General features: G+C 53.4%; 4 protein-coding genes, 1 long non-coding RNA gene and 1 pseudogene across 9 annotated transcripts; 4 read left to right on the forward strand and 2 right to left on the reverse strand.

Moving 5' to 3' along the window:
* Window positions 1-635: 635 nt before the first annotated feature.
* Window positions 636-18,910, forward strand: ALDH3B1 (aldehyde dehydrogenase 3 family member B1). Its single transcript, XM_057728846.1, has 11 exons — window positions 636-690; window positions 2,911-2,997; window positions 4,934-5,096; window positions 8,572-8,682; window positions 8,795-8,915; window positions 9,224-9,309; window positions 9,816-9,897; window positions 12,126-12,512; window positions 13,184-13,350; window positions 16,183-16,282; window positions 18,217-18,910. Exons 3-11 carry the CDS (start codon window positions 4,935-4,937, stop codon window positions 18,405-18,407), a joined length of 1,407 nt encoding a protein of 468 aa, XP_057584829.1. The 5' UTR covers window positions 636-690; window positions 2,911-2,997; window position 4,934; the 3' UTR covers window positions 18,408-18,910.
* LOC130849721 (uncharacterized) lies at window positions 14,069-20,058 on the reverse strand. Its single transcript, XR_009052787.1, has 3 exons — window positions 19,872-20,058; window positions 15,437-15,655; window positions 14,069-14,363 (listed from the first exon to the last, which is right to left on the reverse strand). It is a non-coding gene; the product is annotated as an uncharacterized LOC130849721 (long non-coding RNA).
* A 92-nt stretch (window positions 20,059-20,150) lies between these two features.
* NDUFS8 (NADH:ubiquinone oxidoreductase core subunit S8) lies at window positions 20,151-24,501 on the forward strand. 4 transcript variants are annotated; one of them, XM_057727629.1, is made up of 7 exons: window positions 20,151-20,386; window positions 21,341-21,404; window positions 21,494-21,544; window positions 22,118-22,207; window positions 22,307-22,479; window positions 24,106-24,234; window positions 24,317-24,501. In XM_057727629.1, exons 2-7 carry the CDS (start codon window positions 21,341-21,343, stop codon window positions 24,446-24,448), a joined length of 639 nt encoding a protein of 212 aa, XP_057583612.1. In that variant the 5' UTR covers window positions 20,151-20,386; the 3' UTR covers window positions 24,449-24,501. The 4 variants fall into 4 exon arrangements, with proteins under 4 accessions (XP_057583612.1, XP_057583614.1, XP_057583613.1 ...); XM_057727628.1 differs by lacking the exon at window positions 20,151-20,386 and adding an exon at window positions 20,586-21,094; XM_057727631.1 differs by lacking the exon at window positions 22,118-22,207 and having other exon boundaries at window positions 20,301-20,386.
* Window positions 24,502-27,121: 2,620 nt separating this feature from the next.
* On the forward strand, window positions 27,122-39,520 carry TCIRG1 (T cell immune regulator 1, ATPase H+ transporting V0 subunit a3). Of its 2 annotated transcripts, XM_057726043.1 has the most exons (21): window positions 27,122-27,162; window positions 28,288-28,357; window positions 29,400-29,520; window positions 29,903-29,981; window positions 30,844-31,064; window positions 31,155-31,240; window positions 31,520-31,646; window positions 31,729-31,811; window positions 31,968-32,061; window positions 32,157-32,369; window positions 33,028-33,172; window positions 36,652-36,791; window positions 36,877-37,034; window positions 37,110-37,200; window positions 37,704-37,822; window positions 37,910-38,123; window positions 38,412-38,534; window positions 38,641-38,745; window positions 38,820-38,937; window positions 39,110-39,287; window positions 39,380-39,520. In XM_057726043.1, coding segments are annotated over exons 2-21 (2,496 nt in total). In that variant the 5' UTR covers window positions 27,122-27,162; window positions 28,288-28,355; the 3' UTR covers window positions 39,459-39,520. The 2 variants fall into 2 exon arrangements, with proteins under 2 accessions (XP_057582026.1, XP_057582027.1); XM_057726044.1 differs by lacking the exons at window positions 27,122-27,162; window positions 28,288-28,357 and adding an exon at window positions 28,220-28,238.
* Window positions 39,521-41,610: 2,090 nt separating this feature from the next.
* On the reverse strand, window positions 41,611-97,931 carry CHKA (choline kinase alpha). The gene is made up of 12 exons (XM_057726046.1): window positions 97,246-97,931; window positions 76,465-76,576; window positions 65,804-65,857; window positions 59,467-59,580; window positions 56,168-56,301; window positions 55,666-55,770; window positions 54,889-54,947; window positions 53,159-53,246; window positions 52,619-52,727; window positions 49,694-49,800; window positions 48,293-48,374; window positions 41,611-42,780 (listed from the first exon to the last, which is right to left on the reverse strand). The coding sequence occupies exons 1-12, from the start codon at window positions 97,929-97,931 to the stop codon at window positions 42,721-42,723; spliced, it is 1,710 nt and encodes a 569-aa protein (XP_057582029.1). The 3' UTR covers window positions 41,611-42,720.
* LOC130850657 (U4 spliceosomal RNA) lies at window positions 51,389-51,519 on the forward strand (annotated as a pseudogene).
* Window positions 97,932-123,354: the final 25,423 nt, after the last annotated feature.

Below are 123,354 nucleotides of genomic sequence, written 5' to 3' on the forward strand. Positions count from 1 at the left end.
CCCAGGCTGCCACTCCGGCCCTGTGTGGTCGAGTCCTGTCCCCTCTCTGGACCTCTATTTCCTCATTGTAAAATGTCAGGTTGCGGGGGTCACGGGCGCTGTGAGCGGGGTGCTGGATGAGGCGGTGTTGATGGACACAGACACGCAGAGGGCAGGGATGAAGCCTGCAGTGGGCCTGGGCCCTGGGACTGTATTTCTGCCTCCAGCTGTCTTTGCATCTGACCTCTTCATTTTGCAGATGGGAAACTGAGGCTCAGAGGGGCTGCGGGATGGGTTGTGGGGGGCAGGGCTTTCCCTGTTATTCCAGGCCACAGCCTCCACCCCACACCACAATTCCTGGGGCCACTGCTCTGGGCTCTCCTCCTCCTCCAGCTGGACCCTTCCCATCAGGCGTCGAGATGGAGCCCTCAGCTCAGAGCTCCCTGGAGACCTGCTGTGTGGCCCTGACCTGGTGCTGACTCTCTCTGGGCCCTGGCTCCTTCTCTGTGGTCCAGCAAAGGATCTAGAGGCCCCTGGGGGAAGTGGTGAAATCTCAGCCTGCGGCCACCAGCCAGCCCAGAGTCAAAGCCAGGCACGAGGCCAGGGCAGCCCCGCCCCAGGGGCTGGCCCAGCCTTGGACATTTCATAACGGAAGGGCTGCTGGGCAGAGCAGGGCCGACCAGGAGGAAGGGCAGCTTGGCAGGGCCTCAGGTACGGTGTTCTGCGGAGGCTGGGGATATAGCGGCCAGCAGTCAGGGCCAGGGACCTGCTGGCGGGCTGGCTCGGGGACTCTGGGTTGCAGTCTGTCCTGGGAGGCCTGGCCACTCACAGCCACATACAGAGAGACTGGCTTTGTCTTCTCAGAGCTTCTCTGCCCGCCTGGGGAGAAAGGGGAAGGAGGAAGGGACTCCCCCTTGACCCAACCTAAGAGAACAAAGAGAGAGGGGCCAAGGGTCCCTGAGGCCAGGCAGCACCTTTATTTTGTCTGAGCCGGGCTGCTGCTCCTCCTCTCCCTGGAGTTACTAAGGGAGCCAAGGGCCCCAGCTCTGGACCCGCTGCCCCAGGAAGGGATGCACCCCCTGTCCCTGGGGGGTGGGGTCAAGCATCCTTTAGCGACACATTTCCTGGCACCCGGCACGCACGCCTGCTGCCAGGGTGGGGTGCGCAGTGAGACGTTCCGAGCGATTGTGTTCTTGGAAATCGACTCTGCCGGAGTCCAGGAAGGAGGGTCTAGCCGGCCCCGCCCTGCCGAGAACTGTTATCAGAGGAACTTCACCAGCATCAGGGAGTGGGTGTACGCCCTCTCCGCGTGGTAGGGCTGGGGTTGGCTCAGCTCATGGCCAACGGTTGGTCCCCAGCTCCCCACACCCCTTATGGAAGGGAGGGCCCTGCTGCCTAGAGTTCGGGAGACCTTGTAAAAATCCAGGTTAATGTCACACAGGGGGCGAGGGGTGGGTGGTATCACATTGGAGACCCTAGGGCATTGGGACCTGCAAGGCCTTCAAGGTAGCCCTGTGACCTACACCTCTGACAACCTGACGGGGTGTCCCCCGGGCCCTGAGACCACCGTGTTCACCTCTGTCACTCTTGCCTGCCCTGCATCCCTGCCCCCACCTGGGTCTCAGGTTGATATCCTGGCCTCCCTGGTGTCTACCCTGGGCCAAGATCTCCTCAGTCTCCCAGCGCAGGGTCTCCTCCCTGAGGCCCCCCTGGCACAGCCATTCTTTGCAGTCTTGTCTGAATCAGGATCGTTCAGAGCCATCCTCACGGAGCGCCCACGGGCTCGGCCCTGCACCAAGCGCTTTACAGCACCACAGGGTAGCTACGGACACCATCCCCGTCGCACAGATGGGAAAAGTGAGCCACAGAGAGGCCAAGCCACCTGCCCAGGGTCTCCTAGCTAATAAACAGAGCTGCTGCGATTGGGACCCAGGCCCTCGGGCCCATGACACGTCCTATTGGGAGCGTGCTCTTAGAAGGCCTGTGGGGGGCTTCCTAGGTGGCGCAGTGGTTAAGAATCCGCCTGCCAATGCAGAGGTCATGGGTTCGATCCCAGCTCCAGGAAGATCCCACATGCCGCGGAGCAACTAAGCCCGCGTGCCAAAAAAAAAAAAAAAAAAAAAAAAAAAAAGAAGGCCTGTGGTATAGATGGGGAAACTGAGGCAGAAAGAATGAGAGGGTGGGCGGAGGTGGGGGCTGGGAGATAGCTCAGCGGCAGGACCAGCCGGGGGCGCAGGGACGGGGCTTGGGCGACAGCTGTGTCCTGATGATACTTGGAGGCAGCAGACCTGAGAGTCCACCCCATTTGTCACCCTCCTCGGTGCCACATGACCTGGGCCTCAGCTTCCTTCAGGGGTGCCACCCAAAAGCCATGCTGCACCCGCATCCGGCACCCCCGCTGCACAGTGCCTGGCACAGTCAGTGCCCAGTCATTATTATTATTCATTATTATTATTATTAGAGAATCTCCAGGCTCATGGCCTTGAGGGAAGCTCGCTGGCTCTGGGCCCAGGGGAACCAGGCCCGTCCCTTGTCACATCAAGTGACTTAGCAACTCCAAGGGATGTGGGCTCAGGGCCCCCAGACCACCCGATGTGGGAACCCCCTCATTTGTGTGTCCACAGCGGCTGGTCAGCTCCCTTGTGAGGTCACAGGCCCCGGGTCTCCCCCGGCCCCAGGCCCCAGGCAGCCTCCTGTCATCTGCTTACCTGGGTGGAGTCCAGCTCCCCGTCCCCCCAGCAGGCACCCCCTGGGGCCTCGGTCTGACCAAACTGCAGGGGGCAATATTGTGTGAGTTGACCTCAGTGTTGCCAGGAGAGGCTGCTGGAATGTTCCAACCAGACCTCCACCCCCGCACAGCTCCCCACCCCTCACTGTACTTGGAGATGCACTGTTCAAGTGACGTGCCTTACATTTTTGTGGGTTCTACAGAGACTCGGGAAAGTGCAAAGAAGGCTGCGGAGGCAGGAGAGGGGCGGGTGTGGTTCTCCCTCAGCATTCACCAGCAGAAGTCTGAAGGTAAGAGAGAATCGGGGGAGGGTAGAGAGGTAAATATTTGTTGAGTACTTGGTTACAACAGCCACAGCTGACCCTTCCTGAGGTCTTACTACATGCACAGTGGCCGGTGCTTCATGTGGCCTTGTGTCATTGAATCCTTGGGACAAGGAGGCAAGTGCTATTAGCATCCCCATTTTATAGACATGGAAACTGAGGCAGAGAGAAGACGAGCGACTTGCCCAAGGTCACACAGCCAGAAGAGGCAGGGTCAGGGTTTGAGCTCAAATGGTGGCTCTAGGGGTCAGTAAGGCTCTTGGCTGCTGGGTCTCTGGCCAGTGTGCCTTCTTCCCAGGAGGGTTGGTGCGGAGGGCGAGGCTGGGGCTGAGGGGGGCTCTGACGATGTCTCCGTTCTGCTACACTGTCACCCTTTCTGGGGGACACGGTGCCCTCCCTGTGCCCAAGACAGCTGCCCCGTTTCTCCTGATCGGAGCAGGAGACCTGTGGGGTCAGTTTGGCCCCCATCATGCCTAGAGGGACAGCGTAGGGCTCTGGCCAGGCTCTTGGCACGGAGTGCCCATCAGGCCAGGCCATCCTGTTGGCTGGAGCTGTTCAGCCCTCAGGGCCATGGAGCCCTCCAGAAACCTCAGGGCCGCGGCGGCAGTAGCCACTTAACAATAGCTGGTAGCCTTGGTGACACTGACGCCCTGTCCTGGCCTTAGAACTGGCCAGCATGGTCTCATCCTTGATAAACACCCATCAGCTGGGAGGCGGAAGGGTGACTCTAACAGATGAGGAGATTGGGGCACAAAGCCCGGATGATGAGTTACACAGGTAAAGAGGGGCCCTGCCTCCCAGTCCAGTGGGAGAGGAGAGAGAGGGACGAGGCGCGGCAGGGGCAGGGAGGTGGACGGAAGGGAGCCAGGTGTTTGTCATAAGGTGTGACACAGTGCAGTGGGGAGCGGAGCCAAGGGGCCACTGTGAGAACGTGCAAGGGAGTAATCACGGTGGGTTGCCTGAAGGAGGCATCAGCCAAGCAGAGACCCAAGGGGAAGGCAGCCAGAGAGAAAAGGAGGAAAGGGTGCCCATGGGTCCTTGGCACCAGGCCGAGGACTGAGTGCGTCAGAGCGCTCCTCTGATGAGCTTCAAGTAAACAGGCGGGGGCCCGGGGGCACATCAGGGCCCCTACCCTGCCTGCCAGCCCTGGCCGATGGTAGCAGGGAGGCATGGCTGCCCCCTCACCCCTCGACCCCCATCATTCCCTGCTCCTCCCGCACTGTGGCGGGCGGGGCTGGGTGGGCAGCAGGGCCTCTGGGAGGTGGGGTTCTTCTTTCCCCATTTTGCTGTGGAGCTGGGGCACAGGGAGAGGAGTCCTGTCACCCAGCCCTCTGAGCCACCGGCCAGCTGGCCTCCCTGGGCAGGGCCCCTGGGCTGGAGACAGTGGGAGACAGAGCATCCTGTGTCTGGAATGTCACAAAGTGGTGGCTGCAGTGGCGGTTGGTGGACTGTCCCTCTGGTTACCAAACTCCCCCTGGTGACACCATTCAGGCCTGCGGGGGTGAGGGCTGCCTGTCTCCAGGAGGCGCACCGGAGCAGGGTGGGGGCCACGGCTTAGGGCTAACTTCTGTGTGGCAGGAAGAAGTGTGGTCCCCTGGCTCCCTGCTCACTCTGAAGGGGCATGGAGTAACTATCCCCAAGCCTACACCCAGTCCCATGACTGCCTAGGGGTCCAGAGCCCTCCTGCCCACTGGCCAAGAGGCGTGGTCTGTATGTAGTTCTGTTGGTGGGTGTCTAAGTGTGTCCCCTGTGTGTGTGTGTGTGTAGGTGGGGCAGCCCTGCTACCTGGGGTTACATGTGAGTCCCCGTGGGGGTGTCCATGGGCCCCCACGGGTGCAGGCAGGGGTGGTGGAGGGGGCCATGGAGGTGGGGGCACCCCGGCCCACGCTGCCCCACCCGGCAGGATGGACCCCTTCGCAGACACACTGCAGCGGCTGCGGGAGGCCTTCAGCTCGGGGCGCACGCGGCCGGCTGAGTTCCGGGCCGCCCAGCTGGAGGGCCTGAGCCGCTTCCTGCAAGAGAACAAGCAGCTTCTACAGGAGGCACTGGCGCAGGACCTGCACAAGGTGGGTGTGGGCGGGGAAGGGGTGGGAGGAGGAGGGCTGGGGTGGGGAGGCTGGGACGGGGAGATGGGGACAGCTGCATCCTCCATGAAGGGGAACTAAAAGCCCTCGGACCCCACCTCCCTTCCTATGCCCTAACCCGCTCTTCTGCTTTCACCCATTCATTCATTTCTTCATTCACTCCACTCCAATTTTTTTTTTTTGGCCATGCCGCACGGCTTCTGGGATGTTAGTCCCCTGACCAGGGATTGAACCCATGCCCTCGGCAGTGAAAGTGCTGAGTCCTAACCACTGGACCACCAGGGAATTCCCACGCCACTGCTATTTATTGAACACTTACTATGTGCCAGGTACTCTGGGGATACCACAAATAAAAGAAAGTCCCTGTGTTCAGGGAGCTGGCCTCCTGGGGAGAGACACGACTAGACAGTAAATAAATACAGAGCACGTTGGATGGTAATAAATGCCCTGGAGAGACCCTCCCAGTGTGAAGGGGGTGAGAGGGCCAGGGTCAGGGTGCTCTTTTACATGTGGGGGTCAGGGAAGTTTTCTCTGAAACGGTGGCATTTGAAGGAGGAGGGGGAAGGATCCATGTGGGCCGGGGGGAATGGCAGAGGGCACAGCATGTGCAAAGGCCCCGAGGCAGGAGATGCTGGGTGTATTTGTGCTTGAGGAGCATCATGGAGGCCAGCGTGGCTGGAGGGGAGGGGACGAGGCAGAGATATGCAAAGGGTGTGGTCCAAGGAGGTGGGTCACACTGCTAGGGCCCCATGGGTGTGGAGGACCTCGGCTTCACTAGGTACCATGGGCGTCAAGGCCTCTGTCCACACCCTGGAGGCCCGGGGGCTCAGCCCCTCCCATCTCCAGCAGCAGCCACGGCAGGACCCCAAGAAATACACATCCTTGTAGGTAGCCTTGCACCCTCTCAGCCAGCAGGGCCCACCCGCCTGGCTGCCACTGCCCCAGGACAGCTGTCCAGGGGCTTCTTCTCTGGACAAAATGTGCCTGTGCTTGCCACAAAGGCCACGGTGTCCAGGCTCACCCCTGATGCCCCAACGGCCCCTCACCACCTGTAACCCTCCAGGGCTGTGACTCTTTGTGAAATGATAAGGTCCTGCTTTGATACTGAACACCAAGAACAGGCCCACGGTGCATGTCAGCTGCCGGCCAGCCCCTGTGGCCACCACGCGTCCCCAGGGGGCTGCAGAAGACCCACACTGGCTTCTGCTGGGCACTGAGCTCATTTTCTCCCCAAACCTCCTGTGCCCACGAGCGGGACCCTACAGCGAACCCTAGGGTCATCCCTTTCCACCCTCCCGCCTCCCCTGCCCTTCCGTGGGGCCTGCTGGCTCCACCCAGGTCGCGCGAGAGATGCTGGCCCGGGCAGGTCCGGGAGGGCCTCTGCAGCCTCCTTGGGACCCACCTGATGGGCAGGCACCCAGCCAGAAGTGCCTGTCTCCAGAGCAGTCATGGACTTCGAGACTAGTGTCTTGTGGCATCCGGGGTCAGGGGTCAGGGCACCCCCATTCATGGGGACAACAAAAGCTGGCCACAGGACTTGTCCTGAGGACGTGGCCTCCTGGTGACACCTACTCCCTTTCTCAGTGTCCTGAAACTTTCTATGTGTCACCATGTGTGGGACTGTAGCCAGGTGAGACCCGGCTCCCTCTTCAGCCATTTCTGGAATCATCTGTTGCCCCATTTATAAAACCAGGGCACCAGGTCATACTCTTCTTGGCTCTCTGACACCCAAGGGGCCTGACTTTGCCTCCCTGAGGGGAGTGTCCATTCCCTTGACCTGGTCCAGGTCAGAGGGGCTCACACCCCCTACCCTGGCTTGTTGGGCTCTCTGGGGACTGGCACCTCCACTAAGCCTCTGTCCCGCCCACCTGCTGACCTGGACAGTCTGCCTCTGTGAGACCTGACCCGATAGTCTATCTGGTCCCTGTTCTACTTACGGTTCAGATTTCAGCTCCTGCCTCCAACCCTCAAGGCTCCAGGAGCCTGGGCCCCACAAAGGGAGCAGAAGCCCAGAAAATCCAACCTGGTCCCTCCCTCTGGTCTGATCCCTTGCTCTGGTCTTGGCCAGCCCTCTCCCCCACCCTCCCAGCAGGCAGCATCTGCCCTGTCTGCCCTGCCTGAATCCTCCCATTTAATGCACAATAGCCCTTCCAGGTAGAGGTGCTTGCACACAGTCAACCCCAGAGGAGACTCAGAGAGGGCATGTTCTTGCCTAAAGGCACACAGCCCTGGCTCAAAACAGCCTACTCTTCCAAAGTCATGGCATTCAGTGGAGTCCAGATCACCCCTTAAACAGGCCCAAACCTCACTCAGGTCACAGGAGACCTCGTTGGGCAGGTGTGTGGGCTGTGGGCACAGGCATAGTAGAAGGCATGCCTGAAGCAGGCTCAGCTCCTAGCAGCGCTGGTGGGTGTGGCTTCTTCCCCCAAGGTCCCTGCATCCTCCCCCACTCCTCCCTACCTCACCAAGGCTCAGCTCTGGCACTCCTGGGCCCACCGCCCTATCCACTGGCAGGAAGGAGCTTGCACCATGACAGCTGAGTCTCAGGCATCAGGACAGCCTGACCCTAGGGTCCTGGGCCCTGAGCCTCCTGCTGCCTGCAGCCCACAGGCTGGTCCCTTCTCCCTCGTGGGGGTGGGGCAGGCATGCCAGCCGGCAGAGATCAGAACAAAGTCCCTATTGATTTTCACCTCTTTCTGACTCCTGCCCTTGAAATCTGCCCTGGCCCCTGGGCTGTGGGAACTGATGGCATTTACCCAGAGACACGTGTCCCCAGTGTCCCCTGCAGACTGACATCCACAGAGCAGGCCACAGAAGGCCACACAGACAGTGCTGTTAAACTGAAGTTAGATCCTGTCCCTGCTCTGCTCAGCAGTCCTCACCCCAGCTGCCTGGCCTCATCACCTCACCCACCTTTCTCCTTGCTAATCAGGAACAGAGCAAGCTGGCACACCTCAGGGCCTTTGTACATGCCACACCCTCTACCTGGAATATTCTGCCACCAGGTATCCATGGGCTCCCTCCCTCCCTTTCTTCACTGCTCAAATGTCACCCCATCCCAAAGGCCAGCACTAACCATCTTGTATAAAAAGGAGCAAAGACACGCACACACACTCCAGCAGTCTAGCCCCCTTCTCGTGGTTCCTCCTCTCATTGCACTTGCCACGTCCTAATGGAGTAGTCAGTGTTCTGATCATCACGTCGACTGTCCCCCCCCCACAACGTCAGCTCCGTGGGGCGGGGTTTCTGTCTGTCTCAGTCACCGTTGCCTTCCCAGCACAGGAGTGGCGCCCGTGCACTGTAAGCATCCCGTGAGTGTGGAGTGAATGAATAAATGAGTGGACGAAGGAGTGAATGAGACAGGCCTTGCCTGGGAGGGGCTCTGCCCTCCCCAGGGTTCCGGCCACCTGCAGATCCTGGGGCCCCACCGGAGCCTGCCCCTCCCTCTCCCCTGCAGTCAGTCTTCGAGTCAGAGGTGTCTGAAATCAGCATCAGCCAGAACGAGATCAACTTGGCCCTTAGGGACCTGCGGGCCTGGATGAAGGATGAGAAAGTGCCCAAGAACCTGGTGAGTGAGCCTGGGGGTCAGGGCCGCAGGCAGCCTCTCTGGGTGGAGGGTGGAGCCGAGGGGCTGGGGTCTCGGCACCTCACCGCTCAGCATCGCACTGGCCCTGGCCCAGGCCACGCAGCTGGACTCGGCCTTCATCCGCAAGGAGCCCTTCGGCCTGGTGCTCATCATTGCCCCCTGGAACTACCCCCTGAACCTGACCCTGACGCCTCTGGTGGGCGCCCTTGCTGCAGGTGAGATGGAACCCCCCCCCCGCCCCCTGCCCAGTCCCCCAGCCTCGGGGCCTCACAGCCACCCACAGAGCCAGGGAGGAGGGGGAGCTGGCACCAGGTGGCTAAGACGGCCCGGTTCCCATCTGGCCCACCATCCCGGGCTGTGTGGCCTGGGGGCCGGCACGGCGCCCCACTGAGCCCCGTATTCTTCACCTGAAGGTGGAACGAGGCGGGCACCTGCCCTGCAGGTGTGAGGACTGAGTGGAGAGGGGGAGTGGCTACAACTGGGCCCGCTCTCTCCCCCTGCCCCGCCCCGCCCCGCCCCGCAGGGAACTGCGTGGTGTTGAAGCCCTCGGAGATCAGCAAGAACACTGAGAAGATCTTGGCCGAGGTGCTGCCCCGATACCTGGACCAGGTGAGCAGGGCCAGGTGCAGACCCAACAGCCACACGGGGGCTGAGCCAGGCCGGGCATCACCCCCGGGCCGGGCAGCCCTTGGTGTGGTCCTCGGCAGGACCTCCAACCTCAGTCCTGCCTCCTCTGGGTTGTGTGGTCTTAGCCAGGTCACCGTCCCCTCAGCCTATTTCCCTCTGTGTGAAACAGAGGGGTGGGGCTGTCCCCAGGGGGTCCCTGTCTGTCTCTGGTCAGCCCTGCTCGCCCCGTGCTGGCCTCAGCCCCAACCCCAACCCCAACCCCCAGGCCCCGACCTCACACCTGTTGGGCTGGGACTGCCGGTGCCCAGTGCCCCTGGGGAGCTCCCCACTGCCCACTCCGCCCCCACCCAGCCCACCTGGAGCCCTGGCACCTCTAGGTCAGGCCAGGCAGGTGGGGCGCGATCTCAGGCAGGCAAGCTGCCCTCTGGGCTCTCAGGCTGGGCGTGGGGGAGGTCCCAGAGGGGGCTCTCTGCCCATCTGCTTTGCAGAGCTGCTTCGCCGTGGTGCTGGGCGGGCCCCAGGAGACGGGGCAGCTGCTGGAGCACAAGTTCGACTACATCTTCTTCACAGGTGAGGAGCCGGCTGCGGGTGAGCGGCTGGGGGGGGTGCAGCATGGGAGGGCTCGGAGGCTTGAGCCCAGCCCCACCCCCAGGGTTCTCGTCCCCAGCTCTGAGAGAGGCGACAGGGGGCAGAAGCAGACAGCCAGCCAGGAAGGACGCAGCCTGGGGCGAGTGCTGGGAGGTGCTCCGGCCCCAGGACGAGCTTGCTCCGCGCCCCCCCAGCAGGCTGGGAGCAGCCCTGGACCCCTGGGACTCTTGGGAGGGATGGGCCCCAACCCAGGAATCAGCCGTCTCCGCCAATCACAGTCACACATGACAGCATCCGCCTTTGCTGAGCTCTCGCGGGGCCAGGCCCTCATCCAGGACCCCGCTGCCCGACAGCCTTGTCCGTGACCCCATGGCCCTTCTGGAGGGCTGCACAGATGAGGGTTCGGAGGCTTGGGCGACAAAGAGATGCAGGGCCCACTGCGGTAGCCAGGATTGGGCAGGCTGGATTTTGCTCCCAGAGGTCACCTGCCATCAGCCTGGGGTGTGCCCATGTGGCCCAGACACCACCTAGCTTCATGTGATCACGACAGTTTCCAGAAGACATGAAAGAGGGAGGAAGCAGACAGCCGGGTTACGGGGCCAGGCCCTGGAGGAGGGAGGAGCAGCCCCGCCTCCTGTGTTGCACACCTCATCTTCGTCAGAGCAGGGGACCTGCCATCTCTGCCTTTCTCCTCCCCAGACCCCGCCACCAGCCCAGGATAAGGCCTGCCGGGCATGACCCTAACAGACAGGGAGGACAACTGTGGGACCAGAGGGGCCAAGGTCCTCAGCTGCTCCTGTAAATTCCTAGGGGGTGGGAGCGCCAAGAGGAGGTAGCTGCCCACCCCACCTCCACCATCACGCCCCGAAGCTCGGTGGACGCTGGGCCCTGACCCCCCAGGACCAAGGGTGCAGAGGCAAGGCGGGCAGACCCCGGGAGGCCAGCTTCTAGGCCAGGTCCCCGAGGCAGCCTGTGCAGAGGCCGACAGACTGCCAGAAGCTAGTCTGCCGTGACCTCCCGACATCGCCAGGCCTCAGTTTTTTATGAGTAGGACAGGGGCCATCCCCAAGTCACAGGCCTGTCTTAAGGACAAATGGATGAAAGCCCTCGTCACAACACGTGGTCTGGGCAGCACCCACTCACTCACTCACTCACTCTTTACTGAGAGCACAGGCCACGCCCGGGCACTGCCAGGCCTTGGGATAAAGCGGGGCTAGGAAGACAAAGCCTCCTATGTTGTAGCAGAGCCCGTTCAAAGGTGGTCGGCGGGCAGGTGGGGACGCGCGTGGCAGGAGGTGGTCAGGACGGCCTCACAGACAAGGAGGTGTTTGAGCGAAGACAGGAGGACCTGAGGGAGAGGCTGTGGTCTGGGGAGGGCAGGGCGGTTGAGGGGGAGCTGGGGGCGGGCACAGGCAACACAGGGGCCTGGACGGGAGGGAGCAAGGTGGGCAGGGGAGCAGGAGAAAGTGAGGCCAGAGAGGCGACTGGGCTTTGGGCTCCTGTGCGCCGTGGCCGGGGAGAAAGGCCAGGGTCATCATGACAGAAACGGCAGCATGGGATGCTGGGCCAGGTATGGGCAGGAGTGTCTTGAGGCCTGGGGTGGGGTGGGGGTGGGGGGGCGGTGTCAGGAGGGGTCGGGGGTGGATGAGCGGAGGAGGACGGGACTGTGGAGGTGGGGATGAAGCGGGGGAGGGGGAGCAGGCCGTGGGTGTGGAGGGTGTCAGGGCTGCCAGGGTAGGTCAGGGAGACCCAAATGTGCACCAGCTACAGCTGGACTCTGGCCTTGGGCCACAGGAGTCCCTTTCAGAGGCCAGTAGACAGGTGGGCAGGGCGCCGGGTGCCAGGTTACAAAGAGTCACCTGCAGGCCCGAGCCTGGGATCAGAAGCAGGGAGACAGGGTGGGAGGGTGGGTCTCCTGGGTGTCTAACCGGAGCCGGGCCTGGCTTGCAGCTGGGGACAGAGGTCCTCCGGAACCTTCCACTGTGTGGGGCTGTGGGGGAGGGAGGGCAGGGGGAGGACCGCTCCCGGTGCAGCGGCAACCAACAAGGAAAAGCCCAGAGAGGGCATCCCTCGCCCTCAACCCCACTCAACCCCCTCTCCAGGGAGGCACAGGGCAGGAAGTGAACCCCCTTGAGGGGTCCCCACCCCGGGCTGAGGCCATCCCGCCTGAGCCGAGTGACCGAGTGCCCCTCCGGTTCCTTCCACCCCAGGGAGCCCCCGAGTCGGCAAGATCGTCATGGCAGCTGCCGCCAAGCACCTGACGCCCGTCACACTGGAGCTGGGGGGCAAGAACCCCTGCTATGTGGACGACAACTGCGACCCCCAGACCGTGGCCAACCGCGTGGCCTTCTTCCGCTATTTCAACACCGGCCAGACCTGCGTGGCCCCCGACTACGTCCTGTGCAGCCCCGAAATGCAGGCGCGGCTGCTGCCTGCCCTGCAGAGCGCCATCACCCGTTTCTATGGTGAAGACCCCCAGAGCTCCCCAGACCTGGGCCGCATCATCAACGAGAAGAATTTCCAGCGGCTCCGGGGCCTGCTGAGCTGTGGCCGCGTGGCCATCGGGGGCCAGAGTGATGAAAGCGATCGCTACATCGGTGAGTCCTGCCCTCCCTGCCTCTGTGCCCCGCCCCACCCCACCCCAGCTAAGGTCCTTCCACACTGGGGGCCACAGCTGGACCCCAAGCCTGGGCCCGGCCTGAAACCTCAGGCTCAGAGGCTCCCCCGACCCCACGGCTAGAGCCTAGCCTGGTGCATGGCTCTGGTGCCACGATTCTGTGACACTCGTGTCCGCGTTGCGTGTCGGAGCCTGTGACCCCACGACGCCACCCTCTGGCCCAGCTTCTCCAAGCTCAGACCCCAGAGATCTAGGGCTCAGGTTCTAAACTTCAGCCCCACCATCCGCTGCTCTGTGGGGCCACGACGCCAGGTGCTGTGAGCCCACGATTCCTGGTTCTGAGCTCCAACAGCCCGTCCTGAGCATCCACTATGCTGTGAACAAAGCGGCCCCGGTCTCCTGGGCCGAACGGCTCAGAGGGCGCCACTGCTGCTGCCCAACGGGGTCTGCGATCCGGTCACCCTCTGACTGCACGACCAAGGCTGAGTGGTTCTCTGGGCCCCACAGGCCCCGGTCAGGCTGGGGAGCCCCTCACGGTCACTTCCCCAGGGGCTGCAGGGAGATTATCTTCCCTCGAACATCCCTGAGCCGTGGTCCCTGCCTGCCCGAGGCCCCAGCCCTGGGGCTGAGCCGTCCCCTGTGCCCGGGCAGCCCCCACGGTGCTGGTGGACGTGCAGGAGACGGAGCCGGTGATGCAGGAGGAGATCTTCGGGCCCATCCTGCCGATCGTGAACGTGAGGAGCCTGGACGAGGCCATCGCCTTCATCACCCGCCGGGAGAAGCCCCTGGCCCTGTACGCCTTCTCCAACAGCAGCCAGGTGGGGCTGCACAGAGGCGGGGGCAGGTGGCAGCAGGAGGGTGGAGGGTAGAGTGGGGTCAGCAGAGGAGGGGCGTGGCTCCAGGAACAGAGTGGACCAAGGCGCCTGACAGGAGGGTAGGGGGTCCTGGTCCCTTGGGGACAACCACAGGTGGCACGCTTGGCTCTGTCCCTCTCCTTGCTCGTGGGGGCAGCAGGGCCCCCCCGTCCCCTAATCTAGGCCACATTCTCCTGGGCCTTTAGTGGGTGGCTCCCCAGGGTCTTCTCTAGGGTCCAGTATCCTCTCTAGGTCAGCTCCCACCTCCATTCTTCAGCATCATCTTGGCCTGGTGGCTGCAGTGTCCTCTTTCACGTGGAAAGCACACGTGATGTGGAATGGAACGACTGGGGGAGGATGAATGACCAGAATGTGCAGGCCCAAGAATGAGCCCTTGTCGCCTCCCCCCTCCCTGGGGCCTCCTTCCCTACTCAAGGCCCTGGGGCCGCTTGGGAGGCTCATGTGGGCGTGGGCAGGGGCCCCTAGCTCAGGACACACCTCCCCCTCCCCCAGCACTCCTGAGATCCCTCACTGACTGGGCAATGCTTTTTTTTTTGGCCATACCCTGCTGCATGTGGGATCTTAGTTCCCCGGACAGGGATTGAACTTGTGCCCTCTGCAGTGGAAGCACTAAGTGCTGGACTGCCAGGGAATTCCCCTGGGCAATGCTTTTTTTTTTTTTTTAAACAAACGTTTTATTTTGGAATAATTTTAGATTTACAGAAAAGCTGCAAAGATGTTCCAGGGAGTTTCCATATACTCCAGTTTCTCCCACTTAAGGGCCCTTACATTGGTCAAGACTAAGAAACTAACATTGGTACATTGCTGTCAACCATACTCCAGACTTTAGTTGGATTCTGCCAGTTTTTCTTTCTGCTCCAGGATCCAGGCAAGGGTCCCACGTTGCATTTAGTTGCCATGACTTCTCTGGTCTGCTGGTGGCTGTCTCTCAGCTTGAGGAGGGCCAGCCAGCTCTCCTGCAGAAGGTCCCCAATCTCAGTGGTCTGCTTATTTTCTCTTGAAAGAATACCACAGGGCCAAGGGCCCATCTGTCTATCCTATCAGGGGTCCGTGAGATCCACACATCACTGGTGAGGTTAACCTTCATCACTGCCCAAGGTCACTCACGTCTGGCACGAGTGTCCATCTAGGAGTGACTATTTTTCCCTCTCCTTATTCTATTCTTTGGGAGCAAGTCACTATGTCTAGCCCACCTTCAATGGGAGGGGTGGGATTAAGCTCTATCCTGTGAAGAGGGACTGTCCTCATTTATTAGTTGGAATCTGTAGGGACAATCGGGCTCTTGATTTGTTTCTTTCTAGCAGCATGGACTCCTGTGCATCTGCTTTATTTTCCGGGTTACAATGCAATACCACCTCATTTGTTTCCTTGTTCAAGTTGTCCCAGCTTTGGGCCCTGGGAGCTGCTATGTCCCTGACACCTGCCCATCCTTTTGTTTTCCAACCACTTCCTTCCCTTCTGGGTCTACAGGCTGCCCAGCCCTAGAATCAGCTGTTGTGCCAAGGAGCCCTGGTTTATCTGGGTAACATTAACTTTATTTTTTATTTTTTAAAGATTTTTTTTGATGTGGACCAACTTTAAAATTTTTATTGAATTTGTAACAATATTGCTTCTGTTTTATGTTTTGGTTTTTTGGCCGTGAGGCATGTGGGATCTTGGCTCCCTGACCAGGGATCGAAGCCACAACGCCTGCATTGGAAGCACCGGACCACCAGGGAAGCCCCGGATAACATTAACCTTAGAAAATGCTACACAGGAACTTCCCTGGAGGTCCAGTGGTTAAGACTCGGTGCTCCCAATGCAGGGGGCACAGGTTCAATCCCTGGTTGGGGAACTAAAATTCAGCATGCTGCACAGTGTGGCCAAAAAGAGAAAGAAGGAAACACTACACAGGTGTTTAGAAGTGGGGTGGCGGGGGGTCATCTAGCCGAGTGGCTTTCAAGCTTTTCTGACTGCCCGGCACTCTTCCAGGACACACAGTGACACAAGACACACGTCGCACCCCACATGCCCTGCCCTGGCTCCTCACCAAGCACTGATGATCCCAACTCTGTCTTCTGTTGTCCTTACCGCTGGTCTCAACGGGATTTCTGAGCCTGCGGATGGGGGTCCACTCCTCCCACCGGCAGGCAAGCCCTGACCTAGCTGTTACCTGAGGGTCACACGTTGTAACTAACGACAGCCAAGTTTTCGTGCAACGACTAATCAGTGTCTTCTAATCTTTTCCCCACTCATTCTTCAAATACACCTAGAGACGGGAGAGGAAGGGCTTTCATTAAGTTAAGCAAGGGTCAAGTTCATGTTTCCAAAATGCAAATCTCCATGTCCTCCCTGTGCTGCACGCCACAAGGCCCCCCACTGCCTTCCTGCCCCTCGGCCTCCCCACCTGCCCTTCGCTCTGCCTGGGGGGCCCTCCGACTCATCTCTGCCCCCACCTTGAGACCCAGCAGGCACCTCACATCCCTCCCGGGGACGCCTCCCTGGCCACCTGCCCCTCACCCTGCACCCTCCGTGTGCCCAGGAGGATGCTGGGTTTCCCACCTCCTCCCCAGGCCTGAGTCTGTGTCCACAGCCGCCTGCGTGGGCCACACGCAAGGGTTGCTCAAGAAGCACGTCTCCAGTTGGGGCTGAGGGGCAGGCTGCTCCACGACCACCCTCTTCAGCCCACACGGTGGCCTCAGACCCTGCATGGGTCCCAGGGCCCTGACGGGGCCGGACAGAGCCCTCGGGGCCCCAGCAGCTCCACCACCAGCCTGATAGCTGCTTCTCTCCCAGGTGGTCAAGCAGATACTGGCCCAGACCAGCAGCGGGGGCTTCTGTGGGAACGATGGCTTCATGCACCTGACCGTCGCCAGCCTGCCCTTCGGAGGAGTGGGTACGTGCTGGAGCTGTGCCGTCTGTTACCGTGACCCTGCGACCCGCTCCCCTCTGCAGAGTCTGAAGCAGAACCTTCCGGACTGTCTCTGCATTTCCATACTGTCTCTGCATTTCCATATGGAGGTGGACCCGCAGATACACAATTTAGGATTTTGTTTTTTTTTAAATTTTTTTTTGGCTGCGTTGGGTCTTCGTTGATGTGCATGGGTTTTCTCTAGTTGTGGCGAGCAGGGGCTGCTCTTCATTGCGGTGCGAGGGCTTCTCATTGCGGTGGCTTCTCTTGCTGCGGAGCATGGGCTTTAGGCGCTTGGGCTTCAGTAGTTGCGGCGCACGGGCTTAGTTGCTCCATGGTATGTGGGATCTTTCCAGACCAGGGATCGAACCTGTGTCCTCTGCATTGGCAGGCAGACTCTTAACCACTGCACCACCAGGGAAGTCCCCACAATTTAGGTTTCTTTCAAACATCACTGCGATCACTGTCCGCTGTGCTGCTATGGCTTTTCACCCCGACAGCAGGCCTGTCAGCACATGCGGGGTGGCCTTGGGTGTTCTCTTTACTCCATGGTGAGGCTACACGCTGCTCCTTCAACCCCTCCTGTGAACCCTCTGTCCCATGTTAGGCATGGGACACCCCGTGGAGACAGGGGCTCCACCGAGCCCCAGCAGCCCCCAGGACCACTGAGAAGTTCTGGCCTCTGAGGCTGGGCCCAGCAAGCCTAACGGCTGTGTGATGTGGGGCCACTACTTCCCCTCTCTGAGCCCACCTCCTCCTCAGGGGATGAGAGGGCCAGACACTTGCGGCCCTGCCACCTGCGCATACTTGGCACTACAGTAAATGACCAGCAGGGCCTGGCAGGCTGTCCTGGTGGGCCTGGACCCTCCCTGGGGAGCGGCCGGTGTCACAGGAGCACACAGCGGGCTGAGACTGACGCTGCGGCGGTGCAGGTCCAGGGCTGGGCAGTGCTGCTGTCCCTGGGTCTAGAACCCCCCTTCCCAGCCCACCTGGTTGCCCCACCTCCAGTCCCAGCCCCCCTCCTCAGGGAAGCATAGGAGTCTGTCTACAGGTAAATCTGACCCTGCTGCTCCCCCGACAAAGCCTCCCATGGCTCCCAGGCCCCTCAGACAGAGCCAGGGCCCTGACTCAGCTTCTTGAGCCCAGCCCTTGCTGGTCTGGCCATGGAGTCCTGCTCCAGCCTCCTTTCCCACTTCCTCGGATGCTGCGCAGGCCCCCACACACCACAGGTCACCCATCTCCAAGGCTTTCTGAGTTGTCCCCTAGCCTGGGCCTCTCTTGCCCCACACACCTACTTTATATCTGGTCAATTCCACATCCCTCAGGCCTCACTTACTCCAGGAAGCCCTCCTGGATTACCCCCGATTCCACCAGGCTGGGTACCCCGGACTTCCCACTGCCTGGTCTTTGCCTCCCTACCTAGACATTGATTTGCAATGTTGTTAGTTTCAGGTATACAGCACAGTGATTCAGTTCTATACATATACATATACACATACTCTCTTTTCCAGATTCTTTTCCATTATAGGTTATTACAAGATATTGAATATAGTTCACTGTGCTATACAGTAGGTCCTTGTTTATCTATTTTATATAGAGTAGTGTGTATCTGTTAATCCCAAATTCTCAATTCATCCCCCACCCGCCCTGGAATCCACTCTTGACCATGGTCTACCCATCGTGCCCCAGTACCTGGCACCCCCAACATTTATTTGAGTGGGTTTTGGCACCAGGCTCAGGGCTAAGCCCATTACCCACAGCATCTCAGGATTAGCCCACTTCACAGGTGGGGAAACCAAGGCTTGGGGGATGAAGTAGCCCACCCAGGTCATACTGTGTGACTGGCAGAGCCCAGGTCTGTCTGACCCCCTCGGCTGGCCCCTGGGGGCCTGACTGCCGTGTTCTCTGTCATTGTACAGGTGCCAGTGGGATGGGCAGCTACCACGGCAAGTTCTCCTTCGACACCTTCTCCCACCACCGCGCCTGCCTGCTGCGTCGCCCTGGCTTGGAGAAGATCTACGCCCTCCGCTACCCACCCCACACTCCACGCAACCTGAGGGTGCTGCTGATGGCCATGGAGACCCGCTGCTGCAGCTGCACGCTGCTCTGAGCCCACCCCAGGCACGGGGGCACTGAGGGCCCCTCCCAGCTCACGTCTATGACTCCTCTGCTGCTGCGGCCACCTGAGGCTGATGGAGACATGACTTGGGGTCCACGACACAGGAGAAAAGGACATGCCAAGGCCACAGCCCAGACCAGTGCTTGCCCTCCTCCCTCCTGGGGCTTCTCTTTTCAGGCTTTCAGCTGCCCCCCAACCAGGATGGGCCAAGTTGTGGGAACGTGGGAAACAGTGCGGTAACCTGCCCACCTGCTCCCATGCTGGCCACCTGTGTCCCAGGAGAGGAGGCCAGATGTGGGCACCTCTTGGGACCCCCCCTTTCTGGGGAGGGTGCAGAAGGGGCCTTGGCATCTGGTCCACGCTGCACTGAAGACGCGCTGTGACCTGGGTCATCCCTGCCCTCTCTGAGCCTGGTTCCCTGTCTGCTGCACAGATGAGGTGATTAGCACCTGAGATCATCATGAGAATTAAATTTTGGACCGTAATCACTGACTTCAAGCTCCAGATGTCCTGTCTCTTCCTTGGGGTGGAGGGAGGCTGCCTCCCCCTTCTCTCCCCCACCTCTCCCTCCAGGTCAGGCTAATGAGATGCATGCAGTAGGACCTCCCTTCCCTTCAGCTCGGGCCTCTTACGAGCTCTGGACACGCTCCTGTCCCCCAAGTGGCTGGCCCTGGGCACCTTGCCCTCCCGTGTCCCACACTGGACTCATCCTCCTCCCTGTCCTGCTCATCCTCCTGGGCCCTGACGCCATGGGGTGATCTCCCATCCACTCAGCCACAAAGCCAAACTCCTGGGCCTCCTGCTGGACACTCCTTTCTCACTTCCCAAGTCCCATCTTTGCACAATTCTGGATGATTCTATAACGCCACAGACGTCCCCAATCCACACACTAATTGCTGTGCCCAGGGCCATCCATCACCTACCTTCTTCCCCGGCCCAGCCCTTCTCCTCAGCGTACCCACTGATCTTCCCAAAGCCCACGGGAGCATGCCAGCCCTCAGCCTGAACGGCTTCAGTATCTCCCTCTGGCCCACAAGTCTGGACCCATACCAGTCTTTGGGAGGCTCTGCCCCAGCCCTCCCTCCCTCCCTCCCCCCAAGCCTATCCTTGTCCTCCTCTAACACACTTGATGTGTCCTCCTTCTCCGGTGGACCTCCGCACAGACGCTGGGCATGCTCTCAGGCCCTTGTTCTGCCCAACTCCTCCTTGCTCTCTGCTTGGATATCACCTCCTCCAGGAAGCCCTCCCCGACCACCTTCCACTCCCCCCAACACACAGGAGGCCTCAGGGTTCTTCTCAGTGTCCGCAGCCTCAGGGGTCCCTCTGCCACACAATTCACGGGGGGGGAACACGGGTTTGGGGGATGTTGAGGGACGGGGCTCCCGAGTCATACAGATCCAGGAGCGGTTCAGGCGGCCTGTCTCCGCGGCTCTAAGGCTTGGACCAAGTTCTTACACCAGTCCGTGCCTCAGTTTCCCCATCTGTAAAGCGAGAACAGCCGTTCCTCCGCACAGGGCTGCCGTGAAGATTACACGAAGTCGCCTGGGTGAAGGTTTAGCACAGGGCAGGCAGGGCTCCCGCGCGGAATCACCCTCATCACTCTCGCCCCGCCGACGCCCAGCGAGTCTCCTCTAGCCCAGGGTGCCCGGTCCGACCCGAGCAGCACCCTTAAACCACGCCCCGGATGTCCCGCCTCAGGGAGCTCGGGAGTCCCGCCTCCTCGGCCGCTCCCGCCCAACCCGGCGGCGCTCTGCACCACTTCAAGGGCCTGCTCTCCCCTGGCCAATCGGAGAAGAGGTTGTTTTTGATTCGCCCGCCTTTGCCGGCGACACCAGCCAATCAGACCACGCCATGAAGAGTCAACGCAGAAATGGCGAAGCTAGCCGGCCCAATGGTCGCGCCCCAGAAGGTAGGCTCCGCCTCTGGGCGGACAGGCCCGTCGGTACGGGAAGGAGAGACGGCGCTGCAAGGTGGGTGTTCGGGGTTCAGCTGTGAAGGCCGGGCCTGGGCGGCGCGGCGTCGGGGTCGAGTGTGCGGCCCCCTTTGGCCCCGCCGGCTCCGCGCCCGGGCTTTGTCTCGACCCGCTCAGGACCCGCGGTCTCTGTGTCCTTGAGCGTGCAGCCGGCACCCTCAAGGCGCATGCGCCGCCTGCACCCCTGGGGTCAGAGGTCATGAGGAAGGTCGGGGAAGGAGCCGGGTTGGGCGCCTGGCACTGAAGTTAGCGGTCAAAAGAAATGGGCCCGCTAGAGGTCACAGGTCACGGGAGGGGCGCTTTTGGCCTCTGGCTGAGTGCCAGGCCCAGGGCTAAACCCTTAGCATCTTCGAGCCCCCTCCGTTCTCGCCACTTCCCATTTCACAGATGAGAAAACCCAAGGTCACTCGGCAGGCAGGCTGGGAGACAGCTCCAGAAGGGCCTTGATGCTGGGGAGAGGAATTCGATCTTGAGGGTTATTTTTATTTAAGCCTTTAAAGGGTTCCCTCAGGGGAGGGCCGGGGCCGGGGGGTGTAAAGGGAGGGGTCCCGCCTGGTTCACATCCTGGTCCCACCCCCCTTAGTGTGTGACTTTGGGCAAGTCACTTAACACGACTAAGCTGTAGCTTCTCATCTGTGCCTCCCTCTGGGGTCCTCATGAGGACAAAGTGACAGTGCACGTAACCCCTAGCACAGTGCCTGGCATGGTGAGCTCGCAATAAATGCTGGTGGCAGTTGGCAGTGTTACCTGGGTCAGGTTGGAGGCTGGGAGGGGCTGCACCTGGGAACAGGAAGGCCGTCTGTGCCTCTGACAGGAATGGGGGTGAGCAGGGGACAAGGTGACACAGTGGCACTAGGGTCAAGGCTCAGGGCTCCTGCCGTGCTAGAGTTCCTGGGGGGGACCACACCTGTCTAATACCCACCTATGCCTCCCTCTCTTTTCACACCCACAGATGCGCTGCCTGACCACGCCCATGCTGCTTAGGGCCCTGGCCCGGGCCCAGGCTGCACGTGTAGGTAGGACCAAGGGAGCCTTTCCTGGGTGTGGGGGGCCCAGCCTCCCGGCATGAGGTCTCAGCTACACAGCGTAACCCCTCTCCTTGCAGGGCATCCCAGTAGCCGGAGCGTCCACAGCAGCGCGGTGGCAGCCACCTACAGTGAGTCCCAGGGCGCCTCGAGCCTCAGGCTTTCTGATCACGGTCCTTCCAGAGGCAGGGGAGGAGGCCTGGGTTCTAGTCCTGGCTTTGCTGGGGGCTCCCCGTCCTGGAGCCTCAGTTTCCACTCTGTAAAACGAGGATGGTGATCAAGATTGAATATAATTCGTGGGGGCGGGGTCTGTCATTGCACAGGGTGGGGGGCCTTCCCTGTGGCTACACAGTGTGATCGCAGACCTTCCCCGAGTTGGATGAGGAGGGAGCTGCCAGGTGTGAGCCTTGGGAGCCTGTGCCTCTTCATCAGGACCCCACACCCAAGCCCCTTCCACCTCCTATCAGCTCCCAGCTAGGATGGCCACACAGGCACAGGGGGAAGCAGGTGAGGACTGCCCGGGCCAGAGGCCGGTCTCGAGGGGTGGTTACTGAGGCGGGGAAGGTTTGGTGAATGAACAAGCCCCGGGGGGCCCAGCTATTGCACCTAGAAGGAGGCCAGGCCTCACCTCCCTGAGCTGGAGCCCTTGGGGAGGGCCTGTGTGAGGCCCCCTGCCACGGCCTCTGTGCCCGCCTCCCCTGCAGAATATGTGAACATGCGGGAGTCCTCGATGGACATGAAGTCAGTGACCGACCGGGCAGCGCAGACCCTGCTGTGGACTGAGCTCATCCGAGGTGGGCCCTGGCGGGAGGGGCGAGGTGGGCTTGTCGGGGTGGGGCACTGATGTGTTAGGGAGGAGGTGCCCCCTCCCACCATGCCCATGCCACCCCCAGGCCTGGGCATGACCCTGAGTTACCTGTTCCGAGAGCCGGCCACCATCAACTACCCGTTCGAGAAAGGCCCGCTGAGCCCGCGCTTCCGTGGAGAGCACGCGCTGCGCCGTTACCCATCTGGAGAGGAGCGCTGCATTGCCTGCAAGCTCTGCGAGGCCGTGTGCCCAGCCCAGGTGAGCGCCCGGCCCAGGTGAGCCCCCGGCCCCAGCTGACCGCCACCCTGGCCCCTGCCACTGGGAGAGCGAGGCCACAGCCTGCTATAGGGAGACTGAGGCGGGCAGCCCTGGGCCTGAACTCTGGCCCCCGCTGCTGGGTGTGTGTCCCCAGGAACGTCCCTTTCCTGCTTGGAGCCACTTCCCCTCATGAACGGGAACGATGAGGCCCTGCTGCCAGAGCCGACTCAGAGGTGGTGACTCAGGGGAGGAGAGCTTCCAGCCCCGAGCAGGCCACGTGGCACAGCTGGCTCCTGCCCTTGGGGGTCTGGTCATGGGTGTGAAACCCAGGCCTTGAGCCACGAGGTGGCCCCTGAGCGTCTCCACTTTGACCTGGATGCAGCAGCAGTTTCAGGAGCCCAGCCTGTGTGCCCGCCACAGGTCCGGGTCCAGGGACACGTGCCACAGCCGGGGCCCTCACCGCCCCTGGTTGCTGCTTCTTTGAGCCCCTGGCCTTTGGTTCTGTGGGAGGGTTCCGCACGGACTGCCTGGTGCAGAAGCAGAAAGACACAGCTGGGGCTCTCAGGCCGGTGGATGTTCCCGGCAGGAACCCAACAGGCACAGGGGTCCTCACTGTCCACACAATGACCCCCTCCCAGTGGCTGCTCCAGGCCACGTCTCTATGACTCAGGATGGCTCCTGTCCACATCCTGTGGCTCATCTCCTGGACCACTCCCAAGTCCTCCAGGCCCGCAGTTTGTGGCCTTGCTGTCCCCAGTCTAGCCAGTGACCGGGAGAACATAGGAGGTCTCCCCTAAAATAAAATAGTGACATCCAGGCCGTGAGTGCTGGCTGTGGGCCAGGCACTGTGCCAAGCTCATGACTCATCTCTGCAACAACTCTAGGAGGTAGAGATTATTATCCCCATTTTTATAGAAGAGGAAACTGAGGCACAAAGAGATGAGGTTACTAGCCAAAGGTCTGACTGAGTGGTGAGCTTTCCACTCCTGGGGACATCTCAGGGCCTTTGCTAGATCCCTTTGAAGGCCCTCCCAGCTGTGGAAGGCCCAGGCCACCCCTTCCCCCAGCTGGTGCCAGTCTGTGCCCAGAAACTGAGAGTTAAGGACCTGTGTTTGAGTCTGGGCTCTGCCCCTCACTTACTGTGTGGCTTTGGGAAACCCCTCAACCTCTCTGAGCCTCAGTTTTCTCATCCATTAAATGGGGATAACTAGATGTAATTGGGAAGGTTGCTCAATGTACAGCCGACAGTAATGGGGCCTTTTTTACAGGGTGAGACCCCTTGGGGCTGCGGGTGCTGTGGTGCACAGGCAGGCAACAGCCCTTGCCTCATGCGACTCACATGCTCAGGCAGGAGGTGCTGGCAGTTAACAAACAAGGGAATGTCAGCGAGCGCAGGTGCTCAGAGGCCGACGTCACAGCCGCGCCAGGCAGCCCTTGGGACAGGAGTCAGGAAAGGCACACGCGGGCTGAGGGTGGATGACAGAGGGTCTGCTCTGTAGGGCCCCAGGGGGCCAGTCCCCCAGGAGTGGGAATGAGCCATGGGGTGGGGGGGGCACGGGGAGGAGTGGATCCTGTGCCCAGGGCCAGCATGGCTGGCAGGTGACAGTACCCTGTGCCACCCCACAGGCCATTACCATTGAGGCTGAGCCACGGGCCGATGGCAGCCGCCGGACCACGCGCTATGACATCGACATGACCAAGTGCATCTACTGTGGCTTCTGCCAGGAGGCCTGCCCCGTGGATGCCATTGTCGAGGTGAGCGGGCCCCGTGGTGGGGGAGGCCGGGGTGGAAGCTCCTCGGAGGGCCTGACGCCAGCACCTGTTCCCCTGCTTGCAGGGCCCCAACTTCGAGTTCTCCACAGAGACGCACGAGGAGCTGCTCTACAACAAGGAGAAGCTGCTCAACAACGGGGACAAGTGGGAGGCCGAGATTGCCGCCAACATCCAGGCTGACTACCTCTACCGGTGACCAGCCCGCCGGCTGGCCCGAGGCCCCTCCTGCCCAATAAAAAGCTCTGACCTCCCCCACCGCCTCTGTCATGAGTCTGCCGTCTGGGCCGGAACCGTCTACAGCCCGACCACGGCCTGTGGGTTCCTCCGTTGGACCAGGTCCTTGGACAGTCGCCTTCCTATGCGACTCTGTGGGTCTTGCCAGGCCCTCCCCGTGGCTGGGCCCTGGCCCACAGCAGCCTGTGGCCCACACGTCTTCCTGGGCATATTCCCCAAGGCTCCACAGGCTGGAGGTTGGCTCAGGTCCACTGTTCCCATAATCCTGGGTGTCCAGGATGTGGAGTCGGGGCCTGCCCTCTCCTAAGGGCCACCCACAACTGAGACCCTAAGGAGTTAGAGCCTCCCAAGGCTGCAGGCAGAAATACGTGAAGGAGCAGGAACTCGGAAAGGCCAGGGCATCCTTGTTGGGGACTGGGGGAAGCCTGCTCTGGGGGTGACAGTCACGAGGGGGTGACACAGGCCCTGCTGCCCGTGAGCTGGCTCTGCCTCTCCTCCAGTCACGTCCCCTTTCCTCCCCAAGTTCCCCAGATCTGGCTGCGGGCCTGGCTTCTGCTGCATAGGACTTCTGCTTTGCTGTCCCAGCCAAGTGATGTAGTTCCTTCTGGGGCCACGTGCAAGCCCGGGGCCAGTGGAGGAACAGCCCCCATGTAACTTGATGCTAGGAGATGTGAGAAGATTTCAGTTCATTCTCAGCAATGAGGAAACTGGCTCAGAGGGGTGAAGTGGCTTGCTCAGGAGCACACAGCACATATCTGATGAAAAAACTAACTTAGGTCTGAGAGATCTTGGAGTTCCCTTTCTCTGTTGTTTCCCAAAGTGCTTTTCACAAAACACTAATCTCCCAAGATGCTTCTTGGAAAGAAAGGGGAAGGTGGTTCTGTGGACCAGTAAGTATGGGAAATGCCCCACGTGCCCTCTCCCCTCTGGGACAGGCACTGCATGATAGTACATTCAAGGCTCTGAGAAGGCCTGCAGCAAAGAAACAGATTATCCCGCTCTTTCCCAGGGAGCCCCTTTTCTCAGATCACCTGCTGACACCTGGGCCTACTTACCAGGCCAGGCTGGGCCATCTCCTGATGCAGAAGTGGCCCAGGACTTGTGCAGACCCCACCACCTGCCAAGGTTTTGGGGCACTTACAGCCCCCAAAATGGCACAGAGGTGAGAGGTGCAGGACCAGAAGGGAAGATGTGAGCCCAGGGAGTGTCCACAAGTCGAGCACTGCTAGTCCTGGTGGCTGCTGGGGACAGAAGCTCTCCAAAAACAAGGCCAGTTGTAAGAGGCAGGCTTTAAAATCTTAAATCACCTCTAATTTTGCTTTTCCCAGACATAACCAGTATTAGATACTTGGCATGGAGCCTATATCTGTACTCAGGTAAATAGAATACTTTTTTTAAAATGGATGAATCTAGGGACTTCCCTGGCGGTCCGGTGGTTAAGACTCTGTGCTTCCAGTGCAGGGGCCGCGGGTTTGATCCCTGGTGGGGGGAACTAAGATTCCACACGCTGCACAGTTCAGAAAAAAAAAAAAAAAGAATAAAATGGATGAGTCTGTCCAGCTCCTGACCTGATTCTGTCCCTTACTGCCGGGTCTGAGTGCAACTCTGTCACACTTTTGTAACACGATAGAGTCCCAGTTTGCCCTGCGTGGGAAGTTCTGACCCGAGGCCCCACTGGTCCTGTTTGGTTGTGTCACTGTTCCTCCTTGGAAACAGCCCTACCGTGCCCCAGAGAGTCTCCCACTTTTCTGAAGACACTGCCCTTGGCTGTGACTCAGTTTCCAGCCCCCAGCTCTGGGGGTTCCATTGGCCCACCCTCCCCCCACGCCTTAAAGGCCCTTGCACTGTGGGGGTTCAAGGATCACCAGAGCTGAGGGGCTCCAGTGGGTACAGTCTTGACCCGTACAAAGTGCAGGCAGCTGGACAGTCGAGAGCCCCAGGCTGGGGGGTGCTGAGATGGGACAAACTGCATGGGGCTAATTGGGAGCCAGGTCACGGGGACACATCCAGCCACAGGAGGAGTAACAGCCAGGGCAGAGCATGGCCCAGTGCCAGCTGGGTGCGGGGCCCACGGCCCGGCCCTCGGTGTCCTGCTACCATTGAGGAAAGAGGCCCAGAGAAGGGCAGCCACCCACCCAAGGACACAGACCACTGGGCCTGGAGTCGCCCAGGGCCCTATCCTGGGTGGTCAGAAGCAGGAAGATAGAAGGACCTGTGTAACTGCGGCCTGACCAAGGGAGAAGGGGTCCCAGAGGTGGGGACACGTGGGTTTTGGGCCCGAGGCCTGAGCATATTGGGGTCTTCTCAGCCATAGGCCCAGTGAGCCCTCTAGGTGGTGGAGCTCCCACCCTGTGGCCCCGCAGCTGGGCCTACGCTGGGCATCTCCCCACATCCCGGACGTGTAGACCTGCGCGGTGGGCGCTGGTCAATGTCTGCTCGGTCTCCCGGCCTCCTACCGCCGCTCCGAACCCCCAGCCCCGGGCCAGCCCGGGTTCCCGCTCCCAGGACTCCGGGTGGGGGTTTGGGGCGGGCCCTGGGGGCGGAGCTTCCCTGGCCCCGCCCCTCCCCGCCCCGCCCTCCGGGGAAAGTGAGTTGCGTGGGCGCGGGGCGGGGACCGCAGAGTTGCGAGCGCAGAGCCCAGCAGAGCCGAGCAGCGGCGCGTGCGGCCGACCCGGGGTGAGTGCCCCAGCCGGGGGCTGCAGAGCTCCCAGCTCCGCCTGCCGCCCTCGCTTCCCTCTGCCCCGGGAAGGGGAGTCTTGGCGCCCGCACCCAGCTGGGTCAGTGCAGGCAGCTCAGTCCGCAGGGCCGCGGGTGTCAGCCCTTAATGGGGGCCCCAGGGGCGGCTAAGAGGAGAAAGAGGAGGAGAATGGGGGTGTCCACAGCCTGTAACAACTAACGTGGAGCTCATCTGTGCCGGGCCAGGTGGTGCTCAGAGCTTTCTCTGCTGCATCTTCCTGGGAGGGAGGGACCCATTCTACTTATGAGGAAACTGAGTCCCTCCCGACTAGGAAGAGGCGGAGCTCCAAGAAGAGAGTGCAGACCCTCACCTCCAGCCCAGCTCCTCATGGCGGGCCAGGGGCTCAGAGGAGAGATCTGATGGGTTTCTGGAGGCGGTGGCCTTAGTCTCCAGGCTCCTAAAGGAGCAGCAAGAGAGGGGCACAGAGTGGCTAGAGGCCGGACTCTGAAGGACCAAGTTACCTTGCTCTGTAAATGTCGCTGGGGTGGCCCCTGGCTCAGCTAGGGGCCAGGGAGGATGAGGCAGAGGGGATGAGGGAATGGAGGCCTGAAATGCCAGGGGAGGGGTCTGCCCAGGTCTCTGCACCCCCGTGCTCCCTACAGCCTGTCCCACCCAGGGGAAGTGCCCAGGCCCCAGGGCTGCTGCCCTGCCTGGATCCCTAGACGTAGCTCCCTACAACCCCCCATTTGGCTGGCCCAGCCTTTGGGCCGCCTGGGGCAGAGAACAGCCCTCTCCCAGCACGTATTGTGGGCTGGGCCTTCCAAACCTGCAGCCCCAGGGCCTGGCCCGGCCACCTGCTGACTCGTCTTTAAATCAGGGCTACAGTGCCCCCTCCCCCAGGGACTGCTGTTAGATGTAAATGAGGTGTTGTGGGTGAGGGGGTTAAGTTTATCTCCCCACCCAGGTCCTGTCTCTGCTGGGGTGGCCAAGTCCCATTCACCCAGAGAAGAAGTGGAGGCCCAGAGAGGGTGAGAGACTCCCCCAAGGACACACAGCTAACCACAGCTTGGGAGGGGCTCAGAGCTTTGGTCCCTGGCCCCTCTTGCCCACCCTTCCCTCTTCAGGGCCTGGCACTTCCACAGCCCCCAGCCGTCTCTCGGCCTTTGGGAAGGGAGCTGCTTTTCCTATTTACATGTGAGTAAACCAGACCCAGGGGAGGAAGTGACCAACTAGACAGGCCCCAGCCGGGCCCAGGCAGCAGGCGGGGCGCTCTGGTGCCAAATGTTCACCTTCTCAGCGGGCTCTTGCCCGATCCGGTCCCCTCCCCCCTCAATTTGAGAGGTAAGGAAACTGAGTCCCACAGAGGGGAAGGGGACGGCCCTGGGCCCCAGGGCCGGCGGCTGGGGAGTCCTGGCTTGTGGGCTGGGCGTCTACAGGGCCTGTGGGAGGCCACCCTGGCCCTGGCCCTGGCCCTGCCTCTGCGGCTCCTCCTGTCCCGCAGGCATTGAGCAAGGCCCCACGAGGCCCTTCCTGCCCATTTCAGTTTCCACAGTTTCACTTTCGTTGGTTTCGACACCTGGAGGGCTCCTCCCCCAGGCCCCTACCCGCGAGGCTGCTGCTGGGCCACCAGGGCCTCAGGGAAAGGTCCCCCTTCCTCAGTGGCCCCTGCCTGTCCTCTCTACCCTTCCCCGAGTCCCAGTGAGTCCCCACCCCTCAGCACACACAGACCCGCAGGGAGGGAGGAGGGCCCCCGCTGCCCGTGGGGACAGGCCAGACCTCAGCCCTGGTGTCCCTTGTCACGGATGCCCCCGGGGTGGAAAGGCGAGGGCTCCAGGCCATGGCAGTCAGGAGGCTGGTGGCACTGGAGGTGGCCCTTGGCCTGGGGCCCCGAGGCTGTGTAGGATCTCGGGTGAGGGCAGGTCATGGAGAGGTGACAGCGGGAGCAGGGGCCAGGTTTGAGAAGAGCCAGGGTCTCCAGGAGCCACCAGGGGTGGAGGGCAGGGGTCTCAGGACAGAGCCAGCTGGGAAGGAGCTTGATGTGGGACTGTGGGTCCAGCTGTGGGGTCAGCTGCACCGCTTACTTCCTGTGTGACCTCGGCACCCTGCTGAGCCCTCCTGGGCCTCAGTTTCCCCATCTGTCAGATAAGGGTGGTAACAGTACCTTGCAGGATCACATGAGCTCAGAATTCCTACCCCGTGGGGAACTGCCTGTGACCTGCCCCTGCCTGCCCTGCAGGACCATGGGCTCCATGTTCCGGAGTGAGGAGGTGGCGCTGGTCCAGCTCTTCCTGCCCACAGCTGCTGCCTACACGTGTGTGAGCCAGCTCGGGGAGCTGGGCCTCGTGGAGTTCAGAGACGTGAGTGGAGCTGGGATGGGCGTGGGAGGCCTCGTCCTTGGGCATCCCAGATGGCGGACAATCTACCCCCTACTGACCCCCGGCCCTGCTTGAATCCCGGAAGCCTCTGCTGTAAATACTCTGCTCTCAGGAAGGCTGAGACCACCCTGCCCCAGCCTGGGTTCAGCCAGGCCTCCTGGGCCCAGCCAGGCCTCCTGGGCCCTGCCTCGCCCTTCCCAGGCCACGTGTCTGTCTTCAGCTGGGCATCTGGAGGGTCACGGTGTGCTCAGCACCTTTCTGGGGGAGGCAGCTGTGATCTGAGGAGAGCCAGGCTTGTGTCCCGGTGGGGGGACCTCCTTGGCCCCCTGCCTGGAAAACTGACTTCTCGGTTTGGCAACCACAGCTCAACGCCTCAGTGAGTGCCTTCCAGAGACGCTTCGTGGTGGATGTCAGGCGCTGTGAAGAGCTGGAGAAGACCTTCAGTGAGTTGGCCCCAGGCCCACACCCCAGGCAGGCTTCCTGGAGGAGGCACCAGTCGAGCTTGGTCTGAAAGGAAGAGTTCAAGTCACCCAGGTGGAAGGCAGAGAAGGGAGACCTGGGCTGGGCCTCGCAGAGCGAGGACAGGGCAGCTGGGACCTGTGGGGTGTTCTTGGGTGAGCTGAGCAGAGGGTGCAGGCCAGGGCTCCCTTGGAAGAGGCCCTGAATACCGAGTAAGGGCTCAGGACTTCATCCTCTGGACGCTAGGAGCCACCCATAGGTTTCTAAGCAGGAGAGGGGCTTGGACAGAACCTTCTCTGCTGCAGATGGACTGGGGTGGGCAGAGGCCAGGATCCTGGGTTGGGTGCCCCCAAGGAGCAGCTCCTTCTTGGACCTGGGCAAGAGGGACCCCTGCCCTGGGTTCTGTTCTGGAAACCCCTCCCGGGAGGACCCTGCATGGTGGCAGGATAGAGCATGTCTGTTTAATGGTTAGCTTGACTGGTAAGTTTTAAGTACTCAGGTATGTAGCCTGTGGGCCTCCATGCAAGCTCTCATCCCAGGCCCTGCAGTGCTAGGGCTGCCTGCCCAAAGACCACTATGGGACCCAGGCCAGCAGCTGCGGACAGAGAGCAGCCTAGAAAAGTCTCAGGGCTGGGGGAGGTGGAGCAGACCTGGAGGGATGGAGGTTTATTTAGCCTGAGGTTTTCCTGGGGTCTCAGACTCAGTGAATCAGTTAGCTGGTGGCCCACGGGATTTGGGGATGGCGTTTGGAATCCCCTAGACGTTAGCCAGCCTTGGCTAATAGTGGCCATTGGCTGGTGGTGGCCCCTGAGCGGCCTCCCCTGACACCTGTCCCTCTGCACGCAGCCTTCCTGCAGGAGGAGGTGCGGCGGGCTGGGCTGACGCTGCCTGTGCCCGAGGGGGTGCTGCTGGCCCCCCCGCCCCGCGACCTCCTGCGCATCCAGGAGGAGACAGAACGCCTGGCACAGGAGCTCCGGGATGTGCGGGGCAACCAGCAGGCCCTGCGGACCCAGCTGCACCAGCTGCAGCTCCACTCGGCCGTGCTGGGCCAGGGCCACGGTCACCCGGTCAGCTCCAGCCTGGGCGGGGGCGCAGGGAGGGGTGGGAGGGCCAGGCCCCACCCCGGGCTGGGGCTCATGGTGCCTCTCCGCTCCTAGCCGGCAGCCACCCACATGGATGGGTCCTTGGAAAGGACCCCCCTGCTCCAGTCCCCCGGGGGCCCGCACCAGGACCTGAGGGTCAAGTAAGTGAGGGGCCGCTTTGCTCTCTTTCTGGTGTGTTCATCCTGGTGAGGCAGGCCTAGCTGGGACTCCTTGTCCAGTGCTCTCCCGCAGCTGCCCTCAAATGGCCCTCTGCCTCCTCCCTCAGACCTGCAATTTCCCTCGCCCCCGTGGGTGTCTCTTCTGGCTGTGCCTGGGGGGCTCCTGCCTTCTCCGTGGGGGCAGGGGCAGTGTGCCTGGCCGGGGGGGGGCAGCGGGGGGAGGTGGGAGCAGCCCCTGCCCAGCCCCGCCCTGCCCCGCAGCTTCGTGGCAGGTGCCGTGGAACCCCACAAGGCCGCTGCCCTGGAGCGCCTGCTCTGGAGGGCCTGCCGTGGCTTCCTCATCGCCAGCTTCAGGGAGACGGAGCAGCAGCTGGAGGACCCCATGACGGTGAGCAGGTGGGGGTGCTCGGGCTGGGGGGCGTCCTGGGCGGAGTCCAGCCCGCACGGTGACCTGGGTCCCGCTCCCGCAGGGCGAGCCTGCAACGTGGATGACCTTCGTCATCTCCTACTGGGGGGAGCAGATCGGGCAGAAGGTCCGCAAGATCACGGACTGGTGAGGCCCCGTCGCGTGGGCGGCTGGCCACCCGCTGCCCTTGGGCCCAGGCCCCCTGCGTGTCGCCTCCCCGTCTGCCACATGGCCCTGTGGGCTCCCCCTAGACTCGGCCTGGACCCCGTGCCCCCGCCTCACCTCCCCGCTCCTCCCCGCCAGCTTCCACTGCCACGTCTTCCCATTCGCGGAGCAGGAGGAGGTGCGGCACGCAGCCCTGCAGCAGCTGCAGCAACAGAGCCACGAGCTGCAGGAGGTGGGTGCCCGCAGCCTGGCTGCACCCCTGCCTTCCCCTCCACCCCCTCCACCGCACCGGGCCCCGCTCCTCCTGACCACCCGCTCTGGCCGCAGGTCCTGGGGGAGACGGAGCGCTTCCTGAGCCAGGTGCTCGGCCGGGTGCAGAGGCTGCTGCCGCCCTGGCAAGTGCAGATCCGCAAGATGAAGGCCGTGTACCTGGCCCTCAACCAGTGCAGCGTGAGCTCCACACACAAGTGCCTCATCGCCGAGGCCTGGTGTGCCACGCGCGACCTGCCTACCCTGCAGCAGGCGCTGCAGGACAGCTCGGTAAGCATGGCGCGGCTCCTCCCCGCCCCGCTACCCGGCAGGGGCCAGTTTCCTCCTCGGAGCACACTTTCCATTCCTGGTGCCATCAGCGCCGGGCTTTTGCCAGGGCTCATCCTCCTCCAGGGAGTCCACCGTGATGGCCCCAGCCCAGCAAGACCCCTCCCTGCCCCGACTTCCCAGAGGCCCTGGGATGGGCCGTCACACCCTGGAGGCTACACTGGGTGTTAAGTTAGAAACCGGGTTTAAATCCAGGCTCTGCAGGCACTGGCCCTGTGACCTTGGGCCAATTGGAGGGAGCCTTGGGCTCATTTGTGAAATGGGTGTGCTGACCCTGCCTCCAGGGCTCACCGCACTAGGTGCTCACCTGTGGCAGTGGGGCTCCCTCTCCCGGGCCACCTGGATGGGAGGAAGCACGCTTCTATTTCCCAAGTGACTTCTGGGCTAAGCTCGGGTTCTCGCTAAATCCCCTTGAACTGGGGCAGGTGTGGCTGGTCATTCTGTTTCACAGGGAGAGGAGGGGCTGCCCCGGGTCCCCTGGCTTCCAGCCGGCGAATCCCCACAGTGCTCTCCATGTCCAGCTGGGCCTGGCTGGGGGGGTCCCTGAAGGCCCCTGCCATCAGTCTTGTCTGTCTATCTCTCTGCCTGCTGGATGCCCCAGAGCGAGGCAGGTGTGAGCGCCGTGGTTCACCGCATCCCCTGTCGGGACATGCCACCCACGCTCATCCGTACCAACCGCTTCACGGCCAGCTTCCAGGGCATCGTGGACGCCTATGGTGTGGGCCGTTACCAGGAGGTCAACCCTGGTGAGAGCAGCTGCCCCCCGCAGCCCCAGCCTTTGGGAGGCTCAGCTGCCGCCCTGGGTGGAAGCCTGGGAGGGCTGCGTCCCCACACTGGGCCTGTTCTGCCCTCCTGAGGTGAGAGGCACACTCCCCATCACGCTCTGAGGGGCCAAGGTGGGGGCTTCGTGTTTATTCCCAGCACACACCACCCCTCCCACCGCCATTGTTAAGCTAACAAGGGAGCCGGCAGAGTTGTGCAAAGAACAGCTTTGCAGTAGGAATGGCCCGAGTTGGAGGTCCTACTCGCTTACTTTGATGAGTTTCTTAGCTTCTCTGAGCCTCAGTTTTGTCATCTATAAAATGGGGATAGTGATACAGAGCTGAGAAGTGTTGGGAAGATCTGTGGTTGCCAAAGGTTGCCTGCCGGGGTGGTTTGTTTGGCCACATTGTGTTTTTTAAGACGGTTTGAATTGGGTGCAGCCCTAGGTCAGGTTCTCCCAGAAGCAGACCCTGAGATGGGGTCTCTGATGCAAGTGGTCTGGTGGGTTTTTTTTAATAAATTTATTTATTTATTTGTTTATTTATTTATTTATTTATTGGCTGTGTTGGGTCTTCGTTGCTGCACACGGGCTTTCTCTAGTTGTTGCAAGTGGAGGTTACTCGCCATTGTGGTTTGCGGGCTCCTCATTGCTGTGGCTTCTCTTGTTGCGGAGCATGGGCTCTAGGCGCATGGGCTTCAGTAGTTGTGGCATACAGGCTCAATAGTTGTGTCGCATGGGCTTGGTTGGTCCGCGGCATATGGGATCTTCCTGGAGCAGGGATCAAACTGTGTCCTTTGCATTGGCAGGCAGATTCTTAACCACTGCGCCACCTAGGAAGCCCCTATTTTTTTTTTAATTACTTAATTTTTTTTTTTTTGGCTGTGTTGTCTGTTTGTTGCTGCATGCAGGCATTCTCTAGTGGCGTGTAGGGGCTACTCTTTGTTGCAGTGCGTGGGTTTCTCTGCAGTGGCTTCTCTTATTGTAGAACACGGGCTCTAGGTGCGTGGGCTTCAGTAGTTGTGGCACATGGGCTCAGTAGTTGTGGTTCACAGGCTCAGTAGTTGTGGCTCACGGGCTCTAAAGCACAGGTTCAGTAGTTGTGGCGCACAGGTTTAGTTGCTCCACGGCATCTGGAATCTTCCTGGACCAGGGATCAAACCCGTGTCCTCTGCATTGGCAGGCAGATTCTTAACCACGGCTCCACCTGGGAAGTCTGCAAGTGGTCTATTGAGAGAGGTGACCTTAGGGGGCAGGGAAGCAGTCAGGGAGAGGAGAGCCGAGCAGGGCCAGTCTCAGGTGAAGTCCGGCCTCAGCCTGAGTCTGCAGGGAGCTCTAGAGCATAAAGGACCCTACAGTGTGTCCGGCTCAAGGCCAATGAGCAGGGCTTTCAAACCCAGCGCCTCAGTCGTCCACCAGGCCTCATGGGTGGGCGGTGAGGCCGTCAGCTCCAGGCACATCCGTCTGGGTGCTCACCGGCCTGGTGAGGCTGCTGCTCTGTAAGTGGCCCACTGGGCAGCGGGGTGCACAGAGCTGCAAAGGGAGCCATGGCCACCTGGAGGAGCATCACAGCATCTGCTGCGGGCGCCAGGGCTTAAAGTGGGAGTTTTTGCAAAAGTCTGCATTTTCTCAAGACTAGCAAAAAGTGAGAGATTTGGCAACGTGGTGCCCACCCCCAACAGGCTGGAGCTGGGTGGTGGCAGCCCCCTCCCATTTGCCCATGCCCGTCCCGGGACCAGCAGGCACTGGCTTTCCTCCCTCCCTGGCTCCCTCTGCCTTCCTGAGGCCTGTGGGACCTGGCCTGGTTCCTCTCCCTCCAGGTACCCCTCTGCCTGCAGCAGGCTGGCTGTGGGGTGGCCAACGGCCCAGCATCCCCTGTGTCACTGAGTGGGGGAGCTGCAGGGCACCTCTGTATGAGCCCAAAGAATGGGTGTGGGGGTGAACCGTGATGAGGCCCCTTACGGGAGGCCAGGGCGGGGTCCTGTCTCACCCAGTGGGCAAGAGGCAGGGTTTGGGGCCCCCAAGGTGGTACGGGCAGGACGTGAGGGTGAAATCTGGGGCCGTGTGGACCGAGACCAGGGTCACATGGTCCTCTGGGGCCTGCTGCCCCTGCAGGACCAGCATCTGGGAGCTTGGTGTGGGGCCCCCTCCCCATTTCACCTGCCCAGATTTCCCCTGTGTTAGCAGATGCCAGTCCGGTTGGAGCAGACCTGTTATCAGATAGCCACGGTTGCTAATATGCCACCAGCTCTCAAAGTGCTAGCTTTGGGGAGGTATTCGTTTGCTAGGGCTGCTGTAACAAAGCATCACAGTTAAACGATAGGTACAGATTGTGTCTCAGTTCTGGAGGCTGGAAGTCTGAGAGCAAGGTGTCGGCAGGGCTGGTTCCTTCTGAGAGCTGTGAGGGAGAGTCTGTTCAGGCTTCTCTCCTTGGCTTGTGGACAGCTGTCTTCATATTCATATGGCATTCTCCCAGTATGTGTGTCTAAGGTCTAAATTCCCCTTTTTATAAGGACACCAGGGACTTCCCTGGTGGCACAGTGGTTAAGAATCCGCCTGCCAATGCAGGGGACGCGGGTTTGATCCCTAGTCTGGGAAGATTCCACATGCCACGGAGCAACTAAGCCCGTGTGCCACAACTACTGAGCCTGTGCTCTAGAGCCCGCGAGCCACAACTATCGAGCCCATTGCAATGAACAGTAGCCCCCACTCGCCACAACTAGAAAAAGCCCACACGCAACAACAAAGACCCAACACAGTCAATAAATTAATTAATTACATAAATTTATTTTTAAAAAAATGACACCAGTCAGATTCGATTAGGACCCACCCTAATGACCTCATTTTCACTTGGTTACACCTGTAAAGATTGTATCTCCAAATAAGGTCACTTTCTAAGGTTTTGGGGATTAGGACTCCAACATATCTTTTTTGGGGGGAGCACTGTTCAGCCCATAACTGGGATGTGCATTAGAACCCTAACACCCACGAGAAATTTTTCCCATTTTACTTAAAGGGAAGCTGAGGCCCCAAAGGTGGTGATCAGCTAGGCCTTCTGAAACTTGCTGTGTGCCAGCCAGCACTGCCACTGGGCTCTCTGTGCTTCTGCTTAAAGCTCCTCTCGTAAATAATAGTAGCTAGAACTGCTAACGTTATATTGAGTAGTTATGGTCTCCCAGGTGCTGTCCATGGATACATGTGTTTATAACAGCCCTGTGAAGTGGTGGTACTGTTATCTCCATTTTGCAGATGGGGAAATGGAGGTTCAGAGAGGTTAAGACACTAGTCCAAGGTTGCACAGCCAGTAAGTGGCTGGCTCTTGAATGCGGACAAGCGGTGTGGCATCCCTGCCTGGCTACACCACCTTCATATCTCCTGGGGTCCCAGAGCCTGGCTTGGGGGCCTCTGTGGCGTCCTGTACAGGGATGGGGGTCCTGGCTGACCACCCGGCCCCTCTGCCCGCAGCACCCTACACCATCATCACCTTCCCCTTCCTCTTCGCCGTCATGTTTGGTGACGTGGGCCACGGGCTGCTCATGTTCCTCTTCGCCCTGGCCATGGTGCTGGCCGAGAACCGGCCGGCCGTGAAGACGGCGCAGAACGAGGTGAGGGGCGGCAGGGGGTGGGAGTAGGGGGGCTCCGGGCACGGTGAGGGGCTGGGGTCGGCTCTCACGGCGCCTGCACCCCCAGATCTGGAGGACCTTCTTCGGGGGCCGCTACCTGCTTCTGCTCATGGGCCTGTTCTCCGTCTACACCGGCTTCATCTACAACGAGTGCTTCAGCCGCGCCACGGCCATCTTCCCCTCGGGCTGGAGCGTGGCGGCCATGGCCAACCAGTCCGGCTGGAGGTGAGGCCCCGCCGCGCCCGCCCCGCGGCCCCGAGGCCCCCAGGCTCCTGACCAGCCCTCCCGCTCTTGTCACAGTGACGCCTTCCTGGCCCAGCACCCGCTGCTTGCCCTGGACCCCAATGTCACCGGTGTCTTCCTGGGACCCTACCCCTTCGGCATCGACCCCGTGAGTCCCGGCCGCCCGTCGGGGGTGGTATGGGCAGGGGGGCGAGTCCAGGGCTCCCTGCTCGCCCAGCCCCTCCCGAGCGCCAGGACTGGTTCTGGGTGCAGGAGGCAGGGGCCCCACAGACTGGGGCCACTTGTCCTACTTGAAAAACAGAGAAGCAAGTCCGAATAAGAGCAGCATTCTGTAGCCCCCTCTGAGCCAGGCAGGCACCGTCCCGAGCCCTCGTTGAAATGATCTGATGTCTGGTCCTCGTGACAGCTCCACGGGGTGCACGTGAGGGCTGTCCCCATGTTACAGGTGAGGAAGCTGAGGTTGCGTGCCCAGCGTCGCCCAGCTAGGAAGAACAGGGGTTGGGGCCCAGGCTGCCTGGCCCAGTCTGTGCTATTCACCGCTCTCTGCTGCCCCTCGTCAGGCGGGGGATAGGTTGAGAGGAGACCCTGGACGAGAGTGACTCGGGTGGGGAGGCCCCTTCGTGACAGCCCCCCCCCCCCCCACCTCCCCAGGTCTGGAGCCTGGCTGTCAACCACCTGAGCTTCCTCAACTCCTTCAAAATGAAGATGTCTGTCATTCTGGGGGTCACCCACATGACCTTCGGGGTGGTCCTGGGAGTCTTCAACCACCTGTGAGGGCTGGGGGTCCTGGGGGTGGGCGGGCGGGGTGCCGGACAGGGCCAGGGTGGCCTGGTGACCCGGCTCCCCTCCCATCCCAGGCACTTTGGCCAGTGGTACCGGCTGCTGCTGGAGACCCTCCCCGAGCTGGTCTTCCTGCTGGGGCTGTTCGGCTACCTTGTCTTCCTGGTCGCCTACAAGTGGCTGTGGGTCACGGCCGCCAGCGCCGCCTCGGCCCCCAGCATCCTCATCCACTTCATCAACATGTTCCTCTTCTCCAGGAGCCCCACCAACCGGCCGCTTTTCTCTGGGCAGGTGGGCTGGGGCGGGGGAGGGGGCTCACACCCCTCCCTGGGGGCCCCCGGGGGCTGGGCCTCTCGGGATGCAGGCCTGAGGCCGTGAGACAGGGAGGCCCGAGACGGCGGGGAGCTCCCAGCAGGGGTGGCGCACAGCGGCTGCTGGAAGCCCAGGGCGACGTCCCTTCTTACAGAGGGGCCCTGGGGAGCAGCGGGCTGCGGGCTTCCTGGGCCCCCGGGGATCGCGTGGCCCGAGCTGCTGTGCGGCTCGGGGGGGGCGCCCTGACTCTCGCCCCCTCCCCTGCAGGAGGTGGTGCAGTCCACGCTGGTGGTCCTGGCCCTGGCCACGGTGCCTGTCCTGCTGCTCGGCACACCCTTGTTCCTGCGCCGGCAGCACCGCCGCCGCCACTCTCGGAGGAGGGGACAGCCGGTACGGGCCGGGGAGCATGCAGGGTGGGGGTGCGGGGTCCTGTCCGGGACGTGAGCCCCACCTGGGGCTGGGGGGGGTCTGCTGATGCTGCTGCCCCCACTTCTAGGATGAGGACAAGGACAGGCTTCTGGACGTGTCCGACGCGTCCCTGGCCGGCCAGGGCTCTGATGAGGAGAAGGCAGGATGCCCAGGGGACCCAGAGGAGGCCAAGGTGGGTGTGGTGCCTCCCTGAGTGGGGGAGGGCTGCTGGCCCGGCGCGCCCCTCACTGCTGCCCGTCCCCCCAGTTTGTCCCGTCCGAGGTGTTCATGCACCAAGCCATCCACACCATCGAGTTCTGCCTGGGTTGCATCTCCAACACGGCCTCCTACCTGCGCCTCTGGGCCCTGAGCCTGGCCCATGCCCGTGAGTCCTGGCTCCTTCCCACACTGGGCTGGCTGCAGGATGGGTGGCCTTCAGGAGCCCTGTCTCTAAAGGGGGGACGTTGGAGGAGGTCCCCTGCCGGCCCATGGGGAGAGCGGGCTTCGGGACGCCGAGGTGGCCGGGTGGTCCCCACAGTTCCCTGCTTCACCTGCAGAGCTGTCGGAGGTCCTGTGGGCCATGGTGATGCGAGTCGGCCTGGGCCTGAGCGGCAAGGTGGGTGTGGCGGCCGTGGTGCTGGTCCCCGTCTTTGCCGCCTTCGCCGTGTTGACCGTGGCCATCCTGCTGGTGATGGAGGGGCTCTCGGCCTTCCTGCACGCGCTGCGGCTGCACTGGTGAGGGGCCTGCCTGGCGGGTGCGGGCAGCACTGGGTGGGGGAGGAAGGCGGGGGGTGCGTCCCCTTACCAGCTCTCCCCTCTCACCCCAGGGTGGAGTTCCAGAACAAATTCTACTCAGGCACCGGCTACAAGCTGAGCCCCTTCACCTTCGCCGTGGAGGATGAATAGTGCCCACAACCCTGCCCTTAGCTTGCTGAGCAGTAAAGAAATAAAGAGGAGAAGGCCCAGGACCCGAGTCTTGGGCTTGTCTGGGAGGCAGGGGCCGGGGAGGTTGGGTGTAGAGGAGCCTGGGCTCGGGCACGGGCTGATCCTGCCCCTGGGAGCCTTTTGGTTTGATGGATGCCATGCCAGCCTCTGTGCCCATCTCCCTTATGTCTGTCTTTGCGGCTGAAGTTGGTGTGGGGTGTAGGGAGGTGGGAGGCACTGGCCTACGATCTGGGGACTCAAGACGTCAGGAGCGGACCCAAGAGCACATCTCAATAACCCCAGACTCCTGGAGTGAAGCGGGGGACAGAACTAGGACCAAGGAGGGATGTTTCCAGTATATTCTAGCTCAGAAAGATGGTCTGAGGTCACACCTGGGGTCACACCTGCCACCCATCCCCAAAACACACCACGCTCTCGGTGCTGACCACCTGCTTAGGGTTCCCCTCACTGCCCCTCCCTGCGAGTCTCTGCGCAGCTCTGCTCCCCGGGCACCACCCTCCACACCCAGGGTAGCCCAGACATCATCTGACAGTCAGTTTGCATACCCCCAAGAACGAGGAGCGCCAAGCTTTACCTTCCTGGGGAGCAAAGAGGGGCAGTGAGGGGATGCCTGGCACATCCTTGTGGTGGTTCTGGAACACCTCAGCCTGACCCGGCACTCCGTGTGGGACCGTGGTGTCACACCCGAGGCCACCTTCCTGCAGACAAGGGCAGAGGCCGTCCAGGGCAGCCCAAGAATTGCCCAGGGCTCCAAGAATCAGAAAAGGGCTGAGCTGGACTCCAGGCCCTGCCTCCCCATCACCAGAGGCTGCAGTCTTCCCCCATCCCTCCCTGGTAGGCAGTCCTGCTCCCAGGCCATCTGCTGGTCGGGGGAGGTGGCATCCTGCGGGTGGGTCTCGCTGGCCTGGGTCTCACCACCGGCGGGGAGGCAGAGCCAGCACTTCCCAGAGGCTCCACTTTCTCCTGCCTGAGGCGCGCCAAGAGGTTCTTCTGGCTGGAGGCCCCAGAGACCCCCCTGGGCGCAGTGAGCCGGGGGGTCTGGCCCCATCATTGTGGCTCTTGTCTGGCCAGCTGCCGGGAGAAGCCTGTCCTTCCAGAGTCCAGGACTGCCCCGCTCAGGGCCCCCAGATCCTCTGCTGGGGTACGAGCGGCTGCACGGCAGCCCCACATGCCTGGCAGAGACTTGGCTCTGAGAAACGTCGACGGCAGCGTCTGGTTAGGAACAGAGGGAGCGGTGTGTCTCAGGATCTGGACTAAGCCCAGGATGCCAAACTTTACCTTCCTGGGGAGCAGAGCTGCGCAGAGACTCGCAGGGAGGGGCAGGTGAGGGGAACCCTAGGCAGGTGGTCAGCACCGAGAGCGTGGAACGTTTTGAGGGTGGGTGGCAGGTGTGACCCCAGGGAGACGCTGGCTGGCCCTGCCCTGGCTTTGACGTGTGGACAGCTGGGAGCCTGGCTGGAGAGGGCTGGTTGCCATGGACCAGCACATGCAAAGGCACTGGAGGGGGCACCCCTGGAGCTTGGAGGTCACATTTGGAGACAAAGGGACAGGGGGTCACCTGCACTGAGGACAGGCCTGATCGCTGCTCAGGCGAGTGTACGGTCAATCCAGGAGGAGAGCTGATCATCGAACAGGTGGGAATCCCAGGAATTCCACATGCAGAGCATGAAAGTGATGGCTGGATGCGAGGGAGCCTGGCCCCAAGGCCACCCGGCAGAGGCAAGCGCAAGTGGGCCTGCTGTCTTAAAGAGGAGGAAGGCAGGACTGGGGGACGGGCAAGGCCAGTGGGGCCTTGGAGGCAAAGGCAGGAGCTGGGAGCTGTGTCCTACGATCTCACACCCCGGGCAGCAGCATCTGGGGCTCAGTTTTACTGCTTGGATATCAGAACACACTCACGGGCTTAAACTTTAGGGGTCTGGAAGGCTGGGTGGTGGGAAGTTTCCCTCCTGCCCCAGCCCCGCTGTCCATTTCTTCCCAGACAGCCCACTGCTCCCCACTCCTGCCCAAGGGCTTCGCACCTGGAGCCACAACCAGAGCCGAGGGGACACATCGGAGCCCCCCACCCCCCGCCCCAGACGCGGGACACATCCGAGGGTGACAGCAAAGGATGGGCTTTCATTTTATTTTTGTATTGTTTGTAGAGTACAATCTTCGGGGTAGCAGGAATGTATGCACAAAAACAATTCAAATAAGAGTTGAGTAAAAAAAAAAAGAATTTGTCCCAAAGGACATTTAACATATACAGATTTCACAGCTATACTCTATCCCCGCCCCCATACTCCACACACGGGCTGTGGTGTCCCACCAGAATGACCACGTGAGGGACACCCCTCCCCACACCCGGCACACTAAGGCCCCAGCACCGGTGGGGCGCCCTGGGGCTGGACCATGCCTAGGGGCGGGCAGCCGGCCCTGCTGCAGGAGCCCAGCTACAGGCTGAGCAGAGGTGGAGGGGAAAAGGCTGCAGAGAGCGGGACGAAGCAGCCCACACCCCACCAGGAAAGCAGATAGGGTGGGGGGCCTGTGTGCCCACGCGTCCCCGCCAGCCTGCTGGCCCTCTGCGGCCACGGCCCACTGCCTGCCCCGGCGATGAAGTGCAGTTAGAGGGCACGGCGGGGGCGCATCCAGTTCAGGTGAGATTCATCTGCAGAGGAAAACACGGACGGCAGGCAGCAGCGGGCAGCCACGTTCGTCCCCGCCTCTGTGCGCCCGCACCGTCGGGGGCCGTCTGCACCCCCCCGGGACTCCAGTCACGACGTGGGGCATCAGCAGCGTCGCCACCCACGCACCGCCCTCCACGCCTGGTACCCGCAGAGTCGGTCAGCGCCGTCCACCAGCCCGGTCACTGACATCCTTTGAAGACCAGTGTTAACCAAGAGGCACCTGCAGCGGCACTGCTCACTCCTGCGGTCCGCCACGTCTGACTGCAGTGGAAAACGCCTTCTCTAGATTAAGGGAGTCTGAGATGTTGCACTATTGCACTAGTGAGTGTACTACAATTCTGCTTCCCGATCTCATGTCAGAGTCCTAGTGAAATCGTAAACAAGATATGAAGTAAATGTTACTCAATTTTAATACAGTCTTTCGTATCATACACAGCTGTGTTCGGCAGCGAGACGTCCGAGCCTTCTTGCCACAGGTACAGTAGTCGGAGCACAGAGGGACCCTCGGGCTCGGCCGCCACACGCGGCCCAGGGATGCAGCATAGGCAGGCCTCCCCTGGTCACACCCCGAGCCTTCTCCTCTGGTCAAAATAGGCGTCGAACCTGGCTTGGGCATACTCCTAGGAGACAGAAGGAAGAGGGGCCTCACCGACGGTCCCGCCCGCCCCCCGCACAGAGCAGAGCAGCTCCGTGTGCGGCAGGCCGTCCAGGAGCCACGCTGTGCTCAGGACGGTCCTCTCCCGCTGGTGGCCCCGGTCCCCACCTTCCCTTTACCCTCAATGTCCCCCGCTCGGTCAGCTGGCCGGCCCGGCTCTGCCAACCCAGATGAGAGACAGGACTTCCGTCTATGCGTCTGGTGCTGCTGTGGCTCACCGACTCATTCACCTTCAATGCTACAGACAGACTGATGGACAAAACGCAGGCTCCTTGGTCAAAGCCCAAGGTCCCTGGGGCGTTAGCAAGTGTAGAACAAAGGTGATAGACAGGAGGTGCCACCCGTTTGCTGGGATCACCAAGGACACCGGGAGGGAACTGAGGAAACCTGGCCAGCCACCATGCCTCGGGTTCCCTTCCCCACCCCACCCCCCGTCTGCCCACCGGTGTGGGGAACACAATCTCCTAAGAACCAAATTGAAGAGTCTGCAGAGCTAACTGCCAAGACTACATCTTTAAAAAAGATTACATCTTTAAAAAAAATGAACGCTGAGGTATAACTTATAGACCACAAAAATCAACTCATTTTAAATGTGCGGTGTTCGCTCATGTGAGCCAGCCGCACCACGGTCACCCTCAGAGGTCTCCGGGGCCTCTGCAGTCAAGCGCAGCAGACCCAACAGAAAGCTTCCATGCGAACGCAGTCATCCGACAGGCACCCTCTGGTGTCTAGCTGGTGTCTGGGACACACCCACGCTGCCGTGGGGGACAGTGTCCCTGCTCGGTGCTGAGTAGTTTTCCACGATTTGGGTCATCTGCGGGTGGCCACATAGGCTGTTTCCAGTTTGGGGCAACTGAAAAAAATAAAGCTGCCGCGAGCACCTGAATACAAGTCTTGGCGTGGAAATAGGCTTTCATTTCTCTTGGATCAACACCAAAGAGAGGAATTGCTGGGTTGTATGGTAAGTGTATGTTTGACTTTACAAGAGGCTGTCCAACTCTTTTCCACCCTGGTTACACGCGTTTACATTCCCATCAGCAGTGTGAGGTCCACATCCTTGCCAATATTTGGTACTGTCAGTTTAAGTTCTAGCCGTCTTCAGGTGGTGTGCAGGGCTTCTCACTGGGGCTTTAATTTGCTTTTCTTTTATGACTTTATATTAAGCAGATGAAAAGATGCTTACTGGCATCTTTTTGTTTTTATCTTCCGTGTAGTGTTCAATCTGTTGTCCATTTATAAACTAGGTTGTTTGGATTCTTGCTGAGTTATGAGTTCTTTATATATTTTAAATACAAGTCCTTGGTCAGATATAAACTTGTAATATTTTCTCCCAGTCTGTGGCTTGGCTTTTCATTTGCTTAATGGTGTCTTCCAAAGAACAAAAGTTTCAATTTTTGGGGGGGGGGCTGTGTTGAGTCTTTGTTGCTGAGCATGGGCTTTCCCTAGTTGTGGCAAGTAGGGGCTACTCAGGGAGGTGGCTTCTCTTGTTGCGGAGCACGGGCTCTAGGCTCATGGGCTTCAGTAGTTGTGGCACATGGGATCAGTAGTTGTGGCCCACAGGCTTAGTTGCTCTGTGGCATGTGGGATCTTCCCAGACCAGGGCTTGAACCCATGTCCCCTGCATTGGCAGGCAAAGCCTAAACCACTGCACCACCAGGGAGGTCCCAAAAGTTTTAAGTTTTGACTAAGTCCAATTTACTGTATTTTTTTCCTTTGATAGTTAGTGCTTCATGTAACCTAAGAAATCTTTGCCACAGTCATGAAGGTTTTCTCCCATTTTAGCTTTTAAATTCAGGTCTGTTATCTGTTTCACGTCAATTTTTGTGTACAGCACGGGTTCAAAGTTCACTATTTTTTTCCATTTGGCTTGTCCAGTTGTTCCTGCATCATTTTTGGAAAACCTAATCCTTTCTGCAATGACTTACCTTGGCCTTTCTGTGGAATACAGTTGCCTATATGTGCAGGGGTCTATTTCTGGGAACTCTATTCTGACTTACGTCTGTCTTCACACTAACACCACATGGTCTTCATTACTGTGCTTGAGAAGTCCTGAAATCAGGTAGCCTAAGTTTTCCAACTTTGTTCTAGTTAATTTCAGTGTTTTAGTTATTCCAGGGCCTTTGCATTTTCACCTAAATTTTTTGTTTGTTTTACTGGCTGCATTGGGTTTTTGTTGCTGTGCACGGGCTTTCCCTAGTTGAGGTGAGCGGGGGCTACTCTTTGTTGCGGTGCGGGGGCTTCTCACTGCGGTGGCTTCTCTTGTTGCAGTGGCTTCTCTTGTTGCAGAGCACGGGCTCTAGGCACATGGGCTTCAGTAGTTGTGACTTGCGGGCTCTTGAACAGAGTCTCAGTACTTGCGGCATGCGGGCTTAGTTGCTCTGCAGCATGTGGGATCTTCCCAGGCCCAGGGATCGAACCCGTGTCCCCTACATTGGCAGGTGGAGTCTCAACCACTGTGCCACCAGGGAAATCCCTCACCTAAGTTTTAGAATCGGCTTGTCAATTTCTTCCAAAAGCCTGTTGGGGGGGTTGATGGGGTCATGGTGACTCTACAGATCAGCTTGGGGAGAATGGACATCTTAAGATTAAGTCTTTTAAATCCACAGATGTGGTATCTCTCTTTACTGAGGTTCTTTTAGCAATGTTCTGTAGTTGTCAGTGTACAGATCATTGTAAACACAAATTTTTTTCATTTACAACTGTTTCTAGCATGTAGAAATGCAACTGGGTTTTGCATATTGACCTTGTATCCTATGACCTTGACAAACTCACTCAGTAGTTTAAACAGCTTTTCTATTGATTCCTTTATACTTTTTCACGTACATGATCGTGTCACCTATGAAATAAAGGCAGTTTTTCTTTGCATTTTTTTCTTGCCTTTCTACACTGGCAGCTGTGAGGAGGAGTGAGCAAGAACATCCCTGCCTTGTTCTCTGGGACAGAGGTGGAAGCAGCGTTCAGTCCTTCACATCGATGATCACGGCAGCTGTGGGTTCCCATAGATGCCCTTCACCTGGCTGAGGAAGTTCTCCTCTATTACGACTTTGCTGAGACTTTCTATCATGAACCGGTGGTGAATTCTGCCAAGTGCTTTCCCTGCATTCACTGAGAGGACTGTATGATTTCTTCCTTTATTCTCTTAATACGGTGAATTACACTACTGGGGTTTTCAAACGTTGATACGGACCTTGCATTCCACGTGGTCATAAACATGATTCTCCTATACATATTTGGATTTACTTTTTTGCCGGTATTTTGATCATGGTTTTTGGGTAATGTTCACGAAGGGCCCTGATCTGCACTTTTCTTGGAGTGTCTCTGTCTAGTTTTGGTGTCAGGGTCATGCTGGCCTCACTGACTCTTTTATAAAAGTGAGAAATGGTCCTTCCCCTTTATTTTCTAAAAGTCTGTGCAGGACTGTTATTTTTTCCTTAAATGTTTGATGATCTTCACCAGGACCTGATGTTTACTCTACAGGCTTTTGATTAGGAGTTCAATTTATTTAATAACTCTATGGCCATTTCTTATGTCAGTTTCGGTCATTTCTATCTTCCAGGAAATTGGCACATTTCATGCAACTTGTCAGATCTGCGGGCAGAGCTGTTCATCGTTCTCTTTTCCTTGAACATCTGTGGCCTCTGCAGTGAGGGCCTCTCTATGTATCTGGTTTGGGTAATGTTTGTCTTCTCCTTTCTGTCTTGCTCAGTCTAGCCAGAAGTTTATAAACATCTTTCAGACATTACTGATTTCCTCTTTTATCCATTTTATATTTCAATGATTTCTGCTCCTACCTTCATTCTACTTCTGTTCACTTCAGGCTTAATTGGTTTTTGTTTTCCTAGCTTCTCAAGATAGAGGCTTATATCACTGGCTTGAGAACTTCCTTCGTATCCAGTACAGACATTCAGCTACAAAGCTGTAAGTTTCCAAACACTGCTTTAGCCGCATCCCACAAATTTTGGTATGTAGTGTTTTCATTATAATTCAATTCAAAATATTCTCTAACTGTCCTTCTAATTTCTCCTTTGATCCAGGGTGTATTTAGAAGTGTACAGTTTAATTTCCAAATAATTAACAATTTTCCAGATATTTTTGTGGTTGCTGGTTGTTGATTTCCAATTAAACTGCAACGTGGTCAGAGAATTTACTCTGCAGTAAAGCTCAGGCCTGCTTCGCAGCCCAGCCTGTGGCCAATCCTGATGAAGGTTCCACATTCTCTGAAAAGGATGCCTGTCTTGCAGCTGGTGGGGCTCCGCATATGTTCGTCAGGTCAAGCTGGCTGGGGAGGTGTTCAGGTGCCTGCCCCTCCCTGTGGCAGGGTTTCCTGGGTCCACCGAGTACCAAGAGGTGTGCAATCTACTTGGGGAATGTGCCCCTCCCTCCTTTCAGCTTTGTCAGTTTTTGCTGTCTTTTGTTCTGTCTTGCTTTGCTTTTTTTTTTTTTTTGGCCATGCCACAAGGCAAGTGGGATCTTAGTTCCCCGACCAGGGATGGAACCTGTGCCCCTGCAGTGGAAGCACGGAGTCCTAACCACTGGATCTCCAAAGAAGTCCCTGCTCTGTGTCTTTTGAAGAAGATGGGCACAAACGCTTAGGATCTCCCTGCGTCCTGCAGATGAACTGAAGGCTTCAGCAGGATGCAACGCCCTTCTCTATCTTCGGTGGTTTCCCTTCTCTGAAGTCCACCTTGTCTTACAGTAACATCTGACCATGACTCCAAATCTGCTTTAAAAATCCACATTTCCCCTTCTTTTGCCTAAGAGCATCTGTGCATTACCAAACCTTCCGCCTAGAAGCAGACACCACCCTCACAGAGGTCCCAGGAGGACAAAACAACCGAATCACTTTGCACCACCTGTCCCAAAGCAAGGTGCTGGCTATACTTGTGTGCGCCCGCCCCGGGACACCCCTCCCACTCCTTACGGAACAAAGTAAAATGCAGCGGCTATGTCTAGGACAGTGCTTAGGTTAGAATAAAAAGACAGCCTGGTTTGCTAACAGCACCAGCTTCCAACTCTAAGTCGGGTGCTACAGGCCAGAGGCCGGGATGATAACAGATGAATAAAACAAGGCCCGGTAGGCACCCCCACACACCTTCACTCAGTGTTCCTGGTGTCAGAAGGGCGTGAGGCTGGGGCTGGACCTCGAGGGTCTGGACTTCTACACCCCCCATCAGAACCACAAGACCATACAGCACTTCTCCAAAGCAGGGGAGGCAGGACCTGCTGGCCCCGGGAGTGAGGGTAGCTTCCAAAGGCAGACACAGCGTCAGCCAAAGTGCCTTCAATTACGCAGTCTTCCCTTCTCCCTCAGCTTCCCAGGGGGAGCCTGCTGTCCTGGCACCGGTCACCCGGTTCAGGTACTCAGAGGGGAACAGGTAAGCCCCTGGAAGGAACAGGCATTTACTGCCAAGCACTCATGTACATGGAAGCATTTCTTTCCTGGGAGTAGAAGAGAAAAACCACCCCCCAACACATACCATGTACCCGAATTCAATGGATGAAATCTTGGCCTGTACGATGGACCAAAGTCCCCAGAAGAAATGGGACGCAAGGGCAAACCTGTAATTACAAAAGCAGGAAACGCACATGAGATGTGTGGGACCAGTCGGAGGCCCGATGATGTCATTTCCTGCCAGATGGACGTTCTAACTCATCTGGGTGCAAACTGCCTGCCTTGGCCGACCCGGTGGGACGATATTCCACAGCGACAGAGCAGGGGGAACCCATGGCCGTCCTCTCCTCACCGCCAGCCAGTGGCCTTGCAGGTGTGAACACCCCGACTGCCTGTCCCTGGTGCATAGAACGACACTCACAGGACCCACCCTAAGCCTTGGTGGCCATGCTAGCAAAATATGGGCCACCCAGGGGGAGAAACCCCCTGCCATGGGTGTGAGCGCACAGTCTCAACGGCCCCACCACACGCGGGCCTCCGGACAATCTGCCGCCATTTCCCGTCCCGCCTCCCCCAGAAATGAACCAGGAGGAGGGTTCGGCCAGGTCCCATCTCTAGGCTGTACCGTGCCCCGCTTCACCGCGAATCCAAGTTCTTAAAACAATGAAGATAAAGCTCTAATTCAGGAATGAGGGCTTTGGTGCCCTCACCAGACCCGATTGCTTCTCTCTATCCCTGACCCACTAGATCCTCAGGTGCCACCCTTTCCGCCCGGACCTCCCCCATCTCCACTTTCCTACTTCCATCCGATCTTTGCTGCAGGCAGAGCTGAGGGGCCGCCAGGGGGGCTACTGCTCAGTGAGAGGAGTGTGGACACTTCTGAGGACCACGAGGAGGTGCTCTGTGCTGAGGGAGGTGGCCCACAGTCACTCAAGCCGCCACTGTTACCAAATCATCTCACGGATGCTCCCAAAGGCTAGGAGCAGCTCAGGCCTCTTAACCAAAGAGGTGAGTGCATGTGAATACATGTGGTCTAGACCTTTGTGGAATCAGGAGCTTTCTCAGCCCTGCTTTGGCTGGGGAAAACGTTTGGGAAAACGGACTTTTAATCATTTCCTAGGAGAACCATGTTACTCCATGGCGCCCACCTCTCCAGGAGCACGAGTGACAGGAGTGCACAGGTCCTGGTAGCAGAGACCCTGCAGCGGAGTCTGCGGCAGGGATGTTAGTTCAGAACTCCAGCCACGCGCCCTGAGCCAGTGCAGACCCTGCTTTCCTTACTTGCCATGTGCGGAAATCTGAGGAGTCCAAACACACTCAGCCACGTGGACAAGAACATAATGTCTGCTTTTCACAAAGTACAAGACCTAGAGACGGAGGGTTGTGAGGAAGCTCCTAAAACACTCCTGCTTGCAAGGAGGCATTTCAAGTACACGCTATACAGAGGGAAGCTATCATTTCAAATCAACGAAGGAAAAAAAATTACCTATTGACTTCAAGCAACATTTCTTCTTCTATAACGGACTTTTCTTCATTACTGAGGTTTTCAAATTCATTTTGGAATTCAGCCAAGTAATTGGAAATAAAATGGAGCTTTAAAAAAAAGTAAGGACATTAGGATCAGTGATGGTTAAAAATAGACAATTTCAATGCTGTCAGGAAGCGCACACATCTAGCGTGACTATTCCGGACTCTGCCGCTGCTCTGCCCAAGGGCACGGACCCGGGGAGCTCGCCCACCCGGCCAGGATTACCGGGTTACAGTCAGAGAACTAATGGACTCCATGCCGTATTGTCGGCAACACCACTACTACTTCTGCAGAAAGTAATTTAGGTAGAGTTGTTTTTTCAAACCTAACCCACACTCTGTTTTCCACTGTCTGACCGCAAGGCAGGGTCAGCCTACACCTCACCCCCCAGCCTGGCTGGCGCTCCACGCCGCGCGGGCACAAAGCACCAGGGCACCCCGACGTTTGTCAGCAGACGCTCCCTCAGGGTAGGAGCTGGACCAGGCACTGCGAAGGGCCTTTCACCTCCAAGATGCCGTGGTTATTTCCACACTTATGTCCACACACTGGCAGCGTCTAATTCTGGTTTGGAGAAGACACAGTTTACCCTAAGGTTCTACCAGGCTGCACGTGGAGTCCACATGTGAATTAGGATTTATGAGAGCCCTTGTTCTTCCTGTTTCATACCGTATCAAAAGGCAACAGAACACAGCCAACCACTGCTTCTTTGCTTTGCAAAGAAGAAAACAGCCGTCAGTCTTTCTTCCCTGTAAGAACCCTTGCTACCCGGTTACCTGGCTGGAAGGCCAACACTTCTTCCTCCCCACTCCCCTTTTCCCTGCGTCGCCTCTTCCATCTTCCTGCTCTAAAATCAGCTTTCATAGACTACGCCCCTCCGCCAATGGAAAGCATCATTCAAGTTCAAGCACTGTCCTAGGCAGGGGGCCGTAGATTCTGAAATAAACCTGGCACAAAAAAGACGACTGCTGATACCTGTTAAATTCTGTGTGACAGGCACTATTCTGAGCGTGCATTTCTGCACAGTTACTCCCCACAACAGCAAAATAATTTTTGCAGATAAGGAAACTGAAGCACAGAAATAACAGGTTACAATTAGCAGTGACAGATCTGGGATTCAAATCCAGGCCAATTAGTTTTTAAAACCCATGCTTGAATGGTTAATTTCTGAGAGACTCTAAACGCTGAAGGTGACAAATGAAGACAGGAAATTTGAATAGAATGAAACCCTAAGAAAGTGGTAATTAACGACCCTCCCTCTCAAAAAGTTCTAGGCCCGGATGGTTTTATGGGCAAAGTCTACCAAACTTTCAAACAGCACCATCTTATATAAATTTGTTCCAGAAAATAAAAAGGGACACTCAACCCATTTTATAAGACTAGCACAATTTTTATTCCAAAAGCAGATATGAATAATTTTTTAAATGAACATTAAAGCCCTGTTTCATATATGTGCATAGATATAATAAAACTCCTAAAATAAGAAACTGCTGTGGGAGGGGTGGTGGTGGGATGAATTGGGAGATTGGGGTTGACATATATATGCTAATATGTAAAGAACAGATAACTAATAAAAATTTATTTTCAAAAGAAATTGCCTAACTGGATCCAACACAGCAGTACAAGATAACGTAACTCATTCAAAAAGTTTATTTCAGCTTTGCGCAGTGGCAGTATCATAGCCAATGAGGTTTATCTGAGGCACGATTATTGCTAATGGAAAACTTTTCCCAAAAAGTTTATTTCAGGAATTCCAGTATCGCTTAACATTTTAAAACACTTCAGTGGATTAAAGAGAGAAAAGCATGAGATCATCTCAAAACAGGCAGACAGGGTATCAGATAAAGACCACTACTACATGTATGTGATTTTTAAAACCTCTCAGAAAACAGGACTGGAACCACCTTACATTTCCGTTTTTGTGCAGTGTTGGGGGTTACACAGCTCTGCCTCCCACTACAATGAAATCTGTCTTCTTGCTGCAACTCTCCCCTTACTAGTTAGAAAGCTCTCACCTCTGAAGCCACCTACCCAGTGTCTATAAACGTCTAGTTTCTTGTCAGCAGGGCCGGAACCTGAAGCCTGCTGTGTATTCCCCTCCCGGGGTCAACAGCCTGACATTCTGCCAACCATCCTTCTCCCACAGCACGACCCTGAGGTCCAGAACCGTCCTGGTAACTCTGCTCTGGACACAGTCAAGGTCATCAGGTCAGCAACTGACTGCATGCCTGTGCTGACCCCAGGGCCCTGGGAAATGCTCTGGCCAGGTAGGGGCCCTGGGAGAAGTGCTGTCCTGCAAGGCTGGAGGGTTGGGGGGCATGGCATCCCCTCCCCCCAGCCTGCCCGCTTCCGCATCGCTACCTGCTAATCCTCCACTCAGGGCTTTGGCAGTGGCTGAGGATGGAACAGAGGGCTTCCTGGGAGGAGATTCCCACGGGACTGGACTCCCATAACCCAGGACGGGAGAGGGGACTGTGAGCACTGCCACCGCTGCTGAGCCGCATGCCCACAAGACTACTTCTGTCTGTACGGAGTGAAACAAGCAGTCAGTGGCCCCCTAAAAGAAGACCAGAGAGCAGGGCAGAGGCTGGGCTTTGGGGGAAAAACTAGAAGGAATCACAAAGGAGGCTGTGCTCCTCTCTGACTGGATGCAGGTTACCTCTGGCACAGGGATTTAAAAAGGCTGGACTCAAATATTCAGTCTGTATCTTGACACAAAATAACATTTTCAAGCAAAAGGACCTGCTTAACCAATTCCTCGGTTTTATAAGGGCATCTTTAAAGTGCCCTTTTAAAGTGAAGCTGTAATCAACTCTAACCAGGTAAAACTGACGTATGTGACTTAGTTCTCGGCAAGTGTACTGAACACAAGCACGGGTCTCCTACCTGTTGCTTCCTGCTGGGATACTTCAGCATGTTTGCTCTGAAAAAAGGGTACTTTTCATAAGTATAATCGTACATCCATTCACAGAAATGATTCCCAATGTCGAATCCCCTGAAAGAGTGAGAGGCACAGAGAATGAGGCAGCAGCCCCGCTGCGAGCCCCCACTCCGACCCCGGGGTCTCGAGAGCACAACTGCTTCAGCAACCGGAACAACCGACCGGGGGGCCACAGAACCAGAGCCGCCCCAGCGACCCAAGCGCCCTGGCCTGAGCCTGGAGCAACTGCTCAGGAGCGCCATCCTGCGGGCACTGCTTTGGTGACGCCAAAGGAGAGGCCAAGTTCTAGACTCGGGCCCCCGTCCCTGCTCCCCACTGATGCGGCTGAGAACAGGCTGCGCTGCTCCACGGGGCCGCCGCGACAGAAAGCACTGGCCTCCAGGGAGGAGCCTTCCGGCTCAGGATGGTCCCGTGACCTGCTTTCTCCTTGTTTCATACACGTCAAAATACTAACGGAATACTGAAATACACACATTTGACTGTACCTGTAGTTGTAACTGCTGTATTCAAAGTCGATGAGCATCAGTTTCTGCTTCTCAGAATTCTCCCTGCCTTCCAGCAATAAGATATTACCTGCAAGAAGGTTGGATGACACGACCTTTACCCCGGGTGTGTTCTGCCATCAAAGGCGCAAGCGCTCCAGCAGCAGGGCCGGGAGTGGTTCTGATGCCCTCAGGGCATCCTGACCACGCGGCCAGTGGACGTGGCCCCCAGTCACGGGACAGGGGACAGGGTGCCAGGAGCAGCACCGCCCCGGGAGGCCTGGCCCGAGAACCCTGTTGCCAGCAGCCCAAGAGCAGCACGGCCCTGGGCTCCTGGGGAGCGCGAACAGATGCTCCCCCACGTTTTCCACACGGGAGCAGCAAGGGGAACGTCTGTTGGGCACCCCCTAGGCGGGCACGCTGTGGCCCCCAGCTGGGGAGCTGGGTCCTGGTGTCCTCTGTGATGACGATGCCCGGGCGAGCCAGGCCCCACAGCCTCCGAGGACCACCCCCCGCCCCACCACTTTGCCCCCAAGGAGGACACCACAGGCAGCGTTTCCACGACTATATTTCCTTCTCCTGAGGCTGAATTCTGGGCAGAAGTGGGCTGGCCGCCACACTGGCTCCTTGCATACATGTTCGGAGACCCCCACACTCCACCCAAGTGCCGCATCTCGTCACAGTGGGGCTGGCGGGTGGGCTCTGGCGAGCCAGTGGCAAGGCTTTTCAGCACACATTGCCCATTTCCAGGCGTCATTCGTAAGAGAACCGGGACCAGACCCAACATAACAGCTCCCACCTCCTCCGTGCTCTCTGCGCGATGCCTTCGTCGGCTGGGGGCCTCCCTCAGCCCGTCAGTGACATCCGTGCCTTTCACCATCACCCGCTACACACAAGGCTGTGGCAGACCTGGCCACACCTGCTCAACCTGACTTGCCCAGCAACCTCTGGCTAAAGGTATTCTGGCTCAAACTAATGTCTTACTGAAGACAAGTCTTCAACCCGGGACTGCTCTCAAAGTTAAAAACAACCCCTAGAGCCTGGAAAGGGTGGACCTCAGGCAGCTGTGCTGGGCAGGACGAGGACGGCAAAGCAAAGCCAGGCACCACGGCAGTATCGGGGGAGCCTGGCCGGACGGGGGCTCTGACAAAACTGCTGCGTTTGAAATAACACTGGGTAAAGTTTGGTTACAGTAAGGTGTACATGGCAGTGCAGTTTTTAACGCAGGGAAACTCGAAGTCATTAGAAGCACGTGAACCAACGCTGAGAGAGCAGGGGGCTTTGACCAGCGCCGGGGGCTGCAAGTGCAGAAGGCAAGGGCCCCGGACGGGTCGAGGAAGCCATCTTACTTTTCAATGCTTTTTCAGATGAACAAAGTCTCATGTTTACCGAAAGGAGTTAAACAGCAAACAAACATGTGACTTCGCTTATCCCAGCTCTTGGTTTAGTGGGTATTCTCCGTTTTTTTTCTGACAGAAATGGGATGATACCCAACACGTTTTTCTAAAATTTGCTTTTTCCTCTTAATGTACCCAGAGGTTTTTCTGTTGTTCTGTATAAAACTCAACCTCATTGTTTTCCATCATCACACACCGCTTCGTGCGTGGCTGCGCCGTCATCCCATGCATCTAACCCTCTCTCCGTGGGCACCTGGCCTTTATCTCACACACTGGAGGGAATCTTCTAAGCAGACACACAGCCCCATCTTCAGCATAACAGGCAGCAGCTCTTACCTTCCTGACAGTCATTGTGACAAAACACAACTGGAGATGGAGTGGACTCAAGTAGGGACCTGGAAAAGGAAGGTTCTGCTGTTACTTCTCAGCCTCTCAGCTCCCTCCCGCAGCAGGGCCCCTGTGCACGCTCTCCCCTCGGGGGGGCCCTCCTCCAAGCCCTTGACCCAACTTGACATTATTTATTTGTTTTCTCTCTCTCCTAACAAAAGAGAAGCTCCTTGCAGAATGTCTTGGTCACATCTCAGAGCTGGCCCAGCAGACACTCAAACATGCAAGTGATTAAAGGCAGAAACATGGACACTCAGATGATGGTGGAAGGCCAGACGCCTGCACGCCCCGCACCCCGGAGACACCGCCGGGGCCTCTGCTTGGAATCTGGTGTCAAGCCTCTTACTCCACTCCCCCCACCCCCACCAAGCCTGGGCTGGTCTGTTCCCCTCATCTGTGACACTCCCTGGCCTGCCCCATGGTTGTTTTTCGTTTTTGTTTCAGAAAAAAAACCTACCGCCCTAGTCACTGACCAGGACTGGAATTCTGGAATTTTACTTCCTCCACGAAGCCTTCATGGATGACCAGAGGAGAGGGCATCGTATAAAACTGTAATTCCAGATGACAGAATTCATCTGCTTAAAATCATCCCACAAAACCAACGTCAAACACCAGGCCTGAGGTGACGCTTTGTAATGTTCATTGAAAGCAGCTGCAGTGACTAAGAATATCTACATTTCTGGACAGATGTACCTACTAAGTCAGGAAATGGAAGCAAACACTCACCTCAGGTTTTCTAGTTCCAAAGGCAGGTTGTAACTGAGGAATTTGTGGAGCTGCTTAACTTTGGCTTCCCCGGTAAATTTAATTCTCAGCACTTGATTCAGGTATCTTACAAAAGAGGGGAACAAAGAATCAGTGTTCAGTTCACTGGGGCATTGCTCTTGGGGTTCGAGTTCAACGTAACCACACAAAACCCGCGGGGTCCCCAGGGCCGGACAGAAGGGAGGGGAAGGGCCTGGGCTTCAGCACCCTCTAGGAACTGGATTTTCTGCCCATCTAGCCCATTTACAGGCATTTCTGCAAACAGGCTTCGTCCCTGCTTCAGGAATTGATTTTTACATGCAGGAACGATCTACTCATGAGACGATCGCCACCAGCGGGACAGCCTGTGCGCCGGCGGACCGGGGAGGGCCTCTGACCCGCGCCTGGCAAACACGAGCTACTCCGGAGCCTCCGGGAGGTACTGGTGGGAAGCCAGGTGAGAGCCAAGCGAGGGACCACTTACTTTTCCATTGTCCCGAAAAGCCATTTTGGTTCCTTATTGAATGGCATTTTCATACCATGAAACCTGGCCATTTTCTCAGCTATTTCTGCAGAAATATCTGGCAAGCTTAGTTCTTCAGTGTCTAATCGCCGGCTCTGGAACGAAAAGGGGAGTTAGAAAGTGGCATTTATGCAGGTAACCCTGAAGGGTGAGGTCACACAACCCTAGAGCCAGGAGGGTCTTGTATGGCACCTAAGTCTCAGCCAGGGCTCAAAATCCCTGCAGAATGGGCACCGTGTCCCGCAGAGAGTGATTCTCAGGGAGGGCAGGCCAGCCGCAAAGGTCCATCTCACTGTGACAGAGCCCTATCAAGCCCCACCTCAGCACCCATGGCCCTGCCCTCCAGTCACTACCCCACACTGCGGGGCTCTTCCCTGGGCTCAAGGCGCCGGGTCTTCAGCAGTTTATGACGTGACCCGCGTCCAGCTCCCCCAGTGGCTCGGCCCCTCCACCTGGAGGTGTGGTGCTCAGGGCAGCTTCTCACTGGAAACGGCGCCAGGCGTCCGGGGTGAGTGTTTTCCTCTCCTGCCCCCGGTGTGGCCCAGCACCCAGCCCGGCCTGGCCCAGAGCAGGCTCTCAGGGTCCGGCGGGGAGAGGCTCCCTCCGGCTTCCGCTAGTGCAGCCTGAGGCCGCGCTTCCACAGCTACCCACAGGGGCGCCTCCTATCTTTTCCAAACCAACCACTTCCCTACAGAAACCCAAAGAGATATTCTTCTGAGAACCCAAGCCATACAGCACAGGGATTAAGAGTGAGTGTCCCCCCAAGTCACAGAAACCCCAGCTCAAATTCTGGGTTTAATACTCATTTCAAGGCTACACAGTCAAGGGCATATTCATACCTCTGTGCCTCATTTTCTGGATTCTGTAAAGTGAGAACCAGGGCATCAAATCCACAACAGGATGCTCTGAACTAGAGTAGATGCTGCGGGCGAGACCCTGGGCCAGCACCCAGCCAGGGATGTCTCGACAGATGGCAGGTGCCTTGTGATTGAACCTGATAGCTCCCCAAAAGCATCAGGCTCAATCCTCCCCTCAACCCCAGAACTCCCCAAGTTATCAAGTTATCACATGGTTACAAGGACAGGGAACTCGGCGTCTAGCCGTAGGACCCCGAGGACGCCTCAGAGCAGCTGGTGCAGCTTTCATTCGGCTCTGTTAAAAAATGCCCGGCTCTGTTAAAAAATGCCCGTAACTGGTTTGGCAACAGGTTAAAGCTAACGTGCTCAAAGGTGAACAAATCTTGGAATCCCCGTTCCTTCCCCAGCACAAAGCAATATGAGACTACCATCTCAGAGGTCACTGCTCTCATGGGCCCGCTGGAGGCTGGCTACGGGAACCAGGCGAGATGGACTTCATCTCACCCCACACAGCGGTCAAGAGTAAGCATGGAAATAACAGGCTGTCAGGCTGAGCCAAGGGAAACCGCCATTTCCAGGTGCACGCTGCAGTTTCATATGGTTCAATCCTGCATTTTAAAATTATTTTTTTAAAAATCTTTGCTATGTTAGGTAGTAAACGTGTACATGAGCACAGAGCTTTCAAAGGAGAGTGGCATCAACTCCACGGACATCACCGCCTGCGCGCCCTGATCCCAAGGAGCTGTTTCTCCAAGACGTTTCCGTTATTTTAAGTCGTGTTCACTGGTGCTCTACCTTCCCTAAAAAGAGAGGTTTTACCCCACGTGTATTTATTTATTAAACAATCTGTATCTTGCTTTTTATCTGGCTTTATGCAAATGATATGATACAAATTCTGCCATCTGGTTTCATCACTGTGTTGTGTTTTTAAGATGGCGCCACGTTGGCACTTATAACCATACGAAGTGTCTCTTGTTTCCAGAATTCTAATACTTTACTATCTCATTTGATTCTCATGCTAGACAGACATTACTGTCTTTAATGGGAAAACTATAAACAAAACTAGAGCCAGGTGCCAGGGAAGAGGCTGAAAGGACTCTCTGGTACAGGGAGGTAACATCCACTCTTTCGAACACACCGAGGCTGGCAGCTGGCCCCTAAAGCACCACGTATGAACTAGAAGAGGGCACCCCCCGCTCCAGCCCCCGCTGGACACGGGCCTGGTGAGCAGAGCACACCGTCAGCCAGGTGTCCTTGTGGTCTGCACCGCCTGCACGAGCGTACAAGGTGGCCCTGCACACCGAGGCCTCACATGGCGAAGACGTCACGTGAAGCAAGGCATGAAGGCAGCAGCCCCTAGTCCTTAGGGAATTCATACAGGTCAAGAGAGGAAGCCCTTCCGCGAGCGGAAGGGAACACAGGTCGGCAAGGCTCAGCATCTCCACCCAAACGAGCTGGTCACCAGGCCCAGAGTCGCCCCACACGCACTACAGGGAGCTCTTGAGGCTCAAAGCCCCCTTGGGGGCACAGGGTGGGGCGCGGGCTACACACACACAGCTCTGACGAGGCTCGCTGGGGACGTCAGAGCAGCACTAAGGCTGCCTCACCCCGCAGGGAAGGGAAAGCAGGGGACTGGAGCAAGGCCTTGAAACCGGAAGGAACGTGATGGGCATGTGGGGGCCGGGGAGACTCTAAAGTGAGGGGACAGTGGGGGAGATGGGAAAGAATGGTGGTGGCCCCTGCAGGGCAAAGACCAGACATGCGGCAGAGCATGGTCGGGGCCACGTCCTGCAGCGGTTCTATAATCAAGACCCTTAGTTGCGAGGAACAACATGAAAGGGGGCAGTTTCGGGGCGCACAGCTTGAGCGGATGATGCCGTGTTAGGTTTCACACACGGGCCCACCTTGGTGACATCACAGCTCCCATCCCAGAGCAGCACCGTAAAGCTGACACCGCAACAAAGCAACTACGTGAATTTTTTGGCTTCCCAGCAGGTACAAAAGTCATGTTTACACTATCCCGTAGTCTATGAAGCGGCAATAACATTATGTCTAAACAATGTACATACCTTAATTAAAAAATGCTTTACTGCTTAAAAATGCTAACCATCGTCTGGCAATGCAGGGCCACCACAAACCTTCAATTTGTAAAAACCGCAGTATCTGCGAAGCTCAGTTAAATAGGGTCTGCCTGTATGTTTCTGAAAGGATGAATATATCTTCGCAGGAAAGACAGAGGTTTTGATGTAAATTCAATAGAAATTTTGTTTTCCTTTACTTCTGTGACAACATGGGCCACATCTACTGTGTCGGACCATAGAGCCTGGGGCTCCTGCGGGAACGAGACAGACGCCACCTTCTCGCCGCAGCCCCTGTGCCCTGCCAGCCTCCCATGCATCTTACCGGGATAAACTGCTCCAGGCGACCTTGGGGGAAGATGCCGAAGAGCTTTGGCCCCAGTGATCTCTCTGCAAGGATGGCAAACATCACGCTCTCCAGAACCATAGCCTCAGCGCCCTGAAACAGATGGCGACACACCGGACGGTTACCGAGTGCTGCACGCGTGCCAGGCGGCCGCAGCCCTTCCACGGGCCTGTTTCCTTCCCTCCCACCACGACTCCGTGGTCGGGCGCCATCATCACTACTATTCCCATCACTTATTTTGTGGCTGTCATTACCACTGTCCCCACTTTACAAATGAAGACACAGATCTGTAAACGGCAGGATTCATGCTGGTAGGCTGCACTATATTGATGAGATTTAAAATTCAAGTCGAATTTAGGTCACTGGTTCCAAAAATAGAACAGTATCAATATTTTATTGCTCCTATTTATTTTATAACTCATGAGCATTTCACCCTTGGCATTTTATCAAAGGCCACAGCAATTCCATCCGCTCTGGTGAAGGTCAATCTGCTTTTCGGTTGAGTGCCCCACGAAAGAGAATGGGTCAAAGGGCCCTCTGCCCATGAAACGGGTCTGCGGGTCCACCACGGGGTGCGGTGTTTGTTCCAAAGTGCACCCTAGCACAGAGCACCCAAGGCTTCTGTTTTCTGCCCTTATCCCCAATCTTCTCTATCACTTAATGTTTGTCTTCTTGTCTAACTAAATCTCTCTGATGCTCCTATGGTCTGCCTTTAGTTACCTCTAATAACTAAATGGGATCTAGAGTCATTCTGCCTTCAAAATCCATCTTTTGGTGTTAATTCAAACCCATTCCTTAGTCCTCTTCCCTTAAGCAGGAAATTATAGCTTAAGAGTTTCCATCAGCTGGGGTGAAGGGGTGGGAAGGAGCGCTACACCCATGTCGCTTAAGGAGCTTCTACAGATGGAGCTTCTAGGTCAATGTGTCAGCAGGTGTGGTCTGAAAACACTCTCAGGTGATTCTAGGTCACCCCTCGTTCAGAAAGGGGCTCACTGTTCAATAAAACAGAGCTCTTTAAATTACACGAATATTCTAAAGTTGGTAACAAGGAAACAAAAAAGAAAAAGAAAAGCTACTTCCAAAGGATATGGGGCCACACTAAAGCAAAAAGTAACTCAGTGACTTTTACAGTTTGGGGGGAATGGGTTTGTTGGTAACCACCCACCACCTTGTGTAATCCCCACAGTTACGCCCTAACCATTATCACCTTGTGAGGCCCTATCTCTACCCACTGGTCTGCAGTTTTGCACATATGACTGCTATGAACTGAATTGTGTCCTCCCCGAATTCATAGGCTGAAGCCCTCAGCGCTAGTGCAATGCTGCTTGGAGATGGGCCTTCGTGAAGTGATGGGTTTAGAGGAAGCCACAAGGGTGGAGCTCTAATCGGGTCAGTATCCTCATAAGAGGCGGTGTCAGAGAGCTTGCTCTCTCTTCCCCTCTCCCAGTCTCTCTCTGTCTCTCTCTCTGCCACGTGAGGACACAGGCAGAAGACGGCATCTACAAGCCAGGAAGAGGCTGTCACCAGAACCTGGCCATGCTGGCACCCTGAGCTTGGACCTCCAGCCTCCAGAACCCTGAAGAATAAACTGGGCAGTTCTTCCTGGCGGCCTGAGCAGGCGAAGACAACCAGACACAGCATCGATTCCCCACGTTAACGGATTTTAGAAGGATTTCTACCCGATAAGTTTTATTTCTTAAACGCTTAGAGAATGAGAACGAATTCCTAACAGCTCTACTGAGCTAGCAAATGTTTCCTCTCACTCATCTGACCTCACAGCAAACTTGGGCTGGAGGTATGGTCAGTGCTGGCCGCATTTACCTGGAGCCCAGCCTCAGAGACAGCCCACCGGAAGCGATCCCTCTGCTGCCACCTGCATGAGCGATCGGAGCGGGTGGTGGACAAGGGGGTGCTGGGAGTGGCCCAGACCAGGCCGTCTGCGGGCCACGGCTCCAGGCAGCCCCGTGCCCTCTGTGCAGTCCCCCACCTCAGAACTCCAGCCCCCTCCCCACTGCTTCCAAAGAGAGGGATCGGGGCATCCTCTGTCCCAGGCGGCCAGAATGCTGTCAGGATTTAAATTTGGTTTTTCCACCTTTTCCTGTGTAGAGTGACTAAGCTGGAGGCCACTGGGGTGAAACACACACGTACAGCCAATCCGAAGAGCACTTTACGTCTGAAATGTCTACTTGTAGACATAGCTGTAACCCACGGTGTGACTGCAGGAGGCACACGCGGTGCCCACGCAGCACAAAGGCCGCTGGGAGCTGACTTTACATGCGGTCCCGTCCCTGGTCCCAGGGCTGAACCCACACAGTCCTGGACCCTCCAGAGCAGAGCCAACCGGGCGCCAGGATGGTGGAGGGAAGATGGAAAGAGACTCAGGAACTTTCTAGTTCTCTTTAGTATGGCTCTGAACACTGTGAACAAGAAACACCCTTGTTCTTCCGTGATATTACAGTTCCATATGTATTCACAGTAGCGAGAGAAAAAAATGAAAGAAAACGCCAAGTCACAAGCAAGAAAGATGGGTAGGTTACGAAGGACAGCAGGTAATCTCAGGTCTCCAAACCCTCAAGGAAAGCGAGGCCAGTGAAGGACAGGTGCGAGGGATGTGACCGGGTCCAGCGCCCACTGCGCCAGGCTCGGCCCCGACCGCCCACCCACGGCTAGAACTGCTTTCTCAGGAGAGAGGATCAACACCTCCACCTGAAACGAATCACACTGGCTTCAGAAATACTCACACATTCACCCCCAGAATGTTTACTGGACGTGTACTTTGCACCCTGCAGTGTGCCAAGCCCCAGGGAAACAGGAACAAGACGCACGCGGCTCCGGCCCCGATGGAGCCTGCGTTCAGGGGCAGATAGAGCCGGCACCGAGCAGGCCGTCAGCAGATTGGGACACCGCAGGGAAGGAGCAGAGGGTGTCGTGACGGGGAGGCCACCCCCAAGGAAAGCGAGCAGACACAGTGACCCTGAGGGGGGTGAAGCAAGGCTCGGGAGGGGCCGATGCGCGCAAGGAGTAACCGAGAAAGAAGAGGACAGAATCAGCCTGGAGAAGCTGCGGGAGCTGCCATGGAGTCTGGGCCGGCGATAAAGTCCTCAGCGTGCGGACAGCATTACAGCCAGCGCACTGGGCCGGAGAGCAGGAAGCAGCACAAAGCCTGAGGACGCCCAGCATCCACAGCAATGCTTTCAACCATCCATCCCTGCAGTAAGAAATACATTTTACACGGCAATCTAACACACACACAGCCCCCTAAGACAAACCTTGTGTGCTCACAACTGTGCCCTGCCTTCTAGTATTTCCTGCTCTATTTCAATTAAGAAAGTAACAAAAAGCGGACATGTGATGCCCCACTAGAGGTTTACAACCCACCCCCATGAACACCTGACCTAGACAGGGCGGGGGGGGAGGGGAGCCGGGAGAGCAGGTGGCGGAGGCAGCGAAGACACCTGCTGTTACCATGGGGCCACAGCGGTGTCCTGTGTCAGACGCTGCAGAGATGGAAAGCAGGGGGCAGAGGAAAGTGGCCCCTGGATTTGGCAACACAGAAGTCGCTGGCGACAAAACCAAGAGTGCTTTAGGGAGCACTGGGGACAGGGGTCAGACTGGGGCCAGGGCAGAGCGAGCGGAAGAGGGGGAAGGGGCCCGGTGGGGGGGGGGGGGTGGCTGGGGGGAAGGTGTTCGGCTGACTTTTCACGTCATCTGTGTGGTTTTCTTCCTTTAAAAAAATTAACTACAGCAGTAATATGGAGATTATGACCCTCCTGAGAAGATGTAACGGCATTTCTCTGGTGGGGCATCCGAAGAGGAAAGAAGGTGCGACACACACAGCGCAGGCCGGGGAGGCGGGCCCACCAGAGACTCACAGGCCCCCTGCTGAGGCTCAGCATCACAAAGGGAAACGGGGCCAGGCCTCCCGCCGGAGGAGACCAGCCGCTCCAAGGGGCTCAAAGAAGACAAACCACCTTCCCCATCCTGACAGCCAACTGCCCATCTTCTGACCCTGGTGGACCATAAGCAGCATCACAGCACCTGAACTGCTGCCTGCTGGGCCCCGTGCGGAGATCCAGCCGGCGCAGGGCGAAGACGTGTGGCAGTGACCCACGGGTGCCCCACGGCAAGGGCATGCTGGACTGATGAGAGGAAGGGACGCGCGTGCACAGCAGGCGAGGGCCACAACACACCGGGGCTGTGGCCAGCATTCAACGATTCCACACCCACTGCACACCAGGCATGAGAGCCGCAGCAGACAGTGAGAGGCAGCAAGATGCCACCCTGAACAGGCAGATGTTAACACGTAATACGGAAACTCAGTCACGAGAAGCGCACCGGTGAGGCACACGGTGCTGTGGGAGCACGAAATGGAGGAGCAAACCTAGATTCGAGAGCAGGAAAGGCTCCCTGAGGAAGAAAAGGAATCTTCGAGCTCAGATCCCAGTTAGAAGTAGAGGGAGGGGGTGCAGATTGAAGAACAGAGCATTCCATCCAGAAGCAGCAGCGTGTGCAAAGGCCCCGTGGCACGAAGCAACCCACACAGCTTAGAGCAACACAGCTGGGGAGCAGGGAAGGTGTTGCGAGATGAGACTGGGAAGCCCCGTGGGGTCAGGCCGCAGGGGTCTGCCAGGACAAAGCCCACTTGACTTGGACCAGGGCAGACAGACACCACTGGAGGAGTGTAAGCAAGAGGCTGACACCATCAGATGAGCAGTTCAAAAGCTGGCTCTGGCAAAGACAAAGGGAATGTCTGTGGGAAACAAGAGTGGAAGTGGAACCCAGGAAGGAGCTGGTGGCAGCTTGGACTAGGCAGGTGCTCAGTCCAGACGGAGAGAAAGTACACAGATCCAAGTATGGTTCAAAGGACAACCACCAACAAACTTGTGGTTGGGACATGGGGGTGAGGGAACAAGGGTACTGGAGGTGACTCCCTGCTTCCTGGCCTGCCTGGAAAGGCCAGACTTAGATTTTGCTCGTTGGACGGCGGGGGTGGGGTGGGGGTGGGGGAGAGTATGGGTTCAGTCTTGGACCTGGTGGTGAGACACCTCAGGAGACGGGGAGCAGTTGGTACTAGTTCCAAGCAGGCCTGTGGGCTGGAGGAGCCGCAGGCACTTGGCCTCTAGGAGGAACGCCAAGGACCAGGTTTGGATCAGGTGGCCTGGGAAGGGGAGGGCAGGGGATACGGCCTGCGGACTTTGAGTACTTAAGACAATAGGAGACAATAGGAGAAGGAGCCTAGAAAGACGATGACAGGGACGGGTGGAGGAAAGCAGGGGCCTTTACTTTGTGTCCCTGTGTCTGGCCGCCTTAGCTGCTACAAAGTCAAGATAAAACGAGAGCTGAAAATACACTTCGGGTTTAGCATCACAGAGGTCCTAATGACCCAACAGTTTCAACTCCCAGGATGGACGAAGGTCTGTACACAAAGGGCCCAAGAGGCTGAAGACAGTATGTCAGTCACTTCCCACTGACACCTTCTCAGTCAGTGTCACCCCAGAGAGCACATATTCCAGTCCCTCCAGACCACGGTCTCCAGAGCAGGGCCCGTGCAAAACATCCAGGACTGGCGAGGAGAAAACAGCAGCACTTTTATTCCTTTATAATCTCACCTCTTTTAGATTTCTGTTTCTTGATCATTTTAATAATTAGTATTAGTAAAACCAGTATATTAGCGTGTGAGTAGATATTCGTTTTATACATGAGGCGTGCAGGTGTGTAGCATACCCTCCCCTTCTATACAAACCTCCACATACTAAGAGAGTGTGCTCCAAAGTTGTTTCCTCCCTGGAGTGTGGAGATCACTACTCCAGACGCCCCACTTCTGAGCCTCAAAGAGGGGACAGGTGCGCTCAACCTCAAGCTCCTCTTGAACACATGTGTTTCAGAGAGTGGGGTCATTTAAACTCAAACTTCATAGTTTAGGAAGAAGCCTTTGGGATGCAGGTACCATGCAGAGGGAAAAAACACTCCTGCTTGCCCCGGGGAAGGGCAGCCCCTGAGACCCCCAGGGAAGTGACAGACTGCTCCACGCCAGAACAGCACGTACACGGGTCACCCCGAGCCACCATCTCCTAGCACCCCAGATGCTGTTCAGGTCTCCCTAAAGACACAACGTCCACTCCCTACACCTTCAGCAGGAAACTGGACACGGGCTGTTCGCTGGGTCTCACTGCGGTGGCTCCCAGAACCCGCAGAGTCCCACTTCTGGGACACACAGCAGGACGGCAGGGCGGGAAGGGGCGCTGCCGGAGAAGGGGCGGGGCTGCCACCACCAGCTCACACCTCACACGGATGCAGAACGGACTGAATTACTTACTTGGAATTCACTGTCTTTCTGAGCTTGTTCGGATCCCTCCTTATTACAGGACCGCTACGAAGGAGAAAAAGCAAACACTTCCGGTGAGATGGGGAACTCTGAGCAGACACTAACTCTGCAACCATCAGAACAGTCAGGGTTCACAAAACATCACAGAGCTTTAGCGAGTCTTTCTCAGCACAGTCTAAACGCACCACCAGTGTCCCACACTAGGACCGACACCTGAGGAAGCACTTCATTTCTTTACGAGAAAAGAGATGTGCCGTGGGGAACACACAGCTGCGAGTCTCACCACCATCCCGAGTACCTTTCCACAATTTCATTGTCGGAGGAAAGTCAGTGGAGGCCGCTCTCCCAATCAGGCCGCCTCAAGACAAGCGCTCGGGCTGGCTCGCCAGCTTAGCCAGGTGGGTCTTTCGAGGCCATGTCAGCCCCAGGAAGGCGCGTCCTGCAAGGGCAGGGGGCGCACACGGGCCTGCGGCCGCCGAGCTCACCACAGGGTGGACGAGGGTGCCCGGTGAGGGCAGGAGGCCCGGCACTGGGTCTGCGCGGCTGAGCCTGCTCATCAGGCCGCCACTAGCTCAGCGTGGAGTCTTCCTCCACCCGAGAGAGGCCCGTGCCAGGTTAATAAAGGCCCTACACTTGATTCATATGGTAACGTGTTGAGAGATGCTTTCACGTCACTTTCCTCAATGAAATTGCAAATTATCGGTAACCAGGGTTCTATCGATGACACACCTCGACCATGAACTACACGAGCAGCTCTCTGGTCACATCCTTTCTTCATGGAAGATCTGATCTTATCTTTTAAAAGCAACCCCCACCCCAAGTGCTTTAAAAACCTTCACATTAACTTTAATCGGGGGACAGGGAAAAGCAAGTCAAAAACTTACGTGTCCTGTCAAAACTTTATACTCAAAGATTGCCCCTAGAAAAATGTTATTGCTAAAATTAAACTAAGTCTGCTCACATCAGACACAGAAGCCCATAAAAGAAGCTCTTTAAAAATATTAAGGCAAAAGGTTCTTGAACATCCCACAAAAAACATACCTTTCCATTCCACAGCTTTATCAAAAATACCTGTACCAAGGGTAGAAAGTGTGGACAGGAAAAAAAAATGCCACGTTAAGCACCACCAGCTACTCTAGCACCATTCGAAACAGCTAGCGATTTAAAACGACTGCTCCCATTCATCACACGTGGAAATTACATTCCACAGACATTTTAATGCATGTTTTGTATTTACTCGATATAAAAGTAAACAAAATAAATATCCATGCTCATATGAAGTTATCTGCACAAGACTTGCACTGATACATACTCAATAACAACTTTAACACAGTTAAGTACATGTTGTACAAAGTACAGAAAGTACAAATGGAGGATATACGATATTTTCATTTGTGTCATCTGCATTTCTCTGATGGAAAGATGTTACAGGTTAAATCCCGTTACAATGAAAGCTACAGAATGAAAATACTACAGAAACATTTTTAGACTTTTGCTGATGGCTTGAGGTCGGGTGTGAGAAACCCTAGGGAGCAGCATCGAGGCACCATGAAGGCGTCACTCCTTTCTTAACTCCACAACACCCTCCTGACTGCACCGTGGCCTTAGACTTACACCTGACTTGTCCCCTCTCCCCAGTGGCCTCCAGGTTCCTAATGAATAGGGACTCCTTCTCCTTACTGTTGGTCCTCCCCAACAACTCCTGTGCTCACTACACTCTGTGGATGGCCCAACTACATAAATACTTCTGAGCTGTGAAGCTCAAGGGCAAGGGGCAGACTCACATCTGTGATCCCAGGAGTGCGGGAACAGGCTACAGTGTTAGTAAGAATGCCCAATGGGGCTGAAAATATTAAATCCTTGTGCTTTTCTCCCCAAAGACACTGAAGAACAAAAGTTCTGTAACTGGATATCCTCCTGCAATTTGTCGTAACGGGATTTGACCTGTACACAATTCTAGCCGACTATGGTTATTCCTAGGCTGTTATGACTTGAACTGTATCTTCTTAGGGGGATACAGTCAAGGGGTTATTTAGCCAGCAGAAGTCCCTTTCCCTTGCCTAACGGTGCTCTTGACAACAGCAGTTGGCTTAGCTTCCAAGGCCATTCCTTTTCAACATATTAGCGCCACTAGGTAGCAATAAATTCTATGAACAATTTCCCCACCCCTGCCCACTCCATACCCCGCCAAGGGAAATGCATTCTTTCCCATCAGAGCACCATCAGGAAGGCAAGATGGACTTCTGCCATACCCAGCCCTCTGTTCTGTTTCCTCAGTACAGAATGTTCAGCTCCCTCAGTCCTGTAGGTGAGAAGAGTAAGAGCAGGAAATGGCAAACTAAGCGGGTTGAATATTGAGGGAAAGGTGAGAGCAGTGGCCTCCTGCAGAGGTAAGCTGACAAGAGAGAGCTGCCAAAACAGAGTCAGAGGACTTTTCTGCCCAGGGAGAAAAGAGGTAAAATACCACTTGGAATCAGTGGAATTTTATTTCAAAGGCACAAATATATTTCAAACAGGTATTAAAAGATAGTGTACAAATGTTTAATATGACTCCAAATTTTTCACCAAGTTGTACATTAATAAAAATTAGCTTTCAATAAGTTATAAAATGAAGATAAAATTTTTAACATTTATTAGAAATTTGGACACTGGTTAATATTACATAATTATTAAAAATTTTAAGGGGGACACTTGTAGTTTCACACTTTTGTTTTAAATCAGCTTATATAGGCACAGGCTGGAGCCTTCATAGAAGAAATAGCACAATGTCTGGAATAACTCTGGAGAATGAAAGAGCGTAAAGACGAAAGAAAGCTGGTCAGAGAGAAAGATGGATACTGGGCACCTCGGGTTCACTGTGCTCTTCGGATCCACTTGTGCGTGCGTCTGAAATTCTCCACGATAAAATGCTTTTTAAAATAAACACAGAAACTTCAAGACCTAAGAAGTCAGAATGTATCTGATATGCTTAAGAGGACGCCCAACTCTATGAATATACTAAAAACCACTGAATTGTACACGTAAATAAGTGAATTGTATGCTACAAAGATGTCATGAAAATAAAAAGACACCCAATGGGAATAAAAATATACTGCCACTGGCTTCCTCCCGTCTTCCTCATTTTTTCTTCCTATCTGGGGCTTGGTTTTCAAGAGAATCTTCATCATAACCCACGTAGTCGCTAGCTGTGCGGTGGGAAACAGGCTGAAGTGGCAGCAATAATAACGGGGGTGTGGTTTATGTCTTGTTTTAAAATTACAGAAGATTTTAAAAGCTGAAAAAGATTTTTGACTGACCAAACACTTGCAAATTTGAAACCTAAATTCCTAAAAGCCTAAACTCTATTAGCTAGGCAGTAAGATGAGAGCATAGAGGACTCTTTTTACTTGACCTATGCCTATACTTTGAAAAGTGTTTAGTCTGTCACTTTTACAATAAATATATTTGGTACAGGGTTTCAAATGTTACTTTTCTGACAAAATCGCATTTAAAGGCTTTTGTACTTTAAAGAAGGCTATGGAAAAAGTAAGTTACCTGATATTCCACAATATAACAGGCTTATTTTGTCAAAGAAACTCCCATCACTTGGCCAGTTCTTAAAAGAGTCTGCTAATGATGAGGGAACTAGTTTCATGATGAAACAACTTTAATGAAACCACATTTGTGAGATGAAACAAAACAGCACCTTGATTTTCCCTGGTCTGTGTGTGTGTGGCTGTGCGTAGATAAACTAGTCAGAGAGGCAGGAACAAAGCGGGAGGAAGTGGCGTATGGCTATTTCAGTGTCATGTGTAATGCCTGAAACATTTACCTTCAAGGTGCATGTAAAGATCCACTACCACATAAGCCGCTTATGGGGCAGGTTTGGAAGAGGGATGAATCAACTGAGAAGAACGACATGTCATCAACAGTGTGATAAGCTGGAAATGCTACTTAAGAAATCCAAATCATCAATTACAGACAATGTCAGAAGGAGGAAGTAGCACCACGTTAAATATAAGGTGGCTACAGAAAGAAAAAGATACAAACGGGAGTCTACAAACAGCAACTACCTGGATCACTCAGCTGTTGGCTCTTTTAAAGGCTCTTATAAAACAAAAGAGCAAGCTGGCTGCAGCCTTTTAAAAGTGCTTTGGGGTCCATACATGAGTGATTAAGAAAGAATAATCCAAATGTTAGCTAGACTCAATTTCTGGGGCACCTGAGATTTGGTCTAGGAATTCTTCCGTCTCTCCACTAACCTGAGATTATTCTCCAGAGTCCCAGTGTTTATCCTGAGAGTAACAGGATGGGCTGCACTACCATGGACGTTCAGCAGCTGTGATGCTCGTCTGGTCCTGGGATGACATCCCTGTTAACGAGGGGACTGTGTTCCATCTCTCAGGTGAGCCAGGGCAGGAAAGGGTGAGAATCCTGACTCCCTAGAATGCACAGCAGTCATGTGGCTCTTCTCATGTTTTCTTCTCAATATTATGGACCCTATTCCTTCCTGCTTCCTGATTTCTAGGAAAACACTCTGTATTTATTGCATTCATGGCTTCTTTCAGCATTTTCTGAAAATATTTTATAAAACACGCTAAAATGTGAGATGATGATGCAATGATTTAAAGTACAGCTTATGTGATTATCTAGTGAATACACATGGATTATGAGAATTTAAACAGACAAATGATCTGTAACATTTTACTGCAGTCTCTAGAGTATGTTTGATCTGCCCAAGGACCAATCTAAGACAACGTGATCCTGCTGAACTTTGCAAAATCGGATGACTTGATAAATATCGAGGAGACTAGAACTTCTAAAAGACTCTAGGCTGACATGAGCTAGGAGAAAGACAGGTGAGTGAAAGTCCAGGTAAAGAAGCTGCCTTTCAGGACCTTTGCAAAATTGAGGTCTGATCCAAGGTAACCTGCTGCCCCAAGACTCCAAAGGCTTCCAAGTTCCTTCGGCATAAGCACCCCAAGGATTGACCTGTAAGTAACACGTTTCCAGGAAGAGAGCCTTCGCTTCTCCAGCCTGTGTGTCCTTCCACGTCGGATCAGCACTGCTGAGCTGCATCAAGGCTTGGGTGGGGGAGAAGGACACTGAATGATAAAGACAGAGAAGAAAGTTTCTAACTCTAACCAAAATATCCATATGTACACAGCATTTCCTTAAGGTTGAAAGTGGTAAGAAGGAAGAAGCAGTTAAATACTTCAAATGAATTTTCAAGTTCAGGCCCATAAATTTCTAAAATTACTAAATGTTTGTCATTTTCTACTGAGGAAACAGAAGAAAGGGATCTGATCTGTCCTGGACCAAAAAAAAAACCCAAACCCCAAAGTGATACATTCAATACATAGCATTCTGAAATCTTAATTACTGTACCTCTTTCAGCAAGCACAAACTGTAGCTGGTGCTACTTAACAAAAGCATTACAACTTCGTTTTTAAAAAACATTTCTTGAAACCAAGAACTAAAAGAAAGAAATTAAAGCTGTAGAGAATGCTCCAACTTCAGAGGACTCATACTATACCGTGAATCGTGTCTGTCACCTGGAAACCAGAGTGCTCCAGGCACGATCGCATGGACAAGCCTGCAGCAGAGAACACATGCACATACAGCTAAAGTGGTACATTACCCCCCACGCCCTTCACGCCACCCAACACAAAGGCATTCCTTCCCAAGAGGGCGGGCTGCGCTCACACCAGCGTTCCAGGGACCAGAAATCCGTCCTGGCTTCATGCTATAAATCCCAAACATTTAAGACCAGCAAGACAAAGACACTTGGCATACGTCAAAATTAGACACGGTAGTCTGTGGTTTATTTAGTTATCAAAAGAAGGCACCAAAGCAGGTACGGAAGGTGGCACCACTGTAGGTGGTGATTTGGCAACTATCTTTGGAGAGTATTAATGGAAGAAATCCTAGGTTAGACCAAATGGGAACACGCAATACTGGAAACATGTTTCACTTCTGAGAGGGAGATTTTGACTGCCTTACAAATAGATATAATTACACCATGCTCAACATACAAGGGGAGTTTTTAAGAGCAGAGTAAATTAGGTCACGATGACCTAATACAATGAGGAAAAAAAATCGAATGCACCGTGTTCGGTTACAGGGTCACGTGCTCAGCCTCTGGGATCCAGCAGGGCTCTGCATGGGGAGCAGCGGCCACACCGTGTCAGCTCCAGAGGGAAGCGCTGCACGCGGGCAGCCTCTTAGCAGCCAAGGGTTTACTGCCAACTATCCGTGGGCTGCTCTGTAATTTATCGTGACTAAATTTTTAATTAAACTGGGGTTAAGAGAAAACAGGGAAGATGGCATTTTGTGTTCTGGATTCAAAAAAGACCGTGTCCCAGGCGGTACCCTTCTGAGTCACGGAAAGTATCTGCGTTGTGCCTTGATGCCTTTCATTTCATTACGGTTAGTACTCCAACAAGCACTAATATTAGCCTTTTATTACTCAAAGAACAAAAACGAAAATTTCCCAGACAACACTCGAGAGAGCTTTGGGGTATTATAAACGTTCATGCCTGCGAGACCGTTTGAGACGGTGAGGCCGAATCTCTCCATTCATGCAGGGAAGGGATTGGCTCAGCACAGTCACTGTTCTGACAGAGGCAGGGACAAAGCCTCCTCGGAGACCTCCGCCAACTGGTACAGGTTACACTGAGTGAACAATACGTACTGACATTTGTGTCTTCCACAATTCATGATAGATAAGCAAACTGGTTATTTGTAATCAGCCAAACTTGCTTCTGGGAAAAGGCTGCTACTGGACGATGCAGAGCTCATGTTCCTTCCCAGTACCAGAAAGGAAAAAAATCAAGTTACATTGACAGCTAATTTTATCGTTTCAATCTCTCTTCTAGCAATTATATCACTTTCCACAATGGCAAAGGCTCACCCAGTACTTCTCAAAACTTCTATCGAGCTATCCTACCTGCTGTGGTTACGGCTAATTTTATAGTTGAATTCGGTTTCCATCGTCTATGCAGCTGAGAATAACCTCCTCTTCATTAAAGTTAAAGCTGGCCTATGTGAAACAGACACTAACTGACATGCACCGTTTTAAGATCAGACCAATTTTTTTATGTTTAATAATCTCCTGCAAATCATACTGTGTGGTATGGCAGCTTTTCAAAGCTGTGTGTGTCTTATCTTGTTTGATTCTCAAAAAGTACCCATTTTTCCCCTTGTCCAACACAGGACTTTCCATATGCCCCTTAAAATGAGCACAAATCCTAAACCAAACCTCCAGGGTACAGCTGGGAACTGTACTTGTGTCTTATCTTGTATAGAAATGGGGGCTGGCAGAGATAGCTGTTTGTGGGACAGAACTGAGGGCCTTAAATCCAACCAGGAGGCTTTACCTTGGCCTTCTGCTACTTAACCCTTAGTGAACTGAACCAGAGAGCAGTCATTTCAGGGCTGCTATGGAAATAAAGGAAGTTAGACATCTCACAACACCAAGGTGAAAATAAGTCAGGAAGCATTTAATTATTTTAAACCAAGTTATTTGTCAATGATTGTACACGTAAATCAAAAAAAATACTGCTACATAATATTTGATTCTCACAGAGGTAAAAAAATTCCAAAGCTGAAAACAAGGAGGGAAAAGGGAAAGAAGGGACTAAACTACACCAGTCTATCATGTGGTAAGCAAAACAGCTAAACATTCTGAGGAAACACCTAAGTCTATCATTACGTGCAGTCACCAATTAACACGTTTCAGGGAAGGAGCTTATTCTCATCCACCTTGAAGGGTGCGACAACTGCATTTATACAGCTGATTTAGGAAATAGCAAGTTACATCTGCGTAAATGCACATGCATGTACAGGGTGTGTGTGTGCTGTCCTCCAAGGTAGAGTAAAAAATAAGGAAAGCATAACGTCTGAGTTGTATGGTATTTGTCTTTAATCCATGAATTTATGAGAGTAACGTGACATCATTTGGGTTCCATATTTGCTCAGCCGCATCTCTCAATCCATGCAAATCCTGACAAGTTACTATCAATTCTGGCCAGGTTTTTGGTTATGATGGGAATGTAAGTGTTCTTACAGACTATAAATATTCCTCCTTCCATCACAGGCCAGACTCACTGCAAACCCACAGCAATGAAATAAATCATAGATATTTTAAAATCTCCGTTGAAAATATTTGCAGAGGAATTGACATCTGTGGTGAGGCCCCAACACCAGCCATGTGAGCTCAACTTTGAGGGTTACAGCACTGCCGCCAGGCGAGTCTTACTGGCTACTTGGTCTCGGCCCCTTACTTTCCTTCTCTCTTAAACCCAAGGCCCTGTTTAGAGTTCCAGAATTTTTTCCCCTCCTTAAGTAGCCAAACTATTCAAATGGCCAACAGTTTACAATGGCCATTGATGTCCGAAACTATTGGGCAGTGAGTGCCCCTGCCAAACCCTGAAGAACTTGGGAACCAAAAATACTTGAGGCTGTAGGTTTCATGGTTTTACTACGTTCAAACTTCAACCAAAAGGTGTACTCAATCAACTGAGTAATTGTATTGAAACCATTGAGTCCCACTTATAAAACAAAGGAAAAGCTTTTCTCTAACTAAAATGAGTTTGTTGTCTAACGAGTCAATCGTGAGAGTGTCAGGCGTTTGCTTGTTATCTATCTCCTGAGCTACTTGCTTCCCTTTCTTACCACGTGCTTTCAAGCACAGCTTCTACCCTTCATCAGCAGATGCAGTTTCAGGAATGGAAACTAACAGCCTCGTCAAAATAGAATCGAGAAGCTAAATGTAGAGTGCGGTCCCTCCTCCCCATTAAAACTGCACATAAAACATACTCTCATCCATTTGTTTGGTAAAAGTTAATTCTATCTTAAGTGGCTTCAGTTATTCTCTGTTCTTCTAATCAGTTACCCAATAGTCTTTTTTTCCCCTTAAAAATAGGGACACAGATATTAACTACTGATGGTGCATCTTTGCAGCCGGTTGTTATTAAGTTACCTGTCCTTACCACCGCACGTGCTAGAGCTGTGCTGGCCCATACAGCACCCACCAGCTCCATGGAACCATTTCAATTTAAATTAATTAAAATTAAACAAAATTTGAAACTCCATTCCTTGGCTGCACTTGCCACATTTCAAGCATATGATGGCCACATGTGGCCGGTGACCAGCGTCCTGCACGGCACGGATCAGCGTGTCCCCTCACCTCCACAGGGCACTGCTGCTCTGGACAGGGCACAGGGCCCACCCTGGCCTCAGAGGAGCCCACAGTGCACACTGAAAATGCTCCTATTTAAGCTGAAATAGAAACAAGGGCCTCAGAAATCAGATTTAAACTATAGTCTTACATTGCGTGCAATTCCAGCAGCTGGTTATTAAGGTATTTTTAAACTGTTGCTTAAATGAAAGCACACAAAACAAATGAGCAGAAAGGGGACTTAATTCTTACAGAAAGTCCTCAGAGGGAAAAAAATGGCTGAAGGCTGATTTCATTAAAAGTCCCAAAAGGACATTAATTGGGTATTTCAAGAACTGCTCTGAAACTGCAACTTGATTAAACAGAAAACTGAACTGCCTGGTAAGCAAGACCCTGTTCCGCTTGTGCGCCGTCAGTCGGGGGCAGGGCTGGCCATCAGTCAGCACGTGAACCTCATGCCACAGCGGCCTCAGGTCTCCTCAGACACGCTGGCTGGTCCCTAACCTCAGGCCCTAACCGTCTCCCAGCTGGACAGAGTTAAGGGAAAATTACCCGATGGAAAGGTTGAGTCGCATCCTGACAACTGTTTTAAATGAATTAACATCCAGAGTGCCAATTTTAACTCTAATATTTCTTTTTTTTTTAACTCTAATATTTCTAAACATATAATAGGATTATCGCAGATATGGACATGACCTGCTTTTTAGACTGAGCTGAAAGAGACTAGTCTTAAAAAAAAAACTAAGTTAAAAAAAAACTAAGTCAGAAAACTGTTCTCCATTTCATGAAGATCAAAATGGGCCCCTCCAAGGAAGATTTATATGGGTATCAAAATTCTACCATATAAATATACACACGTTTATTTGTGTGGTCAGTAAAATGATAAATTCATGGTATAGTTTGTTTTAAATTCAGACATTTAGGATATTCTATAACTGGTTAAGACAATTCAACAAATAAGGCACTAACTGAAAGTTAGATTCAATCATTTGAGGAATATAAAAATTTAGAAAGATTAGGAATCTAACAAATTCAAAGTTTTAAAGAACTCTCAAAGGGAGACAGTTAATAAACAGCTTCACTGAGCTCACGCTTTTCCACTGGGATTATCCTGTAAACCCTTTTTGACAATGCTATACGAATAATACCTTCCCCACATTTGAATTTTACAACCTAAGTATGAGCTGAAAATTTCAATGTGTGGAAAATTCAAGCAACATCAAGCACTATCAAAGATTTAACCAACATTGTACTTTCTCTGGATATAAAGCTGGGAGTATTTGTACTAGTTTACTAACAAATAATAAGTAAAGACACAATTTACTTAGAACATAAACAAAAAACCAAGTTGTACAGCCCAGTTAAAACAAAATGTATTTAAATAGCTCTTACAACACCACTAACACATTTTAAGTCTCTTCCCCGGTAAAGAGGAAAGAGGATAAGAACTGTGATCAGGCCCCTCCCGTCCCCAAGCAGCAGAGGAACTCACCATCTTTAGAATCGCCCCGTACAGCCGCAGGAGCACCTTCCGAGGCTCGTCACCAACGGTGGCCAGAGTGTCGGGCAGGGAGCACTGGAACAGCATGTTACTGAGGCCACCTCTGTCGGAAACAAGAGGACCATAAGGATCTGTAGTTTGAAAGCAAGCTAAATCGCTCTTCTTAGATAACCACGGATGAGAAGTCAGGATTCATCCCACAAGGACTGTCTTCATCTAAGTCTTCATTTAATCTCTCAGGATACTTGCAACAGAAATGATTCACTCCACAGTTCTCAGATCAACTCCATGAGTCACACTAAAAACATGCAAATCCCAGATCTATTCATTCAGGATAGCGATGGGGAAGTTTTTATAATTGCAGGTGGCATCTGCCTCAGAGCAAGAAGACCCTCTTCAGCCCTGGGAATGGGGGGAAATCCCAGATGCCTCCCTTCCAGCCCACATTCATCTATGATCAAAAATTCCCATCACATTCCCATCACTGCCAGGTTAAAATCTTGGGGCAATACTTAAACCATCTCCTCCAGGACTTTCCACTGAAGTAGAGTTCCAAAATCCACCCCTCTCAACCAGTTCTGACTAACACCCTTTTCAAAAAATGTACAACATTAACAATTATTGGAGCTTTCAGAGGAAATGGGAGACCTCAATACCCTAAACCTTCTACTGTGACTACCAAAGCCAAGGAACAAGTTACAGAGGATGTTTAAATATGGAAGTACAGCCTTGGGGATGAATCATTTGCCTGGGTTGGTACTCCTGGACCTCTTTGATACACAAGGGAAATAAATTTCTATGCTGTTTAAGCCGCTGTGACTCTGGGGTCCTCTGTTATAAGCAGCTAAACCTAGTACTAACTGATACAGCTTATCACAACATCCACTTACTCCCATTCTTCCAATCTGCAAACTCCGCACTCTTCTCTGCTATCTTAAAAACTACTTACTGTTTAAAACCAACTTTAAAGTCCAACCTCCTCAAGAAGCTTTTGCTGTCTTCCCTGCTAGCTCCTTGAAGGCAGGGGTCACGTCTACCTTCCATTCTCAAGGCCCAGTGGCCCCAAATGGCGGATGCTCAGTAGAGATTTTCTGAAAATGACAGAGCCGCAGACTCTCCCCGCGTCTCCCTTCGCCGAACTCCTCCCTCTTATATCTGATAACTGACCATCTTACGTTGTTCTCTAACAGGATGGCCGTCAGTCTTGGCTCTCTAATTAGACTGTAAGCTCCCCCAAGGGACAGTCCCCTCTTCCTGGAGGAGGGCAGCAAAAACCATTGGCTTCAGAGCCAAGGATTCAAATCCCAGTTCTGCACTGACTAGCTGTGTGATCTTGGGCACACCACTAAACCTCTCTGACCCTTAAAAATTCACTCCTCTGGATCAACTCGATGATGGGTGATGCCTTAGAGGGCCGGGACGGGGAGGGTGGGGGGAGTTGCGGGAGGGAGGGAATATGGGGACATGTGTATAAATACAGCTGATTGACTTTGGTGTACCTCAAAAACTGGTACAAGAGTGTAAAGCAATTATATTCCAATAAAGAGCCTAAAAAAAAAAAATTCACTCCTCTGTAAAAGAACAGTACTTGATTTAGTCGTTGTAAGAGCTCAGCGTCACAGAGCCCTGGGGCTTCAACATTCTGAGTATTCAACAGGATGGGATCATTTTATCCTCCGGAAAATCTACAGGGCGGATGCTGGTACTGCCTCCATCTTACAGAGGAGGAAACGGGGGTGCAAAGCGAGGAAGTGGCTGAGTGAGGATGGAAGGCAGGTGTCCGGCTCCAGAGTCCTTGCTTTTAACTCTGGTGCTGAGAGAGACGGGAGACAAGGCAGGAGGGCACCACACGCCACACCAGACACACAGCAGTGCTGCAGGCACCACCGTGGACCACCGGCGCCTGACTTCGGGGCGAGTCTATACTAACCTGCATAAGACAGATGTCTCTGTTCCTGTGGCTGCTGTCACATACGACCACAGGCTTCGTGCCTTTAAACAACACACATTTATTACCTTACAGTTCTGGAGGTCAGATGCCTGAAAACAGGTCTCGTGAGGCTAAAAGCAAGATGCCAGCAGGGCTAGACATCAAAAGGACATACCACACTTCCAGGAAACACACCAAATAAAACAGATCTGGAGCGAACTAATGAGTTTCAAATAGCAGTTACCAGCAGGGCTGAGGTATTAATGTTTGATGATGGGCAGAGAGATTCAGTTTAGGAAGATGAAAACAGTGACAAACAGTGATGAACAGTGGTGATGGCTGAACAATGTGACCGACTTAATGCTACTATACACTTAAAAATGGTTAAAATGGTAAGTTTTTTGCCATGCATATTTTACCACAATTTTAAAAGAAGGAATGAAGTCCTGCCACATGCCACGACATGGATGAACCTTAAAAACATGCTCAGTGAAAGAAGCCGGAATGAAAAAACAGACATTAAATGATTTCACTCATATGAAATGTCCAGACCAAGGAAATCTACAGAGTGGATGCCTAGGGCTAGGGCGGAAGGGGGCTGAAGGGGACAGGGTTTCCTTCGGAGGTGATGAAAATGTTCTAAAACTGATTGTGGTGATGGCTGCACACGCCTGTGGATGTATTAAAAACCGTATACTGGGATTTCCCTGGTGGTTCACTGGTTAAGACTCCACGCTTCCAACGCAGGGGGTGCGGGTTCAATTCCTGGTTGGGCACCTAAGATTCCACATGCTGCACGGCCGAAAAAAAAAAAGATCCCATATACTAAAAACCACTGAACCCTACAATTTAAATGGGTGAATTATATGATGTGTGAACTATATCTCAATAAAGGTGCTTCTCAAAAAAAGAAAAACAACTTTTTTCATATGTAATGATTTTTTTCTTAACCAATGAAACTTGAATGCACTTCTACAGAAATATTTCACAGATGTAAATAAAAGTCATTTTAAAGAAGATTTTTCAACAGCTTAAAGAAAAGCAATTATAGCATCTGAGACCCTCTGCAAGACTAAGGACCTATTTTCCCAGGAGGCAAGCTCGCTGTCCACACCAGTTCAAGAAGACCAGGGAGACAAGGGGAGGAGAGCAGGTACGGAGGCAGAAGGGCCCGGGCAGCCTTCTCCTCTCTCCTCCACTCAGCGCAGCGCCCCGTGTGCACGGCTTGTCACAAGGGCCCGCCATGTCCAGTCACAGCCAGCATGGGCTTCTGGCTACCAAGCAACAGGACAGGCATGACATCAGTTAAAAACCCTAGTTTTCCTTCCTGTCACATACTCTCGAAAGCTCAATCCATGGGGAGAGCAAACAGATCAACTACTGTTCTAAGCTGTGTAACCCGATTCCAAGTTTATCCCCAGAGTCCCAAAGAAGGCAGGCAGGCCGGCTTGGCCAGAAACAAGTCCACAACCTGGAAATCCTTCATCTCTTATAGCATAGTATCTGTAGCCACTCGCCCAATGGGCCCTAGTGGGAGGATGTAAAACCTGGATAATTTTTTAGTGACAATCAGAATAAGTGAAACAATGTCACCATCGCAGATGACCCAAACTGTCAGAGACCACCTAGAAAAAAAGCCAATTACCAATGAGCCTTCCCAGTAATACGACTAGGAAGAAGATATGCTGGGAAGAAATGCCCCAGAAATGACAGCAGAAATACAACAGCCCATTTACCATGTGATTTGTCAAGAGTATCCCCTCCCAAGTAAAACCCCAGGAACACTCAACGATTCCAAACAAGTCTGAAACTTCAGATTTTTTATCACATGGCAGAAGAGCTTGATAATAAACATACACGTCATAATTAAACTCAGGAGGCACAGAGATACTTACATGAACAAGCTATCAGATAAAACGAGAATAATACGTTTATTTCATATTCAACACATGTAAGCAAGCCATGGCAGATGAGACTCCAAAAAGAGCAGTCACTGCTGGCGGGAATTCTCATCAGCGCCCTGGGGATCCACCTGAGTGTGCGCCCCTAACCTCCGCCCCACAGGCCCCTCCAACAGTACCTATGGAACCACAAGCATAGTACAGAGCTGCTTTTACAGACTATTGATCAGATATGAAAATCATCATTTCAAATGAGCCAAAAGACTAACTGGTTTATATGCTAAAGAAAATGAATTTGTGAAAAACGGAGCCACAAAGCAGTGGCTTGGTAGTGCTGTGCTACTTTCGGCACATTCAAGATCACCTACACACCACAAGCGACAAAGAACCTGGGGGACCCGGCATATTTTTTAAAGCTCAATCAAGTTTATCAGTTTATGAGTTGTTGAAGCAACTCAGGTAGGCTGCTTTAACATGTATTAAGTTGTTTGACGTTCAGATTTTAAAATCCAGGTTCCAAAAAGTTGTGTGTACGTGGATCTGAAAAATCCCAAAATAATAAAGACAACTACCTACCCAAATTCTATTATTCAACTATAACCACTTTGAATACTGTGGTATATATATTTTTTGTCATTTTCCTAAGCTCCTTCCCCAATTTCTTTCCTTTTATTAAAATTGGAATCATGGCAAATATACTGTTCTATAAAGTTCCTTTTCCACTTATAAGCATTTTCCATCAATTCAGCATTAAAAGCATCATTTTTAATCATGTACAGAATTTCACCTTAAAGATATAGCATGGTTCAACCAACTGCCTACTGCTAAAGATAGAGTTTTCCCATTATTTTTTATTTCTATACACAACTCTATAAAATGCATACCTATATGTCAACCTTTATGCACAATCTGAAGAGACCCTTTAAAGTTGGGTTCTCTGGACCAAAGGGCACAACCATTTTAAAACTTCTTTTATTTTAATTAATTAATTAATTAATTGGCTGTGTTGGGTCTTTGTTGCTGCGTGCAGGTTTTCTCTAATTGAGGAGAGCAGGGGCTATTCTTCGCTGTGGTGTGCGGGCTTCTCATTATGGTGGCTTCTCTTGTTGCGGAGCACAGACTCTAGGTGAGCAGGCTTCAGTAGTTGTGGCACATGGGTTCACAGTTGTGGCTCGCAGGCTCTAGAATGCAGGCTCAGTAGTTGTGGCTCATGGGCTTAGTTGCTCCACGGCATGTGGGATCTTCCTGGCCCAGGGCTCGAACCCGTGTCCCCTGCATTGGCAGGCAGATTTTTAACCACTGCGCCACCAAGGAAGCCCCATTTTAAAACTTCTTGATGCCTGCTGCCAAAGTGCCTACAAAAGAGCCACACTGGCTCACTGTTCACCCATCAGTGGTGTCAGAATTCTGGTCTCATATCTCAATTGACTTGTTTTTTAATCAATTAAAACTTTGACATAGCAACAATATAATTTTTTAAAACATTAAATTGCTAGTGAAGATATTGAAATTTTTTAATGATGCAAGATATACATAAAGTTAACAAATGGCATGAAATATTTTAAAGTTAAAAAACTACCTCAGGGACTTCCCTGGTGGCACAGTGGATAAAGACTGCACTCCCAGTGCAGGGCACCCGGGATCAATCCCTGGTCAGGGAACTAGATCCCACATGCATGCCGCAACTAACAGTTCATATGCCGCAACTAAGAGTTCACTTGCCACAACTAAGGAGATTGCCTGCTGCAACTAAGACCTGGTACAATCAAATAAATAAATATATATTTTTTTAATTACTGCAAAGGGAATATTTGTAAGTACATCAATATGTGAAAAATAATGAAAATAAATTATGAAACATACTGAAAGTTACTAACTGTATTTAAATGGATTTCTTGATAATACACCTTAGTGATTCTATGCAAGTAACTTCCCCCCAAATTGATTAATGTCAACTCATTACCCCCCTCAAATGATGCCATACAATTAATTGCACTAAGTATTAAAGGGAGAAAGGAAAACTGCAAGATGTAAAACAGCAGATAATCTAACATTTTAGTTGATCCAGAAATGGGACAAAGAAACTGTCACAGGTGGCCTCATACTGATTACCATTAATATTAAAAGAATCGTGATAAATTCAACAAAAGCTTTTCAAAACAAAAACCACTCCATGAAACTAAGATCTGGCATTTGATGTTACTTCCGCTCAAAGATCCTCACAGCAGGAAATATCACCCCTTCCTGGTGTGAAAGGTCTTCTAAAAATAGAAGCCTAGATGACAACTGGTTATGTACAAACATGAACCAAAGCTCCCAACACAAAGAATTATTAACCCCACACGTGAACCATCCGATCACAAGTACACCTGTCACAAAATATGCTCTAATGTACATCAAATACACAGGTTATAAAAGATTTCAAACTTCTGTTCTAAAGATCTGAGTCTTATTTCAGAATGAAACAAATAGAATTTTTAACACCAATGCAAAATGGTGGTTACCTCCAGGAAAAGGAAGGGAATCCAAGGCCAATTTGGCAAAACGTTCAGATTTGATAAAGCTATTTTATTCTTTTCAAAATTGTATTCTTTACTACTTTATAAACGTTTGTAATTTTTAATAAAGAGAGCTTATTTCACATAAAACTTTATGGCCTCTAATACACAATTACCAGCATACGCTATAATGAACTCTTCTCAAAAATCAGCTGGCAATTTAGTATATGTATAAAACCAACATCACTGGTAGCAAGGAAAAAAAAAGGTGCTGGCAGAAGACCACAGTGGGTCACAGCAATAGTAACCTTGTGCAATATCCTCTCAGTTTCAACAGGGGTACTTGTTGGGGTCTGTGGAGATCCTCTGACACAGGCCTCTAGAGACCAGTGACGTCTTCAGAAAGTCCAACGCTGAGTTACCCCCTGACCCAGCAACTCCACTCCTAGACACACACACAAGAGAAATGAAAACAAATGTCCTCACAGACACTGTACACAAATGTTTTTAACAGCCAAAAGACGGAAAGAACCCAAATGTCCACCAATTAACAAATGAATAAACAAATCGTGGTATACCAAGCAATGAGATATTATTCAGCCATAAAAAGGAATGAAGAACACACATGCTACAACACCAATAAACCTAGAAAACATTATGCTAAGTGAAAGAAACTGGTCACAAAAGGCCACACGTGTTGTATGATTCCATCCACATGAAACGCCCAGAAGAGACAAATTCACAGAAATTAAGTAGATCAGTGGGTGTCAGGAGCCAGGGAGAAGGAGAGGTTGCCGATGGTACAGGGTTTCATTTTGAGGTGATGGAAATGTTCTGAAAAAGCAGCAGTGACTGCTGTACAACTCTGCAAAAATACTAAAAAACACAGAACTGTACTACTTAAAAGGGTGAGTTTTATATGAATTAAATCTCAATAATGCTGGTATTTTTTTCCTTTGTAAACCAGTGATAACTTGCCTTAAGTAGTTCATTAAGACTGACCATTCATCGATTCGCTGATTTATTTGAACCAATGAATGACCACCCTCTTAATATGAAGCTCCACGTGTATGATCCATTTGATTAAAATCTGCTCCCAAGCAGTGCACACTTCCAATGAAACTGCTAGACCCAGGGAGAAATCAAGCCCACAAAAAGATGTCTCTGATTTTAGGATCTGGAAAAAGAGGAAGCGTTACTAAGGGCTTTGGAATGAGAGAAGTCACCGAGTTTCAGGAAACCTCTGCGGTTACTCTGGGTTTCCCACACCCACCTGTAACTCTATTTTGAGGTGGCACCTGTCCCCCACCAGCATGACCAAAGGTCCTTCCCTCTGATCCTGGCCATGCACTTCTTTTTCTCCTCCCCCAACCCCACCTCCCCGCCTCCAGTTTGAACCCAGTCAGGGAGGGCTCTCACACACACACAATCACACACACAGCCCGCGGCCTTCTCCACTCTCCCATTACCTGGGTTCCACAACCCAGGCAACTTCCACCATCCAGGCATCCAGGCCACTGTAAAAACCATCAAAAGAAAACATTCCAGAATAAAGCCTGGGGAGGGAAGGTCTGCCAACGCCGGCCTCCCGTGCCCTTTGCTCTCCGCCTGCCAACTGGCTCACTTCCATGCTGTTCATAATCTCTGGACTTTTCGAAGTTTTTAAGTTACGCTTCAGCAGTCGTGAACATCTCTGCACCAGGTGGCTTCTAGAGCACTCTTTGAGGCATGACCCTGAATTCCACCCCTGCACTGGCAGGCCGAACGCAACGCAGGAACAGTAAGAGAGGAAGACTCGGGAGAGGTAAACTTTCCAGTAGCCTATGTGCAGAGGAAAGGAGTGAAAGGCCACAGCCGTAACTTCAGGCATCAATTCCCCGCCATCGTACGCACACCCTACAGAATCCTACTCATCCTTATTCATGGTCCGCAAACAGACAAAGGGCGACTCACAAACCAGGTCTGTTTGCAGTTCTCATCAGTGAAACAGGGTCCCTGAAAAGGCCAGACACCTGGGGGGACCCCCGCCTTCTCCACGTGACTCATCCATATGAATGTCACTTGGCCCTGGACTGCGACAGGACGCCTGTCTGCAGAGGCTTCTAACCCACGGGAGCATCAACTGGACCTGAGGGTAGCTGTGCCCCTTGGCTTCATTGCTTACCTGAAAGATAGGGCTCGTCAACATGCTTAAGGTCACTGGAAGTCCTTGCCGGACGTCATATTCTCAGGCTACTTCTGCACATACCTTACAAGCAGCAGGTCCTATTGTAGAGAACTGCTTGCCACTAACAATCCGGGCAAAAATAGAGACAGGTGTATGTAACCCCTGCCTGAACTGAAGAGCACACCTGAGTGAATAGTTGAAATAACCATCACTCTGTGTTAGAACTGCACACGGGTCACCACTTGTTGACACTTCAACTACTGGCAAGCTACTCAGCCTCTCTGGGCCCCTGGCATTAAGAATACCTCTCCCCAGGCTGGCTGCCGGGTTAAGTGAGATACGTACAATCAGTGTAGTACCTGGTAAGAGTAAGCACACAACGAATGGAACCTTTCATTACCGTGATTAACTTAAGAAAGCAGAAGTTCTAGAATTTAAACTGTCCTGGAAAGAAAAACATGATATTTCAACTAAAATATAACACTATATGGCTATTCAAGAGAATAAGGTAGCTCAATAAATACCAATATAAAACACTCCCTAAGATACAGTGCTGCCTTCAGTGCAAAAAAAGTGACCTGCCGTAAGTATCAGAGAGGGAGGGGAGCTACACATCCTCAGCCCCTCGCACAGGCCTGCACGGTGCAGCTCTCAATGTCTGCTACACACACAAATACCCCCACGCGTACGAACATACGCACAACGTCTCTCTGGAAGAACGTATAAGAACAGAGGGACAGTGCTTGCTTCTAGGGAGAGGCACTGGGGATCAGATGTGGCAGAAAGACACCCTTTTTTGTACTGTTTGAATTTTAAAGCCAGGACACCGATTACCTACTCAAAGATTTGTTTTTAACAAAATGAACAAAAATAGCCCTTGCTTTTTTCCAGCTGTCCTCTGTAATCACTTCATAAATGAAAGGAATGAACGCTCAAGGAGGGAGCTATCCCACTCGACTGAACTTCCTGGCTCATCATCAAGTGGGTACAAAGTGCCACCCTGACCACAGGATAACTCGAGGTTAACAAAACATTCTTGGGGAAAATCTGAAAACTCTTCGTACCTCCCTCTGCGCCTGCCTTACATACAGGGCGGCAAATGCCACCTACCTGTTAATGTTTCAAGCCCCTCACTGGTCTGGGGCCCTTACTCTGAACGTGAAATATCACTGCGGAGTCCTAGGGAGGTAAGACACACACACACAGGAACTCAGATGTGGATGACTTCCAAGCCAGGCCAGGAATGTTCTTAACTCTTAAAGTAATCTTGCTTTTTCTTATTTATAATCACATTTTCTCTTAAAAAACTGAGGAAAATGTTTAGTAACTTGGGCTCCAGTTAATTGAACCTTTCCTGCTAATTTCCTTTCTCCAGTCACATAACAAACAGATAATGCTGTGCGTACGTTTCAGGATTTTTAGGGCTGGGCCTCATTTTCAGCCCTGAATTTCCTGACTGAGCCCTTTAAAAAGCCAAAATGCTTTTCATTGATATCAATCTATAATAATAATGACCCATTTGCTTCTCAGTGACTTTTCCAACTTTCAACTTTAGAGCCAGTTCTAGGTTTAGCCAACTTGATTTTTTCCTCCCCCAACTCATCTTCTTCTACATTAGTCCCACTGTTCCAGAACCTGTAGCACAGTCCTTTCCAACGGAAGTCGACTATGTTAGACAATGAATCATCTCTGGGAAACTTACATCCTACCTATATGCAAGGCAAACCCCAAAAACCTGATAAGGCACAAAATCAACCAAGATCCTCTTAACCTGCTGACAGGTCACTACAATTCAAACAGGTTACTCTCGCATCTGGGGTAAAGTACAATTGATTCCCAGACTTAATGGCAGTGGAGATTTACAAGGAGGGAGGAGAAAATGAACATTTCCCCACCCTGAAGCAAATGAGGAAACACTCCCGACTTAAAGGTCTATGAGCTCACCATTTACGGCACAGCCGTACTTACCCGAGAGGACAGAGGGGCAAAAGTGCTTCCCACTCAAACACAACAGAGAGAGGAAAACCCAACTGTAACGCGGGGAAGCTAAGGAAGGTGGCTGTGGTCACAGCAACTGTGAAAACCGTCTTTCCAGCTCCCCACTTTCTAAAGCTCCGTCCTCAGGGCGGGACCACAGCAAAGCCCTCCCCTCATCACTCCCTCTTCAGCCACGAAGCCACAGGGTAACATGGCATCTTGGTTCCATGGCCGCTCACAAATCCTTCCAGACTGTTCACCCACTTTGCGAAAAACACTGAATGCTACTGTCAGGTGTTGGCTATAAAAACTATCATTCAGGACCTCCCTGGTGGCACAGTGGTTAAGAATCCGTCTGCCAATGCAGGGGACACAGGTTCAAGCCCTGGTCTAGGAAGATCCCACATGCCACGGAGCAACTAAGCCCATGCGCCACAACTACTGAGTCGGCGATCTAGAGCCCATGAACCATAACTACTGAGACTCCATGCTTAAACTACTGAAGCCCACACACCTAGAGCCCATGCTCCGCAACAAGAGAAGCCACAGCACTGAGAAGCCTGCACACAGCAACAAAGAGTAGCCCCTGTTCGCCACAACTAGAGAAAGCCTGCGTGCAGCAACGAAGACCCAATGAAACCGAAATAAATTAATTTTTTTTTTAATGGGAAAAGGACTTAAAAAAAAACTATCATTCAAGTTTGGTTGCTCTGAAAAGTCCTCACAGACTGAAGATATACTGCATGTGTAGAAAGGAAGTCAAACCTGAGTCGATGATAAGGCCAAACGGTCCAGCAGATGTGATTCGTGCTGTGCTGTGTGAGTCACTTTAACACGGCAGCAGCAAGCTGGTCTACATGGGGCAGACCCTGGGCACTTGGGAATGTCACACCCTGCGCTTCAAGTACTCAGTGTGTGACAGGAAATAGCTGGTAATCTTAACTACAAGTGATAAAGTGAACGCAGGGGAGAGAGCCTCTGCACTGGTGTGTGCACTCTCTCTGTCCCATAGAAACAATTTTTTAAGTTTTGGAGTAAAGTCACTCCACTAGATATTGGTTTACTGTATAACATAGTTTTTATTTTAGCAACATGTATTTAACACAAGTAGCTTTACAAATGGCTTGCATCCGTTATTTGTAGACTTACCCGGTCTTAACGTGGTTATTTCTGTTTCATTCTACAGCATTCGAAGCAGAAAATCCCCGCTGCAATGACACGACCACTGGGCGCAGTGCCCAAGGTCCTGAACTATGCCATTCCTCATGTCGAACATCTCGACTATATTCCTTTCCAATTTTTAAGCTGCGGTATAGTACATGTAACATACAATCTGCTATCTTAAACATTCGTCAGTTCAGTGGCATGAAGTCCACTCGACTTGGCTGTGCAACCATCACCCGCCTCCGGAACTCCTCATCTCCTGCAGCTGAACTCCTGCCCTTTAAACACTAACTCCTCAATCCCCGTCCTCCAGCCCCTGGCCCCACCAGGCTCCTGTGTCCCTACGATTTTGCCTCCTCTAGGGACCTCCCAGCAGTGACATCGTACGTATCTGTCTTTTGGTGACTGGCTCATTTCAGTTAGCACAACGTCCTCCAGGTTTGTCCACGCTGTAACGTGTCAGAATCTCCTATCACAGCTGCATAACATCTGCTTGTGTGCATGTGCCGCGTTCTGCGCACCCACTCACCCATGGAAAACACCCATATATTTGTAATCACTTGGAAAAGGAGTCACATCTAGGGGAGCCAGCTCAGACAACGAGAAATCTGAGACACCGCCTGCTCCAGATGCCTTACAGCAAAGGTTTTCACCTGCTAAACTGAGAAGGGAAGTTTCTGGTCTGCACCAAACTAACTGTACGTTGCTGAAAACCAAAAAGCCACTGGAACCTCTGTGAACTGTCCACAAGCAACATGGTACAAAGCCCAGCAGGCACAGGACTCAGCTTCCCTAAGGCCAGGGGTGGGGATGGGAGTGGGGATGGGAGTGGGGATGCTTCAGTAAAATGACAGCATCAACACGCAGTAATTAGGAACAGGTGTCTCAGCTCCTAGCTCTCTCAACACCGAGTCTGCAGGCACAGTTAAGAGAACAGGCTTTGTCCCAGGTGGGCTGCTGGCTCGGCCTTGGGCAGATTACTCTGTGAAACGCTGTAATAGTATCTAGTAGGGGTCTGTGAGGATTACATGAGATAATGTCAGTTGCTTTTTATCATCACCAATTGCAAAGCAAAGGTTAATGTTTAAGAGGGTGCAAGACAGAGAAAAGCTCAGTCTTCAGCCTCTGCTCCCGGCTGCCCAACCTCAGCACCATCCGCAGCCGGGGCACGGAGAGGAGGGGGCTGTCCTGCGCACCGCAGGACATTCAGCAGTATCCCTGCCCTCTACCGTCTAGATGCCAGTAATACCACTACCACCATGAAATCGTGACAATCGAAAATGTGTCCAGACATTACCAAATGTCCCTCAGAAAGTATTTATAAAATACCCATTTCAAGCCACCAACCTTAGCATCCTTGGGACATAGCACACCTCTGCCTACTCTTCCCACCTCAAAGGTCCTTCCACCTTTCAGAGCTCAGGGATGCTCCCACTTTCTCCACAAAGTGCCCCACATCTCTTCTAGCCCCCATGAACCTCCCGGGCCTTACGTTTTTATTGTTTCATCACCAGCCCCTGGGCCACTATGATATTCAACAAAAAAAGTGCTAGGCACAGTGAGATGAGAGAATGTTGATTATGGGCAGATGGCAGTCTGGTTATGGATGCAAAATGGGCTGATGGGAAGCTAAAGATGAGGGCTGTCCTAGGGAGGAACTAGATTGCCTGCCAGTGGACAGAGGATGGTGAGATCATGGAGGGAGTCCAGGCTGGCCGCCAGGGTCCACTGGAGAGGAGAACCAGGAAGGAGACCGTGGGCATCAGGGTCGGAGCCGAGCAGGCCAACAGACTAGACTGAAAACGAACTCCTGGAGTTGATAAGCAGTTATAGCAAGTTTCTGCGGTCAAGGTTAACATGCAAAGTCAGGTGCTTTCCTACACACCAGCAATGAACAAGTAAAACTGAAATTAAAAGCATATTACTGTTTACATTAGCACCCCCCAAATTAAATGCCGAGGTATAAACCTAACAAAGTATGTACAAGATATACATGAGGAAATCCACCAGAATCTAATGTAAGATATCAAAGAAGAACTAAATAAATGGAGAGATATTCCATGTCTGTGAATAGGAAGACTCAATATTGTCGAGAAGTCAGTTCTTCCCCACTGGATCTATAGATGCAATGCAATCGCAATAAAAATCCCTGCAAGTTATTTTGTGGATATGAATAAACTGATTCTAAAGCTACATGGAGAAGCAAAAGACCCAGAATAGCCAACTCAGTATTTAAGAAGAACAAAACCTGAGGACTGATCCCACCAGATTTCAAGACTTACGATAAAGCTACAATAATCAAGACAGCGTGAAACTGGCAAAAAAAAAAAAAAGACATATAGATCAGTGGAACAGAATGCAGAGCCCAGACACAGACCCACACAAATGTAGTCAACTGATCTTGACAAAGAGCAAAGACAATATTGTGGATAAAGGATCTTTTCAAAAAATGGTGCTGGAACAACTAGACATCCACCTACAAAAAAATGACATCTAGGGACTTCCCTGGCAGTCGTGATTAGGACTCTGCACTTTCGTTGCAGAGGGTACGGGCTCAACCCCGGGTCAGGGAACAAAGACACCACAAAACACAGAACTTACACCTTCACAAAAATTAAGTCAAAATGGGGCGTTCCCTGGTGGTCTAGTGGTTAGGATTTGGCGCTTTCACTGCCAAGGGCCCAGGTTCAATCCCTGGTTAGCGAACTGAGACCCTGCAAGCTGTGCGGAAAAAAAAAAATTAACTCAAAATGGATGACCAACCTAAATGTAAAATGCAAAACTATAAAACTAGAATATAACGTTGGCGAAAAGCTAGATGACCTTGGCTATGGCGTTGTTTTAGACGCAACTCCAGAGATGTGATCCATGAGAGAAATAACTGATATGCTGGGCTTCGTTCATAATGGAAAAACCCTGCTCTGCAAAAGACACTATCAAGAGCCTGCGAAGACAAGCCACGAGCGGGAAGAAAACATCTGCAAACGACAATCTGATAAAGAACCGTTACCCAAAATATTCAAAAAGCTCTTAAAATTCAACAATAAGAAAACAACCTGATTAAAAATGGGCAAAAGACCTAAAGAAGCACCTGACCAAAGAAGATGGCAAGTAAGCATATGGAAAGATGCTTCACCATCATCTGTCATTAGAGAGTCACAGATTAAAACAAGGTACCACTACACAGCTACTCGAATGGCCAAAATCCAGGACACTGACAACACCAAGTGCTGGCGAGGATGTGGAGCGACAGGAACTCTCATTCATTGCTGGTGGGGATGCAAAATGGTAGTCACTTTGGAAGACAGTTTGGCAGTTTCTTACAAAACTAAACATACTTTTCCCATACAATCCAGCAACTGGGCTTGTTGGTATCTACCAAAATGAACTGAAAACATGTCCACACAAAAACCCGTACACAGATGTTCACAACAGCTGTACTCATAATTGTCAAAACGTGGATGCAATCAAGATGTCCTTCAGTAGGCAAATGGATAAACTGTGGTACACCCAGACAATGGAACGTGATTCAGCGTTAAAACACAATATGCTATGAAGCCATGAAAAGACACAAACTTCAATGCATATTATTAAGTGAAAGAAGGTGATCTGAAAAGGCTGTACTGTATGATTCCAACCATATGACATTCTAGAAAAGGCAAAATTATGGAGACACCAAAAAGATCAGGGGTTGAGGGGAGGGAGGGGTAAACTGGCAGAGGAAGAGGACTCTTGGGGCCATGAGGCTCTTCTGTAGGATCCTACAGTGGTGGCTACAGTACATGTCATTATACATTTGTCCAAACCTATAGAATGTATACCACCAAGAGTGAACCCTAATGTAAACTGTGGACTTTGGTTGATAATGACGTGTCAGTATAGGTTCACAGACTGTAACAAATGTACCAGCACAGGAGAATGAAGTCAACAGTGAGGGGGCTGTGGGGGGAAGGGGAGGTATAATGGGAGCTCTCTGTACTTTCTGCCCGATTTGGCTGTGAATCTAAAACTGCTCTGGAAAAAAATTAGTTTTATTAATTTTTTTTTTAAAAAGTAGTAAGGCCACTTAAGGGACCAAAGTTTCATAATGTGTAGTAAAAACAAAGCGTAAATGAAACTTCATCTTGAAAAATGAAACAGAATTATGTTTTTACATGTAACAAAATTTAGGTTATAAGTGTAACTATGTACATAAAAAGGAAATCAAGTAGGGAATTGTGGCATAATTTTTCCAAAAACCTTTAAGATGGCACCATAAAGCAGAATCTACTCCTTCTTTAACTTTTACTGTATAATTTTGCAAATACAACTGAGGACTTTACCAGTCTTTTCAAGGGCCTCTTCGTCTTTTGATATTTAAATGATTCGATTTTGAAGGGCCCGTGTTCCCATATACCCCATCATTTCTCAACTGGCAGTGGGCCTGTGGGGGGATGTGCATGAAACTTTCACAGTCCTCAAACATTTCTTTCATCAAACTTCACGAGAGCTTGCATCTTCTGCAAGGTTTACAATTTCACAGCTCACTGTGACTGTTTTATCAGCTAGCAACATGAGGGACAGTGACAAACGTTGATGCGATGGGCAGAGACCAGAGCTGGCGTTCAGCTGTGACGTCCACACGTGGACAAAATTTCCAAGTGTCCGTTAACAACGACGTTCATGTTGCGATCATTTTTCTCCTTCCCTGTGCCACTCATAGCTGGAGAAACTCAGGCAACCAGCAGGCTGATGACAAAGACCCCTGTCGTCACATTAGGAGGAGAGCAAAGAAGTCAATTCACACTATGATCCAGGGGCTAAAGTCAGGCACTCTTCTCCTGCTGGACACAGAAAGATGAACACAACATGCCCTGTGGGAATTCAATCTAACAGACGTGAACGAATAAATACACACCACGTGGTAAGGCTGGGACATAACGGTGTGTATGCATGAAGTGCTACGGAAGAAACCTACACGAGGAAGAAATTTTTTCTGTCTGGCTAAGTTAGGCCTTGAAGGAGGTATTTTAAAAGCAGACACTAGGGACTTCCTAGGTGGCGCAGTGGTTAAGAATCCTCCTGCCAATGCAGGGGACAGCTCTGGGGAGATCTCACATGCCGCGGAGCAACTAAGCCCTTGCGCCACAACTATTGAGCCTGTGCTCTAGAGCCCGTGAGCCACAACTATTGAGCCCATGTGCTGCAACTATTGAAGCCCACGCGCCTAGAGCCCACGCTCTGCAACAAGAGAAGCCACTACAATGAGGAGCCCGTGCACCACAATGAAGAGTAGCCCCCGCTCGCATCAACTAGAGAAAGCCCGTGTGCAGCAACAAAGACCCAACGCAGCCAATAAATAAAATTAATTAAGTAATTAAAAAAAAAAAAAAGCAGACACCAGGTTGCCAAGCAGAGTGTAGGAGCAAAGAAAGGTCTGGAGACTGAAAACACAAAGCTCATTCAAGAAATGCAAGGTCAAGTGTAACTAGCCCACTGTTAGTTGCTGGTTAGGGGAAGGGAGTGATTTTAAAACAACAACAACAAAAGAATCACTGTGAAAAAGTAAGGCTGCGGCCCAAGGATAAATCACACAAGCAAGTTTGGGTTTGCTTCTCCAGCTACAGGAAGCCACAGTAAACTTCTAAACAAAGGAGTCCGGATATTTGAGAAATCCCTGGCAATGGCATATAGAATGGGGGTTGGGGGGGTGGCCTAAAGCATAAGGATGTCCACAGGTGCCTCCTGTCACAGGGTCTAAGCAAGGACAGCGGGCCTGGAGTGGATAGGAGGTGTAGGCGCAAAAGGAGCTCACTGGGGTCCCGCTGCTACCAAGGGCTGGAAGGGCTTTCTGAGAGAATGCAGAGAGTGAGAAATAAGCCTGGGGCTCCAGCCAGCTGCCGTTAATACCTCAAAGAAAAAAGCACAAGAAGCATATTCCAGGGTGGGGAGGGGCAAAGGGTTAAACGTGGGACAGACTGGATGGACTGAGCTGAGGCAGGGAGGTCTCATACACCGAAGACAGACCAGCACCCAGAGAAAAGCCGGGGCTGAGAGATGGACTAGGAACATTAGGAACACGTGATGCCAAGACCCGGCTGTGAACTGTCTATGGAGGGGCCCCGAGTCCCAACCAAGTGGATCCCTTCCCCACTGTGAACTGCCTCTTTTGCCTTTTTTTTTTTTTTTTAAAGCCAGGCATCACCCACTTGCCCAAATCCTAAATCACCTCTTTTCTCCTTATTAAACTCATTCCATAACTACATTCTATTTCAGAAAACAGGACTGACAGGCAGTGACCCACACCATACAACGTTATTTTAAAAGGTCCACGACACCAAGAGGAAAGCTGTGTCTTTCAAGACCACTGATTCCTGAAGAAAAGAAACAAAACATCCCTGATGAAGTAAAAATTCATATTTAAAGGCAAGACAAGAAAAATGTAAACATAAAATTTTTCTCTGCCCATGCTGGCCTCCTCCCTCCCCCCTGGTATGCACCGTGTACCTGCAGTATGCTTCAGTCAGACCTCCCCAATGACAGAAATACGTACTCGACCATGAAGATCAATTCTGCTTCCTCTGCAGCCAGCCATGTAACTCCTCTCTCAATCGTTCCCTTCCCAATCCTGTTGGGGTCACAGTGACCCACCACTCACTGGCCTTGCACTTGCAGACATCTTTGGTGAACTTCACGTACAATGCCCGTATATCATTTCCCTTAAAGACAGCAATTGGCCCAGGACAGACAGGTCAGATGACCTGGGGTGATACTGGACCGCAACTAATGCAAGTTCTTAGCTGTACTCCTTACTTGTGACCTTATTAATGTCACTAACTACAGTATTTGTATTCTGCTTGTTTTAAAGGAATACTGTTTCTTGCATTACCAAATGTGTGACTAAGCCTCCAATAAAATTAATGATTAGCCGACTTGAAATGATTGACCAAATATATAGTTCTATCGGACGAGTGATTATAATAGTATAGCTATAGATGTAGGAAAAAGCAACAAAAGGGAACCTTTTCCTGGAGCATAACAGACTGCTAAGATAAGTGGTCCAGAGGCTTTTGGCTACTGCTAACAGGGCATAGTCCACTAGCAGCACACTGAGTGGCCTATCAATGAAATCCTCCTCTGACCTGGGAACGCACATTCCTACTGCAGTGGGACAAATTGGTCACATCTGTCACCAAATTTAACTTCAAGATCTCCCAAACCTTGGTTGAAATTAAAACCAAGGGAAGGGACTGTAGCATAAAGAATCTTGCCCACTATCAGTTCGACAACAATCAAATCATTAGCCACTGTAGCTGCTGACTTACAATACGCCCTGAAAGGAATTCAGGGCAAAGATCAGGATAAAGTACTTTGTGCTCTAGGAAAAATGACAGAACTGGCCCTCAGATAGATATTATATTTTCTGGAGAAATTTTTTATGAACCCATTTTATGAAATTTTTATTTTCTTGCACCTTCCCACACTTAGAAAGGCCCTACGACCATTAACTAAGAGGTCTGCTCCTCGTGACTGGCAGCAACCTTCTGCTGAGACGTGCGCTGGACTGCACGTAGCCCCTTTGCCACAATCGCATATACATGGACCTCCCCCTTTAGCTCTCCAGAACAGTTCTCAGAGCTCTCTGAGAGGCTGCCTCTGGGTTATAATCTTCAACCTGGCTCGAATGAAATCTTCCATTTCTTTCTTATATTGACTACCGGTTAGTTTTTCCATTGACATCCTCAGTGCCTTTAGAGTGTCAGGCTTAAGCAAAACACAAAGGTTTATCTAATGAGTGGCACTCTCTAGAAAAGGGCCACAAAAACATCTTACAGCTGGATCCAGGCTGTCCAAACGTTTTCATAGCCAACAGGCAAGAGCACTGGAGCAGGGGGTGAGTTCGAGAGACCTGGCAGCTCCGTTTGGACAGAGTCACTGACCGCAGGCAAGTCACTGCCCCTCTACGTTTTCCATTTTACAGTTGGATGATCTGAAGACCACATGGCACAGAATGACCTCACTGAGAAATTTCAGGCCTAACTAAATGTGAGAGTTTGGGAAAGAGTTTCATTAAAAAAGGAAAAACAAAACAAAAGGTTTCATTAAGCAGTTCTTTGGCTTTCTTTTCTCTACCTTTTGCGTCTCAGTGCTCCTAAGCATATCTGTAACAGAGGCCACAGGCACAAAAAGAAAGTGAAGCTCAGTTAATTTTGCTGCATTTGCAGCTCTGGTAGAACACTGGGCACAGAAAAGGAACCAAATGACTAAAACTGGATTTGGGGATTTTCGGTGGCAGCCAGCCAGCCAGTTTCTAGATGCTGCACTCTACCTGGTCAACCAGTCAGAAGAAAATTACCAGAAAAAGACAACACATTTTAAAGGCCTCAGTAGACAGAAGTCCACTGAATGTTAAGGGATCATCTCAGCATCGACAAAGATCAAGTTTATGTCTTTCTGTGAAGTCTGAATACGTACACACATACTTTTTTGGTAATTTAAATTTATGGGTTTTTTTTAAGCGTAAAAAAAGGCGGAAAAAAATCTTTCTAACTTACGCTTAGTTATTTCTGGAGCCACGCATCCTAACTTTGGCTGGTCACACACCTACACGTCTCAACAATTCAGTGGGGAATGAACAAATGCCACCCCTTCACCGCGAACAAATGCCTCTTTCAGTGGGAAAAATCTAATCGTCGACTTGAACTAAAAGTAAAAGCCACCAAGTGATTTTTCTTTTTTTAAAGCCAGTCACAACATCCCTCCTTCATTCAAAGCCTTAAACCCAAAGCGACCTGCTAGACGTAGTTGAAGCTGCTGTACAAAATGTACTCTGCGATTTGAACAGCACTGTTCTTTCCTGGAGACCTGTTTTCCCACGAAACCGGTATGTTTTCAACAACCTGCCTTCTGGAGGGTCTTGGCGGGGCGGGGGAGGAAGGGGAGGCGTTTCACGGGATGTGGCCGGGATTCCACAAAGGCTCGGCCACCGAGCCCCCGGCCCGCGCCCCCCGCCCCGCCCCCCGCCCCCGGCCCCGCCCCAGGCCAGCGTCACCTGACCGCGTCCGCGGCCCCCGCCCCCGCCCCGTCACCCGACCGCGTCTGCGCCCCCCGCCCCCGCGCGCCCGCTCGCCCGCCGCCGCCGCCGCCGCCACCGACCTGATGACACTGATGTGGAACTGGTCCTCGCGAAGGCCCCGCCAGGCGCCGGGCAGGAACTCCTTGCACCACAGATAGGCTCTGCGCCGCGTCCGGGGCTCGGGCTGCTCGTCGGCCGGCGGCGGCGGCGGCGGCGGCGAGGGCGGCGGGGTCGGCTGCCGCCCGCCCAGCTGCTTGGGCTCGAGGTCCCTGGCGGCGTCGCGCTGCTGCCCCACGCCGGGCGCCGGGGCCGCGCTGCCGCTGCCGCAGCCCAGCAGCAGCCCGAGCGGCGAGGGCTCCGTCTCGCCCCCGTTGCAGAACTTGGTCTTCATGCCGGGCAGGCGGCCGAGGAGGCGCGGTCGGCCGCAGCGCGAGAGGGCGAGGCTCAGGGTCCGGCCGGACGCCCCCCTCACGGAGGCCGCGCGCGGAGGCCGCTCGTCCGCGCGCTGCCGGGCAGGCCGGGGGCGGCTGGGGGGCGGCGGCGGCGGCGGCGTGGAAGCAACGTGGAGGCGGCGGGCGGCGGCGGCGGCGGCGGCACTGGCACTGCTCGGCTGGCCCTGCTGGCCGCGGCGCCCGCTCCTATACCGCCGCCGCACGAGGAGCGCCGTCCGCGTCACAGCCCGCCCTCGCGCTCGTCGCTGATTGGCCGTCGCCCGTCGGCCCGGCGCCTCACAACCGCCTCCGCCCCCGCCACGCCGCCTCCCCATTGGCTGCGGCGGCTCACGGCCTCCCCTCGCTCCCCCCACGGCAGTCGCGGGTGCTGCGGAAGGCGGGGCCTCGAGGCGGCGGGGCGGAGCGTCGAGCTGGTGCCCCGGGTCGCGGGGATGGAGAAAGCTGGGGCGAAAGCTGGGGAGGCGCGGGGGCTCCCCGAGAGCGGGCGGGGGCCGGCCCGCCCTTGAGCCTCGGGGGAGCCAGAGCTTGGCTTGGGTGGCTGAAACGTTGCTTGGACCCCTCGGAATCTGCAGGAGGACATCAGAGGCCGGGGCCTGGCAGGGAGCCGTTAGGAAGCTGGTGCCTGGAGGCTGGCTTCTCTTTCCTCGTGACCTTGGGGCGAGGCACCTCCTTCTGCAGCTCCGTGCGTGTGTTTTTAGAACATTTCCCAGCGCCGGCTCAGCTCCCTGCGAGGCGCGGCCACGCCCCGTCCGAGCTGGAGCCTGAGGAGTTATTGTCCCCGAGTCACAAACCGAGGCCCGAAAGGGGGGAGGAGGCGGCTGGTTCAAGGCCGCACAGCCGGCCCAGCCCTCTGAAGCCTCCTACAGCCTCAGTTTCCCTGTCCGTGGTGCTGAGGATGCCAGGACCTAGAGGCTCTGGGCGGGCGGGGCGGCATCCCCGCAGCCGCCCAGAGCACTGGCCAAAGGTGAGTGCCCCGGGGCTGCTGGCTTCGTGGATGCCGCCCCGCCCGCCCCCGCGCAGGAGGCAGCCCCGTGACTGTGACTAATGCACCTTTGCCCGCCGAGGGGGGGGCGAGGGCCCCTGCTCCCATTTACCACATTTACCCCATTAACCGCCCCAATGTCCCTCACTCCTCTCTCACCCCGGCGCCCCAATCCTTTCCGAAAGTAATTGGAGTATGGATAAATTTAAAAATTACAAATCCTATTTTACCGGGCATGAGCTGGGACAAGAGGCTTCCCTGGCTCCTTAGGAAATTTAGTGCCTGGCGTGCAGGAAATGGCTTCTGTGTAGAGACTTCACAGTCTTAGGGAAGAAAACATCTCTGTTTAGCAGTGTGCACTTGGCTGAACTTGCTCCAAAAAAAAAAAAAAGAAAAAAGGGCTCATTGAACAAAAGGATTATGATGAAAGGGGCCTTTTGTCAAGACAGCTGTGGAGGTGGGCCTGGACATTGAACTGGAGGGAGCTGGGAGCCGTCCAGCATTGAAGAGAGAGGCGGAGTAGGTGTCCCATTGGATGTTGGAAAAGCTGAGAAATCAAGGTCTCCAGTCAGGCCATTGAGATAAGAGAGCCATGGACTTTGTCTAAAATTACCAGCCCTCAGAAGGTGGGGCTGTGTCTGTGGTCTGCCCAGGTGACAGACCTTTATCCCACTGTCCCATGGCAGCAGCCCAGTAATCTCAGAGAAATGCCAGACACCTGGCAGGGGAAGAGGCACAGGAAGTAAGGATTGAGCCTCTGTCATTTGAAGCAACTCTGGTGTCTGCTGGTTTAGGCTGTTAGAACCCACAGACCCCTTTATGGGATCGCAGTTCCCTATGGGAATAAGAAATTGCCACATTAAAGGTGTTGGAAACTTATATCTGTTACTGTTTCCATTTAATGTATTTGGAGACTGAATGACTTGGGTGAGGCCCCCTGGCTAAGGTGAGGAGCAAGGCAGGTGTCCTGGCTCCTCTGTGTGAAGAGCACCATGTCCATATGGATACAAAACCTCCTGCCTCTACAGTCAAACTGAAGTCCTGGACTTGCCTCTCAATGGCCCATGCTTGGCCTGGCCAGTCAGGGCCCACCCTTAGTACTGGGGAGGTCAATTCCACACAAAATCTCAGAGGCAGAGACTGAGGAAGCTTGGCATATAGTAATGCTAAAGGATTAGGTTTTACATTAAGGGTGTTTGAGCTGGGCTTTGAAAGGTTGAGAAGGCATCTCTACCAGGCAGTCAGGAAAAAACAAAGGGAATTCCCTGGCAGTCCAGAGGTTAGGACTTGACGCTTTCACCACTGCTGAGGGCCCAGGTTCAATCCCTGGTTGGGGAACTAAGATCCCACAAGCCGCGGGGCATGGCCTGAAAAAAACAAAAGACAGTCAGGAACCTGAGGCTGCTTACCTCTGCAATGGGCATAATAATAGCAACTTTCCAGAGTCATGTGTGACAAGGTATATGGCACACGGTAGGTGCTCAGGAAAAGTGCCAGAGATATCACTACCCAAAGGAGAAATCTAGAAGGATAAATATGCCCACGACCCTTGAGATAACAACCCCATTCCCAAGGCTTCCTCCCAAGAAAAGAAGTCGTCCGCAGCAGAAAGCCCCGCATAAACCTGGCCATCACCACGTTTTCTCTCACTGAAGAAAGCTGGAAATAACCCACATGTTTGTCTAACACCCTGGACTGGGCTGCAGATGATGTTGGTGTATCAGACAGGAGTGAAGTTGGTTGGAAGGTTCATTTTCCACCCATTTCTCCAGTGCCTTCAGTGTGCCAGCCATAGGGCTTGGCATCACTGGACAGTGAGGAGACTGCTGTGCCTGGCCCCTGCTCCCATCTGGAACAGCAACACTGCCCACCCCACGCCACCCTCCCCTCTGCCCCTCACCCTTGTTGGTTGCTTTATTGTGTATTGTCTGCGTTCCTAACAGACTGGAACCTCCAGGAGAGTGGGGACCGACGTGTCTTGTTCTCCATCACAGTGCCCCGCATGCCCTTAGGTTTGTAGACCCTCGGAAATATTTGCTGAACGAATGAAGTCCTGGCTCAGCACTTACGAACTGTAGGACCTTGGGTTGAGCCTCAGTTTCCTCAGCTGTAAAATGGGGGTTATAATCCACAGGGCACAGTGTTGCCAGGGGCGAGTGAGAGGATGTACGGGATGTGCACAGCGAGCAGAAAGCCCCCCGCATTGTTGACACGTGCAGCTCACTGTGTAGCGTGGCTTCTTGGCCAGCGGCTGGCATTCGCCGATGAATAATGCACGCACTTGTGGCAACAGCCTCGGAAGACAACGTCGTATAAAAAACAAATGCAAACTGGAATGTACATTCTGATCACCAAAACGTGACCATTTGTGCACAAGTAGACAAGACTTGGAGAGAAATTTGCTATGGCAGGCACTGGTGCTGGGGAGAGTGTGCTCCAAGTGTAACATCTTTTCTTCTAGGACGTTGGAAAACAATTTCCAAAAGCCCCTTGATGCTGAATTCTGAGAGCAGACACACGGTGTGGGTGATGGGCCTTAGGACAGATGTGGGGGAGATTGGGAGGTCCCTGTCCAGTGTCTGGTATTACTGCAGACTGGTTCCTCTGGTCTGGCCTCAGGGGCCTGGCAGGGAAGTCATCAGGGCCACTGGGCAGACCAGGGGCCTCTCCCAGGGAACAAAAGGTCCACCCAGGGGCCCCAGCCCTGCCACCAGCTCCAGCTGCAAGGCCTGTTCCTAGGAAGGGCCTCTTGAGTCTGCCTCCTCTCCAAAGGGAGAGGCCACTTGTCAAGCCCTTGGTAGGAACGGGCCCTGTTCAAGCCCCTTGCTTGTCTCCAGCATCTTTGAACTTTAGCAGCCAGCAGTGGGGTGAGTGTCCTTAGCACTCCATCCCTCAGGTGAGAAGGCTGAGCTTCACCAGGAGGTAAAACCATGTGTCCAAGGCAGGCAGCTAGTAAGGACAGGACCCAGGGACCCACCCAGGACTCCTCCTTCTGAATGTAGGGGAACCCATCTTGCTGCACCAAAAGCACCCTTGACCCAGAAAGTCCTCAGCACTTGGCAGAGTGGGGGTTCCCTAGACAGCTGGAGAGAGCCCCGGCTGGACTGTGCTCACCACCCGCTCCCAGGCTACACTCAAGACCGGGTGCCCCAACTTCAGTTCTGAGCCTTAAAATATTCATGTGAGCGCAGAGAGATCAACGGGCTGAAATCCTACCTGCTCAAGATTGGGTTACAGCCCCTGCCAGCAGTGCAATATGGAACTGGACCCCTTTACTGACTGCCCAGGTTTGACCCCAGCCCAGGATGCTCTGTCAGCTAGAGACTGGGCAGGCCCAGCAGCTTCCAGCGGTCTCTGAGTCTTTCTCTGAGGCATCCTTCCACCATACACCTGGCCTCAGTGCTCCAAGGCCACAGGTAGGACCTAGGGCCCAGAGAGTTTAATGAAGGCAGGGGACTTGTATGCCCATGCATCTGGTGGTTGGCACAGCCCTCACCCTATCCACCATGTGTAGGTATCCTGAGTATAGCGTTAGAGGTCAGAAACTGTCTTTGGAGATGTTGCCTCCATCAGCTGTGTGACCTATGGCAAGTTACCTACCCCTCTATACCAGATGGAGATAATTGTTCCTACCCACAAGTTTGTTGGGGGGAATCACAGAAGCTAGCAGGGAAAAGGCTGGGTTTAAAGTCAGGGTCCCACAAGGGGTAGCTGTGCCCTGATTGTTCTCTGGGTTTCCAGAGGCTAGCAGAGAGCAGCCATCACCTGTCGTTAGGAAGGGCAACCCTGCACAACTCACCCCAAGTACCAGGAGGGGTGCAAAGCCTGCAGGAACTCTGGCAATGCAGAGCTTCCCAGAAGTCTACCAGGGCCTGGGGCCTTTTCCATTCTTGGAGGCTCCTAGCACTTTCGAAAATGAAGAAACACAGGCATAACTTGTTTTATTGATCCTCGCAAATGCCACATTCTTTCCAAATTGAAGATTTGTGGCAACTTTGCATGGAGCAAGTCTATCACTAGCATTTTTCCAACAACATTTGCTCACTTCATGTCTGTATCACATTTTGCTAATTTTGGCAGTACTTCAAGCTTTTATGATTATATTTGCTGTTATAATGTGTGATCAGTGATCTTGATGTTTTTGTGGACAAAAAATTTTGCCCACCATTTCAGTAAAAAATGAATGTTATGGCCATCAAACCGTCAACCCCTGCAGCCGTCCCTCTGCAGTGCACCCTGAGGGGCACTCAGGATGGAGAAAAACAGGATCCTGGCCTTAGATAGCTAAGATGCGTATCAGAGGAGTAATTTCAACGAGCCCAGACTCTTGCATCTTCCCACACAGAGAAAAGCACTAAAATCATTAACTTGAGATGTCTGGGTTTTGTGATTAGTAGTAATCTTTTGATGTTTGACTACAAGTTTTTTGTTTTCCAGCAAAACCTCCTGTATATCCCAGCTCCTCCCTTACTTCTTTGGAATGCTTTCTCAGAGCTACCTGAGAGACTGTGTCCCAGACTACAGTCCTCCAGAAGGTCCCCAAATGAAACATAACTCTCAACTTTTAGGTTGTGCGTTTTTTCAGTTAACCTTATGTTGCAAAAAGATGACCCCTCAGTGAAGGCTTAGATGATGGTTAGCCTTTTTTAGCAATAAAGTATATTTAAAACTATGTGGACAAAGAATGTCACCTGCCATATTAGTGAACAAAGGATATCGTGGCCATCAAACCATCAGCCACTGCAGCTGCACCCAATGGGAATTCAGGATGAGAAAGGATAGGATACTGGCCCTAGACAGTTAAGGTGCAAATCAAAGGAATTATTTCAATGAGCCCAGACTCTTGCATCTTCCCATATACAGAGAAGTGCTAAATTCGTTACCTCAAGATGTCTAATTTTCTTTACTTAACAGTAATCTTTTAATGTTCTGACTACATGGTTTTTGTTGCGAAAACCCCTGTGTATTCTGGTTCCTCCCTTATTTACCTCTTTGGAGCCGTCCCGCCGAGCTATCTCAGAATGTCCGCCCAATAAAATGTAATTCTTAACTGTTAAGTTGTGTGGTTTTTTTCAGTTGACAGAATGTACACTGCTTTTTTAGACATAATGCTATTGCACACTTAGTAGACTATAGTATACCATAAACATAACTTTTATATGCACTAGGAAACCAAAAACTTCATGTGACTCACTTTATTGTCAAATTTTAATTTTCACAAGCTAATAGCAGGACTAATTAAAAAAGCAATTATGGTTTGTGGAGCACTGAAATGGCATGGTGTGAAGAATGTTTTCAAGCCTGACCGTGTCTCTCTGATTATCCTTATTTAGAAATGACAGCAAAAATCTAAATCAGAGACCCTCCTAGGGCCCCAATGGGAGACCCTGACAATGACTGTTCAACTACTAGCAGTGATCCCTGGGGCCCCGGAGTGCATTTCCTGTGTCCCCACAGCAGAGCCTTCCAAACTCCTCTCAATTTTGGTGAAAACCTGTCGCTTGGTTTTGTGCCCTACATGCCTTACTTTTGTAACACAGCAAATGCAGTATTTGAAAGATCCCTGCTATGATGGAATTCACACTGTGGGGACGAGACTTCTGGGCTAGGAGTTGGGAAACCTTGGTTCAGGAAGTGTACCCCACTGGACGCATTTTTCTCCGTCAGCCCTGGGCCCTGCAGGCCAGACTAGTGCCAGGTGGCCTTGGGATGGCTCTCCTTTCTGCGGAGAACAACCAGCAGGACCCAAGGGCCCCTTGAATAGATGGGTAAGCTGAGGCCCAGGGCACAGGCAGGAGTCAGTGGTTCTGCCTACCCAGGGCGCCATGGCCGGCACTGGGCCACCCCCATTCTCCAAACTCAGGATCTGGCCCCTTCCTCCTGGGAGGAGATACCCCCCAGGAGCTCTTGCCTGAATGCCCCTAGCTCAGTCCTCACCCTACCCCCGCTTAGTGACCAACTTGGAAGCAAGGGAGCTGGCAGCCCCCACTCCTACCCAGGCCTGAAGAAGCCTCCCGGGGGGGGGGGGGCCCACTGGCGACCCTCTGTGTGACCTTGGCCAGTACTAGAGCTTCTCAGAAGGCCATCTAACAGGGCAGAGGGAGGGCTGGTGGCAGGGAGGGGGAAATGGGAATGCAGAAAGGGGAAGGCGGCCTTGGAATCCACTGGGTCGGGAAAGCAGTGGCCCATACAGACCACCCCCAGCCCAGCTGCCAGGCCAAATTCCAGGGCCAGGGGCTGCCCCGGTTGTGGGGGGGATGGGGGTGGGGTAGGGGGACTGGGAGGGTAGGTGGTAAGGAATCCAGCCTGTCAGGATTCCTGGGCCCCTCCGCTGTGGGTGAGAGGGCGCTGGGCCGAGGGTTAGGTGGGGAGGGGGGAGGGGGAAGGGGGAGGGGGGAGGGGGAAGGGGATGGGCGCTCAGACGCGCCTTTGCGGCAGGAACTCCGCGGCGGGGGAGTCCCGGCTGGACCGCGGGGCCTCCCTGCTCTACAAGCCCCCTCCCCGCGCTTGGGACCTGCTGGGAGCCGCTCCACTGTTGGGTTAGGAGCAGCTAAAGGCTTTTCCGGTTCCCTCCGACGGGTTTGATGAAGCTGCTTTGGCAATTAGAGCTTATATTTACCAGGATAATAGCTAGGCACCGCCGGAGGCTGCGGCGCCAGCCTGGCCAGGGGAGGGTGCAGGGGAGGGCTCTTGGGCCGAGGGCAGCTTGAGCCCAGGGACAGGGCAAAGGTTCCGGTTCCCCCGACGGCAGGAGCAATCCTGGTAGCAGCGACAGGTCAGCAGATCCTCTGGGGAAGCCAGGCCTCCAGACTGAGGCCAAGGACCCGTGCCGCCCTCCCCTCCCCTCAGAGCCCCGCACCCCTAGCGCTTCTGCCATGAGACCCCCCCCACCCTCTCCTGGGCTGGCCGATGCGTGGACCCACCCCTGGGTCCCTCCTCCTCCTTCAGTGGCTGCACATCGTAGGTGCGCAGCGAATGAATGGGCTGGGGTTCCGGAGGCAGTGGGAACAATTTGAGTCCCTACCTCATATGGGTTGTTAGAGGATTGAGTGAATGGTTACAAACAGCTTGGAACAGAACCTGACCCACAGCTGGAGGGCAACAAGGGAAAGGACACTGTGCTCCTGGTCTCTTGTCCACGCATCCTGGTGCACTGACCCATACATACGGCCCTGCTCTGTCTCACCACCAGAAATAGCCCTGCTCTGTCTCACCACCAGAAATAGCCCGATCCCGGAGTGCGTTTCCCGTATCCTGCTTTACATCCACCAGCTGCTATCATTTGAGCTTAGGGCGCTCCATCGGGACCTTCCCTGGCTACCATTCCTGCCCCTTTTCAAGCCTGGGTTCAAGCTGTAACGACCACTTTCTCCCTCATCCAGCCTTTGCTTCTCCCCACCCCCAATGTAGAGTCCACACCCTCATATACATGCCTGCCCCTCCTGGCAGAGTCTCCATGGGTACTCCCAATACCCCTCACCCTTCTCCCTGGGAACACAATAAGACCACACTTCCTAGTCCCCCACCCCCTTGCAATGGGCTAGGACCAAGTGACTCCTTGTGTGGGCAACTTATCCCTCCTGGGAGAGCCTCTATGCCCTACTGCTTCCCTGGGTCCAAGGGAAGACCAGGGCAGCAGCACTCATTCCAAAGTGCCTGAGTCTCTGGATCTCCCTGGGAGGAAGGCTGCCTGCCCACCGCGTGAACGGACTAAGACGCACAGAGGTCAAACGTGCCCCCTCAGGACCAGGAGGTTAAATGTTTGATAAGCCTTCCCCACACCTTCTTCCCCTTCCATGGTGACCTAGGGAGCTGAGAGTGAAGACAACAGCATCGCAAGAAGGAGGGAACCTGGATCCCAGAGTGACCACGTGGAGGAGAGATGCCTGACTATGAATGAAGAAGGATTTTATGTGAGCCAGGAGCAAAGCTTTGTGGTATTCAGCCAGAACGATTTGGGGGCTCTTTGTCATACCAGCTGGCCTATCCTAACACATCGCTCTCTTCCTCTATTATATCCACCTGGCAAACCCCCACCCTAGGCGAACCCAACTGTCTGCTCTCCTCCTGCCCTTCTCAACTGCCCCTGAAAAGCTGAATGTTCCGGAGGGACATCCCATGACTGGTTCAACTGGTTTTCCTTTCAATTCACAACCACAGGCCCAGTGGGGTCCTCACACTGCCCTACTTCCTGTCCTAGGAAGTTGGTTTTTCTCACCTGACGTGACCAACTTTACCACCTTAAACACTGTTAAGTGCAGAGTTCAGTAGTGTTAAGTAAATTCACATTGTTGTGCAACCAATTTCTGGAACTTTTTTCATCCTGCAGAAGTGAAACTCTGTACCCGTTAAACAACAACTCCCTTTTCCTCCCTCTGTCTGGCTCCTAGTAAGCACCATGCTACCTACTGTCTGTCTCTGCACTTGTCTGTTCTAGGGACCTCATAGAAGTGAAACGATGCAATGTGTGCCCTTTCGTGTCTGGCGTATTTTATTCAGCACAGCATCTCTGAGGAGCATTCATGTTATATATCAGAATTTTATCCTTTTAAGACAGAAAAATGTTCCGTTTTATGGCTAGACCATGTGTTGTTTTGTTTTTGTTTAATTTTAGCTGTACCACATCTCCGTTGTGGCATGCAGACTCTTAGTTGCGGCATGCATGTGGGATCTAATTCCCTGACCAGGGATCAAACCCCAGCCCCCTGCATTGGGAGCGTGGAGTCTTACCCACGGGACCACCAGGGAAGTCTCAGATAGACCACGTTTTAAAAATCCATTTGTATAAAGAAGATGTGTTACATATATACAATGGAATATTACTCAGCTGTAAAAAGGAATGAAATTGGAACATTTGTAGAGACATGGATGGACCTAGAGACCGTCATACACAGTGAAGTGAGTCAGAAAGAGGAAAACAAATATTGTATATTAACACAAATATGCGGAATATAGAAAAATGGTACAAATTAACTGGTTTGCAAGGCAGAAATAGAGACACAGATATAGACAACAAACATATGGACACCAAGTGGGGAAAGCAGGGTGGGGGGCAGGGGAGTTGGGGGGGGGATGAATTGGGAGATTGGGATGGCCATATATACATTACTACTAAGAAAAAAAATCAAATTGTACACTTTAAATATATGCAGTTTATTGTATGTCAATTGTATCTCAATAAAAGTTCTTAAAAAATGTTTTAAATAAAAATCAAAATCCACTCGTCTGTTGACGGACATTGGTTTTTACCACCTTTTAGCTATTGTGAGTGATGCTTCTAGGGACATTGGTACCCAAATATCTGTTTAAGTCCCTACTTTCAGTTCTTTGGGGGATATCCCCTGAAGTGGAACTTCTGGATCAAATGGTAATTCTTTGTTTAGTTTTTTGAGGAACCACACACTGTTTTCCACAGAGGCTGTACCAGGTCATATTCCCACAAAGGTTCCGCTTTCTCCACATCTTCACAAACACATCCTTTTCTGTTTTGTTTCTTTTTTTTTTTTTAACAATAGGCATCCTAAAGGATGTGAAGTGGTATCTCCTGATAGTTTTCTTTTCTTTTTCTTTGTTTTCTTTCTTTTTTTTTTTTGGCCATGCCACGCAGCTCATGAGATCCTAATTCCCTGACCAGGGATTGAACCTGTGCCTTTGGCAGTGAAAGCACAGAGTCCTGACCACTGGACCGCCAGGGACTTGTGTCCCATGTAAGTTTTGATCTGCATCTCCCTAATGATTAGTGATGTTGAGCATCTTTTCATGAACTCATTGATCATTTCATATCTGTTAAAGCTTTTCATAGAAATAAACACCCAAGCATAACACAGTACCCAGTCTCTTCCTCTGTTACCTTCTCCCAAATTTCATCTTAAATGCTGCTTGTGATAAGGTTCTCCCCGCTCTTATCAGTCACCTTTTCTAGCTTGGGCTGGGGCCCCCAGAGCCCTTCACTCACAGCTCTCAGGATCAGGAGGCTTGGGGGCAGTTTGCCTCTGTTCTACTTCCTTCAGTCTCTCTTCACTTTTCTTCTTTCAGGGACCTCAAGCCGCATTTCCAGGCAGCCAAATAATCAAATAAATAAATAAATAAAATTTATTTTATTTTAAAATAAAGGTCTTTAAAAAAATAATAATACACATTTACTGCAGAAAATTTGGGAAATCCTAGAAAGAAAAATGTTTAAGTCCTAGAAGCAGAGATGCCTGTGGCCACTGGGGCTCTGCCACATTGCCTCCCAACCTCTCTGGGGCTGTGGCTTTTGGATAATTTTGTATCCTGCCTCTTTTTTTCCTTAACATTATACTGTTACATCAACAAAAGTAGATACATTAATGAATGGATAAAGGGATGGGCAGACAGGAAAGCGTGAATTGTGGCATCTGGGTGGAGGGAATGTGGGATTCAGGGAACAAGTCTTTCAAATTGTCCGTAAGTTTGAAATTTTTCGTAACAGTGTTGAGAAACAATTAGATTGCGAGCATACGTGTATCTTACTTAGGAAGCACTCCTTATGCTCCTGGATATATACCTGATAGAAAGGAGTGCTTATGTCCACAGCAGATGTGCATGAACAATGCCCAGCCAACAGCCCCAAACAGGAAACCACCCAAACGCCCAACACAAGTAGGATGTGCAAACAGACTGTGGTGTATTCCCACAACTGAACACTACACACAACACCGCGAAGGAATCTCATAGACATAATGTGGGGCAAGAGAAAGACAAAAGAATACCCACTGAGGACCGTGGTTTCCTTTCGGGAACTGTTTGTTTGTTTGTTTTTAAATTTTATTTATTTATTTATTCATTTATTTATTTATTTTATTGGCTGTGTTGGGTCTTTTTTGCTGTGCGCGGGCTTTCTTTAGTTGCAGTGGGTGGGGGCTATTCTTCATTGCGGTGCGCAGGCCCCTCATTGCCGTGGCTTCTCTTGTTGCAGAGCACGGTCTCTAGGCGCATGGGCTTCAGTAGTTGCAGTACATGGGCTCAGTAGTTGTGGCTCACGGGCTCTAAAGTGCAGACTCAATAGCTGTGGCGCACCGGGCTTAGTTGCTCCGCAGCATGTGGGATCTTCCTGGAGCAGGGATCAAACTTGTGTTCCCTGCATTGGCAGGCGAATTCTCAACCACTGCGCCACCTAGGAAGCCCCTCGGGAACTGTTGTTCGGGAGGGGGCACTTCTGGGGGCTGGAAGTGTCCTACATCCTCAGTCTTGAGCTGGGTGGTAGTTACACACGTGTATATCTTGTCCAAAAACAACTGAGTTGTATATTAAAAGTTGTGGTCTTTACGTAAATCATACTTCAACTGAAACATTTATCATGAGCGTTTTCCCTGTTCTTTAAAGATACCAGCTTCGGTGGCTACACATGTTCTATCCACGGATCTATCCCTGTTCCTTCCAACCCGCCCTCACACCTCCCCCCAGAGCGGATGTGAGAGCCGCAGCCCCGTTGCCACCAGGTGCTCCAGGTGGATCTGTTGGTTTCCAACAACAAACACTAATCAGGTTGACTTAAGAAGTAAAAGAATCTGGGGGGAGGCTCTCAGGAGCCCACAGCCTGGATCCTCAGGAACAGGCTGCTCTAGGGGCCACTGTGGCCACCACTGACACCGTGGATGCCTGACACCACCAGGGACAGGGTCACAGTGGGACACTGCAACCACGGCTGCTGGGACGACTCCCCATGGTCTCTATGGAGGAATGACTGGCCAAGACCCCCACAGTGGGGAATCCCCTCCTGCAGAAGGCACAGCAGAGATGGGCTGCTAAACAAAGCAGCCCATGGCTCCTTCCCGAATAAATGTCATCTCAGCTAACAGCAGCTGGTGTTTGCTGAGTGCTTCCTGGTTACCAGTTTCTATCTACACAGGTTATTGCCCAGAATCCTCACATTAGCCCAATGGGATGGGTGATGGGGAGGCAGGGGTGGGGAAATGTGGCCATCAGCCCAGGACCGCGTGGTGGGTCCCAGAGTCCCCTGCAGTGCATTCTGGGTTTGATTCTTTAAATTTATTCTTTTTATTATTTTTGGCTATGTTGGGTCTTTGTTGCTGTGCACGAGCTTTTCTCTAGTTGTGGTGAGCAGAGGTTACTCTTCGTTGCAGTGTGTAGGCTTCTCAGTGCGGTGGCTTCTCTAGTTGCGGAGCACAGGCTCTAGGCTCTCGGGCTTCAGTAGTTGCAGTGCGTAGGCTCAGTAGCTATGGTACACAGGCTTAGTTGCTCTGAGGCATGTGGGATCTTCCCAGAGCAGGAATCGAACTCGTGTCCCCTGCATTGGTAGGCAGATTTTTAACCACTGTGCCACGAGTGAAGTCCGTGGGTTTAATTCTGACTGTCACAGGCATTCTTCAGATCTGAAAGGCTGGAGGGAGACAGATGGGACACTTGGCCAGTGACTTTTGGGGTCTTCCTGGGGCTCACCCTCCTTGTGGTGCAATTCTTGCACTTCCTGATTTCCAAATGCCAGGGTTGGGGATACTGCCCGCCCTTTACTCCCCCAGTTCTTCCAATAGTTTTGCAGCCCCTCGGGGCCTAGGTTTAATCCTTCTCTGCTTGAAATCTTGTTTTCCTGGCTGAACCTTACTTAAGACAGGACCTGGTAAGGAAGATATTGAAGTAGTTGTGTAAAACTAACACAATATTGTAAATCAACTACACTTCAATTAAGAAAAAGAAAGGGGGGGAGTAGTTGACAACACTGGCTTTAGAACAGAAAAACCAGGGTTCAAAACGCAGCTCTCAGACTTCCCTGGTGGCGCGGTGGTTAAGAATCTGCCTGCCAATGCAGGGGACACAGGTTCGAGCCCTCGTCCGGGAAGACCCCACGTGCCTCGGAGCAACTAAGCCCGTGCACCACAACTACTGAGCCTGCGCTCTAGAGCCCAAGAACCACAACTAATGAGCCAATGTGCCACAACTACTGAAGCCCGCACCTAGATTCCATGCTCCTCAACAAAAGAAGCCACTGTGCCGAGAAGCCCCCGCACCACAACGAAGAGTAGCCCCCTCTCTCTGCAACTGGAGAAAGCCAGTGCGCAGCAACAAAGCTCCAACGCAGCCAAAAAAAGCCAAAAAAAACCAAAACCCAGCTCTGTCAGTTCTGGGGTCTGCGGTGTTTTCACCCAGTCACAAAACACATCTTCCTCACTCAGAACACGCAGTGATGAGGTCTACCTTACGGGGTCATGGGGAGAAATCAGGATAACGTACGGAAAATGCAAGCCCAGTGCCAACATTTAGGTGACAGCTGACAATTAGTCATTACTATTATTATTCCCATTTGGCAGATGAAAAAAGTGAGGCTCAAAGAGGTGACGTCATTTGTCCCAAATGACACAGCCATGAGGTGGCAGGGCGTGGATCCAAACCCAGGAGGGAGGTCTCCAGACCCTCCCTTTCTACCACTGTGTGCGCCTTGGGCCTTAAACACTGGGCAAGCCGGTGTAGTCAGTGCCCCACGGAAGCTGCGGCACCGTGATGGGAGGGAGCAGCTGACAGCCGGCCACCATCCTCTCCGGGGCCGCCGAGTGGAGCTGGGCAGCCGTGGCCCAGGCCTCTGTGCTTCCCAAGGCAGGGGAAGGAGCTGGCTGTTGGCAGAAGCTTGGAGCAGGTATTAAAGGAAGTAGTTGGGGACGTCGGCTTCAGAACAGAAAAACCAGGGATCAAACCCCAGCTCTGTTTGTTTTGTGGGTCCATGGTTTTGGGGCCCCATGGGTCACCCAGAAATTCAGTGGCCTGACCTCCAGCCTCCAATCCCATCACCAGGCCCGGCTTGCCCAGCACAGTAGCGTCGTGTCCAAGGGCTGGAGGAGGTATCTGGGCCGCAGGCTGAGGTACCTGGGGTTGCAAAGCCGGCCTGATCCAACCTGCCCCCTTGGCGGCCTGGCCCTGTGGCAGCAAGAAGGTGGAGGGCCGCTCCAGGCTCACGTCCTCCGGATGAAGCAATCCCAGCGGGGAGAGAGTGCCCCTTGCCTCAGGGTCCCGGCCAAAGTCCCAAAGTCGAATTTCATTGCCCTGACTTGGTCACACGTCCATCCCTGGACTGGTCATGGTGCCTGGGGACGTACCCTCTGATTGGCCAGCCCTGGAGTTGGGCCTGGGTGCGTGGTCCACCCTGAGTCACATGAGCTAAGAATGTTTCCAAAGAAGGGGAACAGCCTCTGGGAGGGGCATGTAGTACATGACCCCGACAAGGGAAGCGGGGGCCCATGCCTTCCTGTCCCAGGCCTGCTGACAGTGGCCTCCCTGGCTTCTTTACCCCCATCGCAGCAGGGCTGGTGGACTTTGGAGGAGGCAGCGGGGACATGCTGGAGCAGCTGACCCTCAGCGCAGGTCCAGGAAGCTGTGGAAGAAGCAATGTTCTCTTGGGGCAGGGGAGTATTTGATCCTCTCCCCCACCACAAACACAAATGAAGTGCTCAGGCCAGCCTTCACTGCGGAAGGTCTCCATCTCTGGGGGCTTCCTCCAACAGCCAAAATCTGGGGCTTATCGAGAGCTGATCAAATGCCAGGCGCTGTGCTAAGAGCATTAAACCAGTCACCACATTTAATCCTCACCCAGGCTCTGCACGCATCCATTTTACAGATGACGAAACTGAGGCTCAGAAAGATGAAGGTTGCAGCCAGAACATGGTTGAGCCCAGGCTCAGACCCAGGTCTGTCTGACCCCAGACCCAGGTCTATCTGACTCCACCAGGCCCCTGCTCTTTATTTTCTTCCTTCCTTCCTTCCCTCCCTTCCTCCCTCCCTCCTTCCTTCTTTCCTTCCTCCCTTGTTAATAAATAAAATTATTATTTATTTATTTATTGGCTGTGTTTGGTCTTCTTTGTTGCATGCAGGCGTTCTCTAGTTGCGGTGAGCGGGGGCTACTCTTTGTTGCAGTGTGAGGGCTTCTCACTGCGGTGGTTTCTCTCTCTGCGGAGCACAGGCTCTAGGCTCGCAGGCTTTAGTAGTTGCAGAGTGTGGGCTCAATAGTTGTGACTCGTAGGCTCTAGAGTGCAGGCTCAGTGGTTGTGGCACACAGGCTTCGTTGCTCCATGGCATGTGGGATCTTCCTGGCCCAGGGATCGAACCCATGTCCCCTGCATTGGCAGGCAGATTCTTAACCACTGCGCCACCAGGGAAGCCCTGTTTTCTTTGTGAAATACCATCCATGTATCATTAAAGCAGTACTGCCGCAGCCGTGGAACCAGGTAGGGTGAGGTCAAGGGTCATGTCTGAGGCCTCAGCTCTCAGCCCAGGGAGGGGGCTGCCGTGAGGGGTGCGGCAAGAGGTTGAGTGGGGCCTTTGCTCCGGAGGGAGCTAAGACCCTTCCCCAGCTCCCCGGCCCAACTCTTCCCTCGCAGGACACCTCCTCTGAGAAGCCTCCCCTGCTGTGTTCACCACCCTCCCCTGTGTACCTTGTCCCCTGGGCTGCTCTCATCAGAGCCCCAACCACACCGTGTGTGTGTGTGTGTGTGTGTGTGTGTGTGTGTGTGTGTGTCTGTCTGTCTGTCTGTCTATCTGTCAGTCAGACTGTGGACAAGGAGTCCCCGGGGAGAGGGCAGGGACAGGGGATTCCCTGGTGCCCAGGGTGTGCTCAGCAAATGCCCCATGAGTGAGTGAACGAGGACGGGAGGGAGTGAAATGAACACAGAGAGAGGGGCCCCGCAGGGGACGCGTGGGTGGCTGAGGCTGGGTTCTCTGCAGCTCCTGACGGCCGGAGTCCAAGGTCAGCCCTCGGTTAACAGGCCCTTTTCAACCCGGCTGACACTGAGGCCTTTGGAAGCCACGTGGCCAGCGTTCACTGTCCCCCCAGCTGCAGTCTGCGTATCTGACGCAGCGTCCGGAATGCACCTGGCCCCAGGGTTGCCCACAGCCAGGCTCAGCGCAGGGCAGCCCGGCCAGCCTCTCCTCCGACCAAGAGCCAGATGCCAGCCCCGCCGCCCCACTGGTCCTCACTGTGCCCACTGTGGAGGGGCACACAGGCTGGCAGGTGGGGCGGGACCACCCCCAGGGCTCCTGGTCTCCCTCTGGGCACCCTGTAACTTCAGTCCCTCTGGTTCCCCCTCTCAGGGGTGGGAAGCCGAGGTCCCCGGTCCTCTCACGCGTCCAGCTTGGCTCCCTTGTCAGGATGCACTTTTCTTCCCAGCCAGGGAGGGCACTTGGCCCGGAGGAGAGAGATTTAGGCCCTTGTGCCGGCTCTGCCCTGCCCGGGGCAGACCCTGGTCCTCATGGGGCCTGTGTCCCCCTCTGTGCTTCCTGGCTGTCCAGGGGCCGATCCAGAAGGTTCCTTGAAGCCGGATGAGGCTGGTTTGTGAGCTCAGGGCTTGTGAGGCCCAGCCCTCGGGGCTGAGCGGGAAGCCCCGGGAAGCAGCCGTTTCTGTGCCCAGAGGCGAGCCTGGAGGAGGAGAGGGCTGCGGCCAGAGGACCGCGCGTTCCCTGCCGGTCCCCTCTCTCCCCCGGTAGGACGGCTGTGGAGGCAGCAGGAAGCAGGAGAGGCTGTTGTCCCCACGCACATCCCCCTTGGCCAGCAGGGGGGTCCCCCTCCCCACCCCAGACCCGGGCCATGTCCCCGGGCCCAACACAGAGTCCAGGCTGTGCTCCCCACTTCCTTCTCTCCCGGAGTCACTGTGTGGAGTGAAGGATCCTGGGGCCCGGGTCTGCTCTGGCCCCTTTGCCAGCATGGTGCCTGCACTTCCAGCGTCACTTGGAGGGAGGAGAGCCTGGCCCAGGGGGGTCCCATGGCTGGTGACAGCCTGACCCCTGCCAGCCAACCTATGAGGACAGAACGTGGGAGTAGCTCAAGGGGTTCTTTTTTTCAGGGAGGAAGCCCCTTCCCATCAGCCTGGGCCCGGCTCGCCCGGGCCTCCTTGGGGCCCATACCTGTCGGGCCACGAGGACCCCATAGTACACCAGGGATCAGGCTGGCCAGAGAGGAGATCGGAGTCGGGTGGGGTCAGAGAGGATTTGGGAGGTGACATCTGCACGGAGACCTGAGGGGCGAGAAGGAGCTGCTCGGGTGAGGGGGGTGGTGGGCAGGGAGGGGTGTAGGCTGACGGAAAAGTAGGCAAAGACCACCTCACCCAAGCGAGCCCCAGGGCCACTGACAGCCCCGCCCCACCCCCATACTTCAGGCCACAGCCCACCAGAGACTCCCAGGGGTCCCCAGGCCCCCTGGCTCAGGCCAACATCTTGGAGCCCTGTGGGCTTTGTGAAAGTGTCCCACTCGGAACCTCGGGCTCCTCCTCCCAGGAACCTTAACGTGGAGCTCCACCTGCCACCTTTGTGCATTTTCCCAAAGATCCAAGAGAGACCTTGGGAGCCCTCACCTGGCGCTCCCCAAGGCGAGGGCCAACTCGTGTCTGGGGAGGAAGGGCAGACAGGCCTGGTGCTGGCCGGGGGTCTCACTACCCGGCTTCCTGCTGCAGCTCCAGGGCTGGAGGGAGTTGAACATTAACCCCCTTTGCAAGTGGCCCCAGCTAAACAAACACATGTTATCACATGTCAACAGGAGCCGTCCCGCTGACTGAGCAGGCCTGCTGACTCAGAGCACAGAGCAGCCCTGCCTGGGCCCTGCCTGCCGTGGCCAGCAAGGGGGTCTGAGGCTGCCCGCACTGCCCTGGGTTCAGGTCCCGGCTTCCTCGGCCTCCTGCTCTCTGTGTGACCCAAGGCAAGGCACTGTTCCTCCTGGGGGTCAGTTTTCCTCTCTACAGTGCTGGCCTCCTAGGATGCAGGGCTGTATTGGGGCTGGGGTCTGGAGGTGGATTGGGGAGGTCCGGGCTGGGCCTGGGTCTGATTGGGTGAAGTCACAGCTTTTGGAATTAGACCCTGGGAAACGAAAGCACCTATCAATTCCCGATCACCATACATCTGTCTGCTGTTTTATTTAATTCTTCATGGGACGGACAAGACTCTTGTCTCTGTTTTAGAGAACAGGAAACAAAGGCTACGAAATTAGGAAGTGGTGGAGACAGAATTTGCCCTGAGGGCGCCTGACCAGAGGCCTTGCCACTCGCCCCAGATGTGCCCCATCTCCCCCTACCCAGTCTCCTCAAGGCTGTGGGCTGGGCCCACCTATTTCCTTTAAACCTTCTAGATCAGCCTCACTGAACTTCTCACCATCCTTCCCAGAGGATAGCCTGTCCTTCCTTGTCTCTAGGACTTCGTCCGTATCAGCTGCCTCTCTGCTGTTTGGGTTTATAAACTCCCATTCATCCCTCAGGGCCCTTCTTAATCTCATGTCCTCCTTGAAGCCCACCTTGATTCCCCGGCAGACGTGGGTGCCCTCCTTTGACTCCACCACACACACATCTAGTCAAATACTTCTCATGCTTGTTTGCTGTTTGTGTGTCTGCTGTGTTGAGGGGAAGGCTGGGTCCCCATCACTCCTGTGGCCCCGGTGCCTTTAGAGTGAGTGTCCAGCATCTCTTTGGTGCTCAAGTAGGGAAGGTCATCAAGGGAGCAGATGAACCAGAGAGACCCCTGTGGGAGCAGGAGAGGAACAGGGACGGAGCAGCATGGAGGCATCGGCTGGAGGAAGAAAGAACTAGAACCATCTGTAACCATGTTAGCGGTGGCGACCAGCTCCAGCAGCTGGCGTTTGGAGGTTGGGATGGAGGAGGTTGAGATTTAGGCCCTTTGAGCAGGTGTCAGCTGGCGAGGGCAGAGGGCAGAGGCCCACAAGGGCCGGGGGTAACACGCAGACCACTGAGGTGGCACCTGCTCACGCCGGCCGACACCAACTGCTGGCTGGGGTCCCAGGCCCCACGTGAAGGCCCAGCCGCTGGTCTCACTTAATCCTCAACCATCCCAGAGTCAAGTGTCAGTGTTACCCCGTTGTGCAGGGCAGAACGCTGCGTCGAGAGGGGGCAGTGTTTCGCCCACGCTCCCATAGTTAGTAAAGGGCGGAAACATCAAAGGTGCTCCTGGGACCCGTGTGGGCAGCCTGGGTGGTGGGGTGGGTGGGGGGAGGCCAGGTGCCAACCACCAGCCTTGACTCCAGACTGAGCCATTCCCAGGGCCAGCCCTGGTCCACTTGGAGGCTGGCGAGGCTCCGTCCTTCCCTCACCTTCTTACCCTAAGAAGAAAAATGTGGTTTGACTGGCAAGAGCAGAAAATAAATGTTGTTCTCTTTGGTTTCTAGGAGAGTGACTCTGCGAAGGGCCTCCTCCACCTGCCAGAAGCAGGAGGGAAGGTAACAGCCTCGGGCTTGATCACGGGCACCTCGGCCAGCGCAGCATCCAGCTGGCAGGCCCAAGGAGGGGCTGGGGAGAAACCACAGGGCCTGACCTACCAGGAGCCAAACACAGGCTAACCCGCTCCACGGGTGTGCTTCCGACGTCGACATCAGCTTTCTGTCCTAGCATGGAACCCTGCTTCCCAGGCCTGTCCTGACAGCTTCCGAAGGCTGTCCCATGAGAGGACAGCCATCTCCAGGGTAACACATGTGTATTTTAGGGGAATAACACAAGAAACCTCCTGGCCAGATTCCATCCCTCCTTTGCGCCTGGATGTTCATGTGAAGTCACTGCAGCAGAGTCAGTGCCTCACCAGGCTGGAGGAAACCTTGGACCTTTTCTTTTGCTGTCTTGAGGTATCCTCGTGTTTGACTCACTTTTTCAGATAAAGACAAATCGCACCCTCGGGGGCCCAGCAAACACACGTGGCACTTTGCCCATCCTTGACAAATGGGAGTGGGTCACCCGGCATATCTGCTAGATAACCTTTGGCCGCAGTTCTCCCGGCCCCATGTCCCTGTGTGGAACTGAGGGTAAAAAGCAGCAATTGTTATTTGTCACCCAAGGGAATTCTTAGCAGACAGGGACTTCCAGAACTGACCTGGGGAAGGCAGGCCTTGAGGCTCGGGCTGGGGTGACCCTTGCCAGCCAGTGCTCTCCTGGCCTGACTCCACCAGGAGCGGGGCCCTGGGGTCACAGCTACCATCCACCACCCGCCACGTGGCCTCAGGCAGGCTGACTCACTCCCTGAAATGTAGTTACCAAGCATTTGGTACCCCAGCCCCGGGGCGGCGGCGGCAGGGTGGGCAGGGAGCTGCACGAGGTGTCCCCACCGCCCGAATAGGGTATCTCCCCGCGTTTGTCCCCTACAGGCTCAGTTTCTTTCTGGCTTGGGGGTGGCTGCTTGCTTCCCAGGTTCAAGGTGAAGGCTCATCTGCTGTCATCTTGGTTGACCTCAGTTCTGTTCAATGTCCTGGTGCCTCAGAACCACGACACTGTCCCCCCAACCCCCCTTGAAAATGCAGCTCTTCCAGTTTCAAGGGCCTGCCCTCTGACCTTAACCTCCTGTCCTCCCCGTGTGTTTGTCCAACTCCTGCTTGGCTATTCTGACCGCACGGGCACCTCCGGGCCTCGGGCAACTCTGCACTGCCTGGCCAGCGGCCCACTGTGGTGGCAGACTCCTCTTTGCTGAGTGCATTCCAGGCCTCTTCAGTCAAGCCTCTCCTGCCCACCCAATAGCCTCCAGCCCTGCTGCCTCCTGCGGCCCCCACCTGGCCGAGAGCCTCACGCCGGTGCGGAGAAGCGCTGCCACCAGCCTTTGCTCCCATGGGTGCCTAGAACACTGACTGGTACCTAGACTGCTGTGATGCGTCACACGGGGTTTCTATAGTCAGCTTGCGTCCCCCTTTTTGGATGTAAAATCTCCTTCCTGTTCCTCGAGCTTTGGGCCTCCCATCTCCTCCCAATCAGGTGACCTCGCCTCCTACTTTAGACAAAACAGAAACCCTCATGCTGGAACTGGGTCCCGCCTACACCTACCACCTCTTTTCCTCTTGTTGCCAAAGAAGACAGACCTATAATCCTAAGACCACGGGTCCTCCCCCAGACTCTGAGTAACCCCTCCCCTCCCCCACCCTGGGGAAGCTTTCCTTCTCCATGGTTAGACCCGCTTGTCCTTTGTTCATTCTTAACACCACCTCCCTTCCAGATTCATCATTTCCACCTTTGGTCAAACTTCTGCTCCGCCTGCTCTCTCCTCAACCTGCCTGGCTTCTCATGGCAGGGCCTCCCCAGACTGTGCTCCCCCAGGTCATAAGGGCCAAAGAGAGACTGCACCTGCCTGACCTTGCGTCCAGAGGGCCCTGCGGCTGCTTGTCCTCTTTCCCCAGGTTACCTCACCATCTCCCAGGCCTTTAATCACAGCCCACACTGAAGACACATACATCTTGCCTCCCCACCACCAGAAGCACCTAACATAACCACTGCCTGACAAATATCAAAGAAACGCAACTTTACTCCTGCCACTCTGGACCCTTCCTGCTCAGGGTCTTAGACTGGGGGATCCACCTGCAGCACCCCCCAGCAGCCCTCCTGTGGGCCTGAGCAGCCCTAGCAGTGCTCTGCTTCCCCTTGGCAGAGCAGGCCCAACAGAGTGGGGGACCCCCAAAAGACAGAAGTCACTGTCCACTGCAACTTAGCAGAAAAACTCAGAAATCTGACGAGGAGAAAAGAGAATCTGGTAAAAAGAACTTTACCAAAGTTATGTCTATGGGGTTGTAGGCCGTCTTTCGTCCTCCAGGTTAGCAGCTTTCCAGCTGCTTCCAAAAAAGTAAGCTTAATGCCCTGGGAGAATGCGAGTGGCAGAAGTGCAGGAAGAGGGGTGGAGGGAATTCCAACTGGAGACCCCCTTCCCAATCCTGCCCATCCACACACTCCGCTGCTTCCTGAAGAGTCAAAATCCACTTTTCCTCTGGGCCTGTCACTAGCAAACACGAGCGATGCCCAAGCTCTATGACATCAGGGAGGGAGGAGGCTGGAGACCTTCTCGTCCTCCCTTGCAAGAGGTCACTTACCACGGTCCGGGGCTACGGAAGTGCCCCTGAGGTCAGCGGCATGCTTGGGCCTTGCCGAGGGCCGCTGTGTTCTGCAGCGAGCATCGTGGGCGCATGTTAACAACTCAGTTGGCATTGGAGACACAGAACTCACACAGGGGCTCTAGGCAGCAAGGCAGCTGCCACTGGTTACGGCAAAGGAGCAGCTCATTTCAGAGCAGAGAGCACACCCAAGCCTCCGAAAAGGGCTGCAGAGTTACCAGGCGCGCCACCTCTTAGCCTTTTCTCATACTGGGAGCCCAAGCTCGCGTGGAGATTTCAATTAACCAGGAAGTCTTTCCAGCCTGGTCAGCACCACTCACCCTGACTGCCCTTGTAGGGAGTGGACGCAGCTCATCCCGAAGCGTAACGGGCGAAGGACGGGACCAGGTGTCCACACTGACCCACAGCTGCTGGAAAGAGGAGGTCTCGGGGGGAGCAGCTTGCTTGGGGTCACCCACGTGTTGCAGAGCTGGGCAAACTCAGGTCTCCTGACGCCTAAGCCAGTCACATTTCCTTTCTTAACTAGGTTTTTCTGCAGTAACTGCGAGGAAAAAAGGACCCACGCCGGTCCTGGATATGCCAGTTCTGTCCAATTCAGTGAGGGGAAAACCAAGTAACCAGGAACCATTAATAACTGGATTGCAAAAGCCTTCCTGGGTTCAAGGGCTAGGAGGGTATGTAGTTTAAATGTGGTCTCCCCACCGAGAGAGGAATGAGTGCTTGGCCCCGATTTAAACCAACTGGCACCAGAAGCAAAAGGAGACCAGGGCTCAGAAAAGTCAACACTCACAGATATGAAAAGCTCCAGAAAGTGGGATTTTAAAAAATTCTGCGGTAAATGAAAACCTTGTGGACAAAGTCACCACTTTGACCTTTTCTTCTCAGATACAGTGGACACCGGCCAAACTGTTTTAATTTCCGAATTTATTAAAATGATTAACCTCAATACTGCAAGTGCATGTACAAAATAGTTGTAAAAAATGTTTTTAATGAAACGTTAAAGAACTTACCTCAAATGCTGAAAAAGTCCTTTTTTCATTCTTTCAGTACAAGGAATACATTGTATCTCAAAAGTATTACAACTCAGCAAAACAATTTAAACAGTAATTTGAAAAATGATTGAAAATTGAATACTTTACATATATTTCTACGATCATTTCCTAATTCTTACAATGCCAAAATCTTTACCAATCATTGCATAAGCTCAAGCTAGAAGTTTTATTGAATGCAACCTCTTCCAAGTGGTCACCAGTGTGTGGATTTCGCCATTCCACACAGTGAAGTTCTACAGCAGAGCTAGACCAGCTCCGAGGCCCCTAACTGTAAAAACGGAAATTAGGTTTCCCTGGAAGGCGCTGGCAGTGGCCGCCGAGCGCTTGTGCACACCGACTCCCGAGGCAGCGACCGCCAGCGAACGTCACTGCTCGGACCCACGGGAAGGTCAGCCCGCAAAGACGAGGCCTCCATAAAGTTAAACATCTTAAATAAGTTACTAAAATTCAGCTTAAAAATGGAGAGAAGTGGGAAATAAGATATTTTGTTACTTTTTTTCTTAAGACTGAAATTCCTGAAATGGCTATTGTTGGTATTCCAAGAAAACAGTTCAAGGTTTAGTCTCTGAACCTCTTTGAAAGACTCCAAACTATGGTGGGAATAAAAGGTGACCCACTGCTCTCCGGTTCTTCCCAGACACAGGGTCTGGGCGTGACCTTCTCCGTGGCGTGAGTCTCCCATTGCCACCCAGAGACACCGGGAGGACTGGGTGAGGCTGTAAAGTGCTCCGAGTGCCTCGGGACAGGCCGCGTGGGGCCGCCCTACTTCTAGAGGTGAGGAATTCTAGACGGAGCGAGCAAAGGGGGTGTGAGTGGGCGAGGAGGTCGGCCACCTGCTCCCACACTAATACCTGAGGGATGAAACTGCACCGTAACAGACAGGAACGAGACGACAGAAGACTACAGAAGTAATTCCTTGAAGAACAGAAGGAGAAAAAAATTCTAAATTCAAAGAACTTTTATGAATAGTACTAATTTCTATTTGGAACCTAGTAGCAATAGTTTTAAGGAACTTAACGTAAATAATGTCCCCCAGAACCTAGAAACTGGTAGGAATCGGTAAGTAGTAACAGTAAGCATTGAGGTTTTCTCCATTGGACTTCTCATTACCTGCAGATTCCTTTTAGTATTTAAAGACATGGGCTACTTTTCTAGACACTACACGAATCCCCTAAATTGATTTTATTTAGGAACACTGTATATCTGAAAGTACATGTACACATTTCCCAGAAACAAAGAGACCCACTGGTGTCAAACACCTGCTACAGATTTATATTCTCAAATTCTCTGTCCAAGGATTTGTAAAATAATCCAGAGAAGTGGAAGGTTGGTATTGAACATAAAGTAGTAATGGAAATTTTGCTCAGTAAGTTACTTAAAATTAATTTCTCAAAGTGCTTCAAAAACAAATTAAATCTGACTCCTCTTTTTGCTTAACTGATAATATACTCAGGAAAAAAATCTTTGATATTTTCATACATAAACTAACATAAGCCAAGAACTCCCACTGATGCAGTGCTTAAAACTATATATTTATAATTTCCTATTTTATTGGCATGAATATTTCTAAACTTAAAAACCTTCCTGGTAAGTTCTTTTAATTTCTTATGACAAAAATTTCTCACAACACACAAATATTTACAACATATACATCATTTTCAGTTCTTTACACTGAATTTCAAAGACAAACATTTTTTTATAGGTTACCACAGAACAAAAGCTGTGACTCATGTTTTTATTTCATAAACTATTATAAGTTAAAGTGAATAGTTTTTTTTTTAATATTCCTTGTAGCATTTTACAAGTGCAACAGAAAACTTGAAGACCCAAATTAAGAGAGCTGTAGTTCATTAGACAAATGCTGCGTGTTGTCATCACACGGTTCACAG

The sequence above is a fragment of the Hippopotamus amphibius genome, chromosome 3, assembly GCF_030028045.1.
Source record: "Hippopotamus amphibius kiboko isolate mHipAmp2 chromosome 3, mHipAmp2.hap2, whole genome shotgun sequence".
Lineage (NCBI taxonomy): Eukaryota > Metazoa > Chordata > Mammalia > Artiodactyla > Hippopotamidae > Hippopotamus > Hippopotamus amphibius.

Excerpts from the sequence above, each read along its gene's own strand:
- ALDH3B1 (XM_057728846.1), top strand. The coding sequence starts at position 4,935 with ATGGACCCCTTCGCAGACACACTGCAGCGGCTGCGGGAGGCCTTCAGC. Across the intron at positions 9,310-9,815 it reads TGCCCCGATACCTGGACCAG|AGCTGCTTCGCCGTGGTGCT; the intron begins GTGAGCAGGGCC and ends TCTGCTTTGCAG. Across the intron at positions 13,351-16,182 it reads CCTTCTCCAACAGCAGCCAG|GTGGTCAAGCAGATACTGGC; the intron begins GTGGGGCTGCAC and ends CTTCTCTCCCAG.
- NDUFS8 (XM_057727628.1), top strand. Across the intron at positions 21,405-21,493 it reads GGCCCAGGCTGCACGTGTAG|GGCATCCCAGTAGCCGGAGC; the intron begins GTAGGACCAAGG and ends CTCTCCTTGCAG. Across the intron at positions 21,545-22,117 it reads CGCGGTGGCAGCCACCTACA|AATATGTGAACATGCGGGAG; the intron begins GTGAGTCCCAGG and ends CCTCCCCTGCAG.
- TCIRG1 (XM_057726043.1), top strand. Across the intron at positions 32,370-33,027 it reads AGGCGCTGCAGGACAGCTCG|AGCGAGGCAGGTGTGAGCGC; the intron begins GTAAGCATGGCG and ends TGGATGCCCCAG. Across the intron at positions 38,938-39,109 it reads CCTGAGCCTGGCCCATGCCC|AGCTGTCGGAGGTCCTGTGG; the intron begins GTGAGTCCTGGC and ends CTTCACCTGCAG.
- CHKA (XM_057726046.1), bottom strand. The coding sequence starts at position 97,931 with ATGGGGAGGCGGCGTGGCGGGGGCGGAGGCGGTTGTGAGGCGCCGGGC. Across the intron at positions 65,858-76,464 it reads ACGGGGCGATTCTAAAGATG|CGGTCCTGTAATAAGGAGGG; the intron begins GTGAGTTCCTCT and ends TCTCCTTCGTAG. Across the intron at positions 48,375-49,693 it reads ATGTTGCTTGAAGTCAATAG|GTTTGCCCTTGCGTCCCATT; the intron begins GTAATTTTTTTT and ends TTGTAATTACAG.